The sequence below is a fragment of the Centroberyx gerrardi genome, chromosome 11 (genome assembly GCF_048128805.1).
Source record: "Centroberyx gerrardi isolate f3 chromosome 11, fCenGer3.hap1.cur.20231027, whole genome shotgun sequence".
Lineage (NCBI taxonomy): Eukaryota > Metazoa > Chordata > Actinopteri > Beryciformes > Berycidae > Centroberyx > Centroberyx gerrardi.
The window spans coordinates 31,870,601-32,014,779 of NC_136007.1; the positions used below are offsets into that span (position 1 = coordinate 31,870,601).

Sequence of the window (144,179 nt, forward strand, 5' to 3'; positions counted from 1 at the left end):
CTGTATGGGAAGGATCAGAACAACATGTGTCTGTCTTCAGTCCCAGAAACCAGGGGCAGGAATTGTTATGGCCTCCTCAACTCATTCATTTATCTGCAGGGGGAGGGGAGGGGCAGAGGAGGCAGGTTAGGCCATTAAGGCTGTATATCTGCTCTCTGTATTTGCAGCACTGGCTGTGATGATGGCAATGATTCACCAATCATTGTTAACAAAGGAGTGGATGCCATTTTGCGAATTGCCAACAGCACTAAATAGCTGAGCGCTGAGGTCTTTAGTGGGCCAGCTTACACCTGGAATCATTTCAGCTTAGGAAAGAGAGCACCGCACTTCCAACAGGGATTCAATAGTCACATAACGACTGCAGGAGCCACAACTAGCTAGTAACAAAGAAAGAGGTGTTGTGGAAGGCAGAGGTGGGGGGGTGGGCTGAGGGTTCGGGAGCAGGGTTGAATGGATGGAGGAGATGGTGGCGATGGGGTCACCTCTTCAGATGGTGGCATCGTGGGGCAAGTGAGGCAGTGCCACCCCAGGCCTCCGATCGGGGCAGCGCTGGGTGTAGGGCAGAAAGCGACCAGATGGCAGCAGGCCTGGCGGCTCTCTGGTTCTGCCCAGCCACCTCCAGCCCCACTGGCGACTTCCATACCCCAGCCTCCGGCTTCGCCTCCCTGCCTGGCCCAACAGCATGGCCGTCTGGGGCCACAGCGGGTCCGTGGAGCCGGGGAGGCTGGGCTCCTGGCAGGCAGGAATGCAGGACCGAGGCCTCAACAGGCCTTCTTCTCGGTAGGGGCGGCAGGCTGTGAAGAGGTCAGAGCTGAGGCCAGAGCAGGGCTGTACAGTGGCTGGTGTCAGGGAGATCCGTCCCTCCAGTGATGGCCCCAGCAGGCTGAGGCTGGTTCTGTCCGTGAATGAGTCCATTCGGTCTTCATAGCCGAGGTCGGCCGGGGCTGAGCACTGCTGCAGGGGCCAGCCGCCACGACCCTTTCCCCCGATGTCCGCTGTGCTCCCTCCCTCACCATTCCCACGCTCCACCCTCGCTGCCTCCTCCTCCTCCTCTTCCTCTTCCTCCTCCTCTGCCTCTGCCACCTCCTCCTCCTCAACCTCTTGCTCCACCACACCCTCCTCTTCTTCATCCTCAGTGCTGGTGGGTGGTGGGGAGCGTGGGTCCCGCAGGAAGACCACTATGACTGTGATGTTATCACTAGAGCCAGCATCTCGGGCTGATGCCACCAACTTGTGGGCCACCATGGTGGTATCTCCAGTGTTCTCCTGGAGGTGGTCGCTGACCACCCTCACTGCCTCATCTGGGTTCACCGTGTCCCAGAAGCCATCGCAGGCCAGAATCAGGTAGTCCTCTGAGCCATCCAATGGGAAGGTGCTGTGGTCTGCATCACCACAGATGTAGGGCTTGTGCTCAGAGTCACCTGTCAACACAAATGATCAGGTTAGTCTTAGGTTAGTTAGAGATCTGTTGTCCTGTACCATATGTGTCAATATGTTCTGTACTATTTTAGTCTGTTAGAGATCTGTTGTCCAGTCCTCTAAATGGATGATAGCACACGTAGTTTTGCAATGCAAAAGTCTTGTTAAATTATGTACACTTAAAGGAACACTTCGCCATTTTTTAACCTTATCTCCATATATTGGTCAGCACTAGTACATGCTATGAGACGGCACCGTGTCTGTCTACTCGCTCTGTGTCTTGGAGATGGGCTGTGGGAAGTCCCAAAATTCACCAGAGGTTTCCAACTCATAGAAGCTACAACCACTCTCTTACTCATCGCAGTCGGACTGCCTGTCACCGGGCGGAGACGAGAATCCAGGAAGACAGCGGGTGTTAGTGAGGACCAATATATGGAGATAAGGTTAAAAAATGGCAAAGTGTTCCTTTAATTCAGTTTATGCCGGTATTGTGAAGGTACAAGAAGATACCCTTCCTGTACCTTCAAAATGTCAATACTCTTCACAGATATATTTATTACTGTAAACTACGGATCTTGTACATGAAGACACCATTTCCAAAATGCAATTAGACTGCCCCTTTAAATCCAGCATGGCACCAACCAGTTGTATGCAGTAACGGGGATATGCTGAAGGAGAGAATAGCCAGCCATGCCAATTCATCTGGCTGCAGCTCTCATTCACGTTTTTATTGGTGTGAGTGAATGAAAAAGTAAGTCCATACAGCTGAATGTTTGCTTCTTACAGGAAGCAATATGCAGTATACCGAGTATCTGACTGAACTAGTAGTTTACCTATGGCTCTGGATACAGACAGACTGCCGTTAACCCTCCATGTGCCAAACCAGATCACACAGCCTCCCAGAGCCTCAATCCTCTGCTTCTCATCCTGTAAACAGACATGCAGCACAGTTGGCCTTTTACAGTAGACTATTGTGATGATATAATGATGAGGAGAAGGAGGAATACGATGGTGGTGATGATGGTGATGATTGCCACATGGTATACAACAAACTCCTGGAATAAACCTGTGTATGCATGGTGCCATCTCCTATTACAGTGAATTACATGCTTTTATTGTGAACTTAAGGGCGATTTGGGACCTATATATAATTTGTCTCTTACATACCTGTAGTACTTGGATCCGCAGACAATATTGGCTCCTGGGTCAGATCTTGGTTTGAAATGGCGAGATTCCGTTGCTAGCCTCTTGCTGCTAACAATGAGTTCAAACTGGGTATGTCAAAATATTTCCAAAAAAGCCAGTCTGTTAAAACCCTGCTCCATGTGCAATTGTTTACAATCTGACCTGACCGTCTGCAATACTAGATCACGTCGACAGTAACACAACTGTTTCATAAAATCATAGCTAATTTTAATTTATGTACATTCCCTTTATACCTTTCCCTTAGGTAATCCTATGTATGTCCCCTGTGGAGCCTACAAATGGCTTTTTTGGGGATATTTTGACATACCCTGTTTGGACTCATTGTTAGCAGCAATAGAGAGCAGCAACAGAGCTCGCTGTTTCAACCGACAGCTGACTCAGGAGCCGATATTCTCTGCTAGTACTATAGGTATGACAATTTATATATAGATCCAAAAATCACCAAATGTATCCTTAAAGAGTAACTAAACCCCACCCAAATCTGTGGTGAAGGCTGACATCTTTGGTGCCAGGTGATGTCACCACCTGTTGTACTATAGAAGGTGACATCACCTGGCACCAAAGATCAGCCAATAGCGGATTGCCAGTGCAGTACCCTACTTTTCACCATTAGATGTCAGGCTTCACCAGAGTGAACTCAGTAGGAGAAAACATTCCTTTCTTCCAATCAGAATTACATTTTGTATGTTGAATATGGACACAAATACAAACACTTTTTGTATTGTGACTTTTATTTACTTTGTTATTAACATATTCAAATCAGCTAATATTTCATTAAAAATGCCTGATTTTAGAAACACATTTTCGTTAGTGGATAAAGTCTGAGTGCATATTCCTGTTTCAGTCTGATGAGAAACTCAATAGTTGGTCATTTACAGAGGGATTTGAAAAAAATGTTTTTTATAAAATATTTACAAAATACTATGCATATGTTGAAAATCTCATTTTCTTTTAACATTCTTCATGTAAAATGTCCCATATAATAGAAACAGACAGAAGGTATCAAAAACCCCTCTGTTTTTGCATACAGGGAATATGGCATTCTTTTTTAGCTAATATTATGCTTGGTGTAGTTGCTGCAGCTGGTAGATAAAAAGATAAATTAACTATTTACAGTTTATTTGATGATTGTTTTGTACATTTTATGAAATCACAGTAGTTACAGATGCAAAATATTAAAGTCTCAAAGTTGACCAATCAAACCAAAATCGCCATTTTCCCTGTGGTGCCTCATCTTAATACTTAAATTGGTACCGCAATGCATGCAGATGAAGTTATTTGTTTGTGCATCATCTCGTGAGTATGTATCTCTGTGTGTGTGTGTGTGTGTGTGTGTGTTACCTCTCTGTCTGGTTTGTGTGGTTTCATCAGCTCCACAGCCTGTCCTCTCTTGACCAGCATGACCTGGGAGTCTCCCAGCCAGGCCACGTACAGAGTCCTGCCGCGCAGGAACGTCACCACACCTGTTGTCCCACAACGAAGGTGCTGGTGCGCACAGAAACACAAACACAAATACAAACACACACACACACACACACACACACACACACACACACACACACACACACACACACATTTCTATGTATTCAGCTTGGGCAGTGATGGAGGCTACAGCAGCTCCACCCCTAACCCTATGTTTATGTTGTATTCACATCATATGGGAGTTACCGTAATTACTAGCTTCCGAATGGGAAAAACCGCTCACATTAACCTCCAAGTGGTAATTCCAAGTAGGAAAAATAAGGGAACTTTCTGAACGCTCCGACATCTCCGAACTGACACTTAAGTGTGTCAATGCAGCAACAAACATGGCTTGTTGGTAAGCTACAATACAATTTACAATATCAGTTTAAACTTAAAATTACCATTTTCTTTTCCTTTGCTCCTCCAAGTCATTCTGAAGAATGTAGTCTGTTTACCTAACATTAAATACAAGGAGCGCAACTGAGTGCACGATCGCCATCTTGAGATTTCCAGTGAATAGAATGCAACGCATGAATGCTTCCAAGTCGGAGCAACGGGAAGTTTTCCCATTGTTCCGCTTCCTCCCATATGACATTAGACAGGACATTTCTCCTCACTTTACTGGATGAGTTTGATCAGTTGACTTGAAAAATAAGCAGAAAAATTGTTCTGAATAGTCGTGTTATGATTCGTGGTTTTGGTTGACATCTTTTTATAGTCATTACATTTCCAGGATCTGGCATCCAATCTGCAAAGGTCAAGAACAGTATAACTCTGACTCTGACAAGAACAGTATAACATTGACTAAGGTTGCTACCCAACCCTTAATAATATGGGTTAACCTAGTTGGTTTGGAGATTAATATATAAATATGTTTAGAACAGCAAATGTAAAAGCTTTCATGAACTGGGTACAGGAGGAATCACTATTATGTTATATCAATCAGCCATAGAAGTAGCAAAATGGACATTTATTTAGATTAACATGTGTCAGATTATTACTTTGAATAGATTTATTGACCTATTCAAAGAAATATTCATCAGTTTACTTCTTTCCACATATCGTTACCTCTCGTGAGGCCTTCTGGACGAAACGTTCATCAGTGAGTTTGAAAGCTCGGCAGAGGGCTTCGCCAGGGTCCTGGCCAAAGGTTTCCTGGCGAACCAAGTTGACGTGGAGGTGGTTGGCGGCGTAGATGGCAGCATCTACGCCGCCATGTCCATCAAATACTGCGAAGAAAGCCTGCTCCTCTTGATCCTGAGTAAACAAGGAGATCAGTCAATAGTCTAGATGGTAGACCACAATGACACTATGTGGACACTATTTACTAATCCTATATACTGGGATGGTTGAAAAAATGAATAATCCCAGTAACACTACAGGTTTGCTGTCATTTTACCTGACTCACTCTGAACATATTTGGTAGAAACTTTCACCATCTTTCCCCGTCATGTGTGTCCATGCATCCATGCAGTAAAGCAATATCATAATCAACCTCTAGATGTAGAATGTTTATTTATCACATAACATTCTCTTTATGCCTCTTAGCATTACAAACTTCTGTTATCATTTTACAGTCAGTGGAGAAATATGTTATTCCACATGGCCTCTCCATGCTGTGTTCAGATTCCTGATGCACTTCAAATTTAAAGATGGAATTTGCTGGTATAGTTTTATACATTCTATGATTTTGAAATCCATTTGATGATTAATTCAAATTAATTTTTATGATTGAGTGACTCATATTGCAGAATAATGGAAGCTGATGCGCCACACCTACATTTAGAATGTCAAATTGATTGCCAAATGACTGCCTTGTGTAACCCTTACTAATACTAATAACAATCTTGACAGCTTTTCAGCTAATTACTGGTGATATAATTATGGTAATGATTAGCTGTGAGCATTGATATGAAAATTCCTTATCGATATCAGATGCATTTTTCTGAATGGATATCAATAATGTTGTAGAAAAGTGTCAACTGTGCAAGCTACTGTAACACATTTCACACTGGCTTATGCCACAAATTAAGTTATTTATTATTACCTCTGCCAACGAATTTGGACGGAGGTTATGTTTTCACCCCAGTCTGTCTGTGTTTGTTAGCAAGATATCTCAATTACAGAGTAACAGAAATTTGGTGGACACATAGCCCTTGGCCCAAGGATCAGTTGATTAGATTTTGGTGGTGATCTGGATCTGAGATTTCTGCCATTAGACAATTAGTGACAATTAGTGTTTTTTATAACTATTATGCTGTGTTAAGTGCTAGTGGGAAAGTCTAACATCCGGGACTTCCAAGTCGGCTGCGAAACAGTATTGCATTCACATACTATTTTGCTGGAAAATTGAACCCAGAAGACAAACGATAAACAAGCGTAAATCGTTATAGAGGCTGTAGCTTTGCAAGTTGGAGAACTGTTCAGTTCGTTGGCAGAGGCTTGCCTTTTAGTTTTTTGCTTTTGTGACCTTTATCTACCTTGATTAGGCTATTGCAGACATGAGTGTACACTATGAAGCGTCGCGTCAGTTCAGGCAGGACTCATAAGTCATGGTCGCCACATCAGCTGATCGTCAGCTGATTCAAACAAACACCAATCACATACACTGCTGTGACTGGTTGTGCTGTTATTCTCGGTTATCATTGCTGTTATTGCTCAAGACTTCTACATGGAACAGCATACGCTTGTGATGAAAAATAGTCTTTTGTGGTGTCTCACCTTCTGTCTCATGCTCAAGATGTCAGGAGTCAGCCACAAAAAACTTCTCTTATCAGTTCCTGATCGACAATTTCCTGGATCAAGAAAATGCTGCTGATGTCCTGTTGATGTCTTCTGCTCCTACCGCCTCGAAGAAGGCTACGCCTGCTCACGCTGCTCCTGCCACTGCTACCACCACTGCTGCCATGACTCCCGCAAAGAAAGCACAATCCTTTCCTTGACAAAGCTTTCTTGAAGCAATATAAGCAGACTTTATTTGCCAGTCGAGAGCTCCAACAGCAGGTTTGGATAGAGGCGGATGGTGGTGCCTCCAGAGATTCTTCATCTGGCTCAAAGCAAGTGTTCTTGAGCACAAGAAATCAGCACGACCAGTGACGGCAGTGTGTAGCAGGTAGGAGTAAGCGGTATGACCAGTAACAGCAGCAGTGGCATAAAGCTTTACTGAGCAGCAGAGTGGGTGCAGCAGTTAGTGTAGCAAGAATCAGTGTAAGAGGAGGTCATTTAAATAGACCTTATTATGAGAATGGAATGTGATTGGTTTGAAGAATTAATTGGAGAATGGAATATAATTGGTTTGCGTAGTGATCAGCTGATAGATGACTAGCACTGCGTGACTTCCGTGTCCTGCCTAAACGCTTCATTAGAGGAGGTGAGCTTCTTCCTTCCTTTGATCCATTTGGCTTCGTTTAGAAACTGATTCATTGGAATGGAAAGTTCTTTCACTCTCCAGCTGATTGACTGAGCAGCAGTATGTGACTAATCGTGAGTTTCATAAGTGTTTTGAGGCAGGAATGTTTTTTTTTCTTTTTCTAGGGTCACAGGAATATTTGTTCCATCTATTGTCTGGGTGCTGTGACCTCTCTACTATTGGTAACTTGTTGTGTTTTTGATCTAGGAGTTGAAGCTTATTGTATTGTTGACCTTAATGGAGGTCATAGTGGGTACTTAGAGGATGCATGTGATGGTGGTCATTCATTAGCCTCCCACTGCCAGCAACAGTGGTCATGCTCAGTGTGAATGGGGGCTGGTTGTGTGGGTTGAGGGGGTCGGGGTGTAGCTACCTGGATGTTGAAGAGTGTGTTGAAATCGGGGATGATAACATGCTTGTCCTCCATCTTGCGCCTCATGTTCTTGATGGCATGGATGGAAGTTTCGTAGTATGGCTGTGGTCGGCGGCGGTAGGGCAGGTCCTTCAGCCAGAGGCAGCATGTCTCAAAAAGCCTATTGAACACAAGCCTGGCCAGTTTGACTGACTCCAGCTCTGACACAAACACACAAACAACAGGCTTCAATTAGTCCCACTGCTTCTTTATTATATACAGGGTTGACACCATAGCCCGGATGTAAAATACTAATGACTTTTCCATGACTTTCCATAACTGAGTCAGAGCACTTCCCTGACCTAGAAATGTTCTTCCTTCCTGGTTTGTTCATTTTGTTTTTCAGTCTGATTTCCACTGCAGTTGGGCTGAAAACCATCATAAATGTGTGAAACAAGTTGGAAATACATCCCCCAGAGAAAATCCCTGACTTTCCCCGTCTACAACATGCCTCTCAAAATTCCATTATATTCCAGAAGTTCCATGACCCCCTGTAAAAGGATAGTTTTGACGAGGGCCTAGGCAAATAACAGGAACGATGACAATCCAGAGTTCTCTAACCCTTCACCAGTTTATTATAGTGTAAATCAAAATGAGACTTTGTCAGACTTTGTCAAGTCAAGCTTGATATATCAATCAGACAGCTTTAAGTTTGCTCACATCAACAAACTGGTAGTTGGGACAGAGCATCCTGCATTGTGTCCACAACCTCTTTCTGCCATGTCTGAACACAGACTGCTTAAATACAGGCCTCAATCAAGCCTACCACTTTACTAGTCCAGGGTGGTATAAAGTTTCACCTAAAACTCAGGTAAAGCTTTAGTCAACATAATAATATCAAATGTTACCCATACAATATACATCACTATATGTAGGATTCCATTCATCATTATATGGGCAGAGCACACTCTTATTATCTCACATACTTATTAGTGTGCTTGCCGTAGGCAGAGCACACTAAGCACACTCTTATTGTTACTGTCGGCCATTTTGTTTATTATTATATTTAGTGTGCTTGCTGCAAGCAAAGCACACTCTTATTATCTTGCATACTTATTATTAGTGTGCTTGCCGTAGGCAGAGCACACTCTTATTATCTCACATACTTATTATTAGTGTGCTTGCCGTAGGCAGAGCACACTCTTATTATCTTGCATACTTATTATTAGTGTGCTTGCTGCAAGCAAAGCACACTCTTATTATCTTGCATACTTATTAGTATTATTAGTGTGCTTGCCGTAGGCAAAGCACACTCTTATTATCTCACATACTTATTAGTGTGCTTGCCGTAGGCAGAGCACACTCTTATTATCTCACATACTTATTAGTGTGCTTGCCGTAGGCAAAGCACACTCTTATTGTTACTGTCGGCCATTTTGTTTATTATTAGTGTGCTTGCCGTAGGCAAGTGTGCAAGCAAAGCACACTATTATTATCTTGCATACTTATTATTAGTGTGCTTGCTGCAAGCAAAGCACACTATTATTATCTTGCATACTTATTATTAGTGTGCTTGCCGTAGGCAGAGCACACTCTTATTATCTCACATACTTATTAGTGTGCTTGCTGCAAGCAAAGCACACTATTATTATCTTGCATACTTATTATTAGTGTGCTTGCTGCAAGCAAAGCACACTATTATTATCTTGCATACTTATTATTATTAGTGTGCTTGCTGCAAGCAAAGCACACTATTATTATCTTGCATACTTATTATTATTATGATTAGTGTGCTTGCTGCAAGCAAAGCACACTCTTATTGTTACTGTCGGCCATTTTTATTATTATTTTTCCGCCAAAAAGTTTGGCACGCTACTCCTCCTACAGTTTTTACAGTACATACACATGTGAGACATCAAAACGTGCGGCCCATTGAGGAATCGTGTGCTATTACTTTTCTAAGAGATGCATCATAAGGTTTTTGAGATATTAAGGATTAAATGCCATTTTGGACGCAATACACACACATTGTAAAATGAGAACCATGTGGACTCAATTATAGGATCACAGAGCCAGAAATTTAAGTTTCGTTTTCCACAGGATCACAGAGCCAGAAATTTAAGTTTCGTTTTGTCCGCCATCTTGTTTCTCCGCACAGTAGCTGAAGCTAACTGAAGCTAAGGTAGAATCAGATCAGTATGGATGTATTTGGACTTTTATTCTGTATATTAAAAGTCTACTGCGGAGTTTTTTACCGGCTGGCTTGATGCATTTGTGACAGAGGGGCCGTTTACCGGCTGGCTTGATGCATTTGGGACAGATGGAATCGCGCTGCGGAGATCGAAGGTACGTTAGCACACAGTAGCTGAAGCTAACTGAAGCTACGGTACACACACAGAGTATGGTGGTTGCGGCGCTTCCCGGGGGCACGGTGCCGGTTAGTGCCGATAGCTGGGCGCCGATGTGTTCCCGGTCGTCCGGCCGACATTTCGGCGCCACTGCTGACGCCGATGCGTCAGCGGCTGGCCGCCGAACGGCGTTTTTTCGGCACCGATGGGCCCCAAGTGCGATCGGGGCATGGACCGGGAGAATCGGAGATCAGTATGGATATATTTGGACTACAGCAGAGTTTTTAGAAGCTGGCTTGATGCATTTGGGAGGTACGTTAGCTGGTTTCTCACACAGTAGCTGAAGCTAACTGAAGCTAAGGGAGAATCAGATCAGTATGGATGTATTTGGCCTATTATTCTGTAGATTAAAAGTCTAGTGCAGAGTTTTTAATGGCTGGCTTGATGCATTTGGGACAGACGGAGATCGGGAGGGACGTTAGCTGGTTTCTCACACACAGTAGCTGAAGCTAACTGAAGCTACGGTACACACACAGAGTATGCTGGTTTCTGCGCGTCGGCCGACGCTTAACGGAGCTTCTCACGAGCTCAGTTTTAAAGCTAGAGCGGAGCTTTTTTTATTAACGGAAACTAGACATCCAGACGTAGGTACCAGCCATGCTATGCTAGCTCGCTGGGAAGCGGGCGTAAGATAGCTCCAAAGTCGGTGAGGTTTAGCTCTAGAATTGTGATGCGTTTTAGGTCCTTGGAAAGCTGGGAATCTTTAGTTTCGTTCGATACCAAACATGTTGTTGTGGCGTGATGAGAAAAGTATCCCAGTGCCTTTGAACGCAACTGGCTCTGTTTACTGAGTCTAGTCTGTCAAATTCAAAAGGGGCCAGTGTTACAATTACCTAGGTATCTGGTTAGATGAAAAATTGTCTTTTAAACCCATGTCAATGAACTGACTAAGAAAGTAAAATTTAAACTGGGTTTCTTATTTTTTTTTTTTAGAAATAAGCAATGCCTTACCATGAGTAGTAGGATGCAGATTGTATAAGCAACACTTTTTATCAGTGCTTGATTAGGGTGCTGCTGGGTGATGCATTTTATAGGGATTGCTCTTGTTTTTCTTAGTAGACTTTCTTATTTTGTCTGCATGTGGATGGTCTGGAAATAACTTATTTTGTTTGTTGTTTTGTTTTCTTGTAGTTGTGTACACAGGTCTGTCTTGCAAACAATATCTCGATCTCAATGGGACTTACCTGTTTAAATAAAGGAAATAAAAAAAATATTTTAGGACATTATTATTTAAACTTTTTGTGATCAGACACAGTTTGGACAAAATACAATTGGTTTACGGATTTACGGAGCGAAATGCTAACAATTGCAATGCTGCACGGCTTAGCAAAACTAGTGAACGCCAAGTCTAAGGGCAGGGGCATTGCAAGGGCGGCAAGCACACTTTATATTTTCTTTAGAAAATTTAGCCTTTTCTAGTTATTCTTATTCTTCTTATGGACAAAAGTTTAGGATGCATCTCCTCCTATAGTTTTTACAGTACATAGACATATTAGACATCAAAATGTGCGGCTCATTGAGGAATCGTGTGCTATTACTTTTCTAAGAGATCCATCATAAGCTCTTTGAGATATGAATGATTAAATGGCATTTTTAGACGCAATACACACCCATTGTAAAAGGATGAGAACCTGAGAACCGTGTGGACTCAATCACAGGATCACAGAGCCAGAAATTGAAGTTTGGTTTTGTCCTTGTTTCTCCGCGGAGATCGGGAGGCTCCCACACAGTAGCTGAAGCTAAGGTAGAATCAGATCAGTATGGATGTATTTGGACTTTTATTCTGTATATTAAAAGTCTAGTGCAGAGTTTTTAATGGCTGGCTTGATGCATTTGGGACAGACGGACCGCGCTGCGGAGATCGGGAGGTACGTCTGGTTTCTCACACACAGTAGCTGAATCTAACTGAAGCTAAGGTACACACACAGAGTATGGTGGTTTCTGCGTGTCGGCCGACGCTTAACGGAGCTTCTCACAAGCTCAGTTTTTAAGCTAGAGCGGAGCTTTTTTTATTATCGGAAACTAGACATCCAGACGAATACGTAGGTACCAGCCATGTTATGTAACATAGCTCCAAAGTCGGCGAAGTTTTTGACAAAGGTAAATGGGCATGACTATTTTCAAACGGGTCCCTTGACCTCTCACATCAAGATATCTGAATGGCTCATTAGAACCGCAAGAGTCTTAGCTTTACAGCCATATCTGACATATGTCAGCTACATAGGGTATATGAGCTCCAGGGTACTAAAGACACAGTGTTCTGCATGCAGTGAAAAGATGTTATTCTCGCCTTTTTTCTTTCCCTATTTCTGCACACTGTGGTACCTAAACAGTCATGGAATTGTAGAAATTGGGTATGGCTACAAAGCTGAGACTCTTGTGAATCCAAAGAGCCCAATTGCATTCATATGTGATTAAAAATGGCCTCATAGTAACCATTTCAATGTGATGACAGCATTTTTTATAACTTGACCTTACTGTATAAAATGACATGAAATGAAATGGTCGAGCTCATTCATGTCAGTGCTTCGACACAGCCAGCAGATGGCGACAGAGACCAGATGAGATAAGTTTCCCAGTGCCTTTGAACGCAACTGGCTCTGTTTACTGAGTCTAGTCTGTCAAAATGCTAACAATTGCAATGCTGCACCGCTTAGCAAAGCTAGTGAACGCCAAGTCTAAGGGCAGGGGCATTGCAAGGGCGGCAAGCACACTTAAATTTTCTTTAGAAAATTTAGCCTTTTCTAGTTTATTTTTGCTATTTTTATTTCTTTGTGGAAATGTTTTCATATCCTGTATTATTTTATGCAAGGCCTTTTTAATTTGTTTCGTTCAAGCGCCCTCACGTGGGGAGTGGTGGTAACCATAGTAAGCGGAATCGCTCAGCTTGCCCCTTTTGCCTGCTGACGATTCCAGACTGGTATGTAGTGAAAACAGCTACGCAGTGTTTCTACATATTAAATTAGAAAACCTTACTCCAGTTTAAATCAAAGTGCATATAAAGTGACATAAATAGTGTGGCCACGTTTTGTGACTGTGTTTGAGTTGCTAAGTTGAATTTTCATGGTGCTACGTCCAGCTAGCTAAAAGTCTGTTAGTCTCTGTTAATGCCTAGGTGCTGTACCTCACGCACGCAGCGTGCAACTTATATAAAATGGCGATTACTTTGGTGTGCTGATTTTATTCTGATTCTAGTGTGTAGGGGCGGGAGCTGAATGTGTCTCAACCACCACTCAACCACATTGATTTCTGTGTTATCTGACAGGTATGTTTATAACTTATATGAGGCGTAATGTTTCTGCTCATTATTTTTTATAAGCACTGTGTAAACCCTTGCATAGAAAGTTATTTGCTATATAAATATATAAAAATGGGTCCATGGTTGTTTATGTAGTAAACTCAGATGTTACATAGTGTACAATGTATAGTGTACATTTATGAATAAGCTTTCGTTTGTGGCAGGAGTGTTTTTTTTATTATTTTTTATGTAACAAAACTATACGATCACATTGTGTAAAGACTGTAGCCCTTTTGCCTGCTGACGATTCCAGACTGTGTGTAGGGGCGGGAGCTGAATGTGTCTCAACCACCACTCAACCACATTGATTTCTGTGTTATCTGACAGACTGACTGGAATAAACACTGGAATGAACCTGAGAGAAGTTGTAGCGTGGTCTCTTCAGTCTGCTGTGGTCAAGCCGAAATAGAGGGATGACACTAGCAATAACCTTTTAAAGGATAAGGCTGGTGTTTTTTAATGCATTGCTCACCGTCAACAAATCCTATGAAAATAACAAAATCAACAATGTGTTTGCTCTACTCCCGTTATTTTTTTACTTTCCACGTACCGTTTTTAGCTGTCAACCCGGAAGTCATTGGCTCCAATTGTAAGCTAAAAACCTTGAAATACAGCTCACAAAGACATAGTTTCAATTTTAAAAATCGCTAACTGTTACCACGAAAAGTCAGGCTGTTGTAGTTATTACCAAATCAATTTCAAATGGGAACAAATTCTTCATTACGCCGGGGACTATTTCGATATTTTCGATTTGTTGACGGTAAGCAATGCATTAAAAAACACCAGCCTTATCCTTTAAGGCACAGTTTCTCCCTCAGACAATTCTCTGTTCAGGAAGTATTTGATGCCTTAGCTACAGCTGATCCTAGAAAAGCTACTGGTGCATACCTTTTGGATCCAAGACTTTTATTGTTAGCTGCCCCAATAATGGCACTTCCACTAACTCATATTTTTAACTTAACTCTGCTTGTTGAGAGCATTTCTAATATTTGGAAAGCAGCACATTTTACCTTTGCATAAAGGAGGTGATATCAGTAATCCAAATAATTACCTGTCAGTAGTCAAATATGCTTCTTTTTGTCTCAACACTGTATTCTGAATTCCTATCAATCTGGTTTCAGACCTAGCCAAAGGACCTTGACAGCAGCCTGTAAGGTGTCATAATTTGTTTTCTAGATAGGAAGGAGAGCTGCATTGGTCTATTCGTTGACTTAACCAAAAAATTCAATACAGTCAATCACACTATTATTTTAGATAGACTTCAATCACTGGGCTTTGACGATTGGTTTAGGGGTAGTTACTGATGGGCATCAATCAGATGTCCTTGCTGTTACTAAGGGGGGCTCAGTACTAGGTTCTCTCTTGTTCACTTTGTATATAAATTATATAGGTTCCGTAGTTTGTTTTTTGTTTGTTTTTTATATAGGTTTCCAAGTTAATAACAACACTATTCACAGTCATCTATTCATGAGCATCCTCTATTGATCTAGCTGTTATAAACTTAAAGTCAGATTTCATGCCATCCAAAATGCATTAATTAAACTTAAACTGGTACTAAATATGAGTAAGACTAATTCACCAGAGGACGAGTCAACACTATGAATTTGAATATCAGAACTGTAAATGGTGACCAATTACAGAATGTGTCAAGTACCTTGGGGTCTGGTTGGATGAAAAACTATCATATAACTCATATTTGTAACTCTTGTTTTGAAAAGTGCTAGATAAATTAAGTCTTACAATATTGAGGAACTTACTAAGAAGCTTAAAGCTGCACTAAGCGATTTTCCGACTACTAGAGGGTGACAGAAACCGCAACACATTTGTAAATAAACCACAGCAAAGCTGTTGGACTATAGAGGCCCCAAAGGACAAACCTAGCGAAGGACCATGCATAAAGGCTAATAGCTAAGGTAAACGTACCTACAGAGAAGTGTTGCCGGTTACCAGACTCGCTTTGCCAGATTGTTCTCCTGCTGAAGGTTACATGTCCCACAATGACGAAGAGGTAGGTAGCAAGTTTACTAGTTTAACAAGTTTATTTGTTTGCCATTACGCTAATTTTTTTCAGGAATGGGAAGAGCACCGCTTTTAAACAGCAAGGGAGGAGACAAGCTAGTTTTAAAAAAAAGGAAAAGCTACTGAATGGGTCGGGAGGAGCTTCGAGTTGGTCCGGGTTTTGACAATAAGCTTTAGAAAAGAGGTGAAAACAGCAACACAGCTGGCTGCTGTGTGGATACTGGTTTATATCATTATGTCTCAAGGAAATCTCCATATAGCACACATTAGTTTCAGGATTGGTTATAGGGTCTGAAATCACTTATTTCAGGTTTAAATGTAAATTGGGTTGCATTTATAAAAAATAAAAATATATACAATATAATGAGAACATAAAAGGTCTTGGAAAATGTATTTCTTCTTTGAGTGCTAATCACTTTATCCACTATAGGAATAAGAGGTGCCTTACCTTGAACAGTAGAATGCAGATTTTACAGGCGACTTTCTTGTTATTGTTGGATTATGCTGACATTATTTACATGCATGCTGCAGCTAATACCCTTGGGCCCCTTGATGCTGTTTATCATAGTGCACTTAGATTAATAACAGGTGGCAATTTTAGAAATGAAGTTATTATAATTATTAACTAAGGTTCAGGCCAAAGACCATGCCTCAAGCACACATTCAATTTCCTGCTGCACCTTATTTAAACGCGCCTAACCATTATCCTTTCTCTGTCTCAGTATTCACATCCCTCCCCCCCAAACCCCATTTTTCTCTGTCTTTCATGCTCTTCTCCCTCAGTACAGGAACCACAGGGGGAAATGATGGAGCCAGAAGACTCCCCATCAGCGAGACAGTGTTAGTTGACCATCGACCCCGACTCATCCGACCCCTTGATTCATCCCCTCTTCTCGACCCGATTCATCCCTCCACCCTCGACCCTTGTTTCATCCTCTCTCAATAAACTGTAGGGTAGGGTGGCAAAAGCTACCCGTTTACATTTCATCGGTGTTGACATCTGTTAATTTGAACATCTATAAATTGGGCACCTCACTCGTTCTCAGGGATTCATCAGCTTAGATATCCCACAAACAAACAAACAATTTAGCATTTACTTTTTATGCAGCATATAAGTGGAATGTACATATGTCTTTCTTTTTTTATATACTTTCTTTTTTCTGTTTTATAACACAGTAAGCATGAGGTCACTCAGTTACATTGGATGATGTACATAGGAGTTGTTAGTCATAGAATGATACACTTTCATTTACTTTCACTTTTGTGTTTCACAATTGCATTTACTATAGTTTCAGTTGTCAGACTCTTTGTTAGACAGGTATGTATCCCATTTAGTCCAGTACTCTTCTCCCCTTTCTTTCTGTAATCTTAAACTGAATGTCATACGTTCCATACTGTATATGCTGTTTACAATATCTATCCATTGGTTCACGGTGGGAGGCTCTTTAAGAAGCCAGCGTCTTGTAATTGCCTTCTTGCTTGCTACCATGAGAATTTTTATTAAATATTTGTCTCTGATATCCAGTTCCTTAGATATGTTTCCTAAGTAGAGAGAGAGACAAGTGAACTCAATATCAAATCCTAATATACTCTTAGTGGCGGCTTGGACATCAGCCCAGAAAGGCTACAAGATGGGACAGGACCAGTACCCACATTGTCTCCAGCATTGGTTCTGAAGTCCAGTTTGTTTTGATTTTATTTTTGGGGTTATGAAAAACCTCACACAGTTCTTCCAGCAAAAGTCTATCCAACTTTGTGAGTATGTAGTAGTCATCTGAGTGTGGATGATGAGAGACCATTCCTTTGGGGAGATTTCAATGTCCGGTTCTCTTTCCCACTTTTGCTTTATGTAGTCTGTTGAGTTATTCTTCATCAATAATATTCTTAGATACAGGTCCCCAATGATCCGTCTGGTGGGTTCCGAGTTGTATGCTTTAATAAACATCTGTGTAACATCAGAGGGTTCTTCCTTGCTCGGCCCCTTCACCTCTTTTACATAATAGTGCCGCATTTGCAAGTATCTATAGAAATCTTGTCTCTCTAAACCATATTTTTCGGACATAGACTGGAAGTCTACTAAGTCCCCATCCTTTACTAAAGAAGAATACGATGTGATACCATGCCCTATCCATTGTCTATATCTTATATCTTGGGATGCTGGTTTAAAATTTGGGTCATATGGCCACCTAAATAGTTTCATCTCTTTCTGGATCTGAAACCTCTTCACGAAGTCTAACCATATACCTAAAGAAAAACAAACCCATTGATTCTGGATATCGAACGAGTCTTTGATAATAGATGGACAGCCCAACAAGGATTGTACAGATCTACCTGATATTGATAATTCAATGTTTTTCCAATTGGCCTTATATTCAGGGTTACACCAAAGAATCAATGGTCTTAATTGCGCTGCTACATAGTAATCCCTCAGGCATGGTAGGGCCATCCCCCCCTCCTCCCTCGGCAACTGCAATGTAGTATATCTTATTCGTGGTTTTCTGCCATCCCAAATAAACCTTGATATGTGCTTGTCCCATGCTCTAAATTGTGTGTTAGGAATTTGAACTGGTAATGATTGGAATAGATATAGTAATCTGGGCAAGATGTTCATTTTGATGGTCATTATCCGGTTGCCAAGGTCAAGGGGGAGTGAGCCCCATCTGTTAAGGTCGTCGCCTATCTTCTGGTTAATGTTTGTATAGTTATCATTATAGAGGTGTGATGTGTCCTTTGTTAGTTTTATTCCCAAATATTTTATACTTTTAGAATTCCATTTAAAATTGTAACTGTTTTCAAGTTCCTGTGAACTTGAAAACCAAGGCTTGGGTTTTCTCTATATTAAGGACATAACCTGATAATCTACCATACATTGTTAGGAGATCCATGAGTAGTGGTATACTTGATGCTGTTTTTTTCAAAGCGACAAGAACATCGTCAGCGTACAGACATATCTTGTGTTCTGTACCTCTTATTGTAATACCCTCAAGGGCTGTCTCCTGTCTTATTAATTGAGCTAACGGTTCAATGAATAAATTGAAGAGTCCTGGACTAGCCGGGCACCCCTGGCGGCATCCTCGTTGTAGGTGTATAGTCTTGGATAGATGACCATTAATCTTTATTCTAGCAGTTGGGGATGTGTATAGAGTTTTAATACACTATGAATTTCTTGCAGAAACCAAATTTCTCCATGACTTGATAAAGATACTCCCACCCCACCGAGTCAAATGCTTTTTCAGCATCTAGACTCACCAGGATGGCGCTGATCTTTTCATGGTTTATTTTTTCTATAATATGGAGACTCCTCCTTATGTTATCCTGAGTCTGTCTATTTCGTATAAAACCGGTTTGGTCCCCATCTATTAATATTGGTATCACCTCCTCCATCCTTTTAGTCAATATGGATGCATATAGTTTGTAATCTTGATTCAAAACACTGATTGGCCTGAATCCATTGCATTTCTTTCTATCTTTGCCTTCTTTAGGGATTATAGATATAATGGCTTCCCTCCAAGATGGGGGCAGAACTCCCTCTTTTAGAATGTGGTTGAAGCACTCATGGAGTAAGGGTGTTACTTGCTCTCTCATTGACTTGTACCACTTGGCCGGGAACCCATCGGCACCCGGAGATTTGCCTGCTTTCAGACTAGAGATTGCTTTATCAATTTCCTCAATAGATATCTCTTTTGTGAGTTCATTGTTATGTAATTTTCCAATGGAGGGAAGATCTAACTGGTTTAGAAATTGTTCTATTGTGTGTGCCTCCACTTTATCCAGCTGAGTGTACAAGTTCTTGTAATATGATTCAAACGCTTTTTGAATGCCATCCAGTTTACATGTTATTTTGTTAGATTCAGGGTCTCTAATTTCATGAATAGTATTTTCAACTTGTTGTTTGCGTAATCTCCAAGCTTTGAAGCTTTGAACCTGTCTCATAATATTTTTGCCTCAGGAACCTGAGCTTTTTCTCTAACTCTTCACTATGAATTTTGTCTATTTCCTGTTTGATTGGTTTCATCTGTTGCAGTAGGAGGGGGATTTTCTGCTTACTATGCAACTGCTCTAGTTCTAAAAGTTTATTTTGTAAGTCTATCAGTCTTTGGGCTTTTATTTTCTTTATAAAGGCAGTTGTTGATATAATTTTACCTCTGAGAACTGCTTTTGCAGCATCCCATAATGTCACTGGATTCACCTGTCCATTATCATTGTTCTCCAACTATGTTTGTAGTTCTTTTTGTATAATTTCTTTGAATCCTGGATTATTCAACATACATAGTGTATTTTTGCGTTTGCTATCCATATGTAACTTCAAGTACAGACCAGAATGGTCTGAAAGGTCCCTTGTACCAATCTTGAATTGAATCTTGAATTCTTGAATATACATTATGGCAGGCAGAATAAAAGGTGTACTCTCTATCTTGTGTATGGAAATCTCGCCATATATCTATCAACCCCAAGTCCTGTAATCTTTTCTTTACCCAGATTTCTAAGTGAGTTTTTTTCCTCTTTTGGTTAGTTGTATCTAATTTGGGGTTAAGGATCATATTTAGATCCCCTGCACAAATGAGGACACCAAAAGTTTCGCAGGTCAAATATTTTTTTGAAAAACGCCTTATTGCTCCCAGGAGGGGCATATATATTGAATAAAGTCACCTCTTTGTGGTCCAGTTTACCCTTGACAATTATAAATCTACCCTCCTTATCCTTAATCTCTGATATAAATTTAAAATTAGCTGAGTTTGAAATCAAAATTGCAACCCCACGTTTGCGGCCTCTTTCGTAAGAGGAATAGTATGTATTTCTGAATCCCATTTTCTTAAGCTTTTCGTGTTCAGAGGATGTTAGGTGTGTTTCTTGCCAAAATACAATTTGTGATTTCTCCTTTTTTGCCTTGGCTACCATCTTTCCCCTTTTGATGGGGCTAGAAAGCCCATTTACATTGAGTGTGACAACTTGAAATTCCCTATTACACATTGTCTACAGTTATGAAACATTTCAATTCCTGTGTCAGACCATTCTTAAACCTCAGAACACAATAACAACATAACACAGCAAAAATATAGACAGCAATAACTACAAAACAAGTTAGAAAAATGGGCTTCCAAAATGGAGGTCCAATTGGTACCTCTGAAATGGGGGTATATTCCAACCACTAGGTGGGGCCCCGGACTAGTAACAAACTGTTGGTGGTTCACTGGTGGTTTGCTCCATATTAACCGGTATTTTATGAAAATGAATTTGCTCAAGTAGGGTCTACTATTAATCTGTCCCAGAGATAAGCAAAAATCTCTCAGACCATCCCAGGTCTAAAGAATTACAGGGAAAATTCCAACTACACAATTATGCATTATGCAATCAAATGATTATAATAAAACATATTAACTTACGACTCCCGGTTTTACAATCAGAAAACAGGAAAGAGCGGAGGAGGGAGGGGGAGAAAGTAAAGGAGCCTAGCTCTCTCAATCGTCAACAGGTGTAGTATCCTCCTCTCCAGTGCGCCTTTGAAATCCTTGCAGTTTCTCACGGATGCTTTGTTGATATCTCATCTTAACTCTGTGACGGGAGCCTTTTGCGTTCTCCCACGCTAGGTGAGTAAGTGTGCCCATCATCTCCTTGGTCCGACGGATGTAGGGCACTGGAAGACCTTTAGCATGTAGATCTTCAGCCGCTTGCTCCGCACTGTGGTATGTAACGGTCCCCTCTTTCAAGAATACGCGCATCCTCGTTAACAGGGTTTGGAAGTGTATTCCTTTTTCTTTTAACACTTTCTTGATTGGGATATATTCCTTTCGTTTCGACAACACTTCAGTTGCATAGTAATGATCGAGGGATACTCGTTTACCCTCAAAGGTGATAGGCTTCTTCCAGGCAGCGTGAAGGACTTTCTCCTTAGTTGCAAATTTCAGGAATTTTATGATGATAGATCTTGGTGTTGCATTATCCGGGGGCCTCGTGCCCAGAGCTCTGTGTGCCCACTCGATACCCAAATCCATTTCGGGTCCGATGTCCTCACTCAGTTCGGTCTTGATGAGGTTTTCCACAAAGTTGATCATGGAGGTGCCTTCTGCTGTTTCTCTTACACCGTACAGCCTAATGTTGCTCCTGCGTGAGTGTCCTTCTAGTTCCGTTACTTTGGCTTGTAGGGTGTGTTGCGTTTTCAACAGAGAGGCCACTGCATCATTTGCACCTGTGCCCCATGTCTCCATATCCCTGATATGTTGTTCGGCTTCTTCCAGCCTTTTGGTTGTGAGGTAAATTTTTCCTGTTGTCTCCTCGATCTTCTGATTAATGTCAGCCCTCAACTCGTTCAGCTGTTTTTTAATGTCTGTCTGGAAGTTATTTTGAAAGTCAGATAGTTGTTTCGTGATATCACTCCGGAGTCATATCTTTAAACACTTCTCTTATGGTAGTCAGTATTGCGGTCTCTCCTCCTAGCTTGGTAGCCAGTGCCGCCTCGCCGCCATCTTCGTCTGTATTGTTATTTTCCATAAAGTCATCTTCTCTATCCAAATCTCCTTTCTTACATCTTCTTTGTGACTTAGAACAGCCCTTATCCTTTCCCCCTTCCATCCTCCAACTTGTTTAGGTCGATTTTAGTTTTAATAACTTGTTGAATTTAGGGGGTTTAGCTGACCGGTAGGGAGCTAACTTTTTACACAGCCATCAGCGATTCTATGCCACCGGAAGTCCCACATATGTCTTTCTTGATGTATTTGTCATTTGTGATGCTGTAATATGTCTGTCTATTTGTCTTTTATACACCTGTTTACCTCAATGCTTAATATCTTGCAATTTATTCAACTTGGACTCGAAGCAGACTAACCTCTTGGACTCGTTGCCAGCTGTGGCTACTGGCAGTTGCTGGCCCAGCCAAAAATGACTAGTATTAAAAAATAATGAAAAAATATTCAGTGTTTCCTCCAGTATTTTTTCTTGTCAGGGTGGAAAAGCCTCTGAAACAGCCTTTAGGACATCATGGGACACAAAAACTCTCCACTGAAAGCCAGACTTTTTTTGCCTTCAGGGAGAACATAAGGCGTGTGGAGGTTCATGCTATCTCCCCGAGATCCTCCCCTCTCCCGTTGAACATGTGCCCCAACCAACCAGTAGGAGATGCTCTTGTGCATGCAACAACGAGGACAGGTTCCCTCGCCGGGATACAAGCACGGGTCTACCTGGTGGTGGGCTAGCATGTTTCTGCTGCACGACCCAAAAGCTAATGAATTTCTTTTGCCATTAACAGCTCTCTAAGGCAGGGTGGCCCAACCCCAACCCTGGTACACGTGTGTGTGTGTGTGTGTGTGTGTGCGTGAGTGAGAGAGAGACCAGCATTGTGGGCTCCCAGGGAACTCACGGGGTAGCGGGTCAGCTCCATCTTCTACAGTCTTGTTGAGGTGGTGGATGGAGAGGTCAGTCTGCAGGATGCTATCTGCTGTGGCTCTGGCCAGGGCTGCAGCCAGGGAGCATGGACAGTTACTGTGGAGAGGACAGATGTTAGAGTTAGGGATGAGTCATAAAAAAAATTATATTCCAATATTCTTTCATGGAGATCAACTTTTATCGTTTATAATTTAGTCAGTTTATTTGACTAATGATAAAATGCAGGAATAACAGAAAAAACACCAGAATAACAGGGAAAAATGAACAATACATACAGATAACTAAGGGTCTTAAAAGATCTCACCTCAAATTTAATGATATAACGGCAAGAATGGCAAACAAAATGCATGAATGAAAAATAAGCATAATAAATGCTAACAGTCACAGCATAGACAGACAGGAAAGACAGGGATGACATGCGACAGAGATCCTGGGCCGTATTTGAACTGAACATCATGTTTATGTGATAGGAACCTTAGCCAACTGAGCCACCAGGACGCCTAAAATAAAATACTTGATGAAAATGAAATTAAAGGGAAGGTGTGTGAGTGTGAAATGAAGCTAGAAATGACTAATGTACTTTTAAAGCTGGTTAACCACTCAGACCCTTGTTTACTCACAGTGATTTAGCTAACTGTTTGTCATACTGCCTCAGAGTAATACCTAACATTGTGTCACTCCAGATAACTCACTGGTCATACATACAGTAGGCTACATCAATTCATGTGACAACAGCCCATCTAATTACCTGACACTTGGCTTTCCAGGCTATCTAATCAACCATTAATCAAAGCAACGGAAGAAAAAAAGCCAGCAGGATGTTTCATAACTGTTGCTGTGGGCTTACCGGTGACCTGGCTGCTCTTTGGGAATTAAAAATGGCGGGGGAGTTCCCTGGAGGATATCTAGCATTGTACCACTGCACTCTGCTGTAGCACTGCATCTTAGCTCTGTTTGTATGAAGCACTCTGCTCAGTGTGTCATGCTGTTGTATCTGCCTAGGTTCAGCCAAGGTATATTGCATTTCTTTAGGATGGGCAAAAATCCAATTATGTGCAGAGCAGCTTCACAGAACTGAGAAAAAACGGACTTGAGGTTAAGGTTAACCCCTACCGCAATAGAAATTCTCAGGCTTACTTCAAGGACAATGATTAGGACTGTTATCTTGGCTTGAGATATTTCATATAACAGCTATGGTTGGATATTTGTAAGTGTCCTGAGGAAGGATGTTCAGTCTGCTCTCATGTCAGCAGGATGGGGGTTGAGCTGCCTATCAGGACAAACCTTTCATTCTATCTGTCTGTGTTCCAGTTGGAGCTGCATGAACCTGTGGACTGAACAGGAGCTGAAGCTGCTACATTAAAGCTGCAATATCATATATAATTTGCTGTTGGCGTGTCATATGGGTGTGGCCAGCAGTGAGCTGGGTTGTGGCTATCACAGTGAGGCTAGTGGCCAAAGCTAAACTTTCAAAAACATGGTGAACATCAGCATTTACTTTTCTTAACTTCAATAGTTTGTTAGAAGACTGAGATGGAACTACAGGGGCTAACTCAGGGGTTGCGAGTTTGGTGGTCCTACCAGCTTCAATGGAGTTTCCACTGACCAGGTGGGAGAAGATAATGACTGGCTGTTTTTCTTACTCTCTATGTTAATGGTGGATAGCCCATAAAGGCCATCGGAGGCAAATCACAAGTATAAAGATTATTCCAAAACAGAAATTGTTTTTCAATATATTTTTATTATTTTCTGAATATTCATTGCAGCCCTAGTAAGTATTATAATTATTGTTTGACACAATGTGACAATTACACCCCTGGTTTATTGCCTTATAAACCCTGACTGTTACTAAGCTACATTCACTGTTTGTGGCTGCCCACGGTGATGAGAAAATGGACTGACTGATTCACTCTGTTTTCTCTGTACTCTCTGTGAAGGACATGCTGCCTTTAAAAATGAATAGACTTGCCTCAATCTTAGACAGCATATCTGCAGGTTTCAGAAGCCTAAATGAAGACTTTCTGAGACATTTTCAATGCTACCTGGAATTGAATCTTCTAACTGACCATAGCTAATGAAAGTAGTGAAATTATTTATAGGCAGAATAAGAAAAAGGACACCAGGACATTAAATGTTTAGGAACATGAAGTCCAACGCGCTTGTGATATTGTATTAACCCTGCTCTGTATTAACCTATGGACATGAATGTGGGTCAAACAAACTGTGACCAATAACATAAGTAAAATAAAACCAATACTATTTCTGGTTCCATTCACAGCTTGTGGAATCAATACTTATATCTATAATTTCATATTTGCATCAAAATGAAACTTAATTAAAAACAATGTTGTAATTACATGGAAAAACAATTAAGCCCTATAATAACTGTATTTAAGACATTTTAAAACTTTCGAATGCCTTAAATTTAGATAATTTAAGACTTTTTTCAGACTTCTAAAAGACCCATAGATACCCTGTATCTAATACAGCTACAGTATTAGCGTAATCGTACATCACCACATTAGGCTGGGGGCTGTGTCTGTGTGTGTATGCATGTGTGTGTGTGTGGTGGAGGGGGAGCCTCTCTTTTTAAGGAAGATGCTGTTAACAGGGGAGGAGGAGGGAAAGTGGAGCATTTGAAGGACGCTCCAATGACGGCCTGCTCTATATGAGTCACCCGGGTAACCAGGCCACCTCCAGATGCAGGTAACCATGGTAATCCAACTCCTGGATGCTATCCATCACACTCAAATCAACTTAAATATAAACCTGAACTGAACCCAGCTTATCTTAAGAGCTTCTCTATGAAGATGGGTGGCTAAACCAGGGTTGTTTGTTACTCTCTGCTAAACTTCCTATTCAACCCTATGGGAAATTATGGGACAAACAATCGTCAAACCAGTTATTTATGTCTATCTTGAAGGAATATGGTTATTTGCAGCCAGTTTTAAACCTCAGATCCTTTTTATTTGAACTCATTTAGCCAACCATGTAGTCGAGGCTGCCTCGTAGTAATCTAAGCAGAGACCCAGCTGAATCCTCATGGAGATACTCTGAAATGCAAAAATTACAAAACAATAACATATCAAGACTGGTAATGTTGCAGACTTCTAGAAGTCATTGCATTGTGTTTTTTTTTACTACATACTAAAATTAATAGTTGACTGAAATCTTAATTTATCCAAATAAGTACATAATTTTGTACGGGCTAGGAACATGAGTACAAAGAAGTGATATTCTTTAACTTTTCAACTGTTACAAGTGAAAACAAATTGACATTAAATACTGTATATTAAATCTAATACAGGATTACTGTGCCCCTGATGTAGGGTCATATATATGTTTCCCAGTGAGTAACGTTAAACCTACACTAAGCGATTTTCTGACCACTAGAGGGTGATAGAAACCGCAACACATTTGTAAATAAACCCACAGCAAAGCTGCTGGACTACAGAAGCCCCAAAAGACAAACCTAGTGAAGGACCATGCATAAAAGCTAATAGCTAAGATAAACGTACCTATGGAGAATTGTCACTGGTTGTGAAGAGGTTGTGAAGTGAAGAGGTAGGTAGCAAGTTTACTAGTTGAACAAGTTTACTCGCTTCATCGCTTCCGCCATTAGGCTACGAGAATTTTTTTCAGGAATGGGAGGGGGAGAGCGCCGCTTTCAAACAGCAAGGGAGGAGACAAGCTAATTTTTAAAAAATGAAACGCTACTGAATGGGTCGACAGGAGGTTCGATTTGGTCCGAGTTTGTGTCTCAAAAAAAAATCTCCACGTAGCACATGTTAGCTTCAGGATTGGTTATCGCTTATTGCAGGTTTAACTTTTACTACATCCTCCATTTCAGAATGGGCTCCTCATCCACTTCTTTGTCTAACTTTGTCTTGTCTGTTTTTATTTTCAACAACGTTATCCCACTTTTTAACTTCAGGTTAGCTCCTAATGCTTTTTATGGTCCAAGACCAATTTACTTTAAGGAGACCAATAAAATCTAATCTAATCTAATCTAATTAGATAGATGCATAGCAACCCTTTGACCTCTTGCTCTCTCTGCTACCAGCTATGCTCATAGCTAAGCTTTGTATTTGAGCAAAAGAAGAAAAGCCTCCTATTCGATCATGGCCTAATGCTGTTTTTCTAAAGGGGTGAACAGACTTCCCCTGTGGAGTCCCCACAGGGGTCCCTGACTCTCTCTGTCCAGGAATTTTAGGATCAGTGGGAACCCTGCTAACAGTCTCAATTTCACCTGGTAAACATCGGGCCATTATATATCCAAAAACAAACTAAGGCTGAGCAATTTATATTAAGTCTCCCAATATGAACGATATATCCTACTGAATAATGTAAAAAAGCATTTATGGAGGTGTGTATTGTATGTGTGTGTTTCATTTTCTATAGTGAGTGGTTTTCTGCAGAGAGTTTGTTCTGTGATGCCCACATAGACCCAGCTGGTAGAATCTCGACTCTACTGAAGCCAGTGAAGTGCTGCTTGGAGGCAGCACACTTTAATTGATGCTAACATGTTAAGTGTCTTGTGATCCCAGACTGCAGTCACACTCCCACTCGTACTACAGTACAGCAGTACGGACCCTTATTATTTCACTTTTCCTGCAACTTTATATCAGAATAACCATGTGTTCACACTGAGCAACACAATCAACAAGTCAGCAGAAGTCAATTAATTTCCTATGGAGCTGAGCAAACAGGGAAACTCGACTGATATGTGGATGGTCGGCCCACAAAAGTTGGCTATGGCTGAACTTTTCCTGATCATCAGCTGTCAACAGCCAATCAGATTTCCACGCTTCCTTGTTTTCCCTACTGATTGTTTTTTTTCATGAACAATAGTTCCACCTGACAACTCCAAAATGGAGAAGTTGATTCCAGCTACTCAAAGCTTCCCAGTTCTCTACAACTTTTATTTGAAAGACTACAGGAATAGCGCACAAGCGGACTTATTGGACAAATATTTTGGTGGGAGTACAAAAAAATTGAACTAGAATGGCACTCAGAGGGCGTTTTCACATTATAATGGTACATCATAATGGACCCTGTAGCATTCTGGGGGGCTTTTGACAACGTAATCCTCTGCGATGCGTTGCACGTACTTCCACTCTTGAGCAGCCAGGAGTTTTCTCTTTAGCTAGTGAGATTTCAAGGCTTAAAATCTATATAACTATGGGTCAAATGACTTGGGAAAAATATCAACAAGATAGAAGAACTCCCCTGTCAACAACATGTATGCAGTAGGTGAGTGTATATATGTTTGTTTTCATAAAACATTGACCGAGGCAGCGGGTCATTGCCACTGTAATTTGGCTAATAACAACCCAAACAACCCGCCGTAAAAGAGCAAATCATTGCACACATATTGTCATTTCCTCTCTTTGGGTCAGACTTTATCGAAATTGTTTTCACACCAGAAATTATCCACCCCACGTTCTGAACGGAAGACCACCGAGACCACTGATTTTTGGTGAACCTTTTGCAAGTTTTTGGTCTGCACCAGAGTCCACATGGCGTGTTCACACCTATCAAAATGATCTGAACTTAGTTTAAAGTTTTACCTGCAAACGATGTAGGTGTGAAAGCCATCTAAAGCAATGGCTACATTGTTTAGCATTGTAGCCATCCTGAACACTGCTATATGATGCAAACAATGTATGATGACTACTGGAAGATTATGGTATCCCTCAGTAGTCAAAAGTACAAGCATTTTTTCTTTATCTGACCAATAATCTGGGCAAGTCAAAATGAGTATGACTAACTGATAGCTATATAGAACAGTTGTATGGTTATAAGATGTGCAATATGTTTTATGTTTAATTCAAAGAGAGCTCAAGCTTAATAAGTCTCTTTGTTACATTGTCAGGCTGTCACGGTGCAGTAGCGCAATGCTTAGTTTAGTAAAAAAAAAAAAAAAAAAAAAATGTGGGTTCTTTCTGCTAACCAATTGGGGGAAACGCAATTGATTGTAAACTCCTCTCAGCAGTTAGAAATTGTTAATATGAAGCTGTTACCCAGTCACAAATTCCCATATAAATGTATTAGATACCCTGAATAAATAGAGTAATACAGAAATAAGGAGAATTATTCATTGTGTAAAAAAATGAGAAGAATCCATATTGGATTGAAATACATTTGATTTATGTAAGTTCATTTGATTATATTTTGGTTAAATTGGTTAATAAATACAAAAGGGTTTAAAAACTTGAATTTATGAGTACTAAAACATGTTCTAACCTCTAAGGATATTGACATCCAATCATCCAACCTCTATCTATCTCTCTTCTGTTAAAGAAAGACAGAGACACACTTGCCCCAGGTTCATACCTATAGGCCTATCAGTCTTCTAGACATGAACACAAGAGATCCTTAGCGAAGATTCTCCCTAATATTATTTAACCAGATCAAACTGGGTTCACAAAGAATAGATTTTTATTCTCCAATCTATGCAGGCTATATAATATTATATTCCATCATTTGTCCTGGTCCAAAGGGAATTGCTGACTCCTTGACTCATTGAGAAAGATTGTTGTCCTTCTTCGTCAATAAGGTCCCCAGCATTTGTGCCCAGATTTCCCCCTCTCAAGATTGTATGGTCTGTAACACAGCCACCCATGTTCTGAGCTCCTCTGACCCAATTTCCTTGACTGATCTGCATAAAACGGTGACATGTATGAAATCCTCTTCTTCATTAGATGTCGTGCCACCCAGGCACTTGAAAGATGTTTTTACCATTTTATCCCCTGTCATTTTAGCTATTGTTAACTATTCTTTAAGCACAGGCACTCACATTTAAGCAGGCCGTTGTTCAGCTACTTCTTAAAAAGCCTAATTTGGACCAGAATGTCATTATAGACAAATTTCTAAACTCCTGTTTCTGCCTAAAGTTTCATAGAAAATAGTTCTTTCTTAATTAACCCCCTTTATGAAAAAATTCAACCTGGTTTCTGCTTTCGATACAGTGGACCACTCTATTTTAATTCACCTTCTCTCCAACTGGGTGTGATTTAAGGAAATGGCTCTAACATGGTCCATTTTAGGTTTAACTCTTATCTTATCAATAGGGACTTTGCAGTGTCTATCGGTGACGTTATATGCGGGGTCCCACATATAGGGCTCTATTTTGGGCCCTGTAGTGTTCTCTCTATATATGCTGCCTCTGGGACAGGTCATTGACAGGGACAATGTATCCTTTCATAGGTATGTCGATGACATGCAGGTCTACCTGTATGGTGGCCATTTTAGGACATCCTCAGCCGCCTTTGTCATTCATAGATCTACTTTATCAAATTTAGGTGGACTTGTGTCAAGTTTAGCTGTACTTTGTCAAACTTAGATGGAGTTGTATCAGGTGTAGCTGTGTTTTGTCAGATTTATTTCAACGTGTCCCTATCCTTATCAAAATGTAATTTTTTGCTAATCTGGATAAAACAAGACAGAGTCTAACAGCTCCGCGACATTGCATTTTGGGAATCACGCATCTCCTGATTAAGAGTCTGCAATCTAACTCCGTGCGGCTCACTTTAACCCACGTGACCAAAACTGGTGAACAGAGCGACCGACCGAACGACCGACATTGCGATCCTTAGAGCCCCTGCTGTTGCAGGGCTAAAAATAGCCTGTTTCATTTGGAACAAAAAACCCTATGGAATTAGAAAAGATTATCTACAAAGGTCCAAATCAATTGGGGGTATGGGACTGCCTAATTTCCAATTTTATTACTGGGCTTCTAACATTAGTGCCCTATCCTTTTGGGCACAGCCTTCTAGACCTCACAGTGACTTGGGGCCTCATTTATAAAACTGTGCATAGATTCCACACTAAAAGGTTACATGTGCACAAAAGAGGAAATGTATGTATGGACAAAAATAATCAGATTTATAAAACCGTGCGTACGCACACTGGCACGTATTTCCCCCTTTATAAATCCCAATAATCTTGTAATGGTACGCACGTGCACAAGCCTCATACTCCGCCCCCTGAACTCCCACAATTAACAATAGATGGTTAATGAAATGCCCATCATCAATACTGATATGCATTTAAATGTCCTTGTCATTCCATTTTCTTTGTGTGAGAAAATGGTAAAGTTGGAGCAAGACAAAATATTAAAAAATCCCCGGTGGCCTCAGTTTGGGTATCATTAGCAACATGTCACAGCAGCGGTTGAATCAGCCAGCTCCAAGAGCCAGACCCTTATAAAACTAAAAATAAAAAAGAAATGGTCCGATACAAAGGTTGCTGCAAAGAAGTGCATTGCTGCGCATTAACAGAGTGTCACTGCCAGTGACAGGAACGAGGGGACACCAGAGCTCTCTCCTCTTGACGAACATCTCACCTCAATAATGGGAAACCCTAATTAATTGTGCTAGAAAAAGAGGGTGACGCCAACATGGCATTAGAGCAAGATGAGATTGCTGCGGCTGACCCACGTATCCCAAATGTGCCTTTTGTTCTTGGAAAGAGTGAACCTAACCACTCATTTAACATTTCAAATTCATTTGATTTGACTACAAAAATGCATAAAAGACTTACTAAAAGACATCACAAGTTTTTTTATTCTCATTTTCTGACACGGGGTATCAGACAGTGGGTTTGACTGGTGGTGAAGAGGTAGCTGAAGAGGATGTCTGTGTGCCCAGCCACAGCATCTCCAATGCACCCCGTGTGCCAGTTAGTTAGTTAGTTATTTTATTGACACAAAAGGTTAAAACATTTGGGTCCAAACAATATGCCAAAAAAAATCATATATACAAAAAACCCATAAGTTAAAATATTATAAGGTAATACAATTAACAACACAAAATCCCATCACTCAGTCTATAGAAACTTGCTGGTGCTCCAATGGCGCAAAGCAAGCGTGTAACATAACTAAAGTTCTTTTATCAGTGTCCACAAAGAGTGAGCTCAGTTCAGTGAAGTCATGTCCATATTTCGCACGGATATCCTGTGTGCGAGGGCATACGAGTATGTGTTCTTCATTTTGTATGCCAGTCTTACAGCAACACACACGTTGTTCAGGTGGTGTACGGCTCCACCTTCCCATTTCCACTCGCAGTCTGTGAAAGGACAACCAGAACCGTGTGAAAGTTATTCTCAAATGGTCTTCACTGTACGGTGTATTGCTGGTATAAAGTGGATGGACGGATATATCTGGGTTGATGGCTTGGTAGGTCTTATACCTTGTTCCCTCTTTAGATCGTAATTTCTCAATCATCTCCCTACGATCACTCTCAATAAGATCTTGTTTCTCCATTATCTCAGATAAATTGAATTCATGACTTGGTTCTCTTTTCTAGTTATTTCAAGAACATACCACAAGGGGTCATCAAGCATGCCATGACACTGCTTCATCTTGGTCAAAAACCTGGCTTGCTTTTCTCTCACTAAGACTTGCACTGAAGGGAGTCCTGCCTCCAACAGGCAGGTTAGGTTAGGTGTAGTAGACCTCACCCCAAGTAGGGATTTCACTTCAGTCATGTAGAGACTTTCAACAGACTTTAAGGGTACTTTTAACCAAGCCTGAGAAAGCAGCCTCAAAAACCTTTAGTTTGACACAAAACGGGGCATCATAGTTCGTGGATAAGAAGATGATTAATTTAAATGCTTTGTCTTCTATTTTACATGTAGGGCAAGTGAGGTTTGGGCATTTCCATCAGCAGTGAAGATGGCTCTAAGATATGTATAACTGTCACAATGCCTCACTATAAACGAACCAAGCTGAATAGGCTGCCTGTCTTCATCAGATCCCAAAATGGCCATAAACTTTGTTTTACCTTCATTAACAAGCATGCCATGTTCATCACAGTATTCCTCCAAATATTTCAGTTTCTCAGTCAACCTTTCTCTTGATGTTGCCAGGATAACAGTGTCATCCATCAGCATTAGAACATGGAGCCATTTCAGGAATCCATCGTCTCCACATTGCCACAAAACTGCTTGCTTAACACCCTGAATTTGTAGCAATTATAACTGGGACACACAACTTAGGAGTTGAATGAAAGTTCATTGAAAATAGGGAGATGCTTTTGGGCAGATGGCTTTTAGACTAAAGCAACAAATAAATGATTACGGCCTGGTTATTTCTGGTTGACTTTAGCCTATTAGAATCTGTGTAATTTGCTAAGGAATTTACGCTCTTATTGATTCAACGTATAATTCAAACATTTTCCTTTATTTCACTGCTTTGCCATCAGAGTTGCCATTCCTCAGTGTGTCCAAAATGTGCATATGCAAGGGTCTAAGTTTACATAGAGCACACTTTCATCAAGTTTTTTATAAATCCCAAAGTTTGTGTGGAAAATAGCGTACGCAGCCTTTTTGTGAGTGCACAATGTTTATAAATGAGGCTACTGGCCTGGTTACAGATTGAGCAAGCCGCATGACAGCCCACCTCCTTAGGTGCACTAATGTTTTCCCTGCTACACTTGTCCCTATCCTATTCAAAGGACAATCCAATTGTGACGCAGGCTCTTAAAATATGGTCTAAAATTAGAAATGTTTTGGATTGCAGGGTAGCTCACTTCTTGCCCCTCTGTTCTCAAACAATTATTTTCTTCCTTCCATTATTGATGCATCATTTGAGCTATGGAAACACAAAGGTGTTGGTAATATGAAGACTCTGTATAAATGGAATATTTCAGTTGCGTTCTAAATTTTGCATACCTCAAACTGACTTCTTCAGATTACCCCAAATCCAAAATTTTATTAAAACCGACTCTACCTCTTGTTGTTGATCAATGGCAGTCACTCCATTGTTACCTAAATGGCTGCTGAGATTTCGAGCTTTCTGAACAAGCAGTCTGGCCCATACTCTCTGTTTTGGTGGAATGCTCCACTCCCCCAGACATATCAATAAGCCCAAGCTCCGCCACCTGAACTACCCTGTTTGCATTTGCAACTTGAAATGTTATTGGTGCTTGTTCCCTGTAGTTATGGAGTATGTACAAGGTGTGCGGGCTGTAAAATAAAGCAGTGCTTGTTCCCCTCTTGTCAGAGAACTAGTTGAAAATGTCAAGCTAATGGACATCGACATTTGCAGAACATGTGGAAAAATATGTACAATGTGGTGATGCTCAGTATCTACAGAAAATAAAGATTGATGAGTTAACCATGACATGCATTGTGTCTGCAATCTAAAGCTGACATAATGGGATCTAAATGGCCCTGAGCCTTTTCACATTGTGATATGTTAACAGGAAGTGATGTCATAACCAGGTAACATCAGATCCGGTCCGGGCCAGTCCTCTTCAGAATGGAAACAAGGCATTTTACAATTTATCTTATTGATCTCCCAGCTCTCTCAAATGGTGGCATTAGTTGGTTCATAGAGGAATTTGCACACAGTGAATGTGCAAAGAAGAACAAAGGATATGGCTGTTCTCCGAAAATTACATTTTTGATCATTAGGGTAAATTAACATTTGCTATGATAGCAAGCTGGCTAGATAGCTATCAAGCTAGCAAACGTTACCTAACATTATTAACATCTTACACATCACTACAGTGATGCTGAGAATATGCAACGGCACTTGTGTCTGACAGCTGTCCTATTTCAGTTGCAGTCAAATTTTTGTTTATTCACCACTCCCCATTTACTATTGTAAATTAGCAACCATCCAGTCCTTAAAGGGAACATTTAATAAATTTTATTGTGTGACAATTCAAGTTTTTTTTCTTTTGAGGGATGATTGTAATGCCATATAATTTAAAAACTGTGATTACAGGTGGCACTAGCTTTGGAGGGGGAGGACTTTGCGGTCCCCAAGTTCACGGCTGGGACAACATTGAAAGACTATTGTGCTCAGCTGAGGACTTTTGTCCAGGCTGCCCTGACCTGCAAGAGAAGATAGAAGACCTGAAGAAAAGGCAGAAACTACTCCCCCTAAAAGCCAAATTTAGACCCTAAATTGTTTTATAAAAGGATTATTTTAAATTATAAAATTGACATATTTGATATTTCATCTCAACAAGTCTATTACTGTGTGTTGAAGTTCCATATTTTTGTGTATGGTATATTGTTACAGAAATGTCACCAAACAGCTGGTCTAGGGTCTCCTCTCCTAACATTGATTGCTAAAGTAGTCTGATGGACATATGTGATTTTTTGTTAAACTGTATTTACTGTGGGGCAACCTTGTACTTACCCCGTAATTACTGTGAACAAGAGGGGAACAAGCATTGCTTTATTTTACAACCGGCACACCTTGTACTTACTCCATAACTTCAGTGAACAAGAGGGGAACAAGCACTGCTTTATTTTACAGCCCGCACACCTTGTACTTACTCCATAACTACAGTGAACAAGAGGGGAACAAGCGTTGCTTTTTTACAGCCGGGTTATCTGGGTGTGTGTACTGTTGCACAGTGCAGAGGGCAGTTTACTACCTTGAAATTATTGCAGCTTAGTGAAAATTTGTGCTTTTGTTCTACATACTTATGAGCTGGAAAGAAGACAACTTCTATTATCCGTGTGTGAGAAGGGAGAAAAAGCTATCTACTGTCAGATTGAAGAAATTCATGTACTTTATTCATTGACAGAATAAAATATACTAGAGAGGGGGAAAAAGCATGTTCACACTGGTGATTAAATTGAATAATTAGAGATAGGGAAATCAAAAGCAGAGGAAGGGAAATTGTTACTATAGTCTGTGAAAGGTTTTTGATCGTTTTTTGGTCGTTTTGTCCGACCAGTGGGCTCACCCTAGTGTTTACAAGCCAGTGAGAATCTATCTCCATGGCTACAGAAAATACTTACTCATTGGGAGTGGGGGCTTTTGTCAGAGGTCGACACACCAAAGCAATGGGTCAGTAGCCCACACAAAACAACAATGTATAAACGATATAACAATCACTACCTTAGTCATCTACTACATAGAATTATAATAAGCCAACACAGAAATACTGGAAAGCATAATTAGAACAACAAAACCTTTAACCCTAATACATTGCTAAAACACTGCATGCAAGGCATCATGGGACGTTGCTTCAAAACAACATGGCGGTGCTGGTCCAATAAGATTACCGCGACAAGTTTGGTGGACTGCACCAACAAACTTTGCCCTAACCCTAACCCTAACCCTGGGGGGAAAAAAAACAATAGTGCAGGTCCCTACGAAAATATCTGCAAAGTTTGATTCTGATCAGATCATAACGGTGAGTTATGCGTGTTAGTAACGCACAGACAGACAGACAGATAGGGGCAAATGCATTACCCCCGCTTGCATTTTGCACATGCGCGGGTGTAATGATGACCTTCAGTTAATGGTGGATATACACTATGTCATTTATTTTTACTCCATTCGCTTAATAAAAAAAGTGTACTGTCTATATTAGTGATGTAAACTGATGTAGAGGAATTAGGATCCTCAAATAAGAAGATACACATACACACATTCCTGTAACTTCAGATTCATGCTATTTTCTGTAACACTATTTCCCATTGATTATATATAGTATATGACCTATAGTGTACCTGTGCAACTGACCTTTATTACGTATACTCATCATCATCAATATATTATTCCAAATGCTTTTATCATCTGACAGGGTGAACCACACTTGCTGATGTTTCTGTGTATTACACTGCATGCATTATATGACCTCATTGGTAAGCTGCTACTCACATATACAAGTAGAACAGATGGTTTTTGGTAGGTACTAATTGTTTGATGTTACTATTTTATTCAGTTGTATTTAGATGTGTTGGAAGTACTGTCCTAATATTCATGCCAATAAAGCAGATTGAATAGGAAATTGAATTGAGATAGAGAAGAGCTGAGAATGTGTGATAGGAAGAAATAACGACAGAGAAAGAAAAAGAGACAGAGGATAGGAAGAATACATCTAGAGAAAGGGAGATAGAAGAAAGGAGGAGTAAGTAAAGAGAGAGAAAGAGAGGAGAAGAAGACGTCATTGTTTGGTCACTGGTATCCTCCTCCTCCATGTTTCCATTCATAGAAACCCTCTGCCTCTTTCGTTCTCTCCTCCCCTCACTCATTACATCACTGGCTGCCCAATGGGGGTGGATGCTGAGCTAGGAAGCTCTGATTGGCTGAAAGGCACACGGCAAACACGTAGTCAGCCAATGGCAGCGCCCCATGGCTTGTGCATCACAGTGATGTGGAGCGGTGGAGGATTAAAGGAAGGCTTAAGCTCAGTTCACACCATCACACTGCAGCAGCATGGCCTGCACTAGATACACTATAACACTAGTTAAACTGAATGGACTTGTAAACAAATCAAAAACCCACAGTAATGTATGAGAGTTGATTTATTCACACTGTCCTCAGCTCTCTGAGCCTATTTTTTATCGATTCTAGTCTATTCTATATACTTTTTGTTTTTCTATATATATATATATATATATATATAATATTTTGTTTTTTAATACTTAATATTTGAAAATGTTACTGATGATACTTTTCCCTATACTATTCTTCTATATACTATTTATATTATGTTCTATATACTATGATATTCTTCATAATGGTTCCTTTATTCCATACTGTAAATATATATATATATATATATATATATATATATATTTTTAATTCTAAAATATTATTTTAAATTATATGATTAAATTATATATTCTTTATTGAAACAGTGATTTCTTACATTTTATACTTTATTTATTTATAATTTTAATAATAAATAAAAACAAATCAATAAAATTATTGATATTCTATTTTATATACTTATACTTATACACTTATGTTTATATATATACTGTTATATACTTATATATGTACATATATAGCACATATTTCATTCTTAGTAATCCATATTTAAGTAAGAAATCAAGGTCATTTATTAGGTCAGTTAAGTCTAAGCCCAGATAACTGCTTATTTAAAAATGTATTAATCACCATATTCGTCTCATTTCATCCTCTTTGTCATGCATGTACTGATGACAGCTGTGTAGATGTTTTTGTAAGAAATCAGCAGCCAAATATAAATCAGATGCCTCACCGCCTCCATGTTTGTTTTTATTTTCAGACCAAAAAGCACATGAGCATGGGTGACCGACTTCTCAGCTCGGAGAAAAGTACATCCGTCGTGCACATGAATGCGTCATAGTCCATACTATTTCCCATACTTGCCACTCATACAGTCTATTTATCATGTGTTGGAATGGTTTATATAAAGCCACAACTGTTTATATTTTATTTGAATTGATTTTATAGCTTATTTTATATTCTGTTTTTCTTTTTCCCCTGATTTAGCCTATTACTACTTGATGCTGCAACAAAACAATTTTCCCATAGGGATCAATACAATTTTATCTCATTTTCTCATCTTATCTGCTAAATAACACAGTTTACAGTGCAGTTTGGTGTTTCAACCAGGATGAAGGACTGCAGCTCTTTTCCTCTCACCACGTCTGGCAGCCAGCACACTAATCTCTGATCAGGTTGAGCAACACTACATTAGCAAAAGCTGTGTTAGAGAAGAGAGAGACGCTGGTAGAGAGAGCTTTCCTGCGGCTTACTGAGGGATCTGGGTCGGGGAGCTGCCTTTGACGTCATCCTGAGAGAAGGGAGGCTCAGGACGACCGAGGAACAGATGAGCAGAGAGAGACAGACCAACACACACACATACAGACGTTGATTGTGTTATTGATCCTTGTTTTATTCCCATTATTATTTTTTTTTAAAGAATTATTTTAGGCATTTTATGCTTTATTGACAGAGATAGTGTGAGAGAGAGAGGGGAGGACATGCAGCAAATGACTGCGGGCTGGATTTGAACCCAGGTCGCTGCGGGAAGGACTGAGCCTTATATGGTACGCGCTCTACTCGGTGAGCCACTGGGGCGCCCCTGAACTGTATTATTTAATGCTGAACTGTTGTGGGCTACTGATAGTCATTATATGATAGAGTATCAACCCAGCATTGACACACACACACACACACACACACACACATACACACTAGGGCTGCACGATTAATCGTATTAAACCTGCAATAAGCAATATCAGACCAATATATACCAATCCTGAAAGTATAAGTGCTATGTGGAGATTTCATTGGGACATAATGATAAAAACCAATATCCACACACGTGGGCCAGCTTTGTTGCTGTTTTCATCTCTTTTCTAAAGCTTGTTGTCAAATTCCGTTGCGAAACAAAGCTCCTCCCGGACCATTCGGTAGCTTTTAATTTTTTTTTAACTAGCATGACACCTCCCTTGCTGTTTAAAAGCGCCCCCCTCCCATTCCTGGAAGAATTTCACGTAATGGCGGAATCGATGTAGTGAGCAAGTAACCTTGTTAAACTAATAAACTTGCTACCTCTTCACTTGTCATTGTGGGAAAAAGTTCTGGTAAAGCGAGACTGGTAACTGGCGAGACTTCTCCGCAGGTACAGTTAGCTTAGCTATTAGCATTTATCCTTCCATTTGTCTTTTGTAGGCCTCCGTAGTGCAGTGGCTTTGCTGTGTGTTATTTACAAATGTGTTGCGGTTTCTGTCGCCTTCTAGTGGTCAGAATATTTGGCTTATTGCAGCTTTTCAATCGTGATCTCGATTCATACCTCTATGCAATCTCATTCCTAAAGGACAACGATTCTGCTGCATGTTCATTAAGGATTTCCATTGTATCAAACCAAGCGCTCCTAATTTCTCCCTAAGTTGCATCAACAAATGACAACACTGTGTTACACCACGTGACGAAATGTGCACATGCAGAGCGGCAGAAACCGGCAGAAAGGAAAACAAATCCAGATATCCAGAAATCCAGACTTAACGGAGAACAGCAGACATACATGGGAAAACACTGGTTCAAAGGTTGCATTCTAAATAAGAGAAGAAGAGAGACAAGTTGATCGCTTTTATGTTCAGTGCTGGATTCATCAAGCAGTTGAATTTAAGCTATTTTGTCTGTTAAAAAACAAGCACATATCTTGGATAGGCCCACGCAGCATCTGTTCAACTCAATTCAATTCAATGCACTGAAGCATTGCCACCCAGCTATCAATTAAATTACCTAATTCCACTAACGTTACTTAATACTGCAAGGTAATAACCTTACCCACGGTCAAAGTTTGTAGGGCAGCAGAAGACGTGTTATCAGGTTACTGTTTACAAATCCCGTTTTTACACTTGCGAGTTTGGAGCAAATTGTTGAATGTTAAGTTTCACTTTTGTTTTCACAACGGGAGACTGTTGGATTGAGTATAATGCTGCTGGTCTGTGCATCTCCACATGACAGACATGACGTGATGTGACATCAGGCGCATTAGAGATAGATTTAGATCAATTTCTATACATCAACCAACTTTTTATTTTGTGGCAGAGCAACAAATGAGCCCATGTATGAGAAACACTGCATCTCACAGCCAAAGACGCCCTCTAGTGGTCATCTGACGAAGCGTTGATGGCTGGCTGACAAAGTTGATGTGACAGTCCCATATCGGTCAGTATCACAGTTTTTGTTGTGTTTGTCTGTATCAGGCAAAAGAGTGTAATAAAAAATTCTATTAAAAATTGGTTTCCCTAAGAATCGTGAGAGAATCGTGATCTCAGTTCTAAGCAAGAAATCACACACGCACACACGCACACACACACACTGATACAAAGTATGATAATGTTTTAATGCAATATTGTTCTTAACTTTCATGACAATAAAGCATGTTGAATTGAAAATTGAGAGACAGAGAGAGGGGCAGAGAGAGAGACAGGCAGAGACAGAGAGAAAGAGAGAGACTGAGAAAAGCAGAGAGAGAGAGACAGAAAAAGCCAGAGAGAGACACAGGGAGAGACAAAGGGAGAGAGACAGAGAAAGACCCAGGCCCATATTCATAAAACTCAGTGGTGACAGCGTTCTGCAGCGCAAAATCTGTGGTGCACTAATTTGAGGTGATTCAGCTGCGTGGAAGCTGTAGTGGAATGGCTGTAGTGAAGATCTGCACTAAACAGCCATAACCCAAACTGAATACTGGGAATGAAATAAACATATTTTTTCGTTATATTCCCCACAGCACAAGACCTGTTCATCAGGAAGGAGCCAAATTCAGGTCAGTCAGTCAACCGGTGTTAGGTAGCTATGGCTTTGCAACTGTGGTGGCTAATCTGTATGACAAAAGAAAGTATTTTTTTGCCACCAGATTTTTCAGTAACAACTACGTAGATTGAGCTAGCAGAGTTGAATCTGGCTCATCCAATGTAAGTATTACAATGTGTGTTTGTAACTGCAATGGCTAATGGCTATGCTGACAAAAAATATTTTTGCTGGATTTAGTTACAACTAGATTGAAATTGCAGAGTTGTGTTTTGTGTAAAACGGAATTTATCAAGTTTGTCCAGTGCTAAGAAACAGTGCTCTCTCCCCTGTATAGAGTGAACCTTGCTCACCTAATGTTCATATCACAATGTTTGTAACTGCATTGTCTAATCTATGCTGACAAAAAATTATTTTAGCGTGTGAATATTTTAGTGACAACTAGATTGTGCAAGCAGAGCTGTGTCTTGCATAAAATAGAATTTATTGTTTGCGCTCATTAGGGCTGTGTATCGGTACTCGATACCTTTAAGGTATCGACCGAAATAACCCAGTACCAAGTAGTATCGAACCTTCTCCAGTCAAACGATACCTGCATTCGATACTTTTTGTACACAGATCTAGAAAAAAATGACTATTTGTATGGTTTTGCTCGCAGCCAATCACCACAAGCGTTCTTCGATTTAATGCGACGTGTGATTGGCCCACTACCGCAGCAGCTACAACCCATACAGTCTGTGGTGAAGTCAAGCGCGGTGTATGTGACGGAGTTGGCAGTTCAGCGTGCCGAGATGCCACCAAAACGGAAAAAAAAAGGTATCGAATTAAGTACTCTATTGGTATCGGTATCACTTTAAGGGTACTGGTATTGGTACTGGTATCGTAATTTTTTAAACGATACCCAGCCCTAGCGCTCATGCACATGCATGCACCTGAGCCTCATTCGGAGGGAGGGGTTACAGGAGGCAGGGAGGGAGCAGAGAGGGAGGAGGTGGATTTTTTTGTTGTAGACTTTCAAATTCCTCATTTCTCATTTTCTCATTTTACTCATATCCTTCCTCGTTTCTCCAAAGTTGTCTATAGCACGGCTGGACAAAATAATGTAAACAACAAGTGAAAAAGGACTAAATGAAGTAACTAAATTCAAAGGCCAGTCATATTAAGTTGAATGCCAATTAGCATCATGTGTCAGCTTTAAAAAGCTCTGACAATCACCACTTTAATATGGGAGATTTCAAAGCACTATGAGGCAACAGAGTTACACAGAGGCATATAGTCAGTGCCTGAATTACAGGAGCACCAGTCACAAAAACCTGTAAAATTATTTAATGTGTAAAGGAAAACAGTCTGGAAAATCATGTCAACATATGTCAAACACTGACAAACTGCATCAGCTTAACAGGAGAGTTGCTAAACGCCACAAAACTAGACCCAATAATGACCAATGTTCACCACACAGTAGGGAGGACAAGGAAGAGTGAAGGCTGGCTCTGCTCCTTATTACATACTGGATGTTCATACATTGGTAGGTGTTTAATATATTGTAATGACCTCTGCGGATTTAGTTCACGAGCCTTCTCATTGAAGCTGACTCTGACACTCTTTAAGATGGCTAGACTAGCACCTGACTAGCCAGGACAGAATGACTACAGAGCATTATTGATCTGAGCAGGTTTGACGTTCAGGTGCCCACTTGCATAGCGTTGGCGGAGGTATGCGCTCTACTGAGTGCTATGTAATTCGTGTTTGTAATTCTTTCAGCTTAGTTTACAAAATGCAATGTGAATGCTGACGGTCTAGCCACTGCCGCACCATCTTTATTTACCCTTCTTTTTTTGCATTTGTTACATGGTGTTAACATGTCAGTGGTGTCTTCAACTGATCTCTCTGATCACATAAAGCATTGTCTCTTGTTGGTTAATGGCCGCTGTCCAGGGTTCTAAAAGTCTTCTTTGGCAGTATGCCTAACAGAGCTTTGGTGGAAGTGCTGATTATACCTATGTGTTTGCTGCTTGTGACTGCTTGCTTCTACATGTCGGGCTGCCTTTAATCTTCTACCCGTAGTATGTCTATCTTTCATGATTTGTATGAAATTAATGTTGTCGTTGTTCCATGGCTTAATGAACTCGTTGGTTGATTGGTTGGCCTGTAGCCCAATTCATGGCAGTCAAATAGATCTGACAGGAATGTATTGCTTTTCAAATTCCATAGAAAAAATTAGTAATTGAAAATGGAAAACTGTTATATTGTGTGTGATGTGATGGATTAATGTATTACTTTAAGATTAAACCGTTTTAAACTGGTTAATGTTGGTCAAACATTTTAATGATTTTAATGTGCAAAATGCAAACATTGGCCCAACGTTGGCTCACCAGACAAAATTACGTTGGCTCAACATTGTGCCCTTATTGTGTAAGTTGTAGCCGACAACTAGTTTTAACAGTAGCAGTTTTAACCAGCTTAAGTCACCTAATGCTAGCGTCAGCTTTCAGACACACCTAACAAAACAATCTGACCGTCAAAGAAGCGCCACAAATGATATGAAGCATAATGTTAGCACAGTACTAATTCTAAAGAATACTGCAAAGACTGTTAATACTGTCAGTTAAAGGATAAGTTTGGTGATTTTGGACCTATAGAGTAAAGTTGCAAAGTAAATAAATTAAAATGAGCTCTGATTTCATGACACAATTCACTAATCAGGAAATCATGGAAATATTTTTCTCTGCCATAGCACTGATTTTTGGAGATATATTGACCCTGTTTGGACTAATTGTTAGCAGCAAGAGGCTAGCAAAGGGAGCTCACCGTTTCAACCAGCTGACTCGGGAACTAACATTGTCTGCGGGTCTTACAGGTATGAAAGATATAGGCCCAAAAACACCAAACTTATCCCTTAATAACAATTAGACCTAGTTGGTTCCATGACAGCATGGAAAGTCTCTCAAGTATTATTTTAATCATATATCCCATGAATGAAAACTTGGTGGGTAAACCATTAATCCATGAATTAGTAAAAAATATGACTGGATCTCAAAACGACAAGCTGCAAAATACTCTTCATTAGTATTCTGAATTTAGTATAGCAGTGTGCTAGGGTCAGTCTTCAGGAGGCTAGTCTGTTTTCCCATAGGCCTCACCGAGCCTGATCTCCTGAAATTTTGTGAAATGAGCACAATGTCTTAAAATGCAACTACATGCTCTGTTCCTACCAAGAAAGGATCACGTGAAGAAGGCATGACTAGAAACGGGTAGCAGTCTAACATTGAAATAGCGTGATAGGTGTAAACATTTGCTGACCTGGGTTTGCATCCCAGCCATAGACTGTAAAAAAAGATGGACGTAGTGAGTGTGACGTCACCAATAGGTTTCTGAAGGGCCGTTTTGAAGCCAAAAGATTGGGTTTACAATCGCTGCCACGTTGACATTTTTTGGAGCCAGAACAGCCAAAGCGAGCCTGAGGGTTTTCCGCAGAGCCACAGCGCCGCCTACTATTGGTCCATAATCACCGACCTGTCGATCACTGGACAGGTGACCTGTCAATCACTACTTGCCTAAACTTAACCATTAGCTAACCTTTTCACGTGCCAAAAAGGTGAAAATGGTGTGTCCAATTTGTGCTATTGTCACATAATCCAATTTGTGGTGGAGGAACTTAATGTACACATAATTTGTGTCCACAACACATAGTCTGTGTTTCAGACTTTGTGCTCATTTGATGAAATTTTATCAGATCGGGTTGCTTCACCAATGTCTGCTGCTGATTTTGTTTTTTCATGCGTGGTCTCTATTTGTGGCTATATCTGGCTACTATAATGCAGTGAGCTTTGACAGGCTACTTACACTGATAAAAAGGAAAGCAGTGCTCAACAACATGATGAGAGGGAGTGTATGTGTTGGTAGATGACTCATGCATGCAGCTATGTTTTATATCATTGCTTTCTACAAGCTTGTTCTTTTCAACAGAATTAGCCCTGAAGTGGAACAGTAAGGTTGTTTCCATAGCAACACAGAAGCCTGTGACTGACAGTCAGTCATTTCAGTCGTCCTGTTGCCAAACCCATCACTATTACAGACAAGCTCTCACTTTTTTTATTCTAAATACTGAACATTTCACATGCCAAGTGGAGGTGAGACAGTTTAGACACTCACACTGCCCTCTTCATGTGCTGTATATTGGAAACAGCCCCTTCGTAAAACACCCTGCATTTCTCATATTAAACCTGGATGAACACATAATCTTAGCTGGGTGGGGTGTAGCTGGTTCACACAGCAGGGAATATTCTCAGAACAGAGAGAGACACAGAAGCCTCTGGCTATTTCTATCTTTTTTCTGGTTTTCTATCATGGCAGCCATATTTCTGGGGGGTTGGAGAAAATGCTACAGTTATTAGCTAAATAAACAGCTATGCAGAGCAGGCAGGCACACTGACTGATATATCATTGTAACCTGCAAGATTCATAGTTTGTTTCATATCAGCTTATCTAAGCTATGATGTCATAATCATGACCCTAAAGAACGTAACAGGAAGCTTTCCTCCCACATACCTTAAGGTTACGTACAGAATATATTGTGACATTCATTGAATTCAGCAGGTCAAGTGATGCAAAAATCAAGCCTTCCATTTCTTTCATATTGGCTGCTGAACTCCATTTCAGTTTCCTGCTCCTATGCTATACTTATTTTGAGTCCACTCAGTCACAACCAGCCATAGAACTCTGTAGTAATGATTCTACTGGGTAAAACTGTTGCTCCCTGCTGAGCTGCTAATGCTACTGTGTAATTCTTAGAGAGTTCTGTAACACTCCCAACCTCTAAAAACATGGAGACTGATGTCACCTACTGCAAACCAACACTGCCATTGAAATCAGGGTCATCAACATCCATCTGTTTCATAACACAGGTCTTCCATAGACCAGCTCTGGTAATATATGATTTGTGACTGTTTCACTGAAAATATTTAACTGTTTCACTGAGTTAAATCATCTTCAGACTTCAAGGACCCCAAGAGCTCTTGTGATATCGGTTCTTCTACCAAAGATGTAAAGAAGATGTAAATAAGATGAAATGGAAGACAGGTTTAACTTTACAATCACACCCTGGTTATAGATAAAGCTCCTAATTGTTGCCACTGGCTGACACTGGTAAATATTACTGCGTATTAAGAACAGAACATAATGCGTCATTTGGTAGACAGTTTTATCTAAAACGTCTTACAGGACCACCAAGTAGGGCTCGACAGATATGGCATCAGTAGGGCATCTTCAGCACGTAAATATCGGTATCAACCTTCAAAAATGGTTGATACCGATATTTACATGCTGAAGATGCTGACAGCTGATATTGAATATCTTAAATTTGACCATTTTCATGCCAAAAAACAAGGATTCAATGTTTCTACTCAGAATTGTATTCATGTCAGGGTGGAAAAGCTTCTGAAACAGCATTTAGCCCATTATGTGATACAACAATTCTCCACTGAAACCCAGATTAATTTAAGGCAGGGTGACCTACCCTACCTATTCAGTGGTAAGGTAAACTCTGGGATACATTACTGCTATTAAATGAAGAACTGACACCCTGGCAAAGGCAATTCATTACAGCTGAATTAAACAAGCAAATAGTAAACATGTTGTCCCCCACCAGTGATGTAGTTCCACCCTTGGGTCAGTCAGTGATTGCTGAGTGTACTTGAAATATGAGTGAAATTGTATAAGCATTTTGGTATGGGACAATGAAAGGACAGATTGACCATATATTTCTGTTGCCTACTCTCCTCAGAATTAGGCTTACAAGTTATATCTTGAAATGTAGTAACTGTAATTGTCCTATTTTTACTCAATACAGTACAAAATATAAGAACTACAATACGCAATAAATACAATCCGTACATTACACAATGTACACTACAATACAATTTATAATACAATATACAATATAACATACAACACAACGAGTGTTATGAATAATGAATGCTAAATGATAAGTGATATATGGTATTGCACAGTAGGTAAGTGGTAATATGATATAAGTAGTCAACACTGACGGCACAGTGGTAGTGCAGTGATGAGTGCAATAACAGTACAACAGTCCAACAACTGTACAATAACTACAGTGTCTTGTGGTTAGAAGTTTGCCCAAAAATTCTCCATTGACTCTCACTTCACATCAACCCAGTCTGATGTCTCCAAGTGTGTAGCGTGTGTAGACTATTATGTTACCTATGATAACTTTGATAACTGTCCTTGGTACCCATCGGTGCCGAAAACGCCATTCGCCGGGCACCCGGTGACACATCGGCGTCAGGACCCCTCGTCGGGACATCTCGGACGGATCACTGGGAACAAATCAGCGCCCTGCCATCAGCCCTGGCCGCCACCATGCTCCCAGGAAGCGTTGGCAGTAACGCCGAAAGCTCCATGCTTGTCTGTGTCTCTCTCTCCACCGACAGAACAGAGGGCTGTCAGGTGGACAGAGCTCGCGCATATGCATGGAAATAAACTGCGATATGATATAATTGTATAGATTTTACTTTTACTTTTCAAGCTTCAGTTTATCACATGCATGATATTGGTCAGCCTGCTTACTGTGTGGGAGAAACAAGCTACCTCCCAATCTCAGCAGAGAAACAAGATGGCGGAGAAACAAAACTTAAATTTCTGGCTCTGTGATCCTGTGATTGAGTCCACATGGTTCTCAGGTTCTCATGTCTTTTCAATGTGTGTGTGTTGCGTCCAGCCGGCCCCTAGCGGCAGAAAGTCAACGTTACAGTGTGACTAACTAACTAACTAACGAACGAACGCACTAATGGACGGAGACCGATCCATAGTCCCCCCTTTGGGCGGGGACAAATACAACAAATGGTGGTCCTTTTAGAATTAATTCCTGGGTTGTGCACAGTACAATAAGCTGTAGTCAATGATTTACTGCAATGCAGTCTATTGTGGGCATTTTAAAAATGGCTTTGAGATCCTTTACTTGAAAATGTCACTAGCTGGGTTTTACTTTACAAATTATGATGTAGCAAATTAAAAAAGCTGAGGAAATGGCAAATTTTGATAAAATGTACTCACTATCACAAAAACATTTTTATGCTCACTTGTGGTGGTTAAGTTTTTGTCAGTAAAGAAATGATGTGATGAATAGTGATGGAAAGGCATTTGTTGAATGGATATTGCCATATGCTTTGCTTACACAACAATTGGGACAGAAATGGCTTTGTATGTTTTGCAATGCTGTCTGTAAAATATCTGTGCACCATGATCTCCAGAAATGTCAAACCCACTGTCTCTCCCATGTATAAGTCTATTGTGGTTGTATGACCATTATTTGGTACATTAGAATATCATACGTGTTGTTTATAACATGTATAAGACTCTGTTGTAATTGTATGTTAATTAGTTGGTGCATTAGGGTATCATATGTGTTATTTCTAACATGTATATAATAAAAATAAATACATAAACTTTATTTGTATATCACGTTTTAAAACAAATGCTACAAAGTGCTTTACAGTATAAGAAGAAGCAAAAATGCATGGAGTGCAAATTACAACTGAATAAATTAATTTTAGGCATTTTAGCCTTTATTGTTCACAGTAGAATGAAAGATGAAAGAGGAAGCTATAAAACTGGCAGTTATAAAAATGCTTGTTCATGGAAGTGTTTTTTCAGAAGATAAAACTGGGGAGTGTCCTACCTGTGTACTAGCTCATAGGGAATTAAAAGGTCTGATATGTAGCTGGGGCCAGACCATGGAGTGCCCTAAAAGTTATCAGTAATATCTTAAAATCAATTCTAAAACTGGCTGGCAACCAGTGTACGGAGGCTAAAATGGGGATAATATGATCCAGACGTAGATTTGGTTAAATGTCTAGCAACTGCGTTTTGCACTAATTGCAGACGTCAGAGGGAATTCTGGCTGAGACCAGAGTAGAGGGAGTTGCAGTCATCCAGATGAGAAGAGATGAAGGCATGGATAACTTCTTAAGGTCAGCAGAGGATAAAAAAGACCTAATTTTGGAAATATTTTCAATTGGAGGAAGGACTGAATCACCCTCTTAACTGGGTCAACAGAACAGAGGTCTGAATCAAATATTATGCCCAAATTTCTAGCAGCAGGCTTTACATAGGTAGTTACATTACCAAAATAACCTTGTAGCAGCTTCATGGAATTAGGTATACCAAACAGAACAATCTTAGATTTGTCTTAATTTAAATGGCGGACGTTATGGGACATCCAGCGCTTGATATCTGAGAGGTAAGCTGCCGGAATAACTAGGTTTTATCAGAAGATAGATTTGGATGTCATCTGCGTAGCATTTGAAAGAAATGTTATGCTTACAAATAATATAACCTAGGGGAAGCATATAAAGCAAGAACAGCAAGGGGCCAAGAACTGACAAAAGGGGGACACCAGGCAGAATATGAGCTGAGGAAGTTGAGGCATTCCCTATCAAAGCAGAGAAAGTTCTATTAGCTAAGTACGATTGAAACCATTTAAGAGCGTCATTGAGCGTCATGAACCATAATAACATCTGTGAGAAATTTCAGAAACTGCCCTATGTAAAGTTGCTTATGACCTCCACCACACTATTGACCATGCTATTTTACTATTTCACCTTGGTGATCCCACCTTGGGTTGGCATCACCAAGGTGAAATAGTAAAATAAGCAACTTTACATAGGGCAGTTTCTAAAACCTGACTGAAATTTCTCACAGATGTTATTATGGTTCATAAAAGATATCAACTCTGTGGCCACTTGATGAAAAGGGTGGCTTTGAAACAGGTCTATAACTACTAAAAGTAAGGGGATGAGGCTGTTTCAGAAGTGGTTTAATGTTTAAAGCAAGTGGGGACTGAGTCAGTGGTAAGCAAACTATTTATAATTTCTAAAAATGTGTGGACCAACTGTTTCAAGGACCTCTTTTAGAAAGTTAGTTGGAAAAGTGTCTAATGGACAGGATGCGGATTTCATGTAAGATGTTACTCCTCAACACTGCCAGAGAAACAGGTCAGAATGGCAGAATTCACAGGAAGTACTAAGAGGTCTTGAACAACAGGGGGATCTGGCGCCTGATAGTGTACACCTTTTTTTTTTATATAATTTAAAACCTTCGCACACATATCAGGGGAGGCATCAGAAATGAGGTGGGAGGAGGGGCTGAGTCTATAATCTGATCTGGCATCTTTAACAGAATTCTGGTAAACAGCCATTTAATTCCTTAAAATGCCTAAATGAACTTGCACTCTAGTAGCCCTCCATTTACATTCTACCTTTCAGCATTGTCTCTGAGTGGAGCGAGTATGTTCATTTAGCCATGGCTGGGCTTTAGATTTGGTCTTTCTAGTTTAAAAGGTGCAACAGAGTCAAGGATGGCTAGGCAGTTACTGTTAAAGTTGTTTAACAGCTCCTCAGTCTGTATATAGTATATGGAAGCTCAGTGGGACGGTGATCAGAGACAGCAGTGAAGGCTTCAGATCTAAATCTACTCCCAGAGGTGGAGTTGAAAATGCAAGAGAGGACAGTTGCACTGGGCTTAGGGTTGGGGAGAGGAAACAGAGCTTTAAAAACAACCACTTTGTGGTCAGACACAGACATCGACTGTTTTCCAACCCTCTAGGGTAAAGCCAGAGGAGAGAACTAGATCAAGGGTATGTCCTTTGCAGTGTGTGGGTCCTACAATAGATTCGACCAGATTAAATGACTCTATAAGATTCATAAAATCAGAGGCTAGGGAATGGGAAGGGAAGCATAGATGGTAAAGTCACTGAGGATAAGAACTCTGTCATACTTAAGCATAATGAGATCAGAGAACTCCAGTGTTTCCCACACATAGACTTTACTTGGGTGGGCCGCCCAGGTATATTAACGGCCGCCAAAGTATATTTGGCGACCCATTTTAGCATTTTTTATTTAAATTTTTTTATCCGTCCGAGAGAACGACGCCATCCGCGATTGATTAACTAGTGGACAATCTCCCCTCGCTCTACCCCTCAAGGGTTTCCCACACATAGAAAACTTTGTGGCGGGCCGCCACAATATCAGCACTGACCGCCACAATTTTTTTTCACTATTTAATTGTAGAACTGCATGTAGCGCATTGATTCGCTCAGCCCCTAATTGCTCCACGCAATCTCTCTCTCTCGCTCTCTCTCTTTCTCTGTCTCTCACTCTCTCACTCGCTTTCTCACTGGACCCGTCTGTTCTCCTCCCAGTGCACACACGTGAGGGATATTTTTTTTCCATGCCAAGAAGACGGCCGACTGAATTCCCGAAACGAAGAACTAACAGTTAACGTTACTCAGAATACAGCTGAGTTTCAGAGATTAGCACGCTGTATAGCCTAGCTGCTAGTCAGTATCCACTGAGTGGACTGATAACGTTAATATTAACTTTTTAACTCTGACTCTGAATGTTTGCTCCCTCAATCCAGATTAATATTGAAAAATATTTTCAAAGAAGGAAAAGGATTCGTCCTGAGGAGGAGCAGGACAGTCTGGACCAGAGGAGCTGCTGAGCAGTAAAACAGAGTAGATAATAATGTCAAAGGCTAGTAATTTAACAATGTAAAGATACAGGTGAAACTGACAGCACAGAGAAATGTAGCAGGGCAGAGGGGCAGAAAAGCAGATTTCTCTGTAAAAGGGGTCTCATTTCTATTCTTCACCTTGTAGACAAAAGCAAGCAACACACAGAACAGTCCAGAACATCCCTATGTTAGCTCTGCTAACGATACATTGTTGCTCAAGCATTCACACTACAACAATATTATTGTTTTATTTCAGCACCGAATATTCCGAGCAAAATAGCGGATGATTACTTTACCGACGTGCTTTTATTTTACTAGCTCTCTAAAGTAAATAAACGACACAGTCGAATGATTTGGGTTCATGGATTGCTGCAAAAGAGAGGGGAGCTGGCAACATAAAATGTTCCTTTATGGGAGCTGTCTTGACATTATTGTGCTTTATTTATGAGAGTTAAAACCGTAGTCACCAACAGAAGCTATTCATTTTTTTACCAGTAGGAGACTCTGAACACCACATCTACAGCGGATCAAAGAGTTTAGTCTCCTGTAGCCCATGTTGAGAGAAACACCTGTAGCCACCGTGGCTATATGGTTTTCAGTACTGAAGGGGACACACATGTTGCTGCCTCCCTAGAGCCATTAAAATATAGGATAATAGTGCAGTTGCCCTGAGCAAGTCAGGTTGGCTGATAGTTAGCTAGCTAACTAGCAAAATACACTAGTTAGCGAGTTAACTAGCTTCCAAGTCAGTAAACAGGATTTACCGCTAATCCCAAGACCTCTTCCGATCCCGACGGGTATGTCACGTTTCTTTTCAACATTTTCATTGACGCGATAGAAATAGTGCAGAGTTCCTCTGGACTTCTGTCATCAGTTCCTCAGCAAGCAACAACATCACTGCAGAGCTACTGAATTCTACCTCCCTTCGTTTGTAGATCTTTTATTTTGATTGGAAGAAAATGTCTCTACATCCAAAATATTGCTCTGAGATCGAACTAAAAAGTTATAGTTATAATTTTGGATGTTTTTATAGAATAGTTGTAGTGGGAACACCAAATTCTATTTACTTATAATGATTTAAATCTTAGTTATCTTTATAGTTATCTACAGATAACCTTACTGCATGGTTAAATTGACAAATTCTATTCTGAAATAATGTCCTATTTAAATTATAATATCCATAATGGTGTAAAGTGTAATAGGCCTACATATCATCGCATAAACAGTGACCAAGTGCACTATTAGTACATTCAACTCACAAATGGACATTACCGTTTTAATGAGCGACACACAACCTGGCCCTGGCATTTTTCTAGAGACCATGCAGTTGAGTTTAGCGGTGCTGGCTTTGGGCAATGTCCCAGCAGCTGAAATTGAGGTTTTAATTGGTTCTGTCGTTCTGTTTGAAAATTTGTCTGTCCGTGCTGATAGGTCGTTAGTCTGTGCACTCAGGGAGAGTGGAGATTTTTCACAAATATAGTCAGCGCGAACTCCAAGTACTGGGTCATCGCAAAAGTGATGTGACGGAAAAGTGATGTGTCAAATGCCAGCTCGCCCCCGTTGTTCCGGCGGCCCTGATTACTGTATATAAAACATCACAGTTACACATAAAATTAGACATATACTGTTTCATGAGTCTGTATCAAAGATTTCTCCTGATTTTGGACACATTCCAATGTGTCCGTTATATCCCGTTAAGGACGCAATTATTTTGAAAATCGCCATATGGACACACATTAGAAGAAGTGAAATTAGCTACTGAGACCATAACCTCTTGTCGAAAAAATGTATTGACTTGAGAATTTGGGTTGTGATCCCATTGACTTGCATGGAGTTGGGCTGGGTTTGGAGGCTTTTTGGAGCCAGCATCTAGTGGATGTTAGAGGAATTGCAGTTTTCAGCCACTTCCTTATTGGCTTCAAAATTCACCTGTGGTTTTGGCCGCTTGGCGGTAACGCAATGCATGACAGGTTCACAGATGCACCTTGCACATCCAAAAAAATTTCACTATGCGACACGGCCCACAGACGCCGCAGAAGCGTGATTGGACTGGAGTAGTGAGGCGGGATTTACGGTCACATACCTCACATCTGTTCAAACGTAAACAAATCAAGCATGGAGCATTTTGAGTAAAGACTGGCAGAAAGTCAGAAAATATCGCCACTTGTACGACCCCAGCTCCAAAGACTACAAAAAAAGTAATATCTCTTCCAATTCTTGCAGAGAAATTGCAGAAGTGAAAAATTGAATCCCAGATTGGATTGGATTGGGTCAAGCTTTTTAAAAATCCCAAAGACTATTTTGCAAGTGTGTTTAAAAAAACAGGGTAAAAATCCATTGTGTTTTGTTGTTTTACGTCATACATAAAGGCACTGGATATCATGCTGCCAACTTGCCTTGTTGGGACTGGCACTACACTGCCTGGGTGCCTGTCCCGAGGCGTTCCATTAAAAACCGTGCAGATGAAATCTCTGCAGCATTTTGACTTCATGTGGGCAAGGTTTCCAGACCGAAATTTGCCAATCTGATAAGCTTTCTGAAATCCTTCAACCCTTTTCTGTTACATGAGTAAAACATATTGTGTGAAAATATTCACAATAAAGTATAAAATCTCACCTTTGTGTGGCTTCTCCCAATTGTTTTCATATGAACATGGCAAATTTTGGTCTGGAAATCTTGCCCATATGAAGTCAAAGTGCCCTTATTAGAATTTGAGGGTTAGGTAGACATTTGTCATTGTACATCATTGTACATCTACATTGTACTTTAACAACAGAATTACATTTTGGCATGTTCCTTTTAAGAGAGTTTATGGGGGGTTTGCCCTTTCCACAGACAACTCAATAAAGGTCTCTCTGACTGATATTAGTTCTCAAACACTGGCATACTGGCATACTAACATATAAAGTCCATGAAATGTATATTTGCTGGAACTGGACAATGGCTTGTGAAATAAATACAGCTGCTTAAATTAGCCATAATGGCTTGTCTTTTGGGTGCATGACTTTGGTGCATGGATAAAATGGTTACATCTAGATCACCAACCCGGCATGGTGCAAGGCAAGACAATCTATAGTAAATAGTCAAATCGGAACATTGTGATTTTAGGGACAGCGCTGCTCCCCATCTGAAGATTCACAGATGTCCATAAAAGGCATGTTGCCTTTTCAGCATTTCTGACGCTTAGTATGTCCCTGGGTATTTTCTGAGCTCTGCTGATGTAACACTAAGCACTACGAGCAGCGTGGAAACGATGGAGAAAGTATTTACTGCTGACGTCACAGAGTGCTGCTTTATGCATTCACAATGAGATGTTCCATTTACAATACAGTGCACATTGTTTTCTGCAGAGAAGCGTGTCTAATCTGTCATAAAATTAGAATAGCCACCATGATAGCCACAAAACTCCTGTAAAAAACTACATCTGGGTCTGATGTGTAGGCTGTAGGCTGTAGGCCTAATATTTCAACACTGGACATGACAGTAAATGTGAAGCACAGGCTGCAGAATAAGAAAAATGAGCTGTAAAGCTTTGCATACATCATGTAATTGAAATGTTTTCTTTCTGTAGTTATTGCAGCTGAGTGCAGTTAGTTTCCAGAGAAATCTCCAGCCTCTGCATGGCCTCGGGAGCAAGATAAGGGAACTAATATAATTCCCTCTGAGGTTTCAGAGCAGGGTCAATGCAGATCTACACAGAGCCTTAAGGCAGTATTATGCAATCCACCAGCTGGATAATTAGTGGTTTGGTAAGGGCCTATAGGGGAGCCACAATACGTCCTGCCCTGCTTTATCATTGGAAGCTCCTTTAATGGAACCAATTCAGCATAACTAGTCATTTAGTTTAGCATTGAGTAGTCTTGACCAGTGTGTGGTAGAAGTTAGTTGAAGCTATCCTGACTCACATGGAGAGTGGGGGTGGGGTGGGGGGTCATGTCTGCTGTTACTCAGCAATGACTCATACAGACTGTGGATGACAACAGCACAACACTAATCACTGGGCTTTGGGCTGTCTCATCCTGTCAGCAGATTGCTTATTAGCACGCAGGCCTCACATGACACTAGCTACCTCAGCGTCTGTGGGTGCTGGAATGTCAGTGCTGATGATGTGGGCTCATGTTGGCAGTGAGGCAAGCTTCTGTTCAGTTAACCTGTTTACCACCTCATTGTCTCTTCACAAAGGTTAATGCAGATTTTGAAGTGAATAAGGATAACATGGATACAGGGATTGGTGACAGAACACATTCATCAGGAAGGGATTTTATGTTCACCAAACACCAGGTATGACCAACTCATTCATTCAACCATTCAACTACATTTCACTAGGTGTGGGTGTACTAACACACTAGGGATGTGCAGAGAGCCCAGTATTTGTATTTGTGTCTGTATTTGTTGAGGCAGCAAAATTATTTGTATTTGTATTTGTATTTGAATAAAAGTGGAAATAGGCGTAACAATCCTGTTTTTGTTTTTATTACACTTCTAATTTTAGGATATTAAAGTGTTAAAGTAAGTGTTCTTCAATAAACTATTTTACAAAGGAGGGTCCCCACATCGGGTCTTGAACCCCGGTCTCCCAGACCACTCAGCCAAAGATCAACTCTGCCAGACACGCAGACCTGCAGCTATTTATACATTCATGACACACAGAGAGACAGCGATGTAACCTCGCTACGCTACAAGTCCCAACCTGCGCGCTGATTTTGACGTTTTTTTTTCCTTCCCGAAAACAAATAATTTTTAAAATATTTGTACGAAATAAATATTCGTAAAAACCCACTATTTGTGCTTTTCCGAATACCGTATTCGGATTCGGCTCCACCCCTAATACACACACCAATGTAAACAGGTAATGCTACAAGGCTTATGCTGTGTTCCATTCAAAGTTTCAAGTTGGACATTTTTTTAATTTATTTTATAGTTTATTTTTACAGGGACAATGCACAATTTAAAATAATTTGCACCAGAGTTAGCTTCCAGCTAATTTGCATCTGTTGTCCCTGGGCAGGAAATACAAACAACACACACACAATCACAGGACATGCTATACAATACAATAAAACACAGTTTAAAAAAAATAAAATAACAGTACAATGTACATAAAAAACCCAATGTATAGTAGTGAGTATACCAGATAAAATTATTGAGTTAATTTAAGCCAGAGCTTTAGGTTTGATTTAAAAGCTGCAAGGCTTTCAGACTCTCTGATATTGGGAGGTATGGTATTCCATTTTCCGACTACTTTAACAGAAAAGGGTGATTGACCAAAGACTGACTTTCTGAACTGTGGTACTCAAGTCACTCCTCACTGAAGCTCTAGTCCCCCTAGCATTGTTGTTAGGGATGGTCAGGCATCCTTTTAGGGGAGGAGGTGCAAGATAATTTGCATTGATAATTTTGTACATCAGACATGCATCTGAATAAACTAAAAATTATCAAAGTTTAAAAACTTATATTTCCTCAGAATGTTACAGTGATGGTGTAGTCACACCTGCCAGAGACCAGGTTGTATGCAATATGACAAATGAGGAAAAATCATAGAATGAACAAAAAGCTTTGCAGCTGTTAAGGACAGCTAATGTCTGATGCATTTAAAATTATTTAGATAAATTTTTTTTAGTTCACTTCTTTTTTATTGTTATTTTCTTTTCTATTCCCTTTTTTTAAGTGTCCAAACATAGAAACAAACCAATAAAAAACATAAACCAAGCAACAAAGGTAACACCATATTTGACTCAATAAAATGTCTGATCTGTAGATACCCAAAGAACTGGTTATTAGGGATTTCAAATTTGTCATGGATTTGAGGGAACTCTAATAGTGTGTCCTCGTCATGTAAATCGGACATTGCCCATATCCCTTTACTGTGCCAATCATGAAAATGCTTTTCTTTATCCCAGGGGGAAAGGCCTTGTTCCCTATGATCGGGCTCAGGGCAGACGAGTAGCTGTTTCTCCCCAAGTGTTTGCAGATATCTCTCCATACATGTAAAGTATTATTTAAGACGGGATTATGCTTTATTTTTGTCCCCACATCTTTACTGTCCCCTGTCATGACGCTTATCATTGAGTATGGTGAAGCAAACCATTGGTCATTACTGACCCAGTTAGATTCAGAGTCTGCTCTGATCCATTCACGAATTATACGAGCATGGCATGCCCAATTCTAAAATACTATATTAGGTACTGCCAGGCCTTCTTTTGAGTCAGGTCACTGTAATTTTTAACCTGGGTCTCTTCCTGTGCCAAATACATTTTGAAAAAGGCCAATTTATTTAATTTATTGCCTTTTTGGGTAGATATAATGGTAGGATTTGGAGGGGATATAGGAGTCTGGGGAGGACATTCATTTTAATCAAATTAATTCTCCCCAACCATGATATTGGTAAGTCCATCCATCGTTCTAGGTCTCCCTTGACTTCATTCACCACTACAGTAAAATTACTTTCAATTACACTTTCTCACCGGAAATCCCGCCAATCCTTTGTGTCTCCAAAGTTTCCCATGGGCATAGCTTCTGATTTGTTGAAATTGATCTTATACCCTAAAAATTAGCCAATTCGTTTCTTGATTACAAATAAACAGTAAAATGTCGTCAGCGTATAATGAGATTGTGTGGGTCTGATTTTTTTAAATTCCAGCCAGTTTTCCACCCGGTCGAACGCCCTCTCAGCATCCAAAGAAAGGGCAACTGCCCTATACCTTGACTGTTTATAATACTGAATAATGCTGAGAAGACATCTAACATTTGTAAAGGACTGTCTCCGGGGAATAAACTCAGTCTGAACTGGTTTGACTAGCAGTGAAAGAAATGGTTCTAACCGTCTGACTAAAACTTTTGCGAGAATTTTTCGGTCAACATTCAGGAGCGGGACTGGTCTAAATGAAGAGCACTCATCTGCTGGCTTGTTCTTTTTTAAGATAGGACATATGTGTGCCTCTTCTAAAGTAGCGGGGACTTTGCCTTATGCGAAAGAGTGAGTATACATTCTAAGAAGGGGATCCATTAAAAACTCTCGACATTTCTTGTAAATTCTGGCCCAAACCCTTCAGGGCCTGGGGATTTCCCATTTTTGAGAGTTTCTATAGCCTCATATATTTCCTCTTTAGAGATTTCTCTTCCCAGAGAAATTTGGTCTTCTTCCGATAATTGTGGGAGAGAAATCGCATCCAGACAGGATTGCATATCTGCTGTATTATTATTGGAGTCTGATGTATACAGTAAGGCATAATACTCTCTCACAATTAGGTTAATCTCTTTAGTTTAGTTAAAATCTAGGCACTCCTGCTCTTTCAAAGCAGAAATCACATTTGGTGAAATTTTATTTTTGACCAATCTAGATAAGAGACGGCTCAGCTTATTTCCATGTTCGTAAAATCTCTGTTTTTCCTGGAGCATAGATGCCTGTGCATTTTCTGTAAGCAGCTGATCTAAAGCAGATCTTGCTGTCTGCTATTCTTTAAAACTTCGTTTTGTATTTGTTCTCTTAAAGGCAGCTTCTAATTGACCTGCTTTTGTTTCAAATTCTAATTGCTTCTTTAATGTTTTCTTCCTTTTGGCAACCATATAGGATATAATAGAACCCCTCATAAATGCTTTACCTGTTTCCCATAATATTGATGGAGATACGTCAGGGGTGTCATTATTCTCCATAAATAGCACCCATTGATTCTGTAGATATTTTACAAAGTCAGGAGAGTTGAATAACCCGGGTTTAAACGCCGTCTTCGACCTAATGGATCTCTATATGGGGGTGGTAAAAAGCAAGCTGACTGGAGCATGATCATAAAAGTCAATGGTACTAATATCACATTGCACTGTGCGGTCTAATACGGCTTGTGAAGTGAGAAAGTAGTCTATTCTTGAGCCATGTCTTGCAGAGTAAAAAGTACAGACAGACATCATGTAGACTAAAATCCTCACAGACCTTCAGTATACTCTGCGCCCTTTTGGAAACAATAGCAGCGGGGGGCTTTTGATCTATATTTGGGTTTAGTGAACAATTATAATCTCCCCCTAATATACAAAATGGTGAAGAAACTGAGGCAATATCATTCACCAGTCTAGAAATAAAATTCACCTCATAAACATTAGGTGCATGGATAGATCCCAATTGTATATGTTCACCATGAAGAAAACCAGACACTATAACTTATCTTCCCTCTGTGTCCTTAACAATTTTATCCAGGGTAAATGGTAGGTTTTAATGAATCAATATAGCCACCCCTCTACTCTTGGACGTGTAAGATGAGTAAAAAACATTGCCTACCCAGTCATACTTAAGTTTTTCATGTTCTAGGTCAGTCAGATGTGGCTCTTGTAACAGTGCGATATGGGCTTTATCTCTCTTGAGTTTTGCTATTATCTTCTTCCGTTTTATTGGGCCATTAATCCCCTTTAAATTCCATGTAACCACCTTGATGTCACTCATCATTTATTCCTATAGGAGACATTTAACTTAACTTAGCTAGTTGACAATATAACATACAAACTACCAACAGCACAAAAAAACATAGACAAAAGCACCAAAAATAAACAAAAACAAAAAAACATGTCACCTAAAAAAACTTTACACAATATTAACTTGTCCGTGATGCTGAAACAAAATGGATCCTCTAGGAAGTAGAATATTATTGATCCCACCTCCCTATCCTCCCATTTCCCAGCAACAACCACCAAAAAAAAACAAAAAAACAAATATTCAGGCTATTGGAGACTATTCATAATTACTATATTCAAGTTCATATTGGCTGATAAATGCCACTTATAGAGTTGAGGCTATACTCACATTAGGCCAGAGTACTCAGAAACTTTTGGGCATCCTCAGGTGACTCAAATGAATAACGCGTGCCCCTGTGCGTCAGGCTGAGGGTCGCAGGGAATAGCATGGAGAACCTCATCTTCTTACGTATTAGGTCCTCACAAATGTCATTGAACTTTCGCCACTTAGCCCTTATCCCTGCAGCAAGATCCTGTTGAATGGAGATCATCTCGCCCTTGAACTGGATTGGTTTTTTCGCCTTCGCTGCTGCGAGGATCCTCTCTCTATTGGGGTAGTTGTGGAGTTTGATGTACACCACTCTGGGTCGGCTTCCCCTCTCCAGCCCCGCTCCACGATGCGCCCGGTCAATTTTTATGGTTCCCTTCTTAGTCTCCAAGCCCAGCAGAGTTGGTAACCATCGCTCAAAGACTGGGTCGTCACCTTCAACTCCTTCCTTCAAGTTCGCGATCTTGATATTGTCTCTCCTGCTTCTGTTCTCAGCATTTATCAGGGACTCGTTCAACTCTTTTACAGTTTTCTCCAGTTTAGTGACTCTTTTAGTCAGGTTGTTGATAGTGTCTTCTGTATTCTTCAGCTTCTTCAATTCTACCCGTATTTTCTTTCAGGCTGTCTGTAATCTTTTCTATTGTCTCTGTAAACTTAAGAAGCTTTGCATCTATCATTTTCGCCAAATCAGCTGTGATCTCTCTTGATAGCGTGGATAGTGGCGTATCTGATGCCATGCTGCTATCTTGGCGTTTGTCTCTGCGTTCTTCTAGCGCTTTTTCAATTCTTCTTCTTTCGCTTCTGGTATCTGGCCGACCCTTCATGAATGATCGATCATTCATGAAGACGCCCCAAAATCGAGCTATTTTTTTTATTATAAGGGCATTAAAACGATAATTTTAACAAAGTCTAGGCTGGACCTGGGGAGCTCAGTCGCAAACTTTTCAGCTCGTCATCACATAACTGACTACTACCTACTACTACCTTTAGATTAATTGAATTAAGTTTGAATCAATTAAAATGCCTAAATATTTAAAATGTTTCACAGAAGTGATGACCTTTTACTCACATTAAGAGTTAAACAAGAATAAACGAGCAAATCTGACACTTTGCTCATGGCAGCTGTCAGTTTGGCTGCAGCTTGTTCTTTGGTGTTAACATGGGTGAAAATGACAGCTGAGCATACTAAAGGAAGATCATATATAAACTAAATAAAATAGGTCACAATATGGACCCTTGTGGAACACCTATTAGTACAAGGAACAAAGGAGGAACACTTATCTCCTACTCTTGTACACTGCTTCCTCATGTCCAAGACCACATCCAAGCCTGGGCACCAAGAGAAAAGTAAATTTTGACCATTTTTAAAGTAAAACATTATGATAAACTGTATTGAAGGCCATCTAAAAATAAACTGCACCCACAACATCCTCTCTCTATCAAGATTACTTTTAATTTGTTCAACAAAAAAACTATTTGCAGTTTCTGTTTAATGATGTTTTCGGAAACCAAATTGCATTGGGTGGAGAGGAAATTTACATTCATTCAAATGGGAGATTATCTGATCACAAACCACCCTTTCAGCAATTTTAGAACTTATTATTATTACTTATTGAATACAAATAGGTCTATAGTTTGATATGATAGCTTTATCCCCTGACTTAAAGACAGGGGTCACTACCCATCTGGTATTTTGTAATGCCAACTTCAGTGCGTTTCAATGGTCCAGCTGGTAAAACCAGGGGAGAAACATGGTCATCTGCGAGATTTTCTCTAACCAATGTAAAATCCTGTTCCCCATGCCATAGCTAATGTTATGTCAGTGATATTTAGCAACATTAGCTAGCCAGTTAGCATAGAACGTTAGCAACTTTATTTCTATGTTTCACCAATTACCATACAGGTGTTTTGATAGATTTAAGATCATGCAATGAGGATTATAAACATGTTAAAAATAATGCTGTGCAGCATTTACAGTGTATGCTGCCATGTTGACGTGATGTCAAATAACTGCATCTCAGAAACCTCAGGGTTGACAAAACTTGCACAAGTTTCCTACTTGGAATTCAGACTTGAAGGGCTGTTCCATTACATTTTTACGAGTAGGAGCAGCAAGCAGTCGAGTCAAAACATAACCTCAATGCACTGTGCAAAATTCATAAAACCAACAAACATGCAGGTTAATTTGTTTGCAACTTCCCAGAACTGCCACACCACATGAAAACCGTTTTAAGGATGGCATCTGCAACTCTCTGAGAGGCTCTGTACCCACTGTCCATTAAAAGATAAACTGACCTTTACTGAGATGTAGGCAGAATTCAATGGATTATAGTGATACTGAGAGACAATGAGGATTAAAAGGCCAGTGACAGGCCTGCTATTCCGGATAAGAATAACTGAGACAGGAGCTATTTAGTCATCACAGGACTAAATTACATCACCCTGCCAGGTTTCAAAGCAATACAGGACAGGCTTGCAACCGGTATTGACAAAGCAGCTTCACTAATTAACCTTAGGATTGTTCAGGTTGGTGGGTTTCCAATATTGCATGCCAACAAAGCGCCTTTATTTCAGATTAAATCAATGTGCCAATCTGATGAGGTGAATCTAAGAACAAACAACAGGCAATTATAATGAGACCACTGAGGCAGAGAACAGTTTTGTGACAGGCATGAGGCAAGAACTTCACAGTGCTCGGCTTTCCATCATTGGGGGAGACTGAACGTGTAAGTAATAGCACAGTGCCTCTATTAAATATGTAGGCAGAGGCTGCTTCAATAATGCAGACTTTCTCCCATGTATTTAGAGGTGTCACAGGCCACCAAACATGGCCTGGCCACTGCTGTCTGTCTGTCTGTGTCCCACTGAAAAGGATTGCGGGTAAAGCTACTTAGGCCATCAGTCTGGATAAGGTAGACCTTGGCCATTTAATGCAGTGAGCTAGACAGGTCTAGGGATGTGGGAGCTGTCTACTGTCAAAAATCTCACAATGGTATCAAGTATCTTACAATCGTTCTTATGTGCTGCCAATGGTTTAATGACAAAAAGTTTAAGTTTAAACTAGGATGCTGTCGGGGGCCGACAGCAAGGGTACATCCCCGAAATTCCCCAATCCTCGAAGGCCCCATTAAGTCAAATGTAATAAAAAGCCATTCAATAATCACACAATGAGACTCCAGGGTCAATCTTACCAATTATATTGGTTGTATGTCCCAACTATTTTTATTTCGCCAAATAATAAAAAAAATTCCTTCTGGGATAAGTTAATTATATTATTATTACTCCTAAACACTCCAAAATGAATGGATATAATCCTCTAGGGATTGTCTCCCCAATAATAAAGGGTATGTACCTTAACTATTTTTTGTAACACTCAATAATAAATTTAACTAATTAAATACAGCCGCTAGCGGCGATGGCTGGGTTCATGCCAGTACAGCAGCCAGACGTGGAAGTTTGCATTAAGATTACTGTCACTTTTGTCATATTAGGCTGTTGAGCCATCAGGCCCCAAGCTATCAAGTTCTGATACTGAAGAATGTAATAGCAAGTTAAAAGGTGTCAATATCCAACTTCGTATTGGCTTTACTGCGTTTAGCTCTACACTCAAAATGCTGCTGTTGGGCATCTGTATCAATCTGGTCGGATCTGTATGGAAATTGGTGTGCTTGTTCCACATAAAGGTTGGAACAAGATTACCAGTTTCATAGCGATTGGTGAAATTCTGTTTGAGTTATAAGCCAAAATGTCATAGGCCATGCCCACTTTCACTAATGATGACCAAACTTCAGATTCTGACTAGGACATGGTCCTAGAGCATGTGTACCGAATTTCGTGCAATTTCTCCTATTGGATTAGGAGATACAGTTTTCTGGCCTTTGTGGCGCCCCCTATTGGTCAATATTTGAATGGCTTTGCACACATGTTCATTCATTATATGTAAACATGCTGTCCAGGTTTCATGATGATTGGACCATCTGTCACAAAGTTATAACAATTTCGCTTATAGGCCACGCCTCCTTCACAACTTTAAGAGTTAATATCTTCAGAACTACAGCAGATATCAACAATCTATGATTCAAATTTAAAGAGCATAGGACCATAGATGCTACTGACCGATTTTGGTGGTAATTGGTCAAACGGTGTAGGAGGAAATGTTAAAAATGTGTTTTTCAAATAATTCTAAATATCTCAAAAATTTTCCAGGCGAAGCTCTTACACTCTGGACAAGGATTTCCACCAATCAGGTTATGACAAAAACATGGAAAATAAGAAAAACCTGCTAATTCAGGACTTGAGCTGGGAGCAAGCTTTTGTTTTGGGGTTTTATTGCGCTCCCTGCTGCTTGGATTCATTTGGGGACCGTCCTCAAAAGCAGAGCATTCTCCGCCAAATACAACTGTATAAACATTTGTTGCTATAAATGGTCAAAACTCCTTTGACGTGTCTCTGAATTAAATGGAGCATCGTATTAGTTCAGGCAGAACACTGAAATTGTGCATGCCATCAGCTGATCAGTATCAGCTGACTCTTACAATCACCAATCACATTAAAACAAGTCAATGAGCCAGTCTTTATAATCTGACAGCTCACACTCTCTCTGCTGATCATTCATGCCACTGCATTCATGACCCAATTCCCTCTACTTATTGCTCTCCCTGTAGAATTTCTCGCATGCTGGTTGGATTCATTTGAGGAGCATCATCAAGAGCAGAGTCTTTTCCGCCAAATCTAACTGTATAACCATTTGTTGCTATAAACGGTCCAAACTCCTTTTACACAAGTGTCTCTGATGGAACTGGGCGGACGGTTTCAAACATTCTCTCTTTCTAATTTTATACTAAATGGAGAGATGCAACCTTGAAATCATTGCCGTCACAAATAGGAGTGACAGTGGAGACACATTGTCACGGGGACAGGGGTGAAAGTGGGCCGGAACGATACGGAACGGCGTTCCGGCACCTTCGATTAATAAGTAAATAAATCTGATTGGCAGTTTCATACATAATAATGTCAAGCGAGTTCACAGGGCTGCCAACTCTCATGCATTGACCGTGAGACTCACGCAATTGACATTTTTCACACGCTCTCACGCCACAAGTCCATTTTCTCACACAGTGAAAAACAAATTCATAACTGATAACGTCGCGGCGCGAAAAGAGACACCGACAGCGCACAAGACGAGACAGAGCAGCACCGTGCAGCAGCGAGTTATTCAGACCATCTGAATAGCGAGACATATACACAAATCTATTATATTGTAATTTATTCCCATGCATGCTGCTCAGAGTAATCTCAGTCAGCGGCTCTTCTGCGTCTCTCCCTCTCCTCTCACGCCATGCGCACGCAGGCAGGAGTGAGAGTGAGTTACTATGGTTACGGACGCTCTGTGTCTCTGTCGCTCTCAAACTTTCTCACGATTCCCAATAATAGGTTTTTAGGTTAGTATGCCTATGCAAAATCATGAATGTAAGCACCTCAATGCTGAAATCTAGTAATATAACATAATTTTACATTTTTGGTTAACATTATACAGGGTTGCTGTTTCCACGAGGGAGGTGGTGTAGAAATGCAGGAAATTTGTTTTAAATTACTATTTTTCTGTGACCCCCCCCACCAATTATGTATCTTACACCCCCCCCCCCCCCCCCCCCCCGAAACAGGGTTCCCCCACCTGCCAAATCCCACTTTAACCCCTGCACGGCGATATCCCATGCCCTCTAGAAAGTAAGATGCAAACGCACACACAACGCTGCATAGCCACTTCTAAATTACATTTTGCCGGCATAGAGGTGTCCGTGTTGCCGTGTTATCGCTGCGTTTGCTCTCTCTCTCTCTCTCTCTGTTTGTGATGTCGGAGGCCGTCGATAGTAGTATTGGTAGAGTTAATACATAGCGACACAGTCGTAGTTTTACTCATTTACACAAAACATTGCAGTGTAAATAAAAAGACGAGAGACGTATAGTCTTTGCAATTAAATGTATATTTATTAACGAATGAATTGTTTGTCACCTGTCTTCTGTGCTGCACTGGATGATCCTCTGTTTTAGACCCGGAAAGCCCAAGGCGGAGCATTCCACTTCCTTTTCTGGAGGGGGTTTCCGGGGGATCGGACCAAGTGTGGTAAAGTGGCAGGGGTGTTTAATTGTGGGTTTGTTGAAAAGTTATTTTAATACTTTTGAGTGGATCAATTGTTTTGGAAATGTCTAATGACCTTTATTATTGTTGAATTTAATATTGTGGAGTAAAATGAACCAGGTAACTAATGCTATGAGATAATTGATGACCAAATACTAACTGATGTCTCTTAGGGACTGTTCGTTATTTATGAGGGGGGGTGGGGGGCGGGGGGGTGACTTTGTTTTTTTTTTTCTTATCTTGACCCTCCCCGGAGCTCCTTGAGCCTCCCTGAGTGACTGGGGGAAAATGCATGACCCTCCCTCCACCATAAATAACCATATTTTATTATATTTACACCAAAGGTAGGTAGTATTGGAGAAAATAAAAAGCAAAGGCTGACCTTTTCCAACCATAGATGTTGATTGTCAAATTATAAAAAAATTATGAATAGATAAAATAAAATTTGAACTGATGACTTTTTAAATATTATTTTTTAGAATATAATAGTGGAATTTGGAGGGGCTGGGGCCTCATGTATAAAAGACTGCACAGATTTCATACTCACAAAACTTGAAAAGTACTTACGCACAGAAATTTTCAGATGTATAAAACCGTGCGCACGCCAGGTCCTGCGCACCTTTCCTTTATACATCCCAATCAACAATTGAGCGCACATGCACGAGCCTCTCACCCCGCCTTGTCTCCTCCCAGAATTAACTATGCAAATGACTATAAATACGCCCCTCTTGTCACCTTCTTGTCAAAAACGATGGTGAATGTGCCTGTGTTCAGTGCTCCCCTCTCCAAATATGTCCAATGTGCTTTTACGCATGCAGTGTTTTTGTAAATAAAGGTAAAATTGCACAATTGAACTGATTCAAAGATTAAAAACAAAACCATATAATGTGACATGTCCAGTGTTCGCAGTGCTGCCGCTCCAAATATGGCAATTTGTGGCATTTTTTTCTACACTACTTTTTTTTTTTAGTTTTACGCACGGGTGGCCTTTCCGTTCTTACCGTTCAGTCCCGCAGTCAGCGCACAACTTCGGTGGTTTGTGTGAGCAGGTACTACACACAAATCGTTTGGACATCACACAGTTGTTCCAGGACTTATTCATTCAGTGCATCTGCCCACCCGACACTGCGTTTTCTTTCAGAAGAGATGGATCTGTGCGCCTCGCCTCCTGTGCGCCATGGATCTCTGTGCGCCTCGGCAACTGTACAGTCCCTGACGTGCGTTAACATCTCCATGTCACATAAACAAAGAAAACTGTCCAGTTTACTGGTGATCTTGGTTTTGGCACTGTGAGTAAGGCCTGATGTCATCTGTGGGAAATTAGTTTCACTAGGTTTTCATTGCGCTCAATAAGTCAGACCTACTTGAAGCGAGCCGGAGGAGAGAGAGACGCGCATTCACACAAACCAACGCGGCGATATAACAGAGAGTGCCCGTATCTATTTCCTAAGTGTTTTTTTTCATTCATTTAAAACCCTCATATTTAGGAAAAGTCATGGAGGGAGGAAAAAATACCATTTTCCTCCAGTGTTGGAGGAACTAAAAATTGAAAATAACAATGCCAGATTGGTTTTGGCCTTTCTAATGTTATCCACATAAATAACTAAACTATTATGGTGTATCAGCGGAAATAATTATGGTTTTTCATAGACTACTTAATATACATAGCACAGTGAATTGAGTGAAAACGTTATTTTGAAACATTTGGAGAATTTCACTACTTCGTAGTTTGGCGTCGCCAACTGACAAAGCCAGACAAATGTGCGTAGGCTACGCATGGTCTAAAGTTTGCGGGACGGCCCGCACATTCTCACGTCAAGTTCATTTTTGTGTGCGTGAAAACCAGCGTACGCAACCTTTTTGTACGTGCGCAACGTTTATACATGAGGCCCCGGGTGTCTTTCCTGTAGGGACTGTGAAGAATATGAGCCTGGACACGACGCAAACCCATGTGGGTATTGTGGGAGCACATCTCCGTACTGCTGATGAGTCGGGCGTGAGGTCCAATGAGGTTAAGGTAGGGGTGGGAGATACCAAGTTTAGTGAGTCCCGTCACCATACAGCGCTAAAACACGTATTTTGAAAAGAAAAAAAACGTATTTCAAATAAATACAAAATACAACCATTTAAAGTTGTATGTCCCTCCCTTAAAGCCAAAATAAAAAACATAAGTCCCTCCCCAGTGCTTAAAAAATTATTTGACGTGCCTCCCTCGTTTTGCACCACCCCCTCCCCTCTCATAAATAACGAACAGTCCCTTAGTAGGAGCCAGCTACTATATAAAGGTGGAGGCTGGAGCTCCGGGGGGGGGGGAGTATAGCAGACCTTGCTGGCATAGGCAGGCCAGATCGCTGTCATCTGCAGAGGGCCCTTATCTAAAGGAGCATTGCCTATAGTACAGATTTGATTTATAAGTATATCCTTTTTTGCCTTGTATATTTTTCTTCGTTTTGTCTATTTTTTTGCAAGTTGTATTTTTTCCTTTTTTCTTCAATTGGCCAAATTTTTGTCTGCACTGTATATAAGCTGCATGGGACTGCACTGCTTGTAAATAAAACACCTGGACTGCTGAACAGAACCATCTCTTTTGTGCCTCAGCCATTCGGCCAACTTTACACACATCACCTCCAATATTCAATAACGGTCATTTTCTCCCCCCCAATAATTTTTCTGAACCTCAAAATTAATGAGGGGTACCAAAGACTGTCGGCTGCCTCTAGCTTGCTGCAGATTGCTGCTCCTGAATCTGAATGACAAGAGATCCCCTCCCTGAATCTAAATTACTGAATCTGTGGTTGAGTTCACTGTCAAAGAAGTATGGTCAATCTTTGATAACATGAACTCCTCTTAAGACAAGTGAAGTTGCAAAGCATTTGCAATTACTTGCAGGTCATAGTAAACAAGTTTAGCCTTCCTGTCCTGATGTAAACAACAAGCAACCTACCAAAGTTACAGCAGAGCTAACGTTAGCGTTGGCTAACTTATGGAGGCAATACTAGCTTCCTACCTAGTTACTAACTTACCTAGCTAAAGATTGCACATTGCGTGCAAGCAGTCTGAAACCTAAATAAGTCAGAGACTTACCAAAGTCCTGTCGAGATCCTGGGGTGGTACCTAACCTTGAGTATCATGTTATTCTTCCAATTTCACTTTGCAGTGAACACAATGAGTAATAAGGGCAAGTCATTGAAAAGGACAGGGTCAGACATCTGCTGCTTTTTTAATCGTGAAAGAAAAGTAAGTCTCTAGTAAATCCATGGTTGAAGCCAAATGTGTGTGGAAACATAGTAATATCAATCAAATGACTACTCTCAACCAGTCCTGTTTGTCCTCACTCTGTCTTAATGTACTTTAAATAAATTGATTGCTGCTGAGGGAGATACAGGCAGGGCCAGCATTCAGGTGAGGCAGGGAAATGATAAATATAGGGTGATAAGACAGCATCTTTTAATGATGTGAATATAAGGAGATTGTCATCAACACTGGAGTAAAACACACCTATATTCTGTATATGAATGGATTAAGAAAGTTCTAAAAAGCTTATTTTCCATCTACAAATCAAACTCTTAAAGTGTCTGAATATATCCAACATTTATATGGTCAAAAAATCACAGATTCAGTCTTTAAAAATAAATATTTTACATTTTATTGAACTACATTTATCTGAATGCATCAGTTACTAGTAACTTTTTAGCATAGAAAACATGGCATAAGCTGTAAGAAGTTGCAAAGTATCATGCGCACCCTTTCTCTCTCATAAGTTTTGGTATATTGCCAAGGGACTTTTATTTTAAGGGCTGTGTGAAATGTGCGTAGAATCAACATCATCAGCTTGCATTAGGTTTAGCTCCCGGAAGCTGCATTTTGGGGAAAACAAAATACTTTATTGGAACTTTGATGGTTAACATCTACATGATACTAAGGTCTAGGAGGAAGGGTGAAAGTTTGAGCCACCACAGAGCAGCCGTTTGGAAACCGCACTCAAAAATGAAGGGCTTGGTAGGTTGTTTTGAATAGAGGTCTTTGGGACGTTAGTAATGGCACGTACAAATCAACACCATCTAGCATCTCCTAAATCTGTGATCACAACTAATTTTGTGTATGGTTGCCTAGATATAAGAAGTTGCTCATCTTACCCACAGGCTCAACTTGCCCCTTTCTCTCCTATTCAGCAGCTATTATATGCATTCTGCCAGGACAGAAGGAGCACTAGGTGGACAGGTAAGGATTCTGGTTCGTAATGTCAGCCAAACTGATTTGCATTCAGTTCTTCTGCCAAAAACATATGACTCATCATTTGACTATGGGCAGCTTGTGATTAAAGAAGCCCAACACACTGGATGACAGCAGGCAGGAAAAGCTTTTGCAAAGGTGTCTATCCATAATGCAATACAGAGAGAGACGAGAGGGAAAGGAGGACACCGCATACTTTTGAAGGTCATTGCACTTCCAAAAATGGGGCCTCTCCAGACCTGAAATTAATGAAGGTACCTGTTTTAGAGGCAGAAATTGAGCCAACGCTGGAAAGACTAGTGAATTGCCATTTCAGCACAACAAGCAGGAAGAACAGCACTGTGATCAATATGATTGACTGACTGATTCAAAGCTAGTGGGAACCAATACACTTCCCAATGCAATCATCCATTTAATCATTTTCTCTATCTGCTTCAGGGAAACACTGGATTTTTTTGGTTGTTTATACAGAATACAGTATATGTAGTTGGCAACACAAAATACATATTTAACTGCAATTATATTAATCAAAATTATAATCGCAATTACAATATCAAGGGAATTAATCAGCAGTTATAATTTTTGTGATAATCGTACAGCCCTATTTCTGTGTATCAGGCCACAAGGTCATTACTTTCAATGTACCGCTTTATTACCCCATTTCCAGATTTCCAGGGCTTAAACCAAAAAAACATTCTGAGCCTGAAATGTTCCTGACTGATGGGGGGGGGGGGGGGGTAGTCAGCACACTACACTTATTTCTCTATTTCTCTATAAAACTAGTCCAATAACAAGAACAACGAAAACAATTGACACATTTTTGTGCATATTCAACACACAGCATTATTAATCTATAAACCTAGTGCAATAAGGATAACTGTGGAGCCCCCAGGGGTCACCTGGTACAAAAAAAAAAATGATGCGGAAATCAGTGGGCACGGTTTTCTTACAATTTACTCCTAAACCGTGCCCACGGATTAGTAAACCATGCGCACAGATTTGTAATATCTACGTTGATAACATCAAAGAGGGACTTTTAGGCCTATATACAGTGAGCCAGAGCCATTACACACAGCTTGGCATACATATAGTGAGCTGTAATAGCCATTAGGCACCATATGTGAACCATAACCATTGATTAATCACATCAGTAGGTCTAATTTATGATCCGATGTGTGTTTTGGTGACAATATGAAACCCATTTACTCCCTATAAATCATGCTTGTAGAAAAAGCACGTTAATTAAATTTTATATGCAATCAAAAAAAATCCACATCAATTATTTTTTTCTTATAAGGTAACCCCTGGGGAGCTCTGTAGAGAACAGCCAAAGCAATGCCACATTTTTATGCTGAATGACGATTGTAAATTGTGAAAGACAGATCACGTTCAGGTCTGTCATTGCTGCTGGAGCGGCAGCTGTAACTGTCGCTCCCGGTGTGGTCAGATATCGGAGTGCGCGCATAGCGGCATTGTGTCTGGGATTTACCTCATGTGGAAAGAGCACTTTCTTTCTGCTGGTTGAGCACACAGTGCAGAACAAGCACCCGGTTCCCTTAATTTGTCGCACCAAGTGTCAAACGGTTTCCCGTCTCCACCCGTTTATTTAATCCATGCCTATCGCCGTTTGTTTTTTACTCCTCTCTCAGTGACGCGTGTATCTTCACCAGCTTTCATAAACTTCGTTTCCATATTTCAGCTGTGCTACACTACGGAATCGGTGCTACATTGTGAGAAAGTAGCTTGCTGTTCATTGGATAAAAAAAAACTTGCTCGCATTCCATTGGTAAATGTAAAACTTGCTTTGCTTCGCTGAATATGATTGGTTAAAACGCATCAAAAACAAAAACCCACATGGAGTTTTTTGTTTTTTTTTGTCTAAAATAGTTTGTGAATCTAAAACGTCCATATGCCGGAAATCAGGCACCTGGCCGGAGGTCTTTAAGCCCTGCATTTCTGATCTCTGTCCCCCAATCCGCCACTCTTGCATCATCTCCAATACTGCCAGTAAATTTGCTGAGGTCTTTCAGACTAATGCACTTTATTTGTAGGTTCTCTTCAAAACCCTGACGAGCTTGTTGAAACTTTTAACACTACCTGTTCAGCCATTCTTCATTCAATAGCACCGTGTAAAGCTATAAAATCACTAAAAAAGTCTTCACCGTGGCTAAATGAACATACCCGAAACATAAAGAGACTGTGCAGAAAGGCGGAATGTAAATGGAAAGCTGACTACAAATCTCCTTAAACATCCTAAAAACTCATATAGCAGATTATCAATGTGCAGTTAAGGGTGCAAGACGGCCTATTTTTCCAACATCATTACAAAGAATATCCATAACTCTACCTCTGTTTAATGTAATAGATTCAGTTGCTATCCCCCCCCCCCCTTTCCATAATATTGAAGCTTCCCCTGAGAAATTACTTTGTAAACAATGTGGAGACTCAGATCACTCCTGAAACCCGTGACCTCTCTATCTCCTCAAATATTTCAGTTTAACTCACACATTACCTCTCTGACCTTAGAAAAAAGTATACTTCCAATGAAATCCTCTAAATGTCAACTAGATGTTACCCCGACAAAATTCCTAAAGGAAGTGCTTGGTACAGTTTGCCCACCCATTTTACTAATCGTAAATATCTCCTCTACTGATTTTAAAGTCGAGATGAAATGAAAAATGCCTTTTTAACCCTTTTAGATCACATCCCCAGTCATATTGTGCACCTATTTAACAATATATGCCAAAAAAAAAATTATAAAATTAATATATATTTATAATAAATTTCTTTGTATTCTTATATCAAAATTCAATCATGTTTTCTTCCTGTAAAACAAAATATGCCGTGTGCTTACGTAAGCAGGACTCAACCAATTTCAACTAATAATATCATGACATCCACCCATCAATCAATCTTCAACTTTTAGCGCACAGAGCTAAGATTCATTAGTTAGCTAGCTAGCAACAGCATGGTATTCGGTGTGTCTTCGGTTATGACACGCCCACTTTTCAACGGTCAAATCAAATTCCTCCCAACGTTATGTCCCGCCTGTCTTTCCTGTTTCACTCGGAAATACGTCACGATACGGAAGTTAGATACTCTCGAAATGCCGTTTCATCTCGACTTTAAGCATGCCATAGTCCAGCCCTTGTTAAAGAGACCAAACCTGGACTCCTCTCTCCTTGATAACTCTAAATTATCCTTTTTGTCTAAGGTTCTAGAAAAAGGTATATCCTCACAGTTGATTACATTCATAACAACAACGGTATCTTTGAAAACTTTCAGTCAGGTTTTAGAGCCCTCTATAGCACGGAGACTACCCTTATAAAGGTCACAAATGATTTGCTCTTTGCAACTGATGCCAGTGACTGTGCAATACTGGTTCTTTTAGATTTAAGCACTATATTTAACACTGTTGACTTTTCCATCCTGTTAAATCGCTTGGAGAAATGGGTTGGCCTACATGCAACTGCTCTTGAACTGTTGCATTCCTAGCTTGTAAATAGAAACTTTTCTGTTGTTGGAAATGCCTCCTCCTCTTTGGCTCCTCTTACGTGTGGTGTTCCTCACGGATCAATTCTGAGCCAATTACTGTTTTCAATATGGGCCATGTCATCTGTAATCATAACATAAATTTTCATTGTTATGCAGATGATTTGCAGCTGTATGTCCCTCTCAAACCCTGTGTGAAGATTTAATTGAGACATAATGATTTAAACCAATATCCACACACGCAGGCCAACTGTGTTGCCGTTTTCACCTTTTTTCTAAAGCGTGTTGTCAAATTCCGCTCTGGAATGTAGTTCCTCCCGGGCCATTCGGTAGCTTCTCATTTTTTTAAAACTAGCTTGGCTACCCCCTTACTGTTTAAAAGCGGCTCTCACAGCCTCCCATTCCTGAAAAGAATTCTCGTAATGGCAGAATCGATGAAGCGAGCAGGTAAACTTGTTAAACTAGTAAACTTCCTACCTACCTCTTCACTTGTCATTGTGGGACATGTTACCTTCAATGGGAGAAAGATCTGACAAAGTGAGACTGGTAACCGGCCACACTTCTCCGTAGGTACGGTTAGCTTATCTATGCACGGTGCTTTGCAGTGTATGTCCTTGGTAGGCCTCCATAGTGCAGTGGCTTTGCTGTTTGTTATTTACAAAGGTGTTGCAGTTTCCGTCACCCTCTAGTGGTTGGAAATGTTTTCTTATTGCAGCTTTAAGGCTCAACATGGTCTTGCGCCTCAATATATTATTGAGCTTCTGTCTCTTTGTGAGCCCGTGCGTAATCTGAGGTCCTGAGGTTTGGCCCTTCTGGATGTCCCAAGGTCTCGACTAGTGACTAGAGGCGATCAGGCCTCCACTGTCCGGGCTCCAAGACTCTGGAATGCCCTACCTTAGGCTATCTGACTAGCTGATTCTGTATCATCTTTTAAATTACTTTTAAAAACATACTTGTTTAGAAAAGCCTTTCTGTAATCATGTGGCTGTTTCTTTGATTACCTTACCTGTGTTATCTTTAAATCTCTCTTGATAACATACTTGTTTGTAATAGCCTTTTAGATTTCATAGCCAATCAGAACAGAGGGTTGTTAATATTAATGAGCCTGAAAGACCCAGCAACAAAAACAGCCTGTTCTTGGTAAGGCTCAGAGAGATTCTGGAAAATGAACGTGTAAAAATGGATTGAGAGTGTTTTTGGTTTTTTGGTTTTTAATGGACCTCAACACAAAATAAAACACTGGAAAGTGTAAAATATGGGACCTTTAAATTGTGTTGTTTCTATTTTTTTTTAATTCCATTTTTATCATTTTATTTCTTTAATTGATCTTTGATTGATCTTATCTGTGTTGCATTATCATCATATAACTATATACTTGGTTATAATAGCCTTTAAGATTTTATATCCTTTCGTTCGTAAACCTTTGTGTTGTTTCGTTTACATTCTCATTCCATTTTTATTGTTGTTTTATTCCTGTAAAGCACTTGTAACTTGTGTTACGAAAAGTGCTCTATAAATAAAGTTTATTATTATTATTTTGCATTCATTGTTTCCCAAATAAGTCAAAAGAAAAAAAATCACGGTTAATGTATCGTAGCATAAAGACATCTGATTCAATCTAAAATGTATTAATCATAACAATAACAAATTGGGCTAATCCTGTCATAACATAAGGAATGAAATTGTGAAGGCAATGGCTATCAAATTTCATGGAATCAAAGTAAGAGATCCCAGCCACTTATAAACATTCATGTTGGGAACACATGGAGTGATGAATTAATACTGACAAACGTATGTGTCCTTTCTGGTCCTCTTAGCCATGGAAATATTAATAAAATTGGATTTTAAAAGCTAAAGCATGCCTAAACTAGGACAATGTTATGTTAGTCTATGCTGAAAACTGGTGTTTATAAAAGCATAAAATTGGGATAGAAGGGGGTTGGGGTGTTAAATTGGCCACGATGACTAAGCCAGGCCGGCTGCGCAGTTGCACCACCTATAGCTCTTTTTTGAGCCAGGAAAAACCCTGCATTCCCTGAGAAAGGTGTGATTAATTTTTTTTTAATCATTTTTAAATCTAACACTATCATAGATTTAACAATTACGCACAGTGTACCGCTATAAACTAATGGATGGATGTGGAAGTCATCATCACACAATTGACTATCGTGTGTGTGTGTGTCTATTCAGCTCACAACATTAATTAGGGGTTCAAGCCCTGAAGGGGCTGAAACCCTATTGTTTTTGTGCTGGTTTATTATTATTGTTGTTACTATGTCAAGTGAAGCTGAGCGATAAGGTGGACAAGTTAGCAACTGAACACCATGGAAATGTTATCAAGCTAATGCAGTGCTGGATTACTGAAGAGGACTTTGTCGTGTTTCACAATCACATTTGGAATAATTTAATTGTATTAACGTCTTTCATATTTGAGCCTCACAGGGTTTACATGTTAAGACTTTTGCACAAATTAGAGTGATTTATATTGGGAACAAAGAAGGCACCCTTGAGTGTTCAAAGCTTCCCAGTTCTCTAGAGCGACCTATCAACCAAGTTGCCTGCAGTGTGAATAGTGACAGCAACAATGAAAAATGTCAGCGCATACCATAGAGTCTTGGTTACCGTACCCATCCCAGTGGTTTTAGGACTGTCGGGGCTTTAGTAGCAGTCCTCTAGTGAGTCTAATGCACAGTGGGGTGGAGGGGGGATGTTAGTTAGACATGAGCTGACAGCTGCAAAAAACAACAACAAATGAACCCAGGAGAAGCAAGGGAATGCAGGTCACTTTTTTATTCCTGCCTACAACTTGACCACACAGCATCCACTTGTCCAGCCTATTTTTTACATACATAAAAAGAAAAGCATACACAGTTGGCTAACATTATGAGGCATCCTTTATGTAGTAACTTGGAAACTAAAGTTAGTAGCGTTTTGGCAGATATGTCATGTGACACTCAGCAAAAATGCAAAACAAAACTGAATGCAATCCAGAGGCAAACATAATAAAATGATAAATGAAGGTAAAACAACCAAAAAACTATGACATGGAAATCTATCAAGGGAAAAAATAGTGCTTAGTACATATGCCACTACTATACAGCTATTTTCCTACTCCTACGTCCATTATGAGCTTCATGAGGGTATTTGTTTGAGAAGCTGTGTAAAGCAGCACTGCAGCCTCAACTGTTGCCAGTGGTTCTGGAGGGCACTGGCTGAGGCTGCCCTCAACAGTAATCTCAGTGTGACACTCTGATTAAGGGATTACTCCTGCAAGTAATTTCCTAGCCTAGGATAGCCCAACCACCAAATCTAGGAGGCAAGAGAGGAGAGAAAGGCATGGATGACTGGAGTGAGGAAATACAGAATTGTCAATGACAGGTATGGATGTCCTACAGCCTATAGCGGGGTGAAGATAAGCAGTGGCCATCCTCAAACTGCTTATCTAGGATAGACTTTGTAATGTCTCAGCAATGGTCCTTTAAACTGTACTACTGGAACTGGCAGCAACAGGCCCACATAGCACTAAGATAGGATGCCTCTGAGGGCCAGAGTGAACCTCTAAGGAGAAGCAGGAGCTTCAATTTTCAGACGTGCTCTAGAACGCCATACGGTTACTTCCTCAAAGCCCCAGAAGACGCATATCTCAAGAGGGATGAAATCTCCTGGCTTCATATTGGTCTGATTAAATAGTGAAAAAGCCAGTGGCCAGGCATGAAAGAACTAGGACTTCAAAATCTTGTAGCATTGCATCGAAAATTTTAATTCATGTGGTCAAACTGGAGAAACTTGTGTTGCATTTACCACAATGCTTGGTCACCTTGTCACACTATTGTTTTTATGAGCATGGACCCCATCACAAGTGGGGTGGATATGTCTGATGTTGTCATCATATACATTAAATGTGATGAGAAGTGTATCCATTGTTTTAGGTTCTGAAACTAGTTCAGCTAAAAAGGAGGTCATTTCATTCTGAGACAGTACATGGGGGACTTAAGTGGTTGTTCTGATTAGTCTGCTATAAAATGACAAAATAGTCTAACATTTGCCCACTGCAGATGAAATCCATTATGAGCACTGGACTGCAGATTTATAACCTTTACTATCATATCACACAGACATCAAGACAAGCATATCCTTTTGATTTTTTTTTTCTGTCCATTCATGACATTAAAGTGCCTTGATATTTCAAGATATGCATGCTGCTGCACTGTGGGTCTAAGTGACCTTTGATGTTCTAATTAAAGTAGAAAATCTTGCAGAAACTGGGCTTGACCTAGAAAAGTTGTATGGTTGGAACATGCTGTTAAACACACTCAAGAGTATTAGCTGTGCAAGTGGTAGGAGCCTGCCAATCCATCACAACTCCGTCATATTAGCTGGCCGAAGGGTGATGGGCCTCTTTTACCCAAATGAAATGCTTGGAGGGAAGACAGTCCTGGAGGACCCTTGAGAGATTCCAGTGCTTTTTGTGGTCTACTGCAGTTTTTATGCAAGACATATCAAGGTGGTTTTAGTTTGTTCAAAGCAACCTATCTTGGTGTCAGACCCTTACATCATTATTACAGTGTCTTCTCACATTTGCATGTCTTCTCTCCTAATAAAAGGTCAACTTTACAAAAGAACAGATAAAGATTTACTACACCTCAATAAACATGGTGATTTTTCCACCGAACCTTGCAGACATTTCTAAATAACAGGCTACATTTGAGGTCCTTTGTTGCTGTCAGCAATTTTATGTAATCCATCATCTCTTTTCATTATTATGCCGATGACACCCAGCTATACCTTCCAGCAAAGCCTACTGATCTTAGTATTAGTGCTGGTCAAAAATGAACGAACGAATCATTTGTACCGGATAATTCTCGGGCTCGATACATACCGAGTCTGTAGTGGGACGTACTGGTTCCTTCCACTTCGAGTTTCCAAAGCTCATTAAACGACTGAATGATTGCCATGTACGTTAAATTAAGACATCGCACTTTCAAACCCGCTCTTTGTGGAAGTAGTATATATTATTGTTGAGCGTGCCGTTCATTCAGGATTTCTAGTTTCACTTTCAAATCACTATCCAAGCTGTCCGAGACAAGCAGCATCGATACTTCCATGTCAAGTCGTTCCTTGAGTCGTTCAGCTCGCTCAACAATGTAGTACTACTTCCTCATTGAGCCAGCCGTTCATTCGGGTTGTCGAGTTTCAGTACGTACGTAACCCGCATATGGAATACTGTTACTGGAACTCGACATGGCAGCGATACTGAATGCTGGAGTTGCTGCTCGTCGCCGACGGCCTGCAAATGACACTGTGCCTGCGGTACTTTACCACATACTACTGTTTTGTTGTAGGGACGATAAGTTGATATACATGGTTTCACTGAACAAACAAATAATAGTGTTTGTGTTAGTATGACAACTGTATGGTTGTATAGTTTTGTGTCATGTGCCGACTTGTGTTTTTCCCCTCGGGGCTTGCCGTACTTAGATACTGCTTTGTTGAATGAGTCGACTCCACATGGCAGGAGTATCGAATGCTCGACATGCTGCTTGTCTCCTGCAGATACTGTGTCTGCCCAGGTAGGCACGCTGCTGCGGTTTCCAGCTTGGTTGGTAGTTGTTTATCCTTTTGGTGTAACTAATCTTGTACTTTGTCTTAAGCCATATTACTAACACATTTAACACATTTAAATAAAAGTATGCTTTTGTACTCTGTTAATTATTTTCTTAACAAACAATTACACACACCAAATTTGAAAACTACTATTAGTGCTTCTCTCACCACATGAATAGACAAGTATAATCAATAAAACTAAAAACTGTTAACATTTACCAACATGCATGACTTCATAAGTCACCATCTAAAATATAATGAAATAGAAACAATTAACAGTAATTAAATAGGATATCTTGCCCTCTACTGGCCTAAAACGAGTACAACACTCTGTGTGTAGGCACACAGGACATTGCCTGGAGCTGTATGAAGACCAGATAGCTCTGTCTAAGAAAAAGCTCGAAAACCCGAAAAACTCGAAAATTTGATTCATTTCGATGTACTGACCCGACATGAACGAATCAACAAAAAGACTCGAACTTCCCAGCACTACTTAGTATTGTGGGCTCACTACATGACTGCCTAGCCAATGTGAAAAATTGTATGTCAAAAACTTTTCTTCAGCTTAACTCTGACAAAACAGAAATCCTTAGAGTCCTGGTTGATCCCAACTTAAATTGTGAACACATCACAAGGCTAGTCCAAAGGTTAAAACTGTTCTAAATTTTAAAGACACTGAGATCATACATGCCTTTATCACTTCACACCGAGATTTTTGTAATGACCTTTTTACTTGTCTTAAATCAACAAGCACAGATCCTGTACAGACCCACGGAGCATGTGTTCAATTCAATTCAATGCACTGAAGCATTACCACACAGTTAACGGTTAAATAATTCCGCTAACGTCACTTAAATACCACAGGTAATAACGTTACCCAACGTTAAAGTTTATAGGGCAACGGAAGATGTGGATGTATGTAAATTAATGGAAGAGAGTGGGGCTCTGTGCAAACTAGTAAAATAAATTGTGGCAACCGAATTTATGAATGAGAGTGAATTTGCATATGTATGGTACACACTGGAGCACAGCGGAGTAAAATTACCAGACTGTATGTCCGGGTAACAGGAGTCACTCCACTCCTCCGATCTCACGATGGCTGTAAATAATGTCTGTAACCATAGTACCGTTTACGTCAGACCAATATGGCGGCTACCATTGCCTGTATTTTCAGTTTACTTGACACCAGTAACACCAGTAACCAGAGGCGTCAATTTATCTATAAGATCTTAATAAACCGCCACCGACAGCGGCGTCATGTTCTCTTTTTCCACCGCATGGACGTGATACTTTTAACGGGCCCAAGACCGCAGAACTGGTAGGAACAACCGCAATGTTGAGGAAACAGACTGGATAGAAAATTTGAAAATGTCGACAACACTTACCTCCGTCGCTTTCAAAATAACGGTGATAAAAACGTAACGAGTGTTGCGCCTTACGTCATGTAACAACCAGTTGTCCAGTCCGGTTCTGGTACACACTACTCAGACTAACCGAATCCGCTCTCAAATTCGGTAGTCAATACCTGAATTTTCAGGAAGTGAGTTCGGTTGTAGAATGCGGTTGTCACTCTCCTTAATAACCGAACTGTGTGTGAATGTAACAGGATTAAGCACTCCAACGAGGATTGACAACCGTATTTAGTGGCAGTGTGTACGTAGCCATAGTACATAGTGAAGGCCTGGAGGCCCTAAAACATTATCTTGACCTCAGACCTCAGGGGAGGTACCCCCCCACTACTGGTTTTCTGCTGGAACTTACTGAGTGGACGTTGAACAACAATATTTTTCTCTTCCAGGACCAACTCTACAAACAGGTAAAGGGACAGCAATGGCCGTTTGCTTTGCTCCCAACTACGCCAACCACCAACGGCCGACTCCACACCACTATTTTTTAGAAAAAACACTGACAGAGTTTCAAAGACTCTGTTGTATTTGCGACCAGGAAGATGATTTCACTAATAAAGAGGAGAGAATAAAGAGAGCAGAGGAGATGTGCACAAGATTCAAACAAAGGGGCTATAAACCCAAAGCCTGAACTGCCACCTGGATAAAGCTAAATCTCTGAACAAGAAGGATCTGTTGAAAAAACCATACCAGAACCCCCAAATCCAATCAAATATACTTTGTCACTCAACACAGTAGGGAAGTGGCTAAAATAAAGAACATAATCAAACAAAATTATCCAGCCTTATCCAGAGCGATCCTTTTTTTTTTTCCCTGATCCCCCCGCATTCGCCTTTTGATGTACTTCCACTCTTCGGGACACTCTGGTGCACAGCCACCTGAGCACCCCTGTCGCGCAGAACTGGCTTTCCAAGCCTACTGACACCTATCCATGTGGACACTGTAACCACTGCTCCAACTTAACCAGGACTGACACCTTCCCTGACGCGCACAGGGGCATGACCTATAAGATGCGTTCATTTGCCAACTGTTCTACTACGCACATGCCCATGCGTCATTTTCTACGTTGGAACACAAAAATGCAATAAGAAACATTAATGAAAACTACCCTATGGCGGTCCACTACCAGCAAGCTGGGCATGGTAGTCCAGACTCATTGAGAGCGTTCTTGGTAAACAGGGAGGGGATAGATTTAAACAGCTATCACAAAGAGAAACGTTGTGGATTTATAAATTAAAAGCTACCATTTTTCCAGGGCTTAATGATGACCTAGACTTCGGCCCATTCTTGTAGAACCATTGTAACCTCCCGGTATCTATCTTTGAAATGCGTCGCCTATTCTCTGAATTTAGAGTAAGGCCCGTCCTCCTACTACTTGTACTTTTTGTACATATTTCTCAATATTTAGGGGTCCAAGCACGTAGTGCTGGGAACCCTATTGTTTTTGGTCGGATTATTAGGGGTCCCAGCACGAAGTGCTGGGAACCCTATTGTTTTTGCTCAGATTACTATTATTCAGTCAGGAACACTTTAGTCACAAGATAAAACCATGAATTGCAACTAATGGTAATACAGTTATGTTTGGCGGATATGGCCCTGCTCTATCAGCTCCCTGCTTACCCAGCAAGCATGCTGAAGGTATAGCAGGGGCGCCATGCAAATCCCCCCATGGGAGAATACAGAGCAGAGCCAGAGCAGCAACACTCAGCAGCGTTGACACTTAAGAGCCACCGTGGGCTCGACTGCATAGACTATAACAGGTGGAGGCTGGGGAGGTGGAGGTAAAGCCCGGTTTCCAGGCTTGAAGCGGACATTCACGACCGAGTGAGAGCTGGATATTATGCACGGCCGTCGGCTCGAAGTAATACGAGTTAATTCTCGCTCCTTTGCGGGAGTCGCGGCAGTGTCGCAGCGGGATGAGTCGCGCAAACGCCATTCTTTCCTTGACAATGCCTTCTTGAAGCGGTATTAAAAGACTGTATTGACAGCGTGTTTGGAGGCCGATGGCACTGCCTCCGGAGATTCTTCATCTGACAAAAGTGAGACATCTTGAGCCCGAGAAATCAGCGCGACCAGCGGCAACTTGTAGCAGGTAGGAGCAGCAGCATGACCAGTAACAGCAGCAGTAGCATAAAGCTTTACCAAGCAGCAGAGTGTGCAGCAGTTGCGAAGCAGGAATCAGTGTAGGAGGAGGCCATTTAAATAGACCGCCTTGTTATGAGAATGGATTATGATTGGTGTGCGTGGCGATCAGCTGGTAGATGACTAGCAATGCGTGACGTCCGTGCCCTGCCTGAACTAACGCGATGCTTCATTTATTATGCTTCTTCTTATTGTGCTGTAAAACGATCTGTAGCTCAGAAACTATAAGAGCTACAGCTCCCAAACTTGGCAGATAGGTTCAAAGTCTCACCCACTACTCAGGCAAAAAAAAATACACAAATCGACCTGATGGTGGCGCTATAACAACCCATTTTGCATTTTGGTCCATAACTTCTAAACCGTAAGTCGTAGAATCAAAATTATTTTTTCCATCTAGCCATATAGGCCCCGCCCATTTCCACAAACAAAGTTTTCCGCCATTTTTTATTTTGTCCAAAACTGTTTTTTCACTACTCCTTCAAATTTGATCCAATCTTCACCAAATTTGGGTCACAACATGTCTGGACGGCCCTGCACAAAACTCGGTTTAGTGCCCTGCTGGATTGTATTGCATTTGTACTATGTATTGTATTCTGTTTGGCTGAGGCCTTATGATGCCATGATTATAAATAAACCCTGAGGAAGGCTTTGTAGCCGACACGCGTTGGTTCGTCCAGCTAGCCATGAAATAAAGGCTTTTTAATTTTTGCAACGGAGACCTGAGTGCCTGTGACTTCTTGTAGCTTTTTTAGCCTACATTTGTTTTTCCCATGGATCAGCACCCCATGTCACATTGAGCTCCTCTCCTGTAAGCCAAGGCTGTGTTATTCCTCTTTCTCTTCTATTGATACAGTTGGTTTATTCATTAAAAAAATCTTTAAAAAGTCCTTACACTCATTTAAAGGTTTTATTCAATGTTTTAAATTGAATTTATCTATAAACAATTAAACAACATGGATAATATGCTATATGTAGAGCAGGGGTCTCCAACCTGGAAGACCCTAGGACCGGGCTCTTCAACTGGCGGCCCGTGGGCCAGATACGGCCCGCAATTGATTTTTTACCGGCCGTTTGATTAATTCTCATGAACTCAGAGAAAAACTTTTCATCCATTATATTTCATCTGTATGCACTATTGGACATTCGGCCCTCCCAACAATCGGAGGAGAAATCTGGATCTGGGTCTTGGTCGGAACCGACGTTCGGCACAGAATATATAATGTGATATATATAATATAATGTGAGCTGTTTACAAATCAAATCTTAACCCTCCCGAACTGTTCGAATACGCATCGGAGCCGCTCCGATAATTTCTAATCCGTTTGATATTTGCGAGTTAAAATCTGCACGGCGACGTCACTTCAATATGCCTTTCAACATTGGATAATACAACTTTAACGTCCCGACTGGGACAGCTGACGGTATTGCCTAGCAACGGTAAACCTTTTAGCACTTTTAGCACTAGGCTAGCAATAGCGCACCAACGTTATAACAAACAGATATTAAAACTGACGGTTTTAAATTGTCGCCTCCGGTCCTCCAGAACGGACAGCCCGCTTTGCCTATGTCTGTCTCTCCGGCCATTTCCTCATCCAAACTCGTCTGGCCTTTCGCTTTTCTTTGGTAAACTACTGCAAACTACTGAACACACCAAAGCCAGCTGTTCCGCCTCCATGTTTGTAAACATCTGCCTCCTGCCTCTCCATGGTCAAGTGAGTTGTTGCGTACAGCAGCTCCGTCGGGCAAGATAATCTTAATAATATCTTGTGTGTGATGCACCGTCATGTTCTAAACTTGTAGTGTGAGCTTGTTTGCGATTTGAGAGAAGCAAATCGGTTAAGTTTCTCCTTATGTGCGTGATGCAACCCGATTTCAAAATCAGTTAGGATTGTAAAACTCCTGTAATCTGAGCCCATTTTAAAGTCGACACAGAAATTCGGCAGTTTGACAGTGAGTGGACTGACAATTACTTGTTTGTGCCAGTTGGTACGAAGCCTGTGTGCTTACTGTGCAGTGAAACTGGTTTGTGATTAAGGAATACAACTTAAGGGCCAGTTCACACGGTAATAAAGATAGGCCTACTAGATTGCATAATACAGTATTTTGCACTCCACTTTGGAATTATACTTTGTTTAAAAATAATGTGAACTAGATGAGAAGACCAAATTGCACTTGTGAATTGCACTTGTGAACATACATGAGCAGCTATACTTAAAAAAATTAGAAATCGAAAATCTATGGCCCCTCAACTGGTAACATTTGAATTATCTAGCTCCAATTCCAAACTAGTTGAATACCTCTGCCCTAGGAGCTACTTATGAAAGACAATAGGCCTCATTCAAGAACATTTTCATATTCATATCTTACATTTCTCTTACTTTTTTTTTTGTCGTAAATGACCTGCGTAAACATGATGAATGCCACCTGTTCTAAATGAACGAGCATTCACAAGAATTGTGAATTAGCATAATTGATGCCCCAATAATGCTATATAAGGTTAGGCGTCCGGCCCATTTGTCGGGAAGCCTCATTCATAAAAATGACACGGAAGACTAAGAAGAAGTCTACCAGCTCTGAGATTGAAGTCTACTACTACCTAGAAATAGGTCAATGAAAGCATATCATATTTAAAAGCGTCAATAGTGTAATCAAAGGCTTTGCTAAAGCCAAGGAAGGGGTAAAAATTACTTGTGCTGTTAAGTGCGGTCTGTTGTGTGTACCCTTACGAAAATCATCTATAGTATTCCTATACATTTGAGACTAATACTAAATAAATATCACAACAAAACTATAATTCCCTGTAGGAATATTATAGTGCTACTACAGAAGACAAAAAAAACATGATAATGTTACTATAAACTGACTATTGAGTACCACAGACAAGTCCCTATCGGAGTATTATAGGAATATTATAGGACTATTATAGTGATCCCTAGAGGATTATATCCATTAATTTTGGAGTGTTTATAGTAATAATAATATAATTAACTGCTTCACTTTATTCTTTTGTGATATAAAAATAGTTATGGCATGCAAGCATTATTATTATGAAGATTAGCCCATAAGGAAAAATTTTATTATTTGGCGAAATAAAAATAGTTGGGACATACAACCAATATAATTGGGAAGATTAACCCTGGAGTCTTATTGTGTGATTATTGAATGGCTTTTTATTACATTTGACTTAATTGGGCCTTGGGGATTGGGGAATTTTGGGGATATACCCTTGCTGTCGGCCCCCGACAGCATCCTAGCTATTAGTGTTTTTATGTTTTCTCTTTGTATTGAACACATTTATACTAACCCGCAGGGATATTTTTGAGATTTTATGTGGCACTGGTAAAATAAATTACGCACTACCTTCTTTTGAAAAAGCCAACCCTTGCTATTTTTGTCAAACAGGATAATCTCAACATGATTTTTTTTTTGTATTTGTATACTTTATTATCCCCGTGGGGAAATTTATCCTCTGCATTTGACCCATCCTATACACACACTAGGAGCAGTGGGCAGCCGCAGTACAGCGCCCGGGGACCAACTCCAGTTCTTTTGCCAGTGCCTTGGTCAGGGACACTGACCGGAGTAACATACATGTCTTTAATGGTGGGAGGAAACCGGAGCACCCGGCGGAAACCCACACAAACACGGGGAGAACATGCAAACTCCACACAGAAAGGACCTAGGACGGACCGGGGTTCGAACCCAGGACCTTCTTGCTGTGAGGCAACAGTGCTAACCACTGAGCCACCGTGCCGTGATTATACATTACAAAGTGTAATTTGTATACGAGTGGTTCTTGCATGAGGCCCATTGGTTTTTATAGTCCCATCTGTGACCCTCAGCACTTCCTGAGGGTCACAGATGGGGCTAGTTCTTGAGAGCTAGCCTACTCATTGCATTTACTTTCTCATAGGCAAAACAGCTAAGATATCTAAAATGGATAACTGTTAAAAAAAAAATATGTTAAAAAAAAGAATTTTATCAGAGCCATACATAAAAATGCTCTCAACCAATCACAGAAAGCATGTATCTTAAAATTCTTACCTCTCTCTATTAGATGGTACCATATTTATATAATGTTAGGCATTTTAATTATGAATGAAAACAAATTGGGCCTATAGCTTGTCAGAGTGATTCAGCCTTACCATGTTGACTGTCAAAAGAATGCCTGGTGAGCTAAAGCAGACAGAGAGCTACTGTTGGAGACCCCTGATGTAGCCTAGAGTCTATCAGGATTGACATTATGATGGTCTGACAGGCTGACACATTCAATATACAGATATGAAAAACTCAAACAGCTTTGAAGGCTATCATGCCTGCTAATACGGAGGCTAAGACTCTTCTTTCAGGCAAAACAGTCAGCCTGGTACCTGCTGCATCCTTCAATCTCCAGAATTTTGATTGTAATCTGAAAAACACAAGTTAGCACATGAACCAATCACCAACTGAGCATCGGAACTGAGTAGCTTACAGAGCCAGCTAACATAATGTGATTCAAACACTTGTTTGCACTCGATAGTATGATATCCATTTTAAGCTCATTAAACGCAACAGAACCTGATCATTTCAGGATTATCTGATCTGCTATTTGGCATTTTCAAATTCGTTATCTCCATATCAATATAGCCTACTCTCGCTGGACTGTTAGCTAAGTTTGATTGAAAACATTGAATAAAACCTTAGAAAAGTCAACAGACTTTTTAAAGTTTCTTAATAAACTTGTATGACTAAATATGTATAAATGTATATTACCTCTGTAAAACCGGGCTTCTTCGCAAACTTCAAAATTACCAAATGCGGATTACACACATGCTCTGAATGCCGGCCTTCATGAGAAAAAAACACAAAGAAGCACTCCCACTGTTGAGGTTGCATGATTTCCTGTCAACGATGGCAGCGCCTCTGATGGAGGTCCGTCATGTTAACTGCAGCTAGGTCCCTCTCACATGGAGGGGTAAGTGGTGCTTCCTGGTAGGAAAGTCGTATACCCGATAAGTATGAATTTGCAGTCAGCTACATTTAATTTATCTCGAAACCATCTAGGTCCATAAAGTTAGCTAATGTGCACTTCTTGAAATATGGCCAATATTAGCTGACACTAAAGAAAAAAAAGAACTTATCAATTTTTGAGATTTTTGAGAGGACTCTTTACATTTTTCTGTTGGATGTGTTTTTTGACATTCAGGAATTCTAGCTGATGGCACTGGCCTAATTCACATTTCATTTTTTGTGACATTTCCAAAGTTTACATAAAATTCACTTGTCAGTTAGATGGAAACATAGCTTTAGTGTGTTCTGTTCCTCTGGCCCCACTCTGGGAGAGGTGACTCACTGATTCCTCTTCATTTCAGATGTGACTCCCAGCTGCCTAGAGGAGACTGGATCAAAACCTGACAAACACACACATACATACAAGCTCTGTCCACACCCCAAAACAAGTACTATAACATTGAGTGTTTCACTCCCTATTAACACACACACACACACACACACACACACACACACACATATGCACACACAGAGGGGATCTCCGTTTCTTGCAGAAGTCTATTATTAGCTGTTCAACCCAGAGACAAACTAATGACACGTTGGGATGAATCACCAAAGCTGCTGCCTCCAGATCCCACTATCATTACCAGCACAAGAGCAGCTAGTCAGCCGCTGTAGGCTGCTGGACACCACACAACCATACATACCATGGTGTGTTTATCGTATTTACCAAGAAATATAAGGTTGACAATATATAGAATATCAGTGTTAATAAGATCATTGCTCGTAACCCCAAACATATGCTTCTGCATGATGTTGAAAGGCATACATTTCCTGTATATGAAGTTCATATCTGTCCAAATGATTTTGCTATATGTAGGCCTACACTCCCAGAAAAGATGTTTAAGAACTTCTGCCTCCAGATCCCACTATCACTACCAGCACAAGAGCAGCTAGTCAGCCGCTGTAGGCTGCTGGCCACCACACAACCATACATACACTCATACCTTCAGTGTGCTTCGCTTATCACATCAATTTATGCCAGTGGTTCTCCATCGTGTACCACTGGGGTCCAAGAGTCTGCAGGTTTTTATTCCAACCAATCACTACACCAGCTGTTTTCACTCATGCTGTGTTCACTTCATATCGGAAGAAGCAGAAGAACTTGATGACATCTTGTTGCTACAACTTGAGTTCCCATTTTTAAAGGTGCAAAATTTCAGGATTTGACTACCCCATAGCGCAAAATGACCATAATATATCTGAGGGAGTTGATAGGGTTGTTGATCAATACCAATGACTCAATAATTACTTGGCCAGGTGCTAAGATTTCTGACTTTCAAAACTCACTTTCTGGCCCATACTACTTATTTTGGAACAAAAACTCATTGGAGTTTCAAACACTCCTAATCACACACACACAATATACAAAACGTTCTCCCCCTTGCAACCCAGATATAATACATCACCCCACCACTGATGTGAAGTTTGGACTTTTAAATGTCAGATCTCTTAATAATAAGGCCCTTTTTTTTCAATTATTTTATTTCTTCAAATGTCCTTTATTTCCTAATGCTTCACTGGGTGAAAATGATGATTTTGCACTAAATGTGGGCACACCACCTGGCATCTCCTATCTACATAAGCCAAGAACAAATAGGCCTGGTGGTGGTGTGGCTGTCATTCATACTAGTACCCAAAAGTGTAGCCTGGTGTCTTTTGGGGACTTTAGTTTTTTTGAATCATTGTTTTTTTTCTTTTAAAAGGAAAAATCCCATTTTATGTGTAGTGCTTTACCGCCCCTCCAAATTTAATAAGAGCTTTATTTCAGATTTCTCAGAATTGTTACAGTAAACTTTGAAAGGTGTATCATCCTTGGAGATTTCAATATCCATGTTTGTTGTGCAAAAAACACATTGGTTGTCAAGAAGAGCATTGTTGTGCATCAACAGTGTCAGTGCCACTGGCGGGGGCGAAGGGACACCAGAGCTCTCCCCCTTTGATGGATGTCTCGCCTCAATAATGGGAAACCCTAATTAGCGGCATTGTGCCAGACTTAAGAACAGACTTAAGAACGAAGAGAAGAATACCAGTGCCACAATAGCAGCCATAATGCATCATTATGCACCATCATTGCAAGCCCTTTTATAACCTTGTGACATTCAGTCCAATTGCTTAACATCTTGAATTTGTAGCAATTAATTGGGACACACAATTTATGAGCCCATAATCAAAGTTAATTGCAAATTGGGAGATGCTGTTTGGGCAAACTAGACACCGTTTAGACTAAAGCCTCAAATAAATAATTATGGCATGGATTAGACGTCTGTATAATTTAATATGGACCATAATGAATTGATTTAACTTTTTTTTTACTTCATTTTACTGCTTTGCCATCCGAGTCTGATTCCTCAGTGTGTTCGCAATGTACGTATAGGCCTAAATCCTGGTTTTGCTAAAGTTGTTGTTGATGCCATAAAAGTGATGTGCATTAATTTAATTTAATTTAATTTCACTACTATGTCAGAGTCACGTGGTTATCTGAAATTAGTCAACACCCCTCCAGCCAATCAGAATCAAGTATTCACCCAGGCCATTTTATAATAAATATTAATGGATATTTTGAGAGGTGACTTTTTTTGTAAGCTCTTTTTAATGTTAATCATGTTAAATATCATTGCATTTATCATACCACCGCTTTTGATATTATTATCCCTATTGTAAAATATAAAATATTTTTTGTAAGCTCTTTTTAATGTTAATCATGTTAAATATCATTGCATTTATAATACCACCGCTTTTGATATTATTATCCCTATTGTAAAATATAAAATATTTTTTGTTGGGCCCCTTGAGTATTTCTGCCCCCCGACCCCCGAAACGAAACCCTTGCTCCGCCACTGCTTCTACCTCTGAAGAAATGCATGTGGCTACAGAGTCTGTGTGCATATGCAAAATGACTAATTCCATGTACCCTATGCAAACTGACCAATAAGTTGATCAAAATTGTCACATAAGCAGTCCCCTTGCCACTCTGTGCCCCAGATGAGTCCTTCCACCCTGTCCTCCCCAGCACAGTTTCTGTGCCTATTTTGGATTTAAAATCAGGCCAGGCAGTAGAGCTCAAAGTAGAGCTCTGTCAACCCAGCTCAGCCCAGGCTTACTTTGTCTACAAAGTTCATCCATGTGGGGGAAAAACACTAGTCTAAAGAAATTCACATGGCAGGATTTCCACTGTAACAATCAATGGCTCTTGAAATAAAGCACAACAGTGTAGGCTATCCTGTGGGTATTCTGCCACCATTCGTTTTCTTTAATCTGCCTCTAGTGACTGTTTCCTCTCTTAATGAGAGGAAATGTAAGTATTTCTACTTATCTACTTTGCCAGCAGCACTTGGAAGGTGTGAATACAGTGAGATTTGGATGAAAAGGAGCAATGATGGCTGTCTGCAAAATGTCATGCACTTAACGTTAGCAATTATTCCACGTACTGCAACAATAATGTGTTTTTTTTTCTTTCAGAAAACAACATATCTGTGACAATTGGTATGGCTTAGGTTATTAGTGTGTAACGATCAGTCTAAAGAGTGAGGCTAATAACGTAACCGGTGAGTCTATTTTTAGCCTACATGAAGATGCGCTCCGCAGTGATGGCGATGGTTTCTTCCCCCTCCGACACCATGACGTCCTCCTGTTACGCAAAACCAGGGGTTCACCTTACCGAGACCTCCAGCACCGTCAAGACTGGAATAAATTAACGGAACGAACGGCGAGACAATGTACAAATGTGTGGTGTTTTATATCAATACAACATGCAATCCTGACAGGCAGTGCTGATGCTTGGCAGCGTTGCTTTTAAATTTCTCACCTGCTTTGATCCTAAATCCTCATTACCTTTCACTAAGATACTTGTCTAAACTTGGTACTGGACACACCCAGCATGGCATTCAGCAGCTAGTTGGCATCCTATCGGGGTATCTTGACCCAGCCTAGGTCACCGGGCTGGGGGAAGCTGGTCTCCGTAGCCTGCAGCCACCAAGCAGCCAACTCGCCACAGCATTACAGCTCTCCATAATATCCTTTGCATAAAAACTAGCTAACATCACGTCAATTTCTACAACTAGTTCAGAAATTATATGCTGTGAACACACAACATGAATAGAAACACGTCGTGAGATAAAGTCGACACTTAACTATTTGTAGAGGTGTTGGAGACATAAATCGAGGCATTCCCCTTCCACCTCGTCCTCTGACACTAGGTCCGACAAGGGGCGCATCGGCAACGGGTCGTTCTCCTGGAGAGGCGGTCTCATCTCCCGGAGGAAGAGATCCAGGAACCGTCGAAAGGTTTTCTCCTCTGCTGCAGAGCCGGTCATCACTTCTCATTCCTGGACAGACAGAGACAGCTCCGCCAGTTAGTACACTACTGGACTAAAATGACCGTCAGGAGACTACGGACTAGCAGGACCGTCAGTAGACTACTGGACTAGCTGAACTGACAGTAGATCACCTGGCTAGGTGAACGGACAGTATACTACCGAACTAACTGAACAGAAAGTGGACTATCGGACTAGCTGAACTGACATTAGGCTACCGGACTAGCAGGACTGTTAATAGAGTACCGAACTATATGAACACTCAATAGACTACCGGACTAGCTGAGCACACCGTAAACTACCGTACTAGCTGAACAGACCGTAGTGTCTACGGTACACTACTGGACTAGCTGCTGGTTTGCTGGACAGAGCCTCGCTCAGTGCCGGCCGGGCACGCGCAGCGCGTCAACAGGGGTTTCGAGTGCTCGGGGAGGGGGCGGTGACGTCAGAGAGAGCGGAGCAGTTTACATGCCTCCGTCCCCTAAGCCCTCGCCCTATCCTCTCCGCCTCCGTTTGCGCGTTCACGAGAAGCATTCGCCATATTGAAGGGCATCCCAAAGCAGGAGAAGGGAAACCTCCAACAGCGACCCCCGTCCCTTACGGGCCTTAAACACTCTGCCTAGAAACAAACCATGCGTTCGCGCGAGCCACGCCAAATTAAGCGGGGGTGAGTGGCTGTTAAATCCTGCAAGTGCTGTTTTAAAAGCATGGGTTAAGCCAGCAAGCACTATGAACTACCGCGGAGAGCATGGCGGAGGAGGAGAAGACTTCCAAAAAATCTAATTATATAGCTCTAAATTAATTGGCTACAGTTCCAATTAGAGGATTAGGGCCACATGTGAAAAATATATTTGAGTTCTGAGTTTAAACTCAGAACTCGGAAGCCTAATATTGTATTGTAGCCTAATATCTAATTATAAGAAATAAAGTAAAATGTGAGAATGTGTAAAACGTGGATTTTCCGTATTTTGTTTGAAAACACAATACAATACTCTACAATAACATGGATTGGAATTGCACTATTTTTATTGGACTGTTTGAGCCCGTCCGGTGACATCTCATGTTATTAAAATAATGCGTGGCCACGACTTATGAACGTGTGGGAACGGGATCCTAACGCGTGGCCACGACTTTCTAACGTGTGGGAACGAGATATTTATGTCGTGGCCACGAGGATGGGATGGAAAACTCCACTGACTGACACCTGCAGCGAGTCTGAAGGTTAATTGCCGGCAAGGTTTTTTTTTCCAAAAAAAGACCCAGGGCAAGTTCCTCCTCACAAACTGAGGGAAAGGAAGACCCACCTGACGTCCGTTGTGGGTGCCGGACAGCGGATACTCTATCCAGATAAAGAACAGGGTAAGAGAGATGTTATGATTCACTGCTTTAGTAAAGAAATAAGTCATTGTGCCATTGTAGAAGTGGCAGGAAAGTTGAGAAGGACAACTTCTCTAGTTGACTACACCAACTCGTGTGTCATTTATTTTAACCACAGAGCAAGACAATTTCCTTCGCGCTCAAAAACACAACCTACGTCGAGCAGACGTCAGACTCAGAAAACCAGACTTTCTTAAAGGGACCGTGTCTCCTTAACCCTGAGAAGCACACAATATAACTGTGTGTGTTAAACATACCCAAACCACAGATTATTATTATTATTATTTTTTATTTTTTTATTGTTGAAATAGCATTACAAACAAAAAGAGTGACATAGAAGATAAACAAGACAGACATAATGGACAGACATACAGACAATAACATCAAGCAGTTATGATGTATGTGATGATATGATAAGAGTCCGGGGGCGGAGAGAAAGAAAAAGAGGTAATGTTGAAGTTATAGTGAAAATAAATATATGATGTAACAGCAATATCATTATAATAACAATAATAAAATAATATGATAATAATATAATATTACTATCACTATCATCATTATATACAATACAATATAATATAATATAATATAATATAATAATGACCATTAATAATTAACATTACATTTATATGTAATGAGGAGAGAGGCCAGACCGGGGCACCGGAGAGGCGAGCGAGAGGCCCCCCACCCGGCCCTCCAGCAACACAACCGGAAGCCCCGGCGGGAGACAGGTGGCGCGGGTCAGGGAGGGACCCAAACCCCCTCCCTCTTTCATTTTTTTTTTATTTTTTTTTAAAAATTTTTTATTTTTTTTTTCTTCCTTTTTTCTTTCCTTTTACCCTCTTTCTTCCTTTTTGTTAGTTTAGTTTAAGTTTTTAGTTTTGGGGAGATCTTGCTTTGAGCCACGCCCAGGCCCAGAGGAGGGCGCTGGCCCGTTGCAGGTTTTGTGCCTTGTCCTGCCTTGGACCACTCCCAGACCGTTTGGGAGGGAGTCTGTCCGCTGAGGAGTGACATTCTTTGTTTTCTTTGATTGTTTATTTGTTTTTGTTTTTTTTGTTTTGTTATGTTTTTTCCTTAAGAGGGAGGGAGGTAACCACAGATTATGGTGAATAATGTCTATAGAGTCTGCCACATACGTCCCCCCAGAATTCACCATAACAGAGAAAGTCAATGTGGAGGGGGACGGATGACCTGGCCACAACGGCTCTGCAGAACGGGAGTGGGGGCCGGGGCGCCCGCAGGAGGAGCCTTGGGGACCCTGCAGCGGCATGGGGGCAGGGTGGGGGGTGGAGGCAGGGCAGGGGGGCACCCCCGCCGCGGGGGTAGGGCCAGGCCAACGGGTTGGTCCAAGTCCAGGTGAGCTGGTTTGAGGCGGTCCACAGAAATGTGCCCCAGCTTGCCGCCAACATCCACCACTAAGTGCTTGTCCCCGGTCTCCAGGACGCGGAACGGGCCGTCGTAGGGAGGTTGCAGAGGCCCACGGTGGGCGTTGTGGCGGATGAAAACGTACCCTGCCGACTGCAGACTTGCGGGGACGTGAGACCGTGGGAGGCCGTGATGCGAAGTGGGGACCGGTGTGAAAACACTGGCGTTGTCCCGTTGGCGGGCTGCAGACCAGGGAGCCGTGGTGTTAGGGACGAAATCCCCTGGGACCCGCAGCGGCTGGCCGTAAACCAGTTCGGCAGACGAGGACTGGAGGTCCTCTTTAGGGGCGGTCCTGAGGCCCAGCATGACCCACGGGAGCCTGTCGACCCAGCTGCTGTCCTTGAGGCTGGCCCGAAGAGCGGCCTTCATGGAGCGATGAAACCGCTCGCACAACCCGTTGGCCTGTGGGTGGTACGCGGTGGTGCGGCGGAGCTTCACCCCCAGGCCCTCTGCGACTGCGTTCCAGAGCTCGGACGTAAACTATGGGCCTCGGTCAGAGGAGAGGTCAGATGGGGTGCCGAACCGGGTGACCCAGGACCCGATGAACGCCCGGGCTACCTCGGTGGACGTCGTCGACGACAGCGGGACGGCTTCCAGCCATCGAGTGGTCCTGTCCACCATGGTGAGGAGGTAAGTGAAACCGTGGGAGGGGGGAAGGGGGCCCACCAGGTCTACGTTGACGTGGTTGAACCTCCTTTCGGGCACCGGGAACTGCGCCAGGGGGGCTTTGGTGTGGCGGTGCACTTTAGAGCGCTGGCACTCCATGCAGATGTCAGCCCAGTCTCTCACGTCTTTTTTGAGCCCGTGCCAGACGAACCTGGCCGCCACCAGCTTTATAGACGGCTTTTTGCCCGGGTGGGAGAGGCCATGGACGGCGTCAAACACATGCCGTCTCCACCCAGAGGGAACGACGGGCCGGGGATGACCCAAGGAGACGTCGCACAGGAGTGTGGTGCCAGCATCGTTGAAAACCACGTCCTCCAGCTGCAGCCCTGTGACAGCCGTCCTGTAAGCCTGCACGTCCGGGTCGGCGGCCTGATCAGCTGCCATGCGAGCGTAGTCCAGTCCCAAGTGAACGGCCCCCACGATGGCCCGGGAGAGGCAGTCGGCGATGAGGTTGGCTTTGCCAGCGACATGCCGTATGTCCGTGGTGAACTCCGAAATGTAGGAGAGCTGCCGCTGTTGGCGGGCGGACCACAGTTCGGCCACCTTAGCCATGGCGAACGTCAGCGGTTTGTGGTCCACAAACGCCGGGAACTGGCGGCCCTCCAGCAGGAAACGGAAATGTCGAATGGCGAGGAAGAGGCAGAGGAGCTCCCGATTGAAGGTGCTGTACTTCCGTTCACTGGGGCGTAACTTGCGGCTGAAGAAAGCAAGCGGTTGCCAGGCACCGCCCACCCACTGCTCGTGCACCGCGCCGACGGCATAATCCGAAGCATCCGTGGTGATGGCGATCGGGGCCGTGGGAGACGGGTGCGCCAGCATTGCGGCGTTAGCCAGAGCAGTCTTAGCGTCCGTAAACGCCTTGTCCCTCTCCGCGGACCAGTCCACCGCGTGTTTCGGGGCCTTGCCTTTCAGAGCCTCGTACAGTGGTTGCATGAGTCGAGCAGCTTGGGGGATAAAGCGGTGGTAAAAGTTCACCATGCCGAGGAAGTCCTGCAGGGACTTGATCGTGAGCGGGCGTGAGAAATTTGTGATGGCGTCCACCTTTGACGGGAGGGGGACTGCCCCGTCTTTGGTGATGCGGTGACCAAGGAAGTCGATGGTGGTCAGCCCGAACTGGCTGGGTTGACGATCAGCCCATGCTGGCTGAGCCGCTTGAAGAGAGTCCGAAGGTGGGACAGGTGTTCCGCTTTGGAGGTGCTGGTGACGAGGATGTCGTCCAGATAGACGAAAAGGAAAGACAGGTCCCGTAGCACCGAGTCCATGAGGCGCTGGAAGGTCTGTACGGCGTTCTTAAGGCCGAACGGCATGCACAGGAACTCGAACAGTCTGAATGGGGTGATCACTGCCGTTTTGGGGACGTCCAGCGGGTGAACGGGCACCTGGTGGTATCCACGAACGAGGTCCACTTTGGAAAAGATGACTTTCCCCGCCAGGTGGGCGGAAAAGTCCTGGATGTGCGGGACTGGGTAGCGGTCCGGCGTCGACACGTTGTTGAGACGGCGGTAAACGGCGCACGGGCGCCACCCGCCGTTGGGCTATTAGTGGTCGCAGCCTGGTACACGGCATCTCGTAGTTGAACACACACACATAATATTCTTACACTAGAAGGATACATATACACACATATGCATGATATAGGCCTACTTTACTATGAAATTAGTATTTTTCTCTGACACAAGCCAAATGGGTCAAAGCGTGTGTAACTTTGCACGTTACCTATATAACAAACGAGTTTGATAATGACCAATTGAAATGATTTCACTTTCGGATAGACCAATCACATTCTTTTCGTACATTTCTTATTATACACGTCCCATATGTTATTATACACGTATGATAAGAACCATAACTTATATTACGTGCATAATAAGAACTATGTATCTATGTGACTATGTATTTATATCATATGTGTCTTACAAGAAATGGAATGTGTGTGATAAGAGAGACAATTTTGTATAGAATTTCTGATCAATCAGTGGATTTCTTATTGATTCAACGCTGACCTTTATAAATGATGATAGACTACATAAGTGAATTGCGATATCCAAGCATCAAGGTCAGTGGTGAATCTATAAGAAATCCACTGATTGGTAAGAAATTCTATATAATAAGATTGGCTTTCTTATCATACAAGTTCTATTTCTGATGGCTGGGGTGCCCCAGTGGCTCAACTGGTAGAGTGCGTACCATTAAGGCTAAGTCCTAATCATGGTAGCTGCGGTTAAAATCCGACCTGTGCTGCATGTCATCCCCTCTTTCCCCTCTCCTGTCTTTCCTGTCTGTCTCTACTGTGACTGTTAAAAAAAAGCAGAAATGCCCCCCCCAACCCCAAAAAAAAAAAAAAAAACAATGCGATTGGCCAGTCTGTATCATTTTGATTGGTCATTATCAAATGCATTGGTTATGTGAACATGCCATGAGTGTTTAGGTGGTCTACATGCAGAATCACCAATGTACAACCATAAATGCTTGTAAATTTGTGCAAAAGTTTTTTTTAATTATTTTTTTTTTATTATGTTTTTAATGCCACTACAAAGGTAAAGACATTCAAGTAACAATAATCAATCAAATACAAATTAAATAAAGAGACAAAATACAAATTCACATTCACAAAAATGCATCAAATGATTTGCACAAATTCATTGTCTTAATAGCTTTCTTGTTTTTGGAGGAAATAATTGTTCTGCTGTATTGCTTGGCTTCATTTTCAAAAGCAACAAATGAGGGCTTATAATTATTAATTTTGTATTTGTGAATATGGTATTTTGCCAAAATAATGATTAGGTTAAGAAAATAAGATTCTCTGACTTTACTGGCACTATATTTATTGATGCCAAATAATGCATTTTCTAAGCATAGAGTGAAATCAGACTCAACATTATCAATAATAAACCTGCATAAGCCTTTCCAAAGCTTTCTGGAGTGGGCACAGTGCCAAAACAAATGAAGTGTTTCTGGACATACATCACAGAATGAGCAGTTTACATTGATATCCTTTTTCAACTTTAAAAGACAAGAGTAATAGCTGTGTATACATTTAAAAGAGACCTCCCTTTTTTTCCAAATATTTTTCCAATTAAGATTGTTTGTGAAGCTGTTGTAAGTAACAACATAGGGGATGGACACAACGCTTTGAAATGAAGTAGATCTCTGTTATTATTTTTGGTAGTAGATGAGAAGCATATCTGGGAGTGTCAATTGGATTTATGACCAGTAAGTGCTCAACTCAACTCAATTCAACTTTATTGTCCCACTAAGGGGAATTGGGTTTGCAGCTATGGTAAACCAAGCGGTCCACAACCACATCAATCAAACAAAACAACACAAAACAAAACAAAACAAAACAAAACAAAACAAAACAATACAAGATCATGTCAGAAGGGCTCCTCACATGTACCATTGTACAATAAAGATCAAGACAGTACTGTAGATTAAGGCAGTGTAAGGAATTTCCATATAATCATAGTCCATATACAGTAGTTCAGTAGTTATTTGGAGTTCAGCAGACCAATGGCTATAGAAACAAAGGATGCCTTGATTCTCTTAGTCCTTCCACCAGGCACCCTAAAACAGCGGCCCAATAGCAACAACACAATTTCCCCATGTAGGGGATGATCAGAACAGTCCAGAATGACATTGATCTTCCTAAGAACCCGTGTATGGTAAATGTCAGTGAGCTGGGCCTGACTCACTCCAATAATTTTACTTGCCATTCTGACAAGGCTAGTAAGTCTCTTCCTGTTCGAGTTGAGGTTACCATACCATGCTACAATGCAGAAAGTTAAGACAGACTCAATAAAACTCTGATAAAAAAGTGTCATCGTTTTGCAAACATTAAATGAATTAATTTTCCTTAAAGTGTAAAGACGCTGTTGTACTTTTTAAAAAATTAGATCCACACATAGGCCCTCCTCTTGCTGCATCTTTAAAGAGAAGACCCCAGAAGGAATTGCATCTATAACAGCATATTCCTTTGGAGTTTCTATTATTCCAAATAAAATATTTGTGAGGTGAGAAGTTGTGTTTATAAATGAGGGACCAAGCAAGCAGCACAAAAGAAATTCAACTTTTTTTTTTTATTTAACCTTTATTTAACCAGGTCGGTCCCGTTGAGATACAAAGACCTCTTTTTCAAGGGAAGCCTGGCCAAGATAGCAGCATAAAGAGAGATAAAAGTTGCAACAACATTAAAACAGACAAACATAAGACACAAAACATGCAATAAAATAAATAAAAACAATTACAACGTTCATAAAAAACATGTACAAGTACGAAAGGAATCTGCTTCTAAGTCTCTCATTTGATTTTTGAAAGTTCCAAGTGGAATAAGTTCCAGCAGTTTTAGGTTGCTCTGAAGTAAGTTCCAGGCTGTAGGTGCAGAATACATAAAAGCCTGTTTGCCAAGATCAGTGCGGACTTTGGGGACGGTTAGCTGGTAATAGTCATTTGATCGTAAACAATAATTACTGTAGGTTCTAGAAATATAACCACAGAGGTACGATGGAAGTAATCCTAGGATGGATTTATAGATAAATGTGTACCTAAGACCACCTAATTTGGAAAATATGCAATGAGGTATCAAGTTTCAAATCGAAGTGGGATAATTTGAGAACTTTTAACATAGTGAGTTGTATTTTTCCCGATGACAATAAAAAGGATGTTATCAATTTTTTTAACTTATCTCACTGTATGTTGATAAAACATACAGTGAGATAAGTTATAGTCTGGAGATACTCTCTGCCTTTGTTAGCAAGACTCTTCCTTTTATAGATAAATCTCTCTGTAACCAATGATTCAGTTTCTTGGTTATTTCTAAAATTGGATCAAAATTTAAGTAAGAATCTTTGTTCTTGATAATCGGAATACCTGGATAAGTAACCTTTCCTTTTATGGGTATATTATAGATATGGGGTACCTCACATTCTTTAAGGGCCAACAACTCACATTTAATGAGGTTTAAGCAGAGCGCAGAAGCTTTATTTATCGCAATAGGAACCTAGCTAGAATCTTAAAAAAAAATTTTTTTTAAAAAAGGGTTGTGTGGTGTGAGAAGCTATGTACAAAGAAGGAAAAAATACGGGAATATTTGGCATCCCTGTCTAATACCGCAATTTAACTCAAACCTAGGAGATGTGCCACAATTCAATTTAACTATTTCCATTCATATACATGGTTCTAATGGCCTTGCAGAAAAATTCACCAAATCCAAATTTTTCGAGGGAACGGAAAATAAAATTGTGTTCTACTGTGTCAAATGTAAAAATCCAGGAAAAGAATGTAGATCATCAGAACATAAATATGAATAGTCAATTAAATCTAAAACCAATCTAATATTATTCGAAATGTGTCTGTTTCTCATGAATCCTGATTGAACCTCATCGATAAAGGGATCTAGTACTGCTTTGATTTGACCTTGTGTCAAGGTAGGAGGAAGAGTCCCTTTTTCGAAACTGTTGTAAAAACTTCCAGAAGGAAAGGTGCCACCTGTTCTATAAAACCCTTAAAGAATTCTGCTGTGAGACCATCCACAGATATTCAATAGCATTTAAAATCTCCAGAGATATTGGACCATCGCATAGCCTTTTGTGATCGTAATTAATTTGGGTGATATTATTATTATTGAAGGTATCTAGGAAGTTGGTGGTTGATTCTCCGCAGTATTTGGAGTTAAATAAGTTACTATAAAATTTGGAACAGTGTTTAGATATCATGATAGGATCATCACTTACCACTCCATTGATATTTAATTGTTGAACTGTATTGTTTATGCCATTACTTTTTTCAAAATTAAAAAAAATAAGTAGAGTTTTGTTCCCTCTCCTCAAGCCATCTTTTCCTGGATCTTACAAATGCGCCTGCTTTAGTTTTGTAAATTTCATCTAATTTATTTGGTTGGTCAATTAGTTCATGTCTTTCTGTTTCTGATAAACTTCCAGGGGGTCGTTGATAGAGAGAAACAATTGTAGAGACCACATTCTCTTCCTCTAATCTGCGGGCATTTGACAGAGAATTACAGTATTCAAACAGAGAATGGATCATCTCATTTACATCATGGAAAGACAAAATGTTTAGATAAACAAAAATAAAGCAAAATAAATCAGATATTTGATTACTTATCCATGAAAACTGGCCGTTAAAGCTGTGATCACTGTGGGGCATCAGTAAAAATCAGAGGCGTCATGCCCATTCAAACTGAGGGGGCACGTGCCCCCTCAATTTCCAGAGGGTGGACTTTCTGGGATATAAAATTTAACTTTTCATTCTACTAATTTTCAAGATTTAGTTGTAATCATTTAAAATTGAATGAGACAAATGCATTTTAGGACGGAAACTGTTCCTAGATCTCTGTCCATCCAGATCCACTGCAGTGGAAACCTATAAGACGAAGAAGAAGAATTATTATTATTATTATCATCATTACTATTATTATTTGCACTGCAGTGGAAACCTATTATTAACCTAAAGTGGGTCAAAAAGTATTGTGACAGTACTTTGTGTGGAGAATAATTCCTGCCTTGATGAGTATTAACTAAAGGCACCTGCACCTAAAATGGCTTTATGTATCGATCTGCTATGAATCTTCTATATCCATGTATTGGATCATTTTGTCTATTTATGTGCCATCTGATGAACACGGGGTCACTGGAGCTCTTGGAAGTGACTCTGCTCTCATTCCCTCTGCTATTTTTACCTAACCTTGTTCTTTCTGCTAGGAAAAACTTAAACTCTTGGAGGCTTCCACGACTGTACGTTTTGCACAGCTATAAGAAGACCCTGTAGCCTTTGTATAAGGACGCATCTTGGGGCTTTTAATTCTGTAATACAATATTAGCTTAATCCAACTGTCATTTTCAATTTTTTCAATAACACAAATATACATCGGCAGATTTAAAATGATCTGACCTACATTTTTCCCTAATTACATTTTCTCATGAGTAACAACTTGGGTGAAATATTTTTGCTGTTTGTGGCAGGTGAGGCAGTGATTGAACATTGATGCAGAGGTGGTCAGAGCCAGCTGCATCCGGCTGGTCAGCAAGGTTCACCTGACCCTGATTAACCTGGGACTCTGTAGAGAGGTACCAGTGGACTGGCAGACATGCTAGTTAGTTACTGACTGCCTGTTTGTTTGTTTTTTGCTACATTTTATAGACAACTCAACTTTAAAGCCTAATTTCTGCACACAGCAAAGTGAAATTTTATAGTTTTTTCTTTTTTATATACTTTTTTGCTAAAACAATTCAAAATTGGCATCGAAATCGGCCAAAAAAGACTGTAAGAAAGACGACGCTCCCACCACCTCCGTTGCGAACATGGCCACCCTGACTAAGCTACTGGAGGAGCATAGAGCAGCCCTCTCCATGGAATTTAAATCGGCCATAACATCACTTGAAGCGAAATTGGACTATGTCCAGACAACGGTCACAGACCACGGACACCGCCTGACTTCCCTCGAAGCTAACGCGAACCAGCTCAGTGACAAAATGGAGACGATGGAGGCTAAATGTGCAGCTATGGAGGAGAGCTACAACAAGCTAAAGGCCAAAACCATCGACCTCGAGTCGCACAGCCGCCGCAACAACATAAGAATAATTGGCCTACCTGAGTCAATTGAAGGTGCACAACCCACGTCCTTCTTTTCCAAGCTGCTGGTGGAGCTCCTCGGCGACGGGGTCCTCCCTTCACCTCCGGAGCTTGATCGTGCCCACAGAGCCCTAACTGCCAAGCCAGGCCCCGGGCTAGGCCAAGAGCGGTAATCGTACGCATCCATCATTACAAGACGAAAGAGGCTATCGTTCAGGAGGCCCGAAGGAGGAGAGGTGAGCTGTTCTACTGGGGGAAACCAGTGGCGATCTTCAAAGATTACTGCCCCGAAGTCATTGAACAACGCACGGCGTACCGGGAGGTGATGTCGGCGCTCTACCAACGGGGGTTTAAATCATCGCTCCTGTACCCAGCGAGGCTACGAATCACAACCAAAGATGGAAGGAGAAAGCACTTTGCATCGGTGAAGGACGCCGCGACTTTCCTGGCAACCCAGCACAACAATGCATCGGAGTCTCTGGCTAGGGAAGAGTGGTAACTTTAATAATAGTGACCGAAACTTGGGCAAATTTAATATGTTAGCTTTGATTGGCGCCGTTGCACTGACGTTACATGTTAATGTTCCCAGTTAGAGTTCACACTTTTATAGAAAATACGACGTAAGGAATGTTTGAATGTCTTTGCACTTGAAATATCGCTTATGTGAACACAATGTCTTTATAAATCCTTGTCATTACGGGTTTGGACGAACTACCTCACATAAGACTGAGTACTACATATCTTATGTTTGCAATTCTCTTACACATGCTGCTTTCATAGAGAACTCTAACTGAACTATACTTAGTGTTTTATCACGTTGTTTTACTAATGCAATGCTTAGTAACAGTTGGCCTGTCACCCTTTCGACTGGATGTCTTATTCACTTTGTTAATTTAGTTAATTTTTATTTAATTATTAATTATTATTATTATTATTATCACTTTATTTATCTCGAAGACTGTTCTTTATTCTGAGGCACTTGTATCAATACGGGATCGAGGCCTAAAACTGCCGGGAAGGGTATGTACGGATTGGTAAGAGTTAGGAAGAGCTTGCGACTGTTCAACACAGTTACTATCTGGGATATGGTTATATGGGTAGTTTTTATTGTGCTTTCATGTTCCTTGGAAGCTTTCTGGGGCTGGGGGGTAGGGAAGGGACAGTTTTGCTTTAACATTGGCACTCAATTAGGTTCTTTCTGTAAACGTTGCAGGGGGTCTGGTTTGGAATGTATGCTATGCATTGTCTATTTCCCTTTTAATGCTACTACATGGAGTCTACACCACACTGTTACTCTTCAACACGCATTCTTTACAAAATATAATGGGTAGCTATATTGTGAGTTGGAATGTCAAGGGGTTGAATCACCCAGTTAAAAGGAAGAAAGTATTCGCCCATCTTAAGCAGTTTAACACAGATATTGCCTTTCTACAGGAAACACACCTGCGTTCCTCAGACAACTCCAGATTTCTGGCAGGCTGGGCGGGGCAGCACTTCCACTCTACTTTCCAGGCGAAGGCAAGAGGGGTCTCAAAACGTAACAACTAAAAGCTAAAAACGTACTCTTCGAACCAACCAAAATCACAGCCGATGGGAACGGCAGATTTATAATTGTCTCAGGGAAACTATTCAACACAAATGTTGTCTTGGCCAACGTATATGCCCCAAACATAGATGATGTCCGCTTCCTCGATCGCCTGTTTTCTCATTTCCCTGACCTGGGCTCCCACTACTTAATACTCGGGGGGAACTTCAACTGTTGGTTGGACCCAGTGCTGGACCGCTCTCCCACCAAACCTGGTGTAGTGAGTAAATCTGCTTCACACATTCAGTCTTTTCTCTCCGAGTATGGAATTTCAGATATATGGCGGTTCCACCACCCTAAGGGGGCGATCAGCGTCGCTACAGGCGCAGCCGCGTCAAAAACGCCTAGGCAGACCGCGTCGGGCAAAACAGCTTGGTGCGCCTGTGGAGCAGGGCTGCGTGTGCGACCAGGTTAGAGACCGCTAATATCAGCTTTTCATCTGTGTTTTCCTCTGTCACACCGTTCCCACCACATCAAAATGCATCAAAACAGGAAGGAAAGCCCGCCTTCTGCTTGATTTGATTGGCTGCCTGGCCCAAATGTGACATTGACGAGCAGTGCGACTCCGCGCCTTGCGCCGGAAAGTTGAGAATATTTTAACTTTTATGCGCGCCTAAAAACTGCCAGAAAAACGCGACGCGCGTCGCAAGAGAAGAGCACGCACCAGGCGCGCCTTACCATAGGACAACAATGGTTTTGGTGGCGACGCCTTTCTAGCGACGCTTCTCGGTGTGATCGCCCCCTAAAGAGAGACAGTATTCCTTTTTCTCCCATGTTCACCACACGTACTCCAGAATAGATTATGTTTTTATTGATAACAGGTTAATCCCCCAAGTCCATTCCTGTACATACCAAAGTATTGTTATATCTGACCATGCCCCTGTTGTGATGTCACTGTCACTTCCTGGTATTCCACGGCCCACAAGGCACTGGCGTTTTAACTCAACCCTGCTTTCCGACAATGAGTTTGTAAAGTATATAGAGGAACAAATCACTTTTTTTCTTGAAACCAATAATACTCCAGATGTCTCTGGTCTTATGGTCTGGGATGCACTCAAAGCCTATCTAAGGGGGCAAATTATATCATTCACTGCAAACAAGAAAAGACATTCTCAAAAGGAACGATTGGATCTGTCATCTTAAATCCTAGATATCGATAAGCAATATGCACTGACCCAAACCCCAGAACTATATAACAAAAGACTAGAACTCAAAACAAAATTTGACCTCCTTACTACTCACCAAACGCAAAATCTTTTATTAAAAAGCAGAAGTACATTTTATGAGCATGGTGAAAAGACAGGGAAACTGTTAGCTAATCAACTAAAAGGACGGAGGGCTAAGCAACTTATAACAAGTATTCATACAGAAAGTGGAGATGTCACTTCAGATCCCATTAAAATCAATAATACATTTAAAGATTTCTACTCTCAACTATACTCCTCCCAATTTGATGGAGACGAGATGACAATCAAAGCCTTCTTGATCCTCTGCCCATCCCAACTATTCCCCCAGACTTGGTGGAAAAACTAGAAGCGCCTCTAACCCAAGCAGAAATAGCCCTAGCCATATCATCAATGCAATCTGGAAAATCACCAGGGCTGGATGGATTTCCAGCCGAATTCTTTAAGAGGTTTTCTGCATTCCTCTCCCCACAACTAACAACCGTTCTGTCTGAATCCCTTCGGCTGGGCTCACTCCCTCCATCTCTAAATGAGGCATGTATAATTCTCATAGCCAAGAAGGGGAGGGACCCTGCAGAGTGTGCTTCGTACAGGCCAATCTCGCTACTGAACACAGATGCTAAGATTCTAGCGAAGGTTTTGGCGCACAGGCTGGAAGAAGTCCTCCCCCAAATAATAGCAACTGATCAGACAGGCTTCATTAAAAATCGTCACTCCTTTTTTAATGTCCGACGTCTGTTTGACATACTGTATTCACCCTCCAGCCCCCGAGTGCATTGTATCCTTAGATACGGAGAAAGCGTTTGATCGAGTCGAATGTAAGTACTTATTTACAGATTTGGAAAAATGTGGATTAGGGTCGTCGTTTATAGCTTGGATTAAATTATTATATGCATCTCCCACCGCAACAGTTCAAACTAACAGTACATTTTCTCAGCCTCTTGCCCTAGGCCGTGGAACCCGTCAAAGGTGCCCACTAAGTCCATTCCTCTTCGATCTAGCTATCGAACTGCTTGCGATTGCTCTTCATAACAGCGTAGACATTGCTGGCATTTGGAGGGGGGGTATGGAGCACAAAGTGTCTTTATATGCAGATGACCTTTTGTTATACATCTCAGACCCAACAACCTCTCTACCAGCAGCACTCTCTCTGCTTAACCAGTTTGGATCCCTATCGGGATACAAGATAAACCCGCACAAAAGTAAACTGTTCCCAATTAATAAGGAAGCATCTGACCTAGACTACAATGACATACCATTTCAAACTGAAGAAAGACAATTCACTTACTTGGGAGTAGCAGTCACACGGAAATTCAAAAATCTTTTTCAAGAAAATTTCTTGACTCTACTAAATCAGGTTAAAACATCGCTACTGCAGTGGTCCCCTCTTGCATTGTCCCTTGCCGGTCGAATAAACTCTATAAAAATGAATATACTCCTAATATTTACATATTTATTTCAGTGTGTGCCAGTGTTTATCCCAAAATCATTCTTCGACTATCTCCTCTTATATATGGCAAAATAAGAAGCCGCGAGTAAGCAAGATCCTACTTCAGAGACTCAAACAAGACGGGGGCATGGGGCTCCCTGATATCCGCCACTATTACTGGGCTGCTAACATTCGTTGTCTTGCCTTTTGGAACCACTTCTACCTTCAGCCTAACAGCCCAGAATGGACATCTCCGGAGCTAAAATCATGCCAGGATATTTCGCTTCCAGCACACCTCGGTTCATCGCTTAGCCACTCTCTGACTACATCAATAGACAACCCGGTTGTGTGCCATACCCTGAGAGTGTGGGCCCAGTTCAGGAGGACCTTTGGCTACAGAGACTTCTCCCTTTTGAGCCCTGTTGCTTCCAACCATCTTTTCACCCCATCTCGACACGACTCAACTTTTCAGGACTGGCACAGGAAAGGCATCAGATGGTTTAAAGACATGTTCAAAGATAACTGTTTTATCTCTTTCAACCAACTGTCAGAGAAATACGACTTACCCAAAACACATTTCTTTCAATATTTACAGGTCAGACACTATGTGCGCTCTGTCCTACCGTGCTTTCCTGAAGAACCTGATTCTAACCCTGTTGACACATTTCTTTCATTCGACCCACTATCTAAAGGTGCATTGTCAACGTTGTACAGGAAAATTTCCATGCTGACATGTCCACCTCTGGACAGGATTAAAACAGCTTGGGAACATGATTTGGGGCATACACTATCTGTTGACCAATGGGATTCCATCTTCACATCAATACACAAATCCTCACTCTGTGCAAGACACTGCCTAGTGCAATTTAAGGTAGTTCATAGGGCCCACATGCCCAAGGTTAAATTGTCTAGCATCTACCCTGATATCACCCCCACTTGCGACAAATGCAAAAACAATGATGCTACCCTTATCCACATGTACTGGCTGTGCCCTCAATTACAAAACTTCTGGAAAGACGTCTTTCATACCCTATCCAACATCTTAAAGCGGAATCTAGACCCGGACCCTCTGGTAGCTCTGTTTGGCATTACTGATGAAGACGATCCTCATCTGACATTTGCAGAGTGCCGCATGGTTGCCTTTGCCTCACTCTTGGCTAGATGCGCAGTCTTGCTCAAATGGAAAGATGCTGCCCCGCCCACACTTAGTCAGTGGCTTCGAGACATAATGTCCTGCCTTAAATTGGAGATGATACGCTTCTCAATCAGTGGCTCTGGGGATAAATTCTATAAGACCTGGGGACCCTTTTTGACATACTTTCATAATACCCAAACGACATAGTGTGACATGCATTCTAGCCCTGCCCTTTATGGCGCAGGGAAAGGGTCAAAATTAAGACTACTGAGAAGCCGGCGGAGGCTATATCCTTGACGAAGCCAGCTACTGATCTGGCCAATGATAAGCTGGCGCTGGTAACTGAGAGGCCGGCGGTGGGAAATGAGAAGCCGACTATTCATTTGACCAAGGTGGTAACTCATGCGTCTAACCTAGCAACCCACTGGATCGGCTACTGGCTTGGCTGGTCATTAGCTTCCTTGGCTGGTAACTAGCACGCCAAGGCTAGCAACCCGCTGGTCATTAGCTTCCGAGGCTAGCTAGATTAGCTACTGATTTGGCTGGTCACTTTCTTCTTTTGTATTTTATTGGCGGATTGGAGCCAAATGCAGCGCGTTACCACCACCAACTGTAGACAAATGGGATTTATCTAGATTCTTTCAATTAGCCTATTTTTTTGTTACCAAAAAAAAAAAGTATTTCTCCTCCGTTTACAGCAGCGTAGTCACCGACTTTCCTTTGCTGACAATTTATGTGCGGCATTGCTGGTTATTTGTCTTTTGTTTTTTTTGTTTTTTTACAAAGGATTGTTTCTTTGTATTTTAGGTTTTGTGCTCAAATTCAAAATGGGTATCGAGTCAGTTTCAATGATTTGTTTCCCTTAAATTGTGATTTTTTTGGGGGGGGTTTAAGCAACTACGGCGAAATGCTGTTATCCTATGGGTTTTATTTGTTCTTGGTATTCCTCCATGCATTTATGTAAAAAAAAAAAATACAATGAGCCTTTGACCTGTTGTCATATCAATCCATCTTGTGTTGTGTGTTGAGTGTTGTGTCAGCCACTTAGTGGTGACTTGTGGTGCAGCTTGGCAAAACTGAAAATTATTTAAATGAGAGAACTTTTTAGATTATCTACAAATATATGCTATATGGAAAATCACGTTAAATGGTTATGTTGGATTGCATCGTAGTTTGAAATACAATATCAAACAAATTTTAAATCAAAGTTCTAAAGTAATTCCAAAATTGAACTTAGGGTTGTTGGTTTAGACAGGATGCATGCCACTGATAGAATGAGGAAGTATAATACTGATTCATTACCTAGCCCTGCCCACTGGTTACAAAGGTAGATGGCATGCAGAATTGAGCCCAACTCCCCTGTCATGTTACAGTATGTTGTGTGCATTAAATAAGTTAAACACATGTCTTCATAAGCAAGGGTGGAAATAACTAATTACATTTACTCACTTTACTGTAATTGAGCAGCTTTTTGGAGTATTTTTCAAAGTCAGTAATTTTACTTTTACTGAAGTATGTTTTTACTTAAGTACTGCACCTCACTACATTTTAAATCACATCCATTACAGAGTACATATTTTGTGGCTCTAATAAGCAACAGAAACTGAACAATTGTAAATTGACAAATTGTGGAGCCATTCACAGTGAACGGTCAGTCAGCAAATAAAGTAGTAATGGTTCTCTTTTGTAAAAAGTAACTTTAAGTCTGAGTACATTTTAAATGAGTTGCTTTTTACTTTTACTTAAGTAGATTTTTATACCAGTACTTTTACTTCTACTTAGGTAAAATATCGGCAAAGTAACAGTACTTGTACTTGAGTAGGACATTCTACTAGTCTTTCCACCACTGTTAATAAGTTAAGTTTTGTCTGAGCCGGACCTTATTGGCAGCAGCTGTGCCGGTTGTTGACCGGCTCGATAGACTTACTGTGTTTATGGTGACATCTATTGGCAGTTAAATGAAACTGCAGCTTACATGTAGTCCAATGCAGATCTAATGGCCTGTCTACATGAATCTATTACTCTATCCATCTAGGCGAACCCTGCTGTACCAGATCTTTCTCAGACATAATCAGTTGGACTATACATTCATATTCATAACCCACAGAAAAGGAAAAGGCAACTTGACAGCTGGGCTTGACTGGGTAAACTAACTGGTGTAGGCTTAAATGTAATGGGTGATTACTGTAATGGTAGGTTTAAATGTAATGGCTAATGGTCTTTATTAACTATTAAACATAACATTTTATTGGCAGTTGTATGGTCTGAAATGTAGAGTAGCCTACAATTCAACATATTTTGAAGTCAAGATATTTTTGTGCACATGCACGTTCTAAGCAGAAATGCCGCACATAATTTTTTTTTTTTTATTAACAAAAGGATAGTATACAAACATTCAGGTAAACGATAGCAGCATATATCAAATTTAAGGACACAAATGTATAAGGAACATAGAGGGAAAAATTTAAAAGACAATTACATAAAAATAAGAAACAGGAGTATGTTACACATATACACAAATATATGCCGCACATAAATTGTCAGCAAAGGATAGTCGGTGACTACGCTGCCGGAAACGGAGGAGAAAGAATACTTCTTTTTTTTTTGCTAACAAAAAATAGACTAATTGAAAGAATCTAGAGAAATCCCATTTGTCTACAGTTGGTGGCGGTAACGCGCCGCATTTGGCTCCAATCCGCCAACAAAATACAAAAGAAGAAAGTGACCAGCCAAATCAGTAGCTAATCTAGCTAGCCTCGGAAGCTAATGACCAGCGGGTTGCTAGCCTTGGCGTGCTAGTTACCAGCCAAGGAAGCTAATGACCAGCCAAGCCAGTAGCCGATCCAGTGGGTTGCTAGCCTCGGCGTGCTAGTTACCAGCCTCGGAAGCTAATGACCAGCCAAGCCAGTAGCCGATCCAGTGGGTTGCTAGCCTCGGCGTGCTAGTTACCAGCCAAGGAAGCTAATGACCAGCCAAGCCAGTAGCCGATCCAGTGGGTTGCTAGCCTCGGCGTGCTAATGACCAGCCAAGCCGGTAGCCGGTCCAGTGGGTTGCTAGCCTCGGCGTGCTAGTTACCAGCCAAGGAAGCTAATGACCAGCCAAGCCAGTAGCCGATCCAGTGGGTTGCTAGCCTCAGCGTGCTAGTTACCAGCCAAGGAAGCTAATGACCAGCCAAGCCAGTAGCCGATCCAGTGGGTTGCTAGGTTAGACGCATGAGTTACCACCTTGGTCGAATGAATAGTCGGCTTCTCATTTCCCACCGCCGGCCTCTCAGTTACCAGCGCCAGCTTATCATTGGCCAGATCAGTAGCTGGCTTCGGCAAGGATATAGCCTCCGCCGGCTTCTCAGCAGTCTTAATTTTGACCCTTTCACTGCGACATAGCCCTTGACACGAAAATAACACCTGACTTCATGGAAATAGCTACATCTTTAGTTTTATTTCTTTATTTCTAGATACTGTGCCTCGTACCTATTCTAGGTAATCAAGGGGGTGGGAGGGTAGGGACGTCTTACTTTGTTACTGTCACTATTGTCACTTTTTTTATTTTTATATGATACTACATTGGTGTATATTTTATAACAATGTGGAATATGCCTGCCCAACCCTGGGAACTTTTGTTGAAATCTCAATAAAAAGATTTTGAAAAGAAAGAAAAAGTAATCAATCACTTTGAAAATTTCAGAACTTGTTGTGCATTCAGGAAGCTTCTTACAAAACAAAAATTCCTCACACATTTCGTTTTGGTCAACAAAACGCACAAATGCCAAGAGCTGTGCGTCTTTGGACATGTCCACAGATTCATCCAACTGTAATGCAAACGCCTCCGCCAATTTTAGTTTCTTGATTAATTGCACCCTCACATCAGATGCCATTTCACCAATTCGCCGAGCAATCGTTGTGTCTGACAACGGGATAGTCTTCAGTTTATTTACATATTCATCATTCCCAAACATTGTTTTGCACATATCACTGGCCGTGGGCAATATCAAATCTTCTGCAATTGTATATGGTTTTTTACATTGAGCAATGCAAAGAGCAACTTGATATGAGGCTTTCAAAGCAAGCTCTCCAACTTTCGCTGATTTTTTCATCATTGTCTGTTGGCATTGGAGAGAGTTCAGACGAGCCTGAAAGTATTCCAGTGTTTTATCTTGCAAGTGGCCGTGATTCTTCTCCAAGTGTCGCTGCAGGTTTGATAGCTTCATGCTTTTGTTTGAGAGCGTCGCCGAACAAACAACACACACCGGCAATTCAATCCCTTCGGTTTCTTTGAAGGTAAATCCAAACTTTAGGTAGGTTTCTGAATATTTTCGGGACTTCTCTCTTTTGCGTTTACCCTCTGCCACTGGGGCAGGTGGTGCTGGGGCAGCCCCATCACCTGTGGTCTCGGACGAGGTGGAAGGAGTAACGGTAGGACCCCTAGCTCGAGCCCTAGTTACTGTTACAAAGCGATACATTCTACTTCACATATTAACCTAGTAGTAGGCTAGTTATTAATTATTTTAGCACCGAACTGCGTTTTAGCCAACACTTAGCTTGCTAGCAAGCCAGCTAATTTTTTTCAATGGCGGTTGGTCACGTGTAGGCTCTGCATCACGCGTGGTTGCATGGGAATCATTCATTTTGTAAATTGTTTTTGTCAAAAGTATCTTATTGCCTATTAATACTTGGAGTTTACTCAATATTATTATTTTTGTCTAAAATACATTTTTAAATTTTTCACATAAATTATTTTGACAAAAATTGGCGGACCCCCTGCAGTACCTCCACGGACCCCCTAGGGGTCACGGATCCCCGGTTGAAGACCAATGCTCTAAACTGTAAAAAAAAAAAAAATCTGGGCATTGCAAGTTCAAAAAGGAATTTTGTGACTCAAATTTTAAATCATTGGTTCCATTTTTCTTTAGAAGCCACCTAGACCACGGGAACGGTCCAAGTGCATTCACCACATCTGCTTCTGTTGTTGACAGCTACATAGGCTAGCTGGTTGTTAGCAGCGGCTTTTAGTTGTATCCATCAAACCAGAGCTAAACCTACAAGTACAAGGGTACAGCCTACAAGACTTAAGAACAATAATTGCGTATTGTAACTCTAGTTCTATGATCACAGGTGGAGCCCTCTAACAGGGCTCTATTAGGTTAGCCACTCATCTAGTCACCTCAGCGCACTGAAATTTGCATGCACGTGCTCAGCCAATCAGGATGAGTCTATACAACCCTATGGGGCCTCGCTCAAAAAATAGTGAGCAGCCTCTCATACTGCATCCACCAAATCTTCAGTGACTAGTGGAGCGGCAGGGCGAGCCATTAGAGGGCTCCGCCTGTGATCATAGAACTAATTGTTCTATTTCACACAGACTTCGCCCTCTAACAGGGCTCTATAGAGTTAAGGCGTGAAGACATGGACGTGGCCATTTTTCGGTTCCGGAAGCAAAATACCCATTCATTTTTCGCATACACATGGTCACGTGACATGCCATTCAGAGAGTTGCAACAGTTGAATGACCTGAACCGCTACGGAGTGAGCCATTAGCTCAAACGAGTAGCAGCTGCGTCGGGAAAACTAGCATAGTTGGGAAAAAAGGCTAAGGTACAAGACATCAGAATCAGAATCAGAATTCTTTTATTATGCCAAGTATGTTTGCATATACAAGGAAAGTGACTTGGTGTGGTTGGTGCATAAGGTACATAAATATAGCAAAATACAAGAAATATCAAAATATTAACAAAATATTAACAAAATATTAACAACATATATACAAAATATATACGATGTATTGCACATGTTAATTGTATGGTGAGGTGGGAGATGTTGGTGTTGCAGGAACAACAGTGCATTTGTGTGTGTGTGTGTGTGTGTGTGTGTGTGCGTGTGCGTGTGCAATGTCGTTTGGGTCAGTGAGAGGTAGAGAGTCAGTGAGAGGCAGGGGGCTTGTTTGTGAGCCCCACTGCCATGGGGAAGAAACTGTTCAGGTGGCGTGAGGTTTTGGTCTTGATAGACCGGAACCTTTTGCCGGATGGAAGTCTTTGGAAGAGGTGGTGACCGGGATGGGAAGGATCAGCGATGATCTTTCCCGCTCTCTTCCTGGTCCTGGAGTTGTACAGGTCCAGTAGAGACGGCAGGTTGCAGCCGATGATCTTCTCGGTTGACCGGATGATCCGCTGCAGTCTGCCTCTGTCCTTGGCGGTGGAGGCAGCATACCAGACGGTGATTGATGAGGTGAGGATGGACTCAGTGATGGCCGTGTAGAACTGGACCATCGTTTTCTGCGGCATTTTGAGTTTCTTCACCTGCCGCAGGAAGAACATCCTCTGTTGGGCCTTCTTGGTGGTGGCAGTGATGTTCTCCTCCCACCTGAGGTCCTGGGAGATTATTGTTCCCAGGAATCTGAATGACTCCACAGTGTTAACTGGGGAGTCACACATGGTGAGGGGGGCGGTTGGGGCTGGGCTCTTCCTGAAGTCTGCAACCATCTCTACAGTTTTCAGAGCATTCAGCTCCAGGTTGTTCTGGCTGCACCAGGAAGCCAGGTGGTCAACTTCCTTCCTGTAGGCGGACTCATCCCCGTTGGTGATTAATCCAATGAGGTTTGTGTCGTCCACAAACTTCAGGAGTTTTACAGAAGGGTGGCTAGAGGTGCAGTTGTTGGTGTAGAGGGAGAAGAGTAGAGGAGAGAGCACACAGCCTTGTGGGGCTCCAGTGCTGATGGTCCGGGGCTCAGAGACAAGCTTGCCCATCCACACGTACTGCTTCCTGTCTGTCAGGAAGTCAGTGATCCACCTGCAGGTGGACTCAGGCACGTTCAGCTGGGATAGTTTGTCCTGGAGAAGAGCTGGGGCGATGGTATTGAATGCGGAGCTGAAGTCCACAAACAGGATCCTGGCGTAGGTGCCAGGGGAGTCTAGGTGCTGGAGGATGAAGTGGAGTCCCATGTTGACTGCGTCGTCTACAGACCTGTTGGCTCTGTAAGCAAACTGCAGTGGGTCGAGGAGGGGGTCGGTGATGGCCTTGAGGTGGGCCAGCACGAGGCGCTCGAAGGTCTTCATTACCACAGAGGTCAGGGCTACTGGTCTGTAGTCATTAAGGCCTGTGATCCTCGGCTTTTTGGGAACGGGGATGATGGTCGATGTTTTGAAGCAGGCAGGTACCATGCATTCGTCCAGTGAGGTGTTAAAGATGTCCGTGAACACTGGAGACAGCTGGTCTGCACAGTGCTTCAGTGTGGAGGGTGAGACAGCGTCCGGTCCAGCTGCCTTGCGGGGGTTCTGTCTTTTGAAGAGCTTGATAACGTCTCTCTCTGGGGGGGGGGGGGGGGGGGGGGGGGGGGGGGGCTGTCTGGGGGTGTCTGGGTCTGGAGGGGGGGGGGGGGTGTCTCTGTCCTGGCTGGAAGGAAGAGGTGTAGAAGCTGCGAGATAGGAAAACTAATGGGTTGTGGTCAGTATACACCACAACAGACTGGGAAGCAAACAGACTTCAAAATGTTGGAGGGCAAACAGCAACGCCAAAGCTTCCTTTTCTATCGTTGAGTACCTGAGTTGATGCTTGTTGAATTTCCTGGAAAAGTAGGAAATTGGATGATCGATGCCACGGTCATCTTCTTGCAACAGGACAGCTCCAGCTCCTACATTGCTTGCGTCCACCTCCAACTTGAAAGAAGTTAGGGGCAGCAAGAATAGAAGCATTACACAGCAAAGCTTTCACACTTTCGAAGGCATACTGAAAATCCTCAGACCACACAAAAGGTCTAGAAGTAGGGAAGTCAGAGGGTTTACCACAGTAGAGAAGTTTCTGCAGAAACTGCGATAATAGCCCGCCATGCCCAGGAATCGGCGGAACTCACGCCTAGTTGTGGGCACTGGAAAAGCAGTGATGGATGAGACTTTTGTGTCTATTGAACACACATGGCCCTGGCCAACCTGTCGGCCAAGGTAGAGGACAGTGGCTTTCCCAAACTCACGTTTTGCCAAGTTTAAAGTTAAGGAAGCCTTTGCCAAACATCTAAATACCCTTCTCAGAGTGGCAACATGCTCAGACCAGTCAGATGAGTACACCACAATATCGTCAAGATAGGCCTTACAGAACCTGACACCAGCTTCACAAGTCTCTGGAAAGTAGCGGGTCCATTGCATAGTCCAAAGGGCGTAACCGTGTACTGCAGGAAATCGTCTGGGGTCACAAATGTTGAGATCTCTGAAGCACGAGGGGTCAACGGGACTTGTCTGTATCCCTTGAGCATATCCAGCTTAATAACGTAAGTAGCTGAACCAATCTCATCAATACAATCGTCTGGGCAGTGGATAAGCATCAGGGACAGTAACTGCATTTACTTTGCTGAAATCAGTACAAAACCTGGGAGTTCCATCGGACTTGGCATCCAACAGGGAAGGAGAACTCCAGGGACTACAACTATGTTTAGCAAACCCTTCGAAGATAATCAGCTTCCTGTTTCATGATTGCTCTTTTGGTGGGATTTGTCCGATAAGCATGTTGTTTTATCGGTTTGGCATTATTAACATCAATATCATGCTGTAACACAGGTTTGAGTGGGAACATCATTAAAAAGACAATGATAGTCTCGACTAGTTCCAAGATGCCATCCCTTTGACTGTCTGACAAGTGAGCTAACATGGAGGGTAACTGTGACAACATCTCAGAATTAGGTAGCCTAGCACACTGTTGAGAACCACTGCGAAATGTCAATCCTTCCTCATCAACACCAGCATCAGAAACACCAACCATGGAACTTGATGCAATAGGACAGACAGCGGGCCCTGCTGTCTGAACTGAAGTCTCTGCTGAGGTGTCATGTCTGGTGTGGTACAACTTCAACATGTTGATGTGACATACTCGGGACTGACATTTGCGGTCAGGAGTGTGTATTACATAGTCAGTCTTGCTGAGCTGCTTCTGTACAACATAAGGACCACAGAAGCGTGCTGACAAAGCAGATCCAGGAATAGGTAACAAAACTAGAACCTTGTCACCTGGTTGAAATGAGCGGGCAACAGCTTTCTCATAGTGACATTTCATACTGGCTTGTGATGACGACAGGGCATCCTTGGGCCAGAGAGCAAGCATGTTGTAAATGCTCTTTGAATTGGCTGACGTACTCTGGCACCTTCTTGGGACACACCTCAGAGGTAAGCAGTTTTTCTTTGAGAACCTTTAACGGACCTCTAACAGAGTGACCAACCACCAGATCAGCCGGATTGAAACCCAGCGATTCCTGGACGGTTTCTCTGATGGCAAGGGGAACGCCCTCATCCTAATCTTTCTGAGAGTCAAGGCAGTGTTTGCGTAGCATTGATTTCAAGGTCTGGTGAAACCTTTCCAGTGCACCTTGACTTTCAGGATGGTAGGCACTTGATATCTTGTGTCTGACTGACTTAAGTACTTGTACAAAAACATTGGACTTGAAATTTGTCCATTGATCTGTCTGCACTACTCTTGGTTTGAGAGAGGCTGACTGCCGGAGCAGTGATTCTGTGTAAGGGAATTGCCTCAGGGAATCTACTTGCAGCAAACATGATGGTCAAGATAAACCGATTCCCAGATTTTGTCTTTGGTAGAGGGCCAACACAGACTACCATGACATGCTCAAAGGGCTCACCCATGACTGGTATGGGACAAAGGGGAGCAGGTGGTATTGCCTGATTTGGTTTACCCATGAGCTGACAGGTATGACATGTACGGCAGTACTGAGCCACATCGGACTTGAGTCCTGGCCAAAAGAAATGTCTGAGAACTCTATTGTAAGTCTTTGTAACCCCCAAATGTCCTGACCAGGGATGGTCATGGGCCAAGCTCAACATATGTTGATGATGCACTGAAGGAACGACCACCTGAAAAACAGCACTCCAGTCCATCCCTTCTGTGACAGGAAGGGTCCACCTACGCATCAGCATTCCGTTGTCAAGGAAGTAAGCAATGTTCTTCTTCTCAGCTTCGTCTAAGCTCAAAACAGAAGACAGACATTTAGTTAAAGTCTCAGACTGTTGGGCAGCTATAAACTGCTCACGTGTGACCAGCAAGTGAAGCATCTCAGTTTTCATCTCTGACTACTGTGCCTTAACTGGCTTAGTATCAGGTTTGTCCTCCTGTTCAAAGGCAATGGCGTCTCTTGCCAATCCTGAAACAAGAAAAGAGTCAGATAAGTCTACATCACCCTGTTTTTGGGATTGAGCACAGGTGACCACACAGGCAGAAAATGCTTCAGGAAAACAGTGAGCCAAGTCATCCGATGCAGGGTCAACCACTGGAGTGTCCACTACCTGAGGAGCTGGCACAACTTTACCCCCTGCAATATCATTCCCCATGATGAATTCCACACCTCTCACTGGTAAGGCAGGGTGAATGCCTACTTCAAAGAATCCACTTACTAGGTCATTTTCTATGTGCATCTGATGCACTGGCATAGGTATAAAAACCCATCTCAATACCTTGTATAACACTCGCACCACAAAAGGACTGGTTAGAAATAGGAAGGGCATCTTCAAGAATAACAGACTGGAAAGCACCAGTGTCTCTAAGAATGTTGATTTTACGCTGATCTTCTGGTTTGCCAGTCAGTGACACTAAACCCTGAAAAATAAAGGGTTTGTAACTAGGGTCGGGAATACACTCTTCAGTTTCATCAGGTATTACCATCTGGGAAGCTGTGTTGATCAGGCCAATGCTGTTAACCTGAGAACAGGGGGGCCTGCTGCTGCTTACGTTTAAGGGTTAAACAGTCAGCAATGACATGACCCTTGTGGCAGTAGAAACACTCACGCTCCTCCGTAGAATGAGGGGAAACCACTTTCGGTCCAGCAGATTGAGAGCGGCTTATGAGTAAGAACAAACTCATCTGCAAGGACAGCAGCTTGTGACAGGGAAGTGACCAGAACAATCCTTTCTGGTAAGCAACTCTTGAACTCTTCAAGCAACATCAATTCACGAAGGCCATCAAAATCATTCACCTTTGTAGCTGTGCACCACTTATCAAAAAGGGTTCCCTTCTCTCTAGCAAATTAAGTTTGCCCTCTACCCTTCCTGTGGTTTCTGAACCTCTGTCTGTATGCTTCTGGTACCAGCTCATAAGCACAAAGAATGGTCTCTTTAACCTTATCATACTGTAACCCATCCTGCAAAGAAAGTGCAGAACACACCTCTTAGGCCTTGCCAACCAGCTTGCATTGAAGCAGAAGAGGCCAGATCTTTTTAGGCCATTTTATTGACACTGCAAGGCGCTCAAAAGCATTAAAGTATGCATCTACCTCTGTCTCACGGAATGGAGGAACTAGAGCAATATGTTTGCTTACATCAAACCCATGTACTGGAGACACTGACTGGGAGGAAACAGCAGACCCTGGTGGAGCTGAAATTCTCAGGGCCTCTACTTCAAGCTGCCGTAGCTTCACTTCCTTTTCAGCCTCAATTTCCAACCGGCGGATCTCCAACCGGAGGTCATATTCTGCCTGACACGTTTTGGCCTCTTCCTCTGCCTCCAGCTGGAGACGAGCAAAACAAACTTTCAACCGGGCTCCCAGAGTAGACCCAGTTGACTCAGGAGAGAATGCTTCAAATCGTGGTAAGGTGACTGGAGCCTTTTGCTTCACTTCTACCCTAGTTGGTGAACTTATGACATCCTGTTTCTCATCCCTTTCCTTTCAATCAGGAAAAGGGTAGACTTCAGCACCCAATGCAACTTCAGGCAGTACTGGCACACTAAGGACATTCATTTCAAGCAGCTTGTTCAATACAATACTTCTGATCTCCTCTTTAACATCATACCTTGAGACAGAAATACTAAAGTGGGCGGCTAGACTTAACAAATCATCCTTACGACACTGGTTAACTGTTTCAAGAGTTGGACAACTCAAAAAATCTTGCAAACTGAAAACCATTATGGCTAGCAGGAAACACCCAACTAGATGGAACAAATGAAATACCATTAAAGGTCCACACACACACTGACACCCATTCACTAAAGTAAGGTTGGAATGAGTCCTAATAACAAAATAGGAAACCGCAAAGATGGTTAGATCTGTATGGGTTAAATATCTCGGACGAGCCCCCAATTGTGTTACGTCCCCTAGTTGGATCTAGGGAAATACGGGGAGGTAGCACAACATCCCAACCAGATGTAACAACAATAATGAATGAGAAGGAATGAGGAAGGGACAGATTACACTATATACAAAGGACGAGTATTAGTGAATTTATTTACAGTGCCCAGTAATACACACAGCGTCGAGTACAGAGACACAGAACTCCAAAACAGAAAATGGGTAAAAAGGGGTGCCACAGGTGTGCCACAAATCAAAGAACTAAATAAAACAAAAACCACACTAACTAGACCCTTTTAAGAACTCTACCAATTAAAGTAAACAAACAAAAGGCTATCTACACTATCTATCAAAACATAAATACAAAGGATTGGCAATCACCTCTTACCTAGTGTTTTTAACAAAGCAATCCTACGTGTGTGCAGGTGTACAGGGTACCCCAACTTACCTAGTCCTTTCCCAAACAAAAAAACAAAGGAAAGATTGATACAAGGTATCAAGTGGAGGGGCACAGGTTAAACACAACCAGCTGAAGACAGCTGATTGAATAATGATGATGGACAGATGAATGGACCAATCATGTTTGCAGATGGTGGAGCTGTTGCAGATGGTGGAGCCAATCACAGGAAACCTACTAGTCAGACAGAAAGAGAGCAACAAAGGGGAGGGGAGACAAAACACAGAATGCCTGCAAAGACATGGCACGTAACAGGCCAATGTAAGTCAGTACGGTGACATGATCTTATTGATGGTTCTTTTGAGAAATTGGTCTTTGCTGAGCATCACAAGCGGTAAAACTAAAGTTAACCGGCTAACAGCTAATGCTTGCTCTTACTGCCCACTGGTTTACTCCACTGCTGTTAGATGGCTTGGAGGAGGTTTGTGATAGCACAGTCAGGTTAGTGCTCCATCTGGTCTGCCAGACCAGGCTAAAGCCGAGGGACCCCCGTCAAAATTGGTCTGTAGCTTATTTTATTCATTTGTACCCCCACCCCCCCATCTGTCACCGAAATCACTGAAATTTAGCCTAGCGTTAGCTTTTTACTAATATTGATTACATTTATGCTTTAAAACTCATAAACGCGGTGTTGACTTGTCAAGATTATCTTATATAACAAAATGTATGAATATCATACATAAGCCTGTAATAAACAGAGCTTATTGTCAGCATCAGTCCTAAAACAACACGCATTGAAGTGCGGCTGCAGCTCTGCCACGAACCATGGCAGAGCTCACGTCTTCTTGACTCGTGGCTTGCCATACATGCATCCTCCCCCCCCCCTCCCCCTCTCTGCTCTCTCACATCAATAGCTACAGGTGCACAAGTTAGTTTTGCAACACATTTATCGCCAGAAGTGTTGCAAAAGTCAAGGCGCGCAGATTCGACATTTGTGAAGGTGCAATGATCAATTTGAGAGGTTGTAATCACCGAGTTGTGGTTGTACTGGCAAACTACTTTAACTAAATTAAAAATAAATATGTGTAAATGTTGCATTATAAGTTTGCAGCTGTCATTGTATTTATCTAAGTATCAATTTACACATTTGTGATTTTTTTGTCTGTGACTTCAAATTCAGAACAAGAGTGTGAATATTTTTTGAGTGAAAATTTCAACATGGAAGTTCACATGATATTCTACAAGTTCTCACATGGTATTCTACAAGTTCTCACATCAAGTCTACAAGCTCTGGGGTTTTGCAACATGAATACCTTCATACATATTACAGTGCTTTGTCGAGAGCCCACTCAGATTTTGTTTTTAATTGGCATACAATTGATTTGTTCCAAATGTGTCAATCATTCACAATCAATCAATATTACCTGGATATTTGCGGTAATTGACAATTTAAACCACTAGATGTCAGCAGAGAGCCACTCTCCAGCCAGCAGGATGATAGAACGGTCCATTACATATCTTCACTTATTTAATGGGACAGACACTGGTGTGATTCCAGTGCATAAATACCATACTGTACCTGTACTGGTCCTACTGGTACAGTGCCAGTACTACAGTACCATACTGGTCCTATAATAAATCATTATTATAGGACCAGTATGGTACTGGTCCATATAATAAATCATGATGGAAAGCAAAAGCCTATGCTAGGGGGAGGATCATTAGCTTTTCATCCAAATTAAAGAGTAAAGGGGAAATGGAGAAATTGGAATTTCAGATACATCAGTTAGAAAAATCATTAGCTGTACAATACTCAACAGAACTGTTAAAGAGAATATGTGATATGAAACTCCAATTACATGAGATATACAATGCAAAGGCTGAATATGCACTATTTAGGCTAAGGAGTACATTTTATGAAGGAGGCGATAAAGTAGGAAAACTGTTTGCGAATCAGCTTAAAAAAAGAGATGCTAATAATATCATATCTGCAATAAGGGATGAAAATGGGATCATCACTGACACAAAAGATATTAATGAGGCTTTTTTTCGTTTCTATAAGAGGCTGTATCAGTCAGAAGATGTCAGTTGATGAAGACTATGTCTCTTTTTTTGATATTTTGAAGCTACCTAAAATATCTGGGGAATCGAGTGAGAGATTGGATGCACCAATTACAGAGGCAGAGGTCAGAAGGGCCATTAACTCACTTAGTGATGGAAAATCACCGGGTCTGGATGGACTGCCTGTAGAATATTATAAAGCATTTATAGATATACTTTCACCTATTTTGACAGAGGTTTTTTCTGAAGCAGGACAAACTAACAGCCTGCCTGTATCATTTAAAGAAGCACTAATAAGCTTAATACCTAAGAAAGATAAAGACAGCACTGATCCTGCTAACTATAGACCCTTGAGTCTCTGTAATGTAGACTCTAAAGTGTTATCTAAGATATTGGCAAGTAGATTAGGAAAAATAATCCCAACCATCATTCATAATGATCAAGTGGGCTTTGTTAAAAGCAGGAATTCCATCAACAGTGTCAGGAGATTATTGTATTTTATGTGGATAAATAAATCTGCATCCTGCCCTGTCACAGCCTTATCGCTGGACGCGGAAAAGGCTTTTGACAGGGTAGAATGGAAGCATCTTAGATATGCGGTGCATAGGTTTGGTTTTGGTCCTGGTTTCATAAAGTGGATTGATTTAATTTATACTGATATAAAAGCTGCCGTTCAAACAAATGGGTTGATTTCTCCCCTTTTTCCTCTGACTAGGTTAACCAAAAAAGGTGATCCCCTTTCTCCCTTATTGTTTTTGATTGCGCTTGAGCCTTTAGCCATTTCAGTGAGAACCAACAAAAGGATTCAGGGTGTTGAATATGGGGGGATAGAACATAAATTATTTATGTATGCTGATGACATTTTAATGTTAATCCAAAACCCTTTAGTATCAATCCCACCATTATTAGAGACTATTAAGAAATTTTCTGTGATTTCTGGGTATAAGGTTAATTGGCACAAATCAGAGGCTATGGCCATTTCTGAAGTATGTTACCCAGCTATGGTCACTACTTTTAATTTCAAATGGGTCAAGACAAATATGAAATACCTTGGGATCTTATTAACATCTGAGCTAGACAAGATAATGGATATCAATATGCTGCCAGTTGTGCAGAAAATAAAACAAAATATTGATAAGTGGAAGATGTTAAAATTAAGCTTATGGGGAAAGATTAATACTATTAAAATGATGGTGGTTCCTAAGTTTAATTATATCTCAATGATGCTCCCAGTTAATATATCACAAACTTACTTTAAACAATATAATAAACTTATTAAAGAATTTTTATGGGAAGGGAAGAGACCTCGTATTAGTATGCAGAAAATATATGCCCTGAAGGAAAATGGAGAACTTGGACTCCCTGATGTTGAATTATATAATATAGCCTTTGCACTATCTAGGCTGGCAAATCATTGGGCAACAGAAGAAGAGGAGGAGGGATGGGTTAAGTTAGAAAAGAGCATGGCTGCCCCTTTCCAACCTATCGATATATTATCACAAAAAATACCCTATATTGGAGGTCATTCTATAAACCCAATACTAGCCCACTCGATAACAATTTGGAAAGCAGTACATAAAAGAATGAAAAAATCACCTTATCTGCAAAAATATTCATCTATTTAGAATAATCCCAGTATTTGTGTTGGTAGGCAATCGATATTTTGGGAAAAATGGGTCAGAGAAGTTATATATACTCTTGGTGATTTGCATAAGAATGAAGTTTATTCATCCTTTGAAGAAATGGGAAAAAAGTACAACCTTTGTTATAAGGATATCTGGAAACATATGCAGCTTAAGAACTGTGTTCATGCAATGAAAGGTACTATGGAATTAAAGGGCAGTAATGTCATTGAAGATTCTTTTGTTTTACCAAGGTTAGTACAATCCGCTTCAAGATAAAATGATGTTAAAGGCTGAAAGCTGATGATTGTGAAAATTTGAGAATTGTGTGGCAAAAAGATTTGGGATGTGAAATTGATAAGAGAACTTGGATGAATATAATTTCAAATATTGGTCAAAATATTAGGGAAGCTAAAGGAAAGGGTATGCTATTTAAAGTTTTTCATAGATTTTATTTTACCCCTAGTAGACTGAATAGGATGGGTCTTTTGCAAAGTGATTTATGTTGGAGAGACAAAACTAGAGGGACATTAATGCATACTTTGTGGGAATGTCCATTGGTGCACCCGTTATGGGAAAAAGCATTGGGGATTATGGAAGAGGGCCTTGGTTTTTCTGTTCTGAAGACATCTAGACTTTGCCTTTTAGCTGACAAATCCAAAGTTAAGGGAATCAACAGTTTAAAATATTGTGTTTGAGCATTATAACAACACTAAGGTTGGTCCTTAAATATTGGAAAAATACAAAAGCACCACTTTTCACAGAATGGATGGATTTATTGATTAAAACAACTTCATATGGAATTATGTTAATTAGAAGATTAGAGAATTATGATAAAGAAACAAGAGAGACATGGAAAAACTTTCTCTATTTTCTTAAAGGCTCATAAAGGGGAATTTTTATTTATTTTTTTATTTTTTTATTTTTTTTATTTAATTGTATTTTTATTTTATTTTTTCTGTTATGTATTTGTCTGTAGTGTCATGTATTGGGTATATATGGCTGTACATGTGGTATGTATGGTGAAAAATAAAAAAAATTATGATTTTTTTTAAAAATGATGGAAAGCAAAATGGTTGTACCGTCTGTCTGTAAACACTGTCGCCCTTCTTATTATCTGTTAATTCAATAGTTTCCCCTGGTTGGTTCTTTTTATTACTTGTCACTTCCTATCGGGATTCTATAGGAATAGTGACTCCATGTTTCCAGAGAGCTGATTGGTCAGGAGGCAGACCTGATGCCCCGGTTACCATGGTGATCTACCCGGTTAAAAGTGAGATGCCTTCGTGAGACGAAAAGCAGCTCAGACTCACGGGCCTCAGATTCCTTCAGGTAGGGAGCTCAACAATATGAACACATCAATGGGACACACAAGCTTGTTATGGTTGTTATCTATAGTAATAAACTAAAGGAATGACTCAGGGGTGAATTCACAAAAGGATTGCGTGGCTTTTCCTGATGCTAAACCTGTGCAAATAAGACAAAAAGAAACTGTGTAATTCACAAAGCACTCGCAAAGGGTGAAATACACCGCTAACTGCGCTGCCACGCAAATAGCGTCTCGGTGCTCCTGTGCTATTTGCACGTATTTAAATTAGGTAATATGCATAAAATTGGCCCCTTTCTATGCAAATGAGCCTCATTGCAAAAACAGTCCAATTCACAAAGATCGGCGTTAATTGCCACACGCAGTTACAGTGAAATTATTAGCGTCTTCAGAGAGTTGGTGGTAATTGAAGCGCATTTATAAGGGGTGTCACGCAGACGTTCCAGTGATCATGGCAGCAGTGATTGTAGCCAGGCGAAGGCATCGTAATGCCAGGCGTGCTCGTGAGCCGATATTTCGAAGGAGAATATCACTAGTTGATTTAACTGAGAATTGAATTGAACTGACCTTGCAAATGTCAAATTATTATTTCTATAGAACTTTAACACAGATTGCTTCACAAACAAAAGCAAGTAAATCAGTACAACCAAACAATCAATACAACTCAATTTCTCACTCTGAAAATATTTTCACTTATCTCACTAGTCAGGACAGTGGGCATTATTTTGGCCTAAAGATCCAGCACCATGGACAGCCCCGCTCAAACTCATTTATTACCTCCGCCAAGGAGGTTATGTTTTCGGTGCGTTTGTTTGTGTTTGTTTGTCTGTCTGTCAGCAGGATTACGGAAAAACTACTGGCCCGATTTTCATGAAACTTCGTGGAAGGGTGTAGCATGGGCCAAGGAAGAACCCATTAAATTTTGGAGCGGATCCGTATATTGGTTGCGCTTGCACATTTGCATATCATAGAAGACTGGATTGGCCTTGGCGGAGGTCTGCGCTCTCCGAGTGCCCTTCTAGTTTATTTTGGGATGCAGTGACAGGATGCAATTGTGTCATGAAAAATAAATGAATAAAGCTCCCCTACATTCTCCTTTGTTCTCCGCTTCAAATCATGCCATCTTCTTTTGCAGTCTGGAGGTGTGCGTTTGGAAACACCAACAGCACTGACAGACTGGGATATTAAATCCCAAATATGGTTTCTCGCAGTCCCGGTTAAATTTCTTGCCTGAAGTTTTGAGGAATGCTTCTGCACCTTGTCCGTCAGGACTTGCAGCTCGCGGTCTAAAAATTTCATTTTTCTCTTTCTCTCTGCCATTGTCCTGCCTACTGTGTTCTTGGCGCAAAGGCAACATTTATACTTTGCCACATTGATTATTACAATCAGACGCAAAACAGGGGCAAATTGCACTCAGTTGCAACAGGTTATGGGCGTGTTTGCGCTGGCATATCATTAGCGCAATATCTTTTGTGAATTGGTCCTTGAGACGGAGCAAATAGCGGTTGCAAGTGATACGCAATTCATGGTGCTATTAGCGGCCGCAATCCGTTCTTTGTGAATTTGCCCCTCAGTGTTGAGAGAGACGTGTTCAATTCTGCAGAATTATGAATTATATGAGACACTGTCTATTACCATTCACATTAATGAAACCTTAATATTTCTTCAATAGGTTTTCATAGAACTGCTTGGATCCTACAATCACTGCTTGCAGCTACATTATTATTATTATCATTATTATTATTATTGTTATTGCTGTTTATGTGGGTGTTCCCTGTCTTACCGACTGTCTCTGTTTGATGATGTCAGAGCTGATTGGCGGGAAGAGAGACATCTGAGGAGGAGAGGAACGTTGTCAAAATGAATTCTTCAGAAGAGGTGTGAAAAAATATTACTGTTGTAACACTGATGTTAATCTGTTGGTGACATTAGTCTATTAGCCTGTCTGTAAGTTAATGTTACTGTGTAAATAACATTAGCCTTGTATATTTATTTGACATATAGCTATTCAGTTGGCTCAACTTTAGACGCTAACACAAGCTATGGCTAACCTACAAAGGTCTCAGGGACCACAGGTCCTCACAGATAGACGGGGGCTTAGGAGACAGCCAGTCTATGATGCAAATGGTAAACCAATTTGTTTCAAATATGAACATGCAGGACACATAGCACGCTTTTGCAAGGAGAATGTGAACCCCATTCAAGCACGGGGGCAGAGAGCTAATTATACCAATGCAGTGGAGAGTGACATGTCTGGTGGGGAAAGTCAATTTGTGGGGGAGAGACAAGACAATGGTGTAAATAAATTACAGGGTGAAGAATACTCCTGACTCGTTGGTCAATGTAAAACAAGCATAGTATTGATGGGAGGGGTTGAGGTTAATTGCCTTGTTGACTCAGGCTCCAATGTGTCCATGATTACGGAAAGCTTCTTTAGAGAACATTTCAGGGGAAATGGAAGCTCACTTGAGGAATGTGGGTGGTTCAAATTGAAAGCGGCTAATAGGCTTGCTATTCCATATTTGGGGTACCTCGAAGTAGATGTGACCTTAATGGGGAGAGTACTAAAGAGCGAACGACTTCTGGTGGCAGAAGACTCAAAGGATGAGGAAACAAGAGAGCGAAGACAGAAGGTCCCAGGGATACTGGAGAAGAATATAATACAAAACTGTCATACTGCTCTTAAAGATGAATATGGACCCCATTATGTACAGACCCCCATGGTACAGCAGTGTGATGCAGCATTGAGGCAGGCTTTGGAAATATGTCAGTTGCAGGATAGCCAAGAACCTCAGTTTGTGAGTGTTTTGTCCTCTAGCAAGATTCTGATTCCAGCTGGCTCTATGCTAATGGTCCCAGGTTGTCAGGTGGGGTTTAGTCCAGGGACACCAATATTAATTGATCCATTAAAGGTAAATGAAGGAGAGTTGCCGCCTTACTTCTGGTCAATAGTGCTGTGGTAACTCAGCAGAAAGGTCAGCTGTTGGTGCCGGTAGTGAATGATGGTGATGGTGGAGATGGTAGCCAACAGTGCAGCTGCAGAGTTCAATTTAACATTGGCCCCAGAGCAAAAAGATCGTAAGAACACTGTATTTATAGAGCAGGTGGAGGCTGAGGTAGGTAGGAAGTCGATCTCACAGCAGTTAGATGGTGTGCAGTTACCTCAACTGAGTCCACAGCAGGAAGCAGAGGTTAGAGAACTTTTGAATAAGTACTCCGATGTGTTTTCTGATGGGAATGTAGGCTGTAGACCTTATTGAGCACGAGATCCCAGTAACTCATGACGTTCCAGTCTGCCAGAGGTATAGGTGCCTACCACCAAGCCAATATGAGGAGGTTAAGGCCCATATTAGGCAGTTGCTGGAGCAGAATATAATCAGCGAGAGCTGTAGCCCATACTCTTCACCCATCATCATTGTTAAAAAGAAAGATGATCTATCAGGATGTGTGTGGATTATAGACGGCTCAATGCTAAGACCAGAAGGGACGCATACCCCCTTTCCAGAATTGAGGAATCTTTGGACGCTTTGTGTGGTGCCCGTTGGTTTTCCACACTTGACCTGGCCAGCGGATACAACCAAGTTGCAGTGGCAGAAAAAGATAAGCAAAAGACGGCATTCTGTACCCCATTCCCGAAACCCGTTGTTAAACACATTCAGGCCTGGACAAATGACTCAGTTGAAGAGCTGAGGGGTTGTTTTGATGCCACTGAATGGGACTTATTCCTCAGTGACCAGGTCTCCTGTAATAACCCTGAACTGTTAACCTACACTATCACCAGTTATCTCAACTTCTGTGTTGATTCTATCATTAAAACAAAAAATGTCAGAATCTACCCCAATAACAAACCATGGGTCAATAAAGGACTAAAACACCATTTAAATCGGAAGAAAATAGCTTTTCTGGAGGGAGACCTACAAAAAGTGAGAGATTTGGAGAAGGAACTAAGAAGCATGGTTAAGAAAGCAAAAACGGACTACAAAGACAAGGTTGAGGAGAAACTGAGGAATGGCAATGCAAGAGATGCTTGGAGGGGACTGAACACAATGATGGGAAGAAAACACAAAGCAGCCCTTCAATGCGATGACCCTGTTAGCCTTTCAAATGATCTGTATATGTTCTATTCTAGATTTGATAAACACGACTTCAGTGATGAATGTGACTCTGTCTGTGTAGGAATGACACCTGCCCCTGTGATATTAAAGGAAAAGGAAGTCATTTTGATTCTCCAGCGAGTCAACCCCCGCAAAGCTCCCGGGCCAGATGGGCTCAAGGGAAGGGTCTTGAAAGAATGTGCCACCCAACTGGGACCCATTTTTACCCAGCTATTCCAGATGTTCCTCAACACCAGTTGTGTCCCCCAGGCCTGGAAAATGGCAACCATTGTCCCAGTGCCTAAAATAGCACACACAAAATCGCTTAATGATTTTAGACCCATCGCCCTCACATCTCTATTAAGCAAATGCATGGAGCGTCCAGTGAGCAAGGAACTCACATCGCAAACAGCTAAGCTCATGGACCCCATGCAGTTTGCCTACCGAGACAGCCGAGGTGTGGAGGACGCCGCTCTCACTCTTCTGGATAAAGTATATGGTCATCTAGACAAGGCCAACACATATGTCCGTGTACTTTTTATGGACTTCTCCTCTGCTTTTAATACGGTCCAGCCCCATCTTCTCCTGAGACGCCTGTGTGACCTGAACGTCAGTAGCAGCCTTGTCCTGTGGATCGGAGAGTTTCTGAGAGAGAGGCCCCAACGAGTCTGTATTAATAACACCTTCTCCGACTGCCTTGTCCTGAACACCGGTGTTCCACAGGGGTGTGTTTTATCTCCCCTTCTATTCTCCATATACACAAATGAGGTAAAATATAACAGCAAAGACCTCTCACTCATAAAGTATGCTGATGACATGGCCTTGGTTGCCTGCCTGCAGGATGTCACCAGCCCTTCCTACTCTCAGCACATCGACCACCTTGCCACCTGGTTTGATGGCAGCTTCCTTGACCTTAATGTTAGTGTTGGGCCAGGCCATGTGGTCAAACAAAGGAAAGGCCTACATGTAAGATTGAAAGCCTAAAACACCGGCCTAACAAGGGAATCAGAAACCTGAACTCTAGCCCACCCGCTGGGCTAGGACCTTAAACAAAGGAAAGCAGCGCCAAAATTCCAACAGGCCCTGAAGTTCACACCTAGGTGCGAACTGGCTGAAACCCAACCTCTGGTCTCTCATTGGACGAGACTCGGGAGAACCCCGGGATGTCCCCATGACGTCACCAAGAGTATAAATTCCAGAGATACCTTTCCTCATCGCCCCTTATTGCGACCCCGTTGCTGAACAAGGTGGTACCTGAAACGTTCGAACTGTTCTTTTGTTTAGCCGAGGCGCAGTCTTCAACTCGCGGGACGAGACCAGACTGTTTAGTGTTAGCCATAACACTGTTGGATCCAGAAGGATTAGATTAGCTGTTTGTGCATCCGGCATTCTAACTCCTTACACGCACTGCCGTGTGTAGCAGACCTGCAGAAGTGGACTGGAAGAGAATACAGCTAAGGACACTCCTTCCCTCCAAGAAGACAACGTAAGGATACGTTTCTTCCACCAAGTCGACTCCTGGCTGACATCTTCGCTGCCTACGAGGAAAGCCAGCTGGCCGTTGTTCCGTGCACGGAGAGATAACGGTCCCGCAGATATCCTGGGAAACCCCCTGGAATCGATAAGACGGACTCAAACACACACCAATCACTCGAGAGTGAATCCCAAGTAAGAGGTTTTGGTTCTGGGCAGAGACTAGAATAGGTGTGTTAAATAAGCTTACTGATCAGAAGCTGTATTTGTGCGTATTGGGAAGCGCATCGGACCGCCGCGTCCATATTATGCTGTATGAATAATACCTCAATCATTATGCTTGCTGCTTAATTTGATTGTGTTAATGTGAAGCTGATTTGTGTTCAATTGCATGCCGCTGAGCTTGCATCCATGTTAGTAGCCACCGTATAAAGCCAATATACTGCCTTTTACCAGTTCAAAGACCAGTAACCCGGCGTACTATTTCCAAGTCGTACCCCGAGTTCCTGTGTGGTAAAAGGCTATTGTTGTGTCTCTAGACGGCGAGTAGAACCTCTAGGTTTACCCTGAGTGTTTCCCCCTTTCTCTCTCTCTCTCTCTCCCTTACTAACCCACACACACACACACACACACACACACACACACCCACATCTCATTACACATTCATTGCTACTTTAGAATTAGATGGTGTTGGTTTAGCTGCCTAACTCCAACTCCATCTTGGTTCCAAAACCCCCTTTGTTCAAACTGCGCGGTCACAGCCGCCATCTTGAACTCTCGCGAGACCTCCCACTCACGTGGTCACGTCCGCCATCTTGCTCTCTCTCTCTCTCTCTCTCTCTCTCTCTCTCTCTCTCTCTCTCTCTCTCTCTCTCTCTCTCTCACACACACACACGCACGCATCCATACGTGCCATATGCTGTTTGTGCCTTTATGCTTGTTAGTTAGACTGATAGTTATAGTTGTATAATAAGTTGTTGATTAACTGCAGTGTTATTGATTATTGATTGATATTGCTAAAGTTAAATAAACTCCATTATACTTTTAAAGAGAAGTTGTCTGTGATTCCTTGTGCATATGTGTTGCAATAACTGCTGGTTGTGAGGGCCTGTGTACGAATTCACCCTTCACTGTTCACTCATAAATGTACAGTGGTACTCAACCACTGTCATTTGGGGGTGAACAGCCATTCTGAGACTGTATTGAAGGTTCGGTTATTGGTCCCTGATTCCAGGGTGGTGCCCCGTTTATATTGACTCCCGTCAATAATTTTATGAATATTAATAATTTCACAATTATTAATTATTAATTGCTAATAACCAAACCTGCCCCTATCAAAGCCCAACAAATGGTGCCCCGTGTGAGGCCTTCTAATACCAGTATTATTGCAATATTTATGCATAATAATCCAGAATTTTGAAATTTTAATTTTTTGAAATTTTAAAATTTTTTTTGAAATTTTTATTTTTGGAAATTAACATTTTGTGTGACTTTCCAAGCATATAGCCAGTTGTGGTTTGTGGATTGCTTCAGTGTGTACCAGTGGTTGGTAATTGATAAATTACTTGATAATTATTGAGTTGTCAGATTGAGCTTGAGTTGGACATACTCTAACACTAACATAGCTGTTACTTATCAGAGCTACTGAGGTCACCTCATTAACGTCCTAATAGGATAGACAGCCAGAGAGTAACTAGCTTTAACACTTCAGCTTACAAACCACAGGTCTAAAGCCTCTCCCCTGTGCGTTTGTTTGGTATTACAGCGACACTCCTTGTCATAACAAAGGAGTGGGCTACTAAACGTGTTGATCAGGAAAGATAACAATGAGTAGCCAAGACCCCTCCGCGTCTGGAGCTGCAGCTCCCTGGGAGGTCGACGATCCAGAACTGCTGGATGTGGTCGCCGGTCTTATTTCCCTCACCCTTGAGGAAAGGAACAACCTCAAGAGCTATACGCTTAGCGAGTGTGAGGATGAGCTAAAGGAGCTCATAGGTTATGTTAACCACCCAACAGCGAGGTCACCCCCGCTCACCAAGCCGGACGTGCTCGGGCGGATAAGCCTCCTCTACCAGCGTAAAATGCAGCTACAGGCTGTAGCATACGAAGAGATGCTTGCCCACCTAAGGCAAAACTACGAGTCCGCGCAGCTGACTAAACATCACCTGCGTCAACAATTAGAAAACGTGGAATCAGAGAACTCTCAGATGAGGAGACACAGTACAGATCTGGTCAAGCAACTCCAGGCTGCTGTACGTACATTTGCCGACACCTCTGGTCAGGGAACACCTGTCGCCACCTCTGGTTCCCCAATGGGTTCTCTCCTCGACCCCCCTGGTTCAAACCTGTTTAGGAGAAACCCAGACGACCCGGCCGAAACCAGCCGGCTGCGTCAAGAACTTCAGGCCGCTCAAAGAAGAGAGATGGCCCTGACCCAACGGCTTGAAAGTGGCCGACCGAGCAGCCAGGCCACCCACGTCCATCCGGAGACCATGCCCAAGAACCTGAGAGCCCCTGAAAGAGCACTCTCTGAGTTCCTCACATTGGATAGCTATAGAGCACCCCCACCGGCAAGCCGCCAGGTGGAGCTAAGCGCCACACCCTCCTGGGACGTACTCCGGCCTAACCTCCGCCGTGCCCCTACGCACCTTGACCGGACTCCTTCCCCACCGCGAAGGGGGGAGGAACGCACTCAACTCCTGAGTGGACGAAGTGGTTTTGAGCCCTTGTCCACTAGTGAGCCTTACGCGTCACGCAGTTTGCGACCGCGTCGTGATCAAACCCCATCCCCCCCACGGAGGGAAGAGGAGTACAGGCGACTACCGAGTGGCCGAAGGGACTTTGAGCCCTCGACAACTGGTGAGCATTCCGCGCCGCGCCGTTCACGCCCACGCCATGACCGAACTCCCTCCCCTCAAAGAAGGGGGAGAGTTAGTCCTCATCGCTATGACGACCTGAGCGACTCGGGAGCTTCGGACGACTGGGACGGCCGACGGCCATACCGAGAACCAGAACCGCGCGTCCGCCTGATTGAGTCCCTAGCGAGGGACATAGAGCGATTCGACCCAACTAATCAGGAGTCGAATGTGGACGACTACCTCCGAGAGGTCGAACGCTGCCTCATTGAACTGCCGCGCGCCTCGACGCGCGAGAAACTCAGGTTGGTCTGGAAAACCACGGCCAGGAGCGTCCATGCATTCATGGAAACACTCCCGCCCAGGACTCGAGACCACTACTCAACCCTCTGTTGGGCCCTACGGGAGGAATACTCACCGTACACTGACCCAGCCTCCGCCACCCTTGGTGCCTTCAACATCACGCAAAAGAAGCAGGAATCCCCTAGGGAATACTACCGGCGCCTGAGAGCTGCGTATTTCCAAGGGCGTAGTGCTCCAGGAATGGAAGAGGATCCGGCGTTTAAGTCCTTGTTCCTACACAACCTCCATGAAAGCGTGCGCCATGATGTCACCATGCACTGCAGGGTGAACAACCTCACTATGCAGGCGATCCGGAGGTATGCACAGATGTCATGGGAGACACGTGTGCGTCCTGTCAAGAAGTACGACGACGACGCCAGAGTCCTGGGGGTCCAGACCTCAGAAGTCCCCTACTTAGCGCTTGAAGGCAACGAAGTGCCTCGCCCTAAGGGAACCGTGAAAACCGCCCCCCAGAGGCGTCATTCGCCTCGCCAACAGGGTGAGCGACAGGACAAATGGGAAGGGAACCAACGACGACCACAAAGACAGTTTGGACATAGACAACAAAACTCCTTTCAGCAAAACCAAAAGGTTAGCTTTGAGAAGCACTCCAAACAAGAGGGTAAGTACCAAGGTAAGAATGAAGGTAGAAAACCCCATTCCCCCAAAAGAGAGAACTCAATGGAGAGATTGGAGAGCCTGCTCAGGAGATGCGTGACAGAGACGGTGAGACAGCTTGAGAAGTCCCGTCAACCGCCAGCGCTGCCGGACCCCTCCACGAGGCCCGACAACAGTCCTCCTTTGGCATGACTAGGCCGAGCGCCCCTCCCTCCTGACGCCAAGGTTTACCTTGTAGGTTGGGGTAGGGAACCAAGAGAGCCCAGGGCTCTCCCTGGCGCCACCACTCCAAACGTCCCGCATCCACCTTCCTTAACCTTCTTGGGCGACCTTGTCCGCAAGGGCAACGCCCGACGCATATACACCTCCGTGGAAATAGAGGGTTGTGTAAGCACCCTCGCCTTGCTTGATTCCGGTTCCGAGATCAGCTTGATGTGTCCCAACACCTTTGCAAGGGTCGCCAGAGCAATGCGTTCCCTTGGTAAACCACTCCGAGTCGAGTCCTGCAACGTTAGCATCACCAGCTACACTCAGGACAAGTCGCACATCACCAAACGCGCCTGGGTCGACATCACCTTTCAAGGGATGAAGCTTGTGCATCCCATCCACATCTGTCTTCTCGACACAGAACCGCTGCTCATCGGCCAGGACCTTCTGGACCGACTGGCGCCACTCATCGACTGCCACCATGGACACATTTGGGCTCAGGTTGACTCCCCGAGACCACTTGGTCCCACAAGCAGTCTGCCAGATTCAGACAGACATGTCGCTGTCATCCAGGGGTCAAGAGGACCCTTGCCGATGCACATGCCTCTTTTGGAGCCTGATTCTGGCTCTGAGTCTTCTAGGCCGCCCATGAGCCCACGTCCGCCGCAGGCTGGCAGCCTTAACCTGTTTCACCATCACAGGTCTTTCTTGTGCTCGTTGAAGAACACTAACGCAGCACTGTACAGCCCCCGGGTGGTTGGAGGTGTACACCTCAACGGTCTCACGACCCCGGACGCGCTCCTAGCGCCCTGGTCCGAGAAATCCGGCATCAGTCAGGACCTGCACAACGACCTGTGCCGACCGAACCCTCCGCCAGCCTTCGCACAGCGAAGCCACTGCCTCCTTTCAGCAGAGTCACCACAGACTCTCTGTAAGGCGATTGGAGTATGCGCCCTCTCTATCCAGATTGGGAGAAAACAGGTCGAATGCTTTGTGAGCATGGTTCCTCAGCTCTGTCCCCCATTCTTCTTAGGGGCAGACCCTCTTGTCAGGTTCGGCGCCCAGCTGGACACAGTCAACCAGGTCCTGTGGTCCCAAGCTGACGCTGTAAGCTATCCCCTGACCGCTGAACCAGAACATATAACATCAGGGCAGACCATTCCCCAGGTGTGTCAAGTTGCCAGCGAGCTTGATGTGATGATCCCCGCGCGAACAGCAGGTGTCCCCACCCGCCTCGTGACTCTTAAAGGGCAGAAGATGCCTGGCACACAGGCATTCTTTCAACCTTTGCCCCATTTCTGGGAACTCCACTTGACAGTCTGCGGCACGCCCCTTCTTGAGTTGAACAGTCGTTCAACCTACCTTCTGGTCCAGATCCTGGTCAAACCCTACAAGCCGTTCTTACTCCCAGGAGGAGGGGCAGGCTCTACACCCGAAAGGGGGGAGCTGGCTCCACTCCAATAGGAGGAGGACGCACCCCAGTAGGACCACAAGGGGGAGTCGCATGCCCCAACTCACTCCGCCGGCATGCACTAGCTCCTAACCTTATCCCCCTCCCCCTGGTAATAATCTTTGGTAAAACCCTGCAGGGTACCATAGTCGCGGCGAACCTCCACTCCGCTCTCCTCAACAACACCTTGCATGCCTTAGAGACTCTGTCAAAAGTTGTCCAGGAAGACATAACCTATTGGTAGTTAGAGATTTGATGCAGGACCTCACTAGGGAAGTAAGCTCCTCAGCCAACAGTCTGAGTGGTGGAAGGATTCCATCCTATCTGGTCTCCCTAGACCTTGTTGAACAAATCTTAAAATCAGCTACTACCACTGTTGTGCAACCCTCACAGGTACATCTGGCATATAGTCTTGGCAGTGCAATTTCCTATTTTTCATAGGCCCTAGGAACTTCAACGACAATCAACAACGCCCTTCAGCAGCAGCTTCTGGCTGAAGGGACTAAATTGGTGCAGTTCAGTCTCAAACCGACTGGACTCACTACCACATCCTCCTTAGTGGTTGAATCATCACTGCTATTGTCGCACACTTCATGTATAAATACATCCGGAAGCTACAAGCCAGACTGGACTGTTCGTGTCACCACGATTCGCACACAAGTCTGAGACCATCACACTGGCCAGCTCCAATACTTTCAAGGAGTAAGCCTACTAACCACTAACCACCTTCCCTTTTTCCTTTTCCTCCCTTTTCTTAGAATTCCTTACAGGGATCAAAAGCAGCAAAGGATTGTGTTGGGGTTAATATATATTGCTTACTTAGGATGTGGATGCCTGTGTTTGATGTGTTTGTTCATTGTAGTTAGAAAAGTAAAAACTCTGCCCAGACCTTGCCTCACTGTCTGCCCAGACACCAGAGCCCTCTGTGAACTTGTGAACTCTATGAACTGTATGGACTGTTCCCATTTTCTCCTATCCTCAGGAACATATGGATTGCGTAACCCTCAGGATTACACCTATATGAACTGTCCGGCCCTTGAGTTGCTCTAAAGACTGCGGCCAGCACCCCACTCTTCAGACCAAAGGGGGGATGTTGGGCCAGGCCATGTGGTCAAACAAAGGAAAGGCCTACATGTAAGATTGAAAGCCTAAAACACCGGCCTAACAAGGGAATCAGAAACCTGAACTCTAGCCCACCCGCTGGGCTAGGACCTTAAACAAAGGAAAGCAGCGCCAAAATTCCAACAGGCCCTGAAGTTCACACCTAGGTGCGAACTGGCTGAAACCCAACCTCTGGTCTCTCATTGGACGAGACTCGGGAGAACCCCGGGATGTCCCCATGACGTCACCAAGAGTATAAATTCCAGAGATACCTTTCCTCATCGCCCCTTATTGCGACCCCGTTGCTGAACAAGGTGGTACCTGAAACGTTCGAACTGTTCTTTTGTTTAGCCGAGGCGCAGTCTTCAACTCGCGGGACGAGACCAGACTGTTTAGTGTTAGCCATAACACTGTTGGATCCAGAAGGATTAGATTAGCTGTTTGTGCATCCGGCATTCTAACTCCTTACACGCACTGCCGTGTGTAGCAGACCTGCAGAAGTGGACTGGAAGAGAATACAGCTAAGGACACTCCTTCCCTCCAAGAAGACAACGTAAGGATACGTTTCTTCCACCAAGTCGACTCCTGGCTGACATCTTTGCTGCCTACGAGGAAAGCCAGCTGGCCGTTGTTCCGTGCACGGAGAGATAACGGTCCCGCAGATATCCTGGGAAACCCCCTGGAATCGATAAGACGGACTCAAACACACACCAATCACTCGAGAGTGAATCCCAAGTAAGAGGTTTTGGTTCTGGGCAGAGACTAGAATAGGTGTGTTAAATAAGCTTACTGATCAGAAGCTGTATTTGTGCGTATTGGGAAGCGCATCGGACCGCCGCGTCCATATTATGCTGTATGAATAATACCTCAATCATTATGCTTGCTGCTTAATTTGATTGTGTTAATGTGAAGCTGATTTGTGTTCAATTGCATGCCGCTGAGCTTGCATCCATGTTAGTAGCCACCGTATAAAGCCAATATACTGCCTTTTACCAGTTCAAAGACCAGTAACCCGGCGTACTATTTCCAAGTCGTACCCCGAGTTCCTGTGTGGTAAAAGGCTATTGTTGTGTCTCTAGACGGCGAGTAGAACCTCTAGGTTTACCCTGAGTGTTTCCCCCTTTCTCTCTCTCTCTCTCTCCCTTACTAACCCACACACACACACACACACACACACACACACACCCACATCTCATTACACATTCATTGCTACTTTAGAATTAGATGGTGTTGGTTTAGCTGCCTAACTCCAACTCCATCTTGGTTCCAAAACCCCCTTTGTTCAAACTGCGCGGTCACAGCCGCCATCTTGAACTCTCGCGAGACCTCCCACTCACGTGGTCACGTCCGCCATCTTGCTCTCTCTCTCTCTCTCTCTCTCTCTCTCTCTCTCTCTCTCTCTCTCTCTCTCTCTCTCTCTCTCTCACACACACACACGCACGCATCCATACGTGCCATATGCTGTTTGTGCCTTTATGCTTGTTAGTTAGACTGATAGTTATAGTTGTATAATAAGTTGTTGATTAACTGCAGTGTTATTGATTATTGATTGATATTGCTAAAGTTAAATAAACTCCATTATACTTTTAAAGAGAAGTTGTCTGTGATTCCTTGTGCATATGTGTTGCAATAACTGCTGGTTGTGAGGGCCTGTGTACGAATTCACCCTTCACTGTTCACTCATAAATGTACAGTGGTACTCAACCACTGTCATTTGGGGGTGAACAGCCATTCTGAGACTGTATTGAAGGTTCGGTTATTGGTCCCTGATTCCAGGGTGGTGCCCCGTTTATATTGACTCCCGTCAATAATTTTATGAATATTAATAATTTCACAATTATTAATTATTAATTGCTAATAACCAAACCTGCCCCTATCAAAGCCCAACATTAGTAAGACCAAGGAGCTGTGTCTGGGAGGTAGGATGGGAGCAGGCAGCATAGGGCCTGTCTTCAAGCCAGCTATCATGAAGGGGCAGGAAGTGGAACAGGTCACTCACTTTAAATATCTGGGAACAATCATTGACAATAAACTTACCTTTCAGCCCAATGCAGACTACATCTATAAAAAAGCAAGGCAGCGGCTCTCTGCACCCCGGCCTAGATAGGTAAAACTAGCTCCAATTACCAGAAACAATATATAATAATAATAAACTGCTATTTATATAGCACTTATCAAAACACAGTTACAAAGTGCTTTACAAAACAGAGAGAACAATAGGTACATAAAAAGACATAACAATAAAAGCAAAATTACATAAAAAGGTAAGATATCAGAGCTTATAAACATAAAAATGTCAGTACAAAGTGTAAATAATATAATTTGGATGGAGAGCTTGTGAAACTGTGATCAGCAAGCGTCTCATTTGTGATTACTACAGCAGAATAAAATGGAGCTAATATCATCATTTTGACCCACCATACAGATTGTCACATTTTGTATTGAGATATATTGAATTTAGATATATTGACCCATCCCTAAAGTTTTCTAACATGAATTAAGCATGAACAGTGACATCAACAAAGACGAGTTCATATTAAAGGTCCCATATCGTGGAAAACAGAATTTCCCTTGCCTCTTTGATTATAAAGGAGCTGGATGTGCTATCTAAACATTGTGAAATTATCAAAATGCACAGTCGCCAACTAAATCCACACAATCCATATTAGAAAACTGAGCCTCTAAACGAGTCATTTGGACTTCCATAACTTTGTGGCATCACAAAGGTACACTCATTATCATTTTAGTAGGTAGATTTCCCTACCTGTAGCTGCCGGCTGCTACAGGTAGGCTTAAGGGGGTCGCACACCGTCATCTAATATTTTAACATTTGTTTTCCATCTAAAAAAACATCGCCTAGTAAATCAAATAAATGTAGGCTATCCAGTATATCCATTCATTCACTCTATGAATGGCCCTCAAAAAAACAAAAAAAAAAGATGGATGATGAACGGTGAATCAATGAAGTAGGTAAATATCTGGAATTATACGCCATCAATCACAGATTATTTAAGGATAACCAATGACGGCAGCTTGGAGGAAGATTGCAGGAGTAACGGGATGTGCCGGTAAATTGTAACGTTATAACGTTAATTTATTATACATATTAACGTCTACCGGCACTCTCTGTGTGACGCTTCCTATGTGGTATACCTGCGCCTTGTCCTATCTGCTACGCGGCGCTATGCGGCGCTTCTCGTCCTGTGTGCGACCCCCTTTACACCGGCTTAGAAGGTAGTGTGTCTTTGAGAAAAAATAGTTCCCATCCAAATAGAACACAAATATTGACAGAAAGCTCAAGAAAACCCTTGATCACAGTTGCGCAGTCGTCTGACAACAGAAACAGAAAGATCAGTAACACCTGTATTGTGTTATACACTATGTTGAAGCACAAAATCAGTCATCACAGACAGAGTTATGGGTACAGAAAGTTGGCTTTTTAACATTGCAGCCAATGGTGAGAACCAAGCTATACCCTGCAGAAGTATGGCAGCCATGTTTGTGAAAAGAGCCTATATAATACAATGTTTGATGTGGTCATGTCATGTAATTGGAAGCTGCTTTGTGCCTCCTCATATCCACGCAGTGTTCGGTAGGCAGGAAGCAGCAGACAGTGGCTCAAAAGATAATTTTGGATTTTTTTCATGGATCCTTAAACCAAAGTAAGAGCGCCTGTGTTCATGTTCAGCCAGAGGGAGACATTACTGAAGTCATCAGCAGTGTTTCAGCCGCTCAGCCCGCACCTGGCTCCTCTGTATCTGACGGGGACCGGGCCAGCTCCGGAGCAGCTAGCATGAAGAGGGGAACAGAAGCGAACCTGCCGCCGGAGGCTAGCGGGAGCTGCACCACGGCCACCGGCTTATGGCAGCTACACCACATCTTTTCGAATATCATTTGTAGTCCTCACACCGTTCACTCACATTTTCTCACTGTTCTTCTTTATCCCTCTCCCTCCCTTTCTCTCTCTCACTTTTCCAGCCTTACCAACCCTGGTCTGTCTCGCTCTCTTTTCTCTCTCCTCCCCATGTTGGATGTAGCTTGTTGCATCAAGCCAATATTACTATATTTTAGGCTGTGCTTGTTATGATGTTCAATTAAATACGATGAATAATTATAAATGGATAAACTGATTAAAGGCTTACTTCCTAACATTTCATACTTCCAAATTTTCTTTTACTTGAAGCTTATCAGTTCCTTTGCACCTTTAATTCAAAGCATGATGCTCCAGTATTCTTTTGATCAGTAGATTTTCTTCAATGTATTGATAACTTGTCTAAGAGTAAACATTTTTTTGGGTGCTTGGCATTCAGTTGTTAATGCATTAATCTCTAAAGGATGTTAAAGTTGATAGTCCAGTTATGCTGCCTACTTACAGTTGCAGTTGCCAGGCTTGAAATTTGAAAGTGCGCCATTTTCAACAAATTATTTTTGCAAAACTTTTTCTTCCAAGGAACTAGTAGCTGCTGGTGTGGAAAAGACTGATGTGAATCTGACAAGGCTAAACTGTCCCTTTAACTGAACCTCCTGTTCAGTTAAATGGCCATCGGGAATGGCAGCACACGCCCCATGTGCATCCACTTGCCTTGAATAATAAATACCATGTCAACGTGGTTTGATGGAGAAGCCCTCCTATAGCTGGCTGTACCTGCTCACCACTACACGCAATCACCCGGAGCCTACAGCTGGGTTCAGCTAACTCTCCCTAATAATAATAATAATAATAATGATAATAATAATTCACAGAACACATTCACATCAATTAAATATTTTTATTTTTGGGCACCTTTGAGAGAGAGTGCTGTAGTCTCAACCACCTCGATCTGTAACACAAAATAGAATAGGCACATTTAATTCATTGTTATTTACAAACACACACACACACACACGTCTGTATGTATGTATGTATGTATATATAAGGGCCAAATCAAATATCACAATATTTTTGAACGAATGCCTCTATATGTGATGATTTTGGGAATGACAACTGGTGTTTTCAGAAGATATTTACACAGAAGAAAATTCTGAGAAATGATTATTAGTAATGTGGATATGATGAACAAACCAGTAGAGAGACATTCATTTCACTCAGCTCAGTATAATAAATTCAGAAAATTGGATCACTATTGTAATGCAGCCTTAAGGTCAGGAAAAGAGAACATTTAAAGGAACAGTTCGGTATGTTGAACCCTGGGCCCAAATAACATGTTTTCCAACATGATCCCTATTAGTAGAAACCATAACTTTGGTAGCTGCCTGCTCTGCTCGTCCCAAGGAGGTTCTATATTAACTGGAGGATCAATGGAAAATTGGCCGCCCATTCATTTGTAAGCTGCTCATGGATGAGGCATTCAAAGATGGCGGCCCATTCATTCCAATGAAAGTTGCTCACCCAGCGCATACACCCAGCGCATATGCCAAAAACGTTTTTTTCTTCCTGGTTTACTTCCGTGATGTGCGGCCCACGGTGCATGCGCAGTAGTGTCTGCTTACGTACCCCCGCCAGAAGTAAAGCGCCCACGAGCGAGCCCTGCCGCTTTCTCGTCGTCAAGTGA

General features: G+C 41.8%; 1 protein-coding gene across 1 annotated transcript; it reads right to left on the reverse strand.

Moving 5' to 3' along the window:
* Positions 1-486: 486 nt before the first annotated feature.
* ppm1e (protein phosphatase, Mg2+/Mn2+ dependent, 1E) lies at positions 487-92,646 on the reverse strand. Its single transcript, XM_078286660.1, has 7 exons — positions 92,465-92,646; positions 22,930-23,051; positions 7,872-8,071; positions 5,158-5,346; positions 3,967-4,110; positions 2,253-2,346; positions 487-1,421 (listed from the first exon to the last, which is right to left on the reverse strand). The coding sequence occupies exons 1-7, from the start codon at positions 92,644-92,646 to the stop codon at positions 487-489; spliced, it is 1,866 nt and encodes a 621-aa protein (XP_078142786.1).
* Between the last annotated feature and the right edge of the window lie 51,533 nt (positions 92,647-144,179).

Coding starts and splice junctions, on each gene's coding strand:
- ppm1e (XM_078286660.1), bottom strand. CDS start 92,646: ATGACCGGCTCTGCAGCAGAGGAGAAAACCTTTCGACGGTTCCTGGAT. Junction 23,052..92,464: donor CTCCAACACCTCTACAAATA/GTTAAGTGTCGA, acceptor TCCTCTCCACAG/TAACTGTCCATGCTCCCTGG. Junction 5,347..7,871: donor ACACACTCTTCAACATCCAG/GTAGCTACACCC, acceptor TTGTTTACTCAG/GATCAAGAGGAGCAGGCTTT.